This window comes from Ranitomeya variabilis, chromosome 4 (assembly GCF_051348905.1).
Source record: "Ranitomeya variabilis isolate aRanVar5 chromosome 4, aRanVar5.hap1, whole genome shotgun sequence".
NCBI lineage: Eukaryota > Metazoa > Chordata > Amphibia > Anura > Dendrobatidae > Ranitomeya > Ranitomeya variabilis.
In genome coordinates this window covers 104,318,314-104,462,492 of record NC_135235.1, presented here as the reverse complement: position 1 = coordinate 104,462,492, position 144,179 = coordinate 104,318,314, and the positions used below count along the sequence as shown (strand labels likewise).

Sequence of the window (144,179 nt, the reverse complement as noted above, 5' to 3'; positions counted from 1 at the left end):
CACCAAGCGACACCTACATGCTACTGTGACACCACTCTGGGCCCAATTCACCAAAGCCTTTACACCAATATTCTGGAAAAAAAGTAGCTGTGAAGTTGCATAATTTTGGCGCCATTGGTGGTTGCACTAAAATTAGGCGACTTTTGATATTCTCACACCATTTTAGTCCAGCTTTGACAAAGTGTGACGAGCTGGAACGTTCGCTACACCACAAATCTTACTCCAGCAGGAATTGGAGTGGGACAGAGGGGCAGGCCACTTGTCCTGTCCAGCACTCCTGACTCGTGAAGAGACATATGCCTTTTAATGAATCAGGAGTGTTGGACCCCAGCACATCTCATCAAGAGTGAATAGTGAAAAAAGCCGATCTTGATTTATTGGGCTCTGTGTGTTTGCTCATAGCCACTACAAATTACAGATCTACAGTGAAATGTATTCAACTTTTTTCAATGGTGCACAGAAATCAATAAAACTTTTTACAAAAAGATATTTGAAACCCTGGAAACATGCTAGCAGGCAACACTTAATGACAATATTTCCCCAGAACACTCATAAGGAAGGCATAAAATAGGCAGCAAACATCTTGTTTTATATTCAGGCCACAATATCCAAACTCCCGGCAATCAATAATTTAAAGCGCAACATAAAAGTCATTTTAATTGTTATTTTAGAAATCAGTAGTACACGTAAAAGTAAGCAACACTGTAAGATATCTTATCAGAAAATCTCCTTCTTTCTCCGCCAAAATTGATCAGTCATTATCAAAATTCTCAGTTATGAGGTAAACGCTGTATTCAGTGAAGGCCGACTTTCCCACTACTGAAATAGGAGATGGTAGTTACTTATATTCATATATGCTATTGAATAATAACATGAAAAAAAATAAAACTGTTATTCTGCAAACTTACGAGAAAATTCTCAAGCAGTTTTCCCCTGAATTCTGGAGCAAATTTGTGCAAAAATGTAGTTGCCCTTGTCATTTTTACAAAATTTTGGGAACCTCTGCCAACTTTTGAGAAGTGGACAGAGCTCGGGCAGGGTGGGGTATGGCCAAGTGCAACTGATAAATTCAGCATAATTTATGCCACAAAGGTGTCAAACTACGGTAGAAATGTATGCCAGCCTTTGCCTGATATGCACCACTGGTGGGGCTGCACTGCTCAACAGTTGAAAGATGCATCAAATTCATTATCCCCTTAATCCCGTATGACGTACTATCCCGGCAAGGTGACCTGGGACTTAATTCCCGGTGACGGGATAGTACGTCATACGCGATCGGCCGCGCTCACGGGGGGAGCGCGGCCGATCGCGGCCGGGTGTCAGCTGCCTATCGCAGCTGACATCCGGCACTATGTGCCAGGAGCGGTCACGGACTGCCCCCGGCACATTAACCCCCGGCACACCGCGATCAAACATGATCGCAGTGTACCGGCGGTATAGGGAAGCATCGCGCAGGGAGGGGGCTCCATGCGTGCTTCCCTGAGACCCCCGGAGCAACGCGATGTGATCGCGTTGCTCCGAGGGTCTCCTACCTCCTTCCTCCCTGCAGGTCCCGGATCCAAGATGGCCGCGGCATCCGGGTCCTGCAGGGAGAAAGGTGGCTTACCGAGCGCCTGCTCAGAGCAGACGCTGGTAAGCCTGCACCGAGGTAAGTGAGATCGGTGATCTGACAGAGTGCTGTGCACACTATCAGATCATCGATCTGTGATGCCCCCCCCCTGCGACAAAGTAAAAAAGTAAAAAAAAAAATGTTTCCACATGTGTAAAAAAAAAAAAAATCCTAAATAAATAATAAAAAAAATATATATATTATTCCCATAAATACATTTCTTTATCTAAATAAAAAAAACAAAACAATAAAAGTACACATATTTAGTATCGCCGCGTCCGTGACGACCCAACCTATAAAACTGCCCCACTAGTTAACCCCTTCAGTAAACACCGTAAGAAAAAAAAAAAAAAGAGGCAAAAAAACAACGCCTTATTACCATACCGCCGAACAAAAACTGGAATAACACGCGATCAAAAAGACTGATATAAATAATCATGGTACCGCTGAAAACGTCATCTTGTCCCGCAAAAAACAAGCTGCCATACAGCATCATCAGCAAAAAAATAAAAAAGTTATAGTCCTGAGAATAAAGCGATAACAAAATAATTATTTTTTCCATAAAATAGTTTTTATCGTATAAAAGCTCCAAAACATAAAAAAATGATATAAATGAGGTATCACTGTAATGGTACTGACCCGAAGAATAAAACTGCTTTATCAATTTTACCAAACGTGGAACGGTATAAACGCCTCTCCCAAAAGAAATTCATGAATAGCAGGTTTTTGGTGATTCTGCCTCACAAAAATCGGAATAAAAAGTGATCAAAAACGGTCACGTGTCCGAAAATGTTACCAATAAAAACGTCAACTCGTCCCGCAAAAAACAAGACCTCACATGACTCTGTGGACCAAAATGTGGAAAAACTTATAGGTCTCAAAATGTGGAGACGCAAAAACTTTTTTGCTATAAAAAGCGTCTTTTAGTGTGTGACAGCTGCCAATCATAAAAATCCGATATAAAAAACGCTATAAAAGTAAATCAAACCCTCCTTCATCACCCCCTTAGTTAGGGAAAAATAATAAAATTAAAAAAATGTATTTATTTCCATTTTCCCATTAGGGTTAGGGTTAGGGCTAGAGTTAGGGTTAGGGCTAGGGTTCGGGTTGGGGCTAAAGTTAGGGCTAGGGCTAGGGTTGGAGGTAAAGTTAGGGTTAGGGTTTGAATTACATTTATGGTTTGGATTAGGGTTGGGATTAGAATTATGGGTGTGTCAGGGCTAGGGGTGTGGTTAGGGTTACCGTTGGGATTAGGGTTAGGGATGTGTTTGGATTAGGGTTTCAGGTAGAATTGGGGAGTTTCCACTGTCCAGGCACATCAGGGGCTCTCCAAACGCGCATGGCGTCCAATCTCAATTCCAGCCAATTCTGCGTTGAAAAAGTAAAACAGTGCTCCTTCCCTTCCGAGCTCTCCCGTGCGCCCAAAAAGGGGTTTACCCCAACATATGGGTTATCAGCGTACTCGGGACAAATTGAACAACAACTTCTGGGGTCCAAGTTCTCTTGTTATCCTTGGGAAAATTAAAAATTTGGGGGGCTAAAAATCATTTTTGTGAGAAAAAAAAAAGATGTTTTATTTTCACGGCTCTGCGTTATAAACTGTAGTGAAACACTTGGGGGTTCAAAGTTCTCACAACACATCTAGATAAGTTCCTTGGGAGGTTTAGTTTCCAATATGGGGTCACTTGTGGGGGGTTTGTACTGTTTGGGTACATCAGGGGTTCTGCAAATGCAACGTGACGCCTGCAGACCAATCCATTTAAGTCTGCATTCCAAATGGTGCTCCTTCCCTTCCGAGCTCTGTCATGCGCCCAAACAGTAGTTCCCCCCCACATATGGGGTATCAGCGTACTCAGGACAAATTGGACAACAACTTTTGGGGTCTAATTTATCCTGTTACCCTTGTGAAAATACAAAACTGGGGGCTAAAAAATCATTTTTGTGAAAAAAAAAAGAATTTTTATTTTCACGGCTTTGTGTTATAAACTGTAGTGAAACACTTGGGGGTTCAAAGTTCTTACAACACATCTAGATAAGTTCTTTGGGAGGTCTAGTTTCCAATATGGGGTCACCTGTGGGGGGTTTGTACTGTTTGGGTACATCAGGGGCTCTGCAAATGCAACGTGACGGCTGCAGACCAATCCATTTAAGTCTGCATTCCAAATGGCGCTCCTTCCCTTCCGAGCTCTGTCATGCGCCCAAACAGTGGTTCCCCCCCACATATGGGGTATCAGCGTACTCAGGACAAATTGGACAACAAATTTTGGGGTCCAATTTATTCTGTTACCCTTGTAAAAATACAAAGCTGGGGGCTAAAAAATCATTTTTGTGAAAAAAAAATATATATATATATTTTCACGGCTCTGCGTTATAATCTGTAGTGAAACACTTGGGGGTTCAAAGCTCTCAAAACACATCTAGATAAGTTCCATAGGGGGTCTACTTTCCAAAATGGTGTCACTTGTGGGGGGTTTCAATGTTTAGGCACATCAGGGGCTCTCCAAACGCAACATGGCGTCCCATCTCAATTCCAGTCAATTTTGCATTGAAAAGTCAAATGGCGCTCCTTCCCTTCCAAGCTCTGCCATGCGCCCAAACAATGGTTTACACCCACATATGGGGTATCAGCGTACTCAGGACAAATTGCACAACATTTTTTGGTGTCCAATTTCTTCTCTTACCCTTGGAAAAATAAAAAATTGGGGGCGAAAAGATAATTTTTGTGAAAAAATATGATTTTTTATTTTTACGGCTCTGCATTATAAACTTCTGTGAAGCACTTGGTGGGTCAAAGTGCTCACCACACATCTAGATAAGTTCCTTAGGGGGTCTACTTTCCAAAATGGTGTCTCTTGTAGGGGGTTTCAGTGTTTAGGCACATCAGGGGCTCTCCAAACGCAACATGGCGTCTCATCTCAATTCCAGTCAATTTTGCATTGAAAAGTCAAATGGCGCTCCTTCCCTTCCAAGCTCTGCTATGCGCCCAAACAATGGTTTACACCCACATATGGGGTATCAGCGTACTCAGGACAAATTGTACAACAACTTTGGGGGTCCATTTTCTCCTGTTACCCTTGGTAAAATAAAACAAATTGGAGCTGAAATAAATTTTGTGTGAAAAAAAGTTAAATGTTCATTTGTATTTAAACATTCCAAAAATTCCTGTGAAACACCTGAAGGGTTAATAAACTTCTTGAATGTGGTTTTGAGCACCTTGAGAGGTGCAGTTTTTAGAATGGTGTCACACTTGGGTATTTTCTATCATATAGACCCCTCAAAATGACTTCAAATGAGATGTGGTCCCTAAAAAAAAATGGTGGTGTAAAAATGAGAAATTGCTGGTCAACTTTTAACCCTTATAACTCCGTCACAAAAAAAAATGTTGGTTCCAAAATTGTGCTGATGTAAAGTAGACATGTGGGAAATGTTACTTAAGTAAGTATTTTGCGTGACATATGTCTGTGATTTAAGGGCATAAAAATTCAAAGTTGGAAAATTGCGAAAATTTTCAAAATTTTCGCCAAATTTCCTTTTTTTTAACAAATAAACGCAAGTTATATCGAATAAATTTTACCACTAACATGAATTACAATATGTCACGAGAAAACAATGTCAGAATCGCCAAGATCCGTCAAAGCGTTCCAGAGTTATAAGCCTCATAAAGGGACAGTGGTCAGAATTGTAAAAATTGGCCCGGTCATTAACGTGCAAACCACCCTCGGGGCTTAAGGGGTTAAAGAGTAGCATGTTATGTATCTCTCATGTGAGAGTGCAAACCAACAATCCTAATGAATGTCATTTTAGTAGTGAAAATTATTTCGCTGTACGGCTGTCTAAACCTACTTATTTACAGGGTTCGTATTACGCATATCTTCACATCTTGGAACATTAAAATTCTATTACTATACATTTATTATGTAGCAAAAGTTACTGACTTAAGATATAATATGAAACTATAGTGCCCTCTAGTGTAGGAAAGTAAGATTTATTTCATCAGACCAAATTTTCTTTTTTATTATTATTAATTATTATAGCGCCATTTATTTCATGGCGCTTTACATGTGAGGAGGGGTATACATAATAAAAAACAAGTACAGTAATCTTAAAGAATACAAGTCACGACTGGTACAGAAGGAGAAAGGACCCTGCCCGCGAGGGCTCACAATCTACAAGGGATGGGTGAGGATACAGTAGGTGAGGGCAGAGCTGGTCGTGCAGCAGTTTGGTGGATCGGTTGTTACTGCAGGTTGTAGGCTTGTCGGAAGAGGTAGGTTATGAATACATCTCCTAATTATCTGAACACATTTTTAAAAGCACAATATAAAGCATCTGTTTCATCTGGTCTTTTTCAATTTTTTTAAGGAGTTTCCTGGTTTTATGTAAATAAAGCTTTAATTTAATCTCTGTCCTATAATTACAGTAAAATGATGACTCACTACATATTTTTTGCTTGTTATCTTGTGGAAACTTTCTATCATATGATCACAGTTAAGGACTGGATAGAAGTATGGACCCACTATGTCACAAGCCAGCTAGTCACAGAAACGATAATCACCAGGTGATAAAACCTTCAGCCTAAAGGTACCGTCACACTAAACGATATCGCTAGCGATCCGTGACGTTGCAGCGTCCTGGATAGCGATATCGTTGTGTTTGACACGCAGCAGCGATCAGGATCCTGCTGTGATATCGCTGGTCGTTTAGGAAAGTTCAGAACTTTATTTGGTCATCAGATCGCCGTGTATCGTTGTGTTTGACAGCAAAAGCAACGATACCAGCGATGTTTTACAGTGGTAACCAGGGTAAATATCGGGTTACTAAGCGCAGGGCCGCGCTTAGTAACCCGATGTTTACCCTGGTTACCAGTGTAAAATGTAAAAAAACAAACAGTACATACTCACCCTCTGATGTCCGTCACGTCCCTCGCCTTCCGCTTCCTGTACTGACTGAGCGCTGGCCATAAAGTAAAAGCACAGCACAGCGGTGACGTCACCGCTCTGCTGTTAGGGTCGGCGCTCAGTCAGTGCAGGAAGCGGATGCCGGGGGACGCGAATGTAAGTATGTACTGTTTGTGTGCGGTCTGTGTGACAGCTCTCCAGCGACCAAACAGCGACGCTGTAGCGATCGGCATCGTTGTCTGTATCGCTGCAGCGTCGCTTAGTGTGACGGTACCTTAAGTAAGCATCAGTACACATATAAGGCCTCTTTCACACTTCAGTTGTTTGGCGTCAGTCTAAAACCGCCATTTTCATCAAATAACGGATTCGTCATTTTTTTCGACGGATCCGTTATTTTCCCCATAGACTTGCATTAGCGACGGATTGTGACGGGTCATCCGTTCCATCCGCCATGCGACGGATCCGTCGAAATTAGGCGGACGTTGTCTAGACATTGACGGACTTTGTAACGTTTATTGTCGCCGCCTAATTGGCGGTCCGCGACGGATCCGTCGCGTCCGTCATTTTATAGAATGGGCGCCTATGGGGTCATTTGGCGGATCCGTCGCCCGAATCCGTTTTTTTCAACTGAGCATGCTCCAAAAAGTTGATACTTTTCCCAGACAACCCAAAAACTATATAAACAGGACAGGTGGGCCTCATTTCTCAATGTGCCATCAAGAGAGAACACAGAGCCTGCCAGCAAGAGAGATCCTGCCAGCAAGAGATCCTGCCAGCGAGAGATCCTGCCAGCGAGAGAGATCCTGCCAGCAAGAGATCCTGCCAGCGAGAGAGATCCTGCCAGCGAGAGATCCTGCCAGCGAGAGATCCTGCCAGCGAGAGATCCTGCCAGCTAGAGATCCTGCCAGTGAGACATACCCGCTAGCAAGAGAGACCCTGCCAGAGACTGCTATGTGAGTACTGCCATCCAGCGTGTGTGTGTATGCCTGCCTTGCATGTTTTTTATTTGTCATACTGTGCTGGTATTTTTAATGGCTGTGCTGTGACGTGTGTGTGTGTGTGTGTGTGTGTGTGTGTGTGTATGTATGCCGTGTGATGTGTGCCAGACCGCCTGCCTGCCTTGTTTTTTATTTTTTCATACTGTGCTGGTATTTTTAATGGCTGTGATGTGTGTGTGTGTGTTTCTAAATGCTGTGTGATGTGTTCTGAATTTTTTGGTGATTTTTCATACATTAACATACTGTACTGGTATTTCAAATAAAGAGCAGTGTAGCTCCTACTTTCCAACCCAAAAAAAAAAAAAAATTTGAATAAAAATTACACAAAACTGTCCGTAGTATGATTTCAAGACAAATTTAAAACTGGTCTACATTCAATAAAGGTGTTTGAGGTTTTATATATAAATGCAGAATGCAAACCTTTGGTATACAAAATGTTATCTGGTTATAACTAGGGTAACCATAATTATCATTTTTGGGTATTGGTATTTTAACTTTGAATGAGGGAATTTTTTTTATAAGGTTGAAACTGTCTCTGGACGAGGGGGTGGGTAGGTTTACCAACATGCGCATGGCGCATATCAAGATTGAAGTAGTTTTGGTGTTGCTTTCATGGAATTTTGGGGAGAAACAGGAGGTGGAGGGTTTTGCAGCTTGTACATCAAGCATATCAAGTTAACATTTTTTTTTTTAATTTTTTTTTTAGGTGTGGTTAAAAAGTTTTTTAGGGGGGGGGATGTAATTTGGCATACCAATACATAGTATAGTAGCTTAGAACAGTCTTTATACTTGCAGATTCTAGGGACCAAGGAACTAGGAACCAAGACGACGCAGGCAGACCCCCCAAAGTTTTGAAAACATGTAAGTATAAAGTCCCGAAAAGCTGCGTCTATCCTTTTGTATAGTAGCTTACAACTCTCTTTATACTTGCAGATTCTAGGGACCAAGACAGACGCAGGCAGAATAACAATGTCTTCATCTGAGAGCCCCCCCTCACATCGTCAGCCACCTGAGGTTTTTTTTTTTTTTTTCTTCATAAATTTTTTTGGGGTACATCTCTAGTAATGTTTTTGAACCCTATATGTATTTATTCTGTTTTCACAGGAAGAAGAAGGAGGAGCAGCAGCAGAGGAGCTTCATGAAGGAGACGGGCAGGGTGGAGAAATGAGAGGAGCGGGAGCGCATAGTGTAAGTTTTGCAGAGACAGATCCTCACATAAAACGCACTACACTCAACACAAACATTCAGCACAGTGCACACACAGTACATATGCCTCCATCCAAGCACATAATTTATTATTATTTTTTTTTTATTAGTCTTCACAATCTGGGGCTCGACGTGGAGTTCCTCAGAGCACCTACCATAGTCGTCGGAATGCTAGGCGCGGCAGTCACCGCAGAGTAAGTTCCTTTTTTGGTTTGGTGTTTAGCAAACTGTAAAATTCATGTGTTATAATCTTTCCCTTTTTATTCTTTTTTTTTTTGTTAAAAGGCTTCACAGCGTGCTCCCGAACAGGATGAGGAAGAGGAGGAGGGCATAGATGTGGACACCCTCATCCAAGCGGTCCAAAGTCGGGAGCCGCTATGGAAGATGTTGGACCGCCGCCATGCTGACCAGTACGTCACCCGACGGCTATGGGAGGAAGTGTGCAATGCTGTTATTGATAACTGGGAGGAACTCGATGCTGGGGCCCAGGATCTAGCACGTAAGTATTCACACTTCATTACCTTATGTTAGCATGATTTAATGTGTTGTATAGTAACCAATTTTTGTTTTATCTTTCCAGGTAACAGGGTTATCGTGCGGTGGCGGTCACTGAGGGATCGCTTCAAGAGGGAGTTCAACAAGGAGATGCAGGCCCCGAGTGGATCTAGAGGACGCAGGAGCAGGTATAAACATTCCAGAGCCCTGTCGTTCCTCCGGTCGACGCTGCTGAGCAGAAGGTAAATATTCAACACCACAAGTTTTCAGTCAAACTGTTAAAATGTGTAACCTTCTATTTTTTTTGGGCAGCAAGGGCAATTGTAATATCAAGATACTAATTTTTTTTTTGTTTCTTCTTTAACAGTACTGTCTGCAGCACTCGGGAGCCTGCATCAGAGTTACACCCCTCTGGAGCGATCCCTCAGGGGTCCGCCACTGGGGACCACGTCGACCCTTCTGTGTCTGTACATTCCCTTTTGTGTGATCCCTCGGCCCCATCCACCAGCGCTGGAGCAGCAGGGTGGACTTCGTCACTTGAAGCTGCAGGTGATGAGATGGAGTTCCCTTTACCCCACCCCTCTGACACTGCCGCAACATCTAGACCACCTTTGGGGTCAGGACGGCAGCGCCAGAGAGGTCAGGAAAGGAGCTATGCACCTGAATTTTTGCATTTGAATGCAGCCTTCCAGAATGCTATCAAGCTTTTGGGTGAGCAAACGTCTGCTGGTTACAATCTGCTTCACAAAAGCATATTGGAACTCAGCAGTCGTCTGGATAGGATGCAGTCAGATGCAAACCAGTCACCAAGACACTGCTTTTTTCAGTCAGTCCTCAGGCACATGGAGAATCTAACTCCTGACCTGCAGATGCATGTGATAATAATAATAATTTTTATTTATATAGCGCCAACATATTCCGCAGCGCTTTACAACTTATAGAGGGGACTTGTACAGACAATAGACATTACAGCATAACAGAAATCACAGTTCAAAATAGATACCAGGAGGAATGAGGGCCCTGCTCGCAAGCTTACAAACTATGAGGAAAAGGGGAGACACGAGAGGTGGATGGTAACAATTGCTTTAGTTATTCAGTTAGTTAGTTATGTGATGCAAGGCTGCCACACTGCTCTAGTGCAGGCGATGTCCCAAGCCCCTCCACCCACCCTTCATGTTTCAACACCTTTCGCCTCTCAAGTCGCCGTCTATCCTCCCGTCCGTCCTCCTCCCGTCCGTCCTCCTCCCGTCCATCCTCCTTCTACTCCTTCGCCATACCTTTCTTCCCCCCTCAGTATTTCCCAGTTCCTACCTTCCCCTTTCCATTCTTCCCCTTTAACTTCACCGTTCCCAATCCCACCAACACCTTCACCATACCTCCCACAAACCACATCTGTACCTCAACTCCCTGCCCAACCTCATGTTTTCACCACCCATTCCACTTCTGTTCCTCCCCGTGATGTCCTGTCCCCCCCTATCGACGTGGCCCGCCCTGTCAGCCCCTCCGCTACTATCTCCACCCCAAATTATGAGAACCTTTAAAAACTTTATGTAAATAAATAAAACTTTTTTGTGGTTTAAAAACAATTTTATTGTCTCTCTTTTATAAAAAAAAAAAAAAAAAACCTATTAAAACCACCAAGATTATGGTAATAGTAAACATTACAAAATGTTTGGGTACCGGTACAAAACATACAAAAAACTGCAAGGTTAACCAAACAAAAAAATGGTATTTTTACAAGATTGAAAAAAATTTTTTTTACACCATTTCATACTGCCAGTCAACTGATCCTGCAGGAGACATGAAGTAGTCTGCAAACTTGTCCCGCATTCTGGAGACTGCTACTGGACTGCGAAAAGTTGTGTTGTCGTAACCCCGCAAGTTGCTTTCTGACACATTATCCTCCAGGGAAACATGTTCTTTTGATAAAACAAAATTGTGAAGTACCACGCAAGCCTTCACCACATCATCGACAGTTTCAGTCTGCAGTTTAATGGCAGTTAGTAGCACTCTCCATTTAGCAGTTAGGATGCCAAAAGCACATTCCACTACTCTTCGTGCTCTGGTTAAGCGGTAATTAAAAATTTTCTTCCTCTGGGTCAGTCCACTACTTCCAAAGGGTTTAAGCAAATGTGGGGAAAGCTGGAAGGCATCATCTCCAACGCAAACAAATGGTAACGGTGGACCGGTGGTTCCAGGGAGAGGTCTAGGGGGCGGAAAGTCAAATGTCTCTCCATACAACCGACGCCCCATTGGTGAATTTTTAAAAATCTGTGAGTCATTTGCGCATCCATACGCACCGATATCCACAGCGATAAACTTGCAGTGTGCGCCGGCTATGGCCATCAATACAATTGAAAAGTACTTCTTATAGTTGTAAAATTCTGACCCAGAGCCAGAAGGTTTGACGATCCTTATATGCTTCCCATCGACTGCTCCGACACAATTTGGGAACTGGCATATCTGTTCAAAATTTTGTGCAATCTCCAGCCACCTCTCCTGTGATGGCTCTGGAATATATTCTGCTTGTAAGTACTCCCACAATGCCCGGCAGGTATCTCTGATGATCCCGGAGATGGTGGATATCCCAAGCCTAAACTGAAAATGTAGGGATGAGAACGACTCTCCAGTTGCAAGGAATCTGTTAACAAAAGGAAAAGACAATAGTTAATAAAAACTTCAAAAAACAACATTACAGTTATAAGTCTGATGAATGAGAATCGTTTAAAAAAAAAAAACTTACCGAATAGTCACCATGAGACGCTCTGCTGGTGATATGGAGAAGCGCATCTGGGTGTCTCGTCTCCGTATAGAATCTTCCACGTGGCCCAATAAAATTTCAAAATTTTCGGCTTTCATCCTCACATAGTTAAAGAACTTCTGAGGGTTTTCCCTCAGTTCAATGTAAAGTGTGGAATAAACACCACGGGTCATGCGTTGGGCTGTGATGGGATGGATCCACAGCCTTCCCTTCCGCCGCTGCTTCAGGATGCGCAGTCTTTCCTCCTCCTTGTCCCGAACGATGACTGCCAACCGATTTGCCTCAAAAGTAAAGTCCGCACATATCTTCGCTATGTTTGCCAGCACCCCTTCCATCTTTGCCACTTTCTGTACAACCTTTCAAAGATGTGATGTAAATACACAGTATATATAGTTTTCCACTAGTTTCCAGTAGCCAATCACATTGAGATCCTCCCCTTTTAAAAAACGGATCCGTCAAAAAACGGTTCCAACGGATGTAAAAACGGACGCGACGGTTTCGACGGATCCGTTTTTGTGACGGATCAGTATAACTGATCCGTCAAAAAAACGGATCCGTCGGAACCATTTTTTCAACAATTGTGACGGATCCGTCGATCCGTCACGATGTCGAACATGACTGATGCCAAACAACTGAAGTGTGAAAGAGGCCTAACATGACAACTCTTTGATTTCAGTTTTTTAATCTCTACTACATGCTGTCAGATTACATAGCAAAAGAAACTTGGTTACTGTTGGAGACATAAGGACTTCTCATGCTGCTCATGTGTTGAAACTCTGCATTTGACATGTGCCTGTCCCTTTGAAATGTTGATTGTCGTGTGCCTTCTAATAGAGTCATCAACCCCTTCCTGACATCTGACGTACTATCCCGTTGAGGTGGGGTGGGCCCGTATGACCACCGACGGGATAGTACGTCATACGCGATCGGCCGCGCTCACGGGGGGAGCGCGGCCGATCGCGGCCGGGTGTCGGCTGCATATCGCAGCTGTCATCCGACACTATGTGCCAGGAGCGGTCACGGACCGCCCCCGGCACATTAACCCCCGGCACACCGCGATCAAACATGATCGCAGTGTACCGGCGGTATAGGGAAGCATCGCGCAGGGAGGGGGCTCCCTGCGGGCTTCCCTGAGACCCCCGGAGCAACGCGATGTGATCGCGTTGCTCCGAGGGTCTCCTACCTCCTTCCTCGCTGCAGGTCCCGGATCCAAGATGGCCGCGGCATCCGGGTCTTGCAGGGAGAAAGGTGGCTTACCGAGCGCCTGCTCAGAGCAGACGCTGGTAAGCCTGCACCGATGTAAGTGAGATCGGTGATCTGACAGAGTGCTGTGCACACTATCAGATCATCGATCTGTAATGTCCCCCCTGGGACAAAGTAAAAAAAAAATTTTCCACATGTGTAAAAAAAAAAATAAAAAAATTCCTAAATAAATAATAATAATAAAAATATATATATTATTCCCATAAATACATTTCTTTATCTAAATAAAAAAAAAAACAATAAAAGTACACATATTTAGTATCGCCGCGTCCGTAACGACCCAACCTATAAAACTGCCCCACTAGTTAACCCCTTCAGTAAACACCGTAAGAAAAAAAAAAAAAAAAAACGAGGCAAAAAACAACGCCTTATTACCATACCGCCGAACAAAAAGTGGAATAACACGCGATCAAAAAGACGGATATAAATAACCATGGTACTGCTGAAAACGTCATCTTGTCCCGCAAAAAACGAGCTGCCATACAGCATCATCAGCAAAAAAATAAAAAAGTTATAGTCCTGAGAATAAAGCGATAACAAAATAATTATTTTTTCTATAAAATAGTTTTTATCGTATAAAAGCGCCAAAACATTAAAAAATGATATAAATGAGGTATCGCTGTAATCGTACTGACCCGAAGAATAAAACTGCTTTATCAATTTTACCAAACGCAGAACGGTATAAACGCCTCTCCCAAAAGAAATTCATGAATAGCTGGTTTTTGGTCATTCTGCCTCACAAAAATCGGAATAAAAAGTGATCAAAAACGGTCACGTGTCCGAAAATGTTACCAATAAAAACGTCAACTCGTCTCGCAAAAAACAAGACCTCACATGACTCTGTGGACCAAAATGTGGAAAAATTATAGGTCTCAAAATGTGGAGACGCAAAAACTTTTTTGCTATAAAAAGCGTCTTTTTATTGTGTGATGGCTGCCAATCATAAAAATCCGATATAAAAAACGCTATAACAGTAAATCAAACCCCCCTTCATCACCCCCTTAGTTAGGGAAAAATAATAAAAATAAAAAAATGTATTTATTTCCATTTTCCCATTAGGGCTAGGGTTAGGGTTAGGGTTTGGGCTAAAGTTAGGGTTATCCTTGGGAAAATAAAAATTTGGGGGGCTAAAAATCATTTTTGTGGGAAAAAAAAGTTTTATTTTCACGGCTCTGCGTTGTAAACTGTAGTGAAACACTTGGGGGTTCAAAGTTCTCACAACACATCTAGATAAGTTCCTTGGGAGGTCTAGTTTCCAATATGGGGTCACTTGTGGGGGGTTTGTACTGTTTGGGTACATCAGGGGTTCTGCAAATGCAACGTGACGCCTGCAGACCAATCCATTTAAGTCTGCATTCCAAATGGCGCTCCTTCCCTTCCGACCTCTGTCATGCACCCAAACAGTGGTTCCCTGTTGTGAATTTGCTTTTTGCTCCCTCTAGTGGTTACTAGTTTTTTGACTCTGGTTTTTCTGTCATTCCTTTTATCCGCACCTGGGTCGTTAGTTAGGGGTGTTGCTATATAAGCTCCCTAGACCTTCAGTTCTATGCCTGGCAACGTAGTTATCAGAGCTAGTCTGCTGTGCTCTTGACTACTGATCCTGGTTCCAGTTATATCAGCTAAGTCTGCCTTTTGCTTTTTGCTATTTGTTTTGGTTTTGTATTTTTGTCCAGCTTGTTCCAAATCTATATCCTGACCTTTGCTGGAAGCTCTAGGGGGCTGGTGTTCTCCCCCCGGACCGTTAGACGGTTCGGGGGTTCTTGAATTTCCAGTGTGGATTTTGATAGGGTTTTTGTTGACCATATAAGTTACCTTTCTTTATTCTGCTATCAGTAAGCGGGCCTCTCTGTGCTAAACCTGGTTCATTTCTGTGTTTGTCATTTCCTCTTACCTCACCGTTATTATTTGTGGGGGGCTTCTATCCAGCTTTGGGGTCCCCTTCTCTGGAGGCAAGAAAGGTCTTTTGTTTTCCTCTACTAGGGGTAGCTAGATTCTCCGGCTGGAGCGTGTCATCTAGAATCAACGTAGGAATGATCCCCGGCTACTTCTAGTGTTGGCGTTAGGAGTAGATATATGGTCAACCCAGTTACCACTGCCCTATGAGCTGGATTTTTGTATTCTGCAGACTTCCACGTACCTCTGAGACCCTCGCCATTGGGGTCATAACAGTTTGCCAGGCCAGTATTAAATGTTTAATGCGTTGCAGAAGAGGGATTATAAGAAAGAAGATTCTGAGTTTTTTTTTTTTTTTTTTTCTTCTTCCCCTTTACCTCAGAGTGGCTATGCTTGCTGCAGACATGAATGTCCAGACCTTGATTACAAGTGTGGACCAGCTGGCTACTCGTGTGCAGGGCATACAAGACTATGTTATCAGAAATCCTAGGTCAGAACCTAAAATACCGATTCCTGAACTGTTTTCCGGAGGCAGGTTTAAGTTTAGGAATTTTGTGAATAATTGTAAATTGTTTTTGTCCCTGAGACCCTGTTCATCTGGAGACTCTGCTCAGCAAGTAAAAATAGTTATTTCGTTCTTACGGGGCGACCCTCAGGATTGGGCTTTTTCGCTGGCGCCAGGAGATCCGGCATTGGCTGATATTGATGCGTTTTTTCTGGCGCTCGGTTTACTTTATGAGGAACCCAATCTTGAGATTCAGGCAGAAAAGGCCTTGCTGGCTATGTCTCAGGGGCAGGACGAGGCTGAAGTGTATTGCCAAAAATTTCGGAAATGGTCCGTGCTGACACATTGGAACGAGTGTGCACTGGCCGCTAATTTTAGAAATGGCCTATCTGAAGCCATTAAGAATGTTATGGTGGGTTTTCCCATTCCCACAGGTCTCAATGATACTATGGCACTGGCTATTCAAATTGACCGGCGGTTGCGGGAGCGCAAAACCGCAAATTCCCTCATGGTGTTGTCTGAACAGACACCTAATTCGGTGCAATGTGATAGAAAAACCGCAAATTCCCTCATGGTGTTGTCTGAACAGACACCTGATTTAATGCAATGTGATAGAATCCTGACTAGAAATGAGCGGAAAATTCATAGACGCCGGAATGGCTTGTGCTACTACTGTGGTGATTCTACACATGTTATCTCAGCATGCTCTAAACGTATAGCTAAGGTTGTTAGTCCTGTCACCGTTGGTAATTTGCAACCTAAATTTATTCTGTCTGTAACTTTGATTTGCTCACTGTCGTCTTATCCTGTCATGGCGTTTGTAGATTCAGGTGCTGCCCTGAGTCTTATGGATCTGTCATTTGCTAAGCACTGTGGTTTTACTCTTGAACCATTAGAAAATCCTATTCCTCTTAGGGGTATTGATGCTACGCCATTGGCAGCAAATAAACCGCAGTATTGGACACAGGTTATCATGTGCATGACTCCTGAACACCGCGAGGTGATACGTTTCCTGGTTTTACATAAAATGCATGATTTGGTTGTTTTAGGGCTGCCATGGTTACAGACCCATAATCCAGTCCTGGACTGGAAGGCTATGTCAGTCTCAAGTTGGGGCTGTCGTGGTATTCATGGGGATTCCCTGCCTGTGTCTATTGCTTCTTCTACGCCTTCGGAAGTTCCGGAGTATTTGTCTGATTATCAGGATGTCTTCAGTGAGTCTGAGTCCAGTGCACTGCCTCCTCATAGGGACTGTGACTGTGCTATAGATTTGATCCCAGGCAGTAAGTTTCCTAAGGGAAGACTGTTTAATCTGTCGGTACCTGAACATACCGCTATGCGTTCATATATCAAGGAGTCTCTGGAGAAAGGACATATTCGTCCGTCTTCTTCCCCCCTTGGTGCGGGATTCTTTTTTGTGGCAAAAAAGGACGGATCTTTGAGACCTTGTATTGATTATCGGCTTTTAAATAAGATCACTGTTAAATTTCAGTATCCTTTACCGCTGTTGTCTGACTTGTTTGCCCGGATTAAAGGTGCCAAGTGGTTCACCAAGATAGACCTTCGTGGTGCGTACAACCTTGTGCGCATTAAGCAAGGTGATGAATGGAAAACCGCATTCAATACGCCCGAAGGTCATTTTGAGTACTTGGTGATGCCTTTTGGGCTCTCCAATGCGCCTTCAGTTTTTCAGTCCTTTATGCATGACATTTTCCGGAAGTATCTGGATAAATTTTTGATTGTTTATCTGGATGATATTTTGGTTTTTTCTGATGATTGGGATTCGCATGTGGAGCAGGTCAGGTTGGTCTTTAAAATTTTGCGTGAAAATTCTTTGTTTGTCAAGGGCTCAAAGTGTCTCTTTGGTGTACAGAAGGTTCCCTTTTTGGGGTTCATTTTTTCCCCTTCTGCTGTGGAGATGGACCCAGTCAAGGTCCGAGCTATTCTTGATTGGACTCAGCCCTCGTCGGTTAAGAGTCTTCAGAAGTTCTTGGGTTTCGCTAACTTCTACCGTCGTTTTATCGCTAATTTTTCTAGCATTGTGAAACCGTTGACGGATATGACCAAGAAGGGCTCCGATGTAGCTAACTGGGCTCCTGCTGCCGTGGAGGCTTTCCAGGAGTTGAAGCGCCGGTTTACTTCGGCGCCTGTTTTGTGCCAGCCCGATGTCTCACTTCCCTTTCAGGTTGAGGTGGATGCTTCAGAGATTGGAGCAGGGGCCGTTTTGTCGCAGAGAGGCCCTGGTTGCTCTGTTATGAAACCTTGTGCCTTTTTCTCCAGGAAGTTTTCGCCTGCCGAGCGAAATTATGATGTGGGCAATCGGGAGTTGTTGGCCATGAAATGGGCATTTGAGGAGTGGCGTCATTGGCTCGAGGGTGCTAAGCATCGTGTGGTGGTCTTGACTGATCACAAAAATCTGATGTATCTCGAGTCTGCTAAACGCCTTAATCCGAGACAGGCCCGCTGGTCATTGTTTTTCTCCCGCTTTGATTTTGTTGTCTCGTATTTACCAGGTTCAAAGAATGTGAAGGCCGATGCTCTTTCTAGGAGCTTTGTGCCTGATGCTCCTGGAGTCGCTGATCCTGTTGGTATTCTTAAAGATGGAGTTATCTTGTCAGCTATTTCTCCGGATCTGCGACGTGTGTTGCAGAGATTTCAGGCTGATAGGCCTGAGTCTTGTCCACCTGACAGACTGTTTGTCCCGGATAAATGGACCAGCAGAGTCATTTCCGAGGTTCATTCCTCGGTGTTGGCAGGTCACCCGGGAATTTTTGGCACCAGAGATCTGGTGGCCAGGTCCTTTTGGTGGCCTTCCTTGTCAAGGGATGTGCGGTCATTTGTGCAGTCCTGTGGGACTTGTGCTCGAGCTAAGCCTTGCTGTTCTCGTGCCAGCGGTTTGCTCTTGCCCTTGCCTGTCCCGAAGAGACCTTGGACACATATCTCCATGGATTTCATTTCTGATCTTCCGCTATCTCAGGGCATGTCCGTTATCTGGGTGATATGTGATCGCTTCTCCAAGATGGTCCATTTGGTTCCTTTGCCTAAGCTGCCTTCCTCTTCCGATCTGGTTCCTGTGTTTTTCCAGAACGTGGTTCGTTTGCACGGCATCCCTGAGAATATTGTGTCAGACAGAGGATCCCAGTTTGTTTCTAGGTTCTGGCGATCCTTTTGTAGTAGGATGGGCATTGATTTGTCGTTTTCGTCTGCTTTCCATCCTCAGACTAATGGACAGACGGAGCGAACCAATCAGACTTTGGAGGCTTATTTGAGGTGTTTTGTCTCTGCTGATCAGGACGATTGGGTGACATTCTTGCCGTTGGCTGAGTTTGCCCTTAATAATCGGGCTAGTTCCGCCACCTTGGTTTCGCCTTTTTTCTGCAACTCTGGTTTCCATCCTCGCTTTTCTTCGGGTCATGTGGAGCCTTCTGACTGTCCTGGGGTGGATTCTGTGGTAGATAGGTTGCAGCGGATCTGGAATCATGTGGTGGACAACTTGAAGTTGTCACAGGAGAGGGCTCAGCGCTTTGCCAACCGCCGCCGCGGTGTGGGTCCCCGACTACGCGTTGGGGATTTGGTATGGCTTTCTTCCCGCTTTGTTCCTATGAAGGTCTCCTCTCCCAAATTTAAACCTCGTTTTATTGGGCCTTACAAGATATTGGAAATCCTTAATCCTGTATCTTTTCGTCTGGATCTTCCTGTGTCGTTTGCTATTCACAATGTATTTCATAGGTCCTTGTTGCGGCGGTACATTGTGCCTGTAGTTCCTTCTGCTGAGCCTCCTGCTCCGGTGTTGGTTGAGGGCGAGTTGGAGTACGTGGTGGAGAAGATCTTGGATTCTCGCCTCTCCAGGCGGAGGCTTCAGTACCTGGTCAAGTGGAAGGGCTATGGTCAGGAGGATAATTCCTGGGTGGTCGCCTCTGATGTTCATGCGGCCGATTTAGTTCGTGCCTTTCATGCCGCTCATCCTGATCGCCCTGGTGGTCGTGGTGAGGGTTCGGTGACCCCTCACTAAGGGGGGGGTACTGTTGTGAATTTGCTTTTTGCTCCCTCTAGTGGTTACTAGTTTTTTGACTCTGGTTTTTCTGTCATTCCTTTTATCCGCACCTGGGTCGTTAGTTAGGGGTGTTGCTATATAAGCTCCCTAGACCTTCAGTTCTATGCCTGGCAACGTAGTTATCAGAGCTAGTCTGCTGTGCTCTTGACTACTGATCCTGGTTCCAGTTATATCAGCTAAGTCTGCCTTTTGCTTTTTGCTATTTGTTTTGGTTTTGTATTTTTGTCCAGCTTGTTCCAAATCTATATCCTGACCTTTGCTGGAAGCTCTAGGGGGCTGGTGTTCTCCCCCCGGACCGTTAGACGGTTCGGGGGTTCTTGAATTTCCAGTGTGGATTTTGATAGGGTTTTTGTTGACCATATAAGTTACCTTTCTTTATTCTGCTATCAGTAAGCGGGCCTCTCTGTGCTAAACCTGGTTCATTTCTGTGTTTGTCATTTCCTCTTACCTCACCGTTATTATTTGTGGGGGGCTTCTATCCAGCTTTGGGGTCCCCTTCTCTGGAGGCAAGAAAGGTCTTTTGTTTTCCTCTACTAGGGGTAGCTAGATTCTCCGGCTGGAGCGTGTCATCTAGAATCAACGTAGGAATGATCCCCGGCTACTTCTAGTGTTGGCGTTAGGAGTAGATATATGGTCAACCCAGTTACCACTGCCCTATGAGCTGGATTTTTGTATTCTGCAGACTTCCACGTACCTCTGAGACCCTCGCCATTGGGGTCATAACAGTTCCCCCCCACATAGGGGGTATCAGCGTACTCAGGACAAATTGGACAACAACTTCTGGGGTCCAAGTTCTCTTGTTATCCTTGGGAAAATAAAAATTTGGGGGGCTAAAAATCATTTTTGTGGGAAAACAAATATGTTTTATTTTCACGGCTCTGCGTTGTAAACTGTAGTGAAACACTTGGGGGTTCAAAGTTCTCACAACACATCTAGATAAGTTCCTTGGGAGGTCTAGTTTCCAATATGGGGTCACTTGTCGGGGGTTTGTACTGTTTGGGTACATCAGGGGCTCTGCAAATGCAACGTGACGCCTGCAGACCAATCCATTTAAGTCTGCATTCCAAATGGCGCTCCTTCCCTTCCGACCTCTGTCATGCGCCCAAACAGTGGTTCCCCCCCCACATAGGGGGTATCAGCGTACTCAGGACAAATTGGACAACAACTTTTGGGGTCTATTTTATCCTGTTACCCTTGTGAAAATACAAAACTGGGGGATAAAAAATCATTTTTGTGAAAAAAAAAAAAAGAATTTTTATTTTCACGGCTTTGCGTTATAATCTGTAGTGTAACACTTGGGGGTTCAAAGCTCTCAAAACACATCTAGATAAGTTCCTTAGGGGGTCTAATTTCTAAAATGGTGTCACTTGTGGGGGGTTTCAATGTTTAGGCACATCAGGGGCTCTCCAAACGCAACATGGCATCCCATCTCAATTCCAGTCAATTTTGCATTGAAAAGTCAAATGGCGCTCCTTCCCTTCCAAGCTCTGCCATGCGCCCAAACAGTGGTTTACACCCACATATGGGGTATCAGCGTACTCAGGACAAATTGCACAACATTTTTTGGGGTCCAATTTCTTCTCTTACCCTTGGGAAAATAAAAAATTGGGGTCGAAAAGATCATTTTTGTGAAAAATATGATTTTTTATTTTTACGGCTCTGCATTATAAACTTCTGTGAAGCACTTGGTGGGTCAAAGTGCTCACCACACATCTAGATAAGTTCCTTAGGGGGTCTACTTTCCAAAATGGTGTCACTTGTAGGGGGTTTCAATGTTTAGGCACATCAGGGGCTCTCCAAACGCAACATGGCATCCCATCTCAATTCCAGTCAATTTTGCATTGAAAAGTCAAATGGCGCTCCTTTCCTTTCGAGCTCTGCCATGCGCCCAAACAGTGGTTTACCCCCACATATGGGGTATCAGTGTACTCAGGACAAATTGTACAACTTTTGGGGACCATTTTCTCCTGTTACCCTTTGTAAAATAAAACAAATTGGAGCTGAAGTAAATTTTGTGTGAAAAAAAATTAAATGTTAATTTTTATTTAAACATTCCAAAAATTCCTGTGAAACACCTGAAGGGTTAATAAACTTCTTGAATGTGGTTTTGAGCACCTTGAGGGGTGCAGTTTTTAGAATGGTGTCACACTTGGGTATTTTCTATCATATAGACCCCTCAAAATGACTTCAAATGAGATGTGGTCCCTAAAAAAAAAATGGTGTTGTAAAAATGAGAAATTTCTGGTCAAATTTTAACCCTTGTAACTCCCTAACAAAAAAAAATTTTGGTTCCAAAATTGTGCTGATGTAAAGTAGACATGTGGGAAATGTTACTTATTAAGTATTTTGCTTGACATATGTCTGTGATTTAAGGGCATAAAAATTCAAAGTTGGAAAATTGCGAAATTTTCAAAATTTTCGCCAAATTTCTGTTTTTTTTCACAAATAAACGCAAGTTATATCGAATAAATTTTACCACTAACATGAAGTACAATATGTCACGAGAAAACAATGTCAGAATCGCCAAGATCCGTTGAACCTTTCCAGAGTTATAACCTCATAAAGGGACAGTGGTCAGAATTGTAAAAATTGGCCCGGTCATTAACGTGCAAACCACCCTTGGGGGTGAAGGGGTTAAATGTAAGATCCAGCAATCTCGCTATGGGAGTTTCTCAAATAAAATGCAGTGTGAGGAATGTTCATCTGCTGGAGGTCAGTTACAGATAGCAATGATGAGAGGGCGTTGTGACGATGAGCTATATGGTTCACACTCTCTCCAAGCTCTGATCCTTTGCTTGTGCTGATAAAATGTCCCATAAACAATATATACATGTAATGCAGATACAAAAAGGCGCAGCAGTTACAATATTTTACAAGCTGTTTAGCTCCATTTTGGATGTGGAGTCAGGGACCCAAAATTAGTGCCCAAATCACAGGTAATCCTCTCATGTGTGATATACTCTATGTATCTTATCCTCTCATGTACAATATAGTCTATGTATCTAATCCTATCATATGTGATATATTCTATGTATCTAATCCTATCATGTGTGATATAGTCTATGTATCTAATCCTATCATGTACAATAACATCTATGTATCTAATCCTATCATGTGCGATATAATCTATGTATTTAATCCTATCATGTCTGATAGTCTATGCATCTAATCTTATGTGTAATAGTCTATGTACCTAATCCTATCATGTGTGATATAGTCTATGTATCTTATCCTCTCATGTGTGATATAGTCTATATATCTTATCCTCTCATGTACAATATAGTCTATGTATCTAATCCTAACATGTGTGATATAGTCTATGTATCTAATCTTATTATGTGTGATATAGTCTATGTATCTAATCCTATCATGTGTGATATAGTCTATGCATCTTATCCTCTCATGTACAATAACGTCTATGTATCTAATCCTATCAGGTGCTATATAATCTATGTATCTAATCCTATCATGTCTGATAGTCTATGCATCTAGTCTTATGTGTAATTATAGTCTATGCATCTAATGCTCTCATGTGTGATATAGTCTATGCATCTAATCCTCTCATGTGTGATATAGTCTATGTATCTTATCCTCTCTCATGTACAATATAGTCTATGTATCTAATCCTATCATGTGTGATACAGTGAGCAGTAAAGCGGCAACTAAAAGAATCGGTGCTGCCGGCAGTCCTCAGAGACACTGTCTACGTGCTAGTCTCACTGGAGGTCACCAACAAAATGTTTCCGCACTGTGACCCTTAACTTCATTCTTTCTTATCCTTTTGCAAACTCTCAGACGGGGAGTAGAGGAGTGACGTCACACACATGGGCCCACATTTACTGCAATCGTAATGCAAGCTAATACACTAGGTTTTCAGGGAAATTTTCAGCAGCTGCTCCCCCTGATGTTTAAAAAATGTTACATTATTTTTCATATTTTATACCATTTAAAAAAATTAAATTTTTCACTTAACTTAAAAAGGAACCGGTAACCTTTATTAGGAACCAGTCACCTGATTCATGCTGCCCAAACTGCATGCAGCATGAATCGCAGACTGGCTGCATGAATATTCTCTGAAACGTTCCATCGGGACCACTGCTAGAGACTTGACTGGTCTGGCAAAGCCCACTTATGGCTCTTCACTGCAGCTGATTGATAGATGTCACCCATAAATGGGTAATTCTGATCTATGACAGGATCAAAAACCAACCTGTATTTGTAATCACACAGTCCACAATAAAACACAAAAGTGTCCAAAGCTTAGAATGTGTACATGTTCAATCCATGAAAGACTCAGCTAGAACATGAACAATGGATGTCTGAATGAGGCTTTAAGCTGAACTTAGACAGACGTGGAAGTTCTAAGGCTGTTGAATTAGGGTTGGAGACACATGGCCAGTCTCTGCATCGTGGTCCGTACAGTTTCTGGTTTGTGGTCATCTGAATTCACCCTTAACACTAAAAGGATGAGATTGACATGCTTTATTCTACAGAACAATGTACAGACATTATATATAACGCCATTATGACTGCCAATACGACTTTTAACGGCGGCAGCTAAGGGTACTTATTCCTCAGCACTGCTTTTTAACGGAGCAGAGAAATAAGGTTATAGCGTCCCCCGAGTCGGAAAATCATGATTTGGGTCGGTTTTTACCGTCCCCAGTGTAGCGATCGCCGTTATTCACTGAATAACAGCGACCGCAAAAAAAAAAAGTCAGATTTCCCATTTATTGCACTCTCCTCTGATATGATCTAGCACGTCAGAGAAGAGAAAAATGGGGTCCCCCGAGTCCCCCTCCCCAGTAACTCCGGTGTCCCCCGGGGCCTCTGGCTTTGTCCCCCGGCCCTCTGTGTCTTGTTCCGGGAAAATGGCGGGCGCATGTGCAGTGCGCACGTCAATAGCTGCCAGCCGGCACCCGGCAACAATAGATTTTTCCTATTGGTTCATTTCATAGAATCATAGAATGGTAGAGTTGGAAGGGAACTCCTGGGTCATCTGGTCCAACCCTGCTCAAAGCAGGATTCACAAAATCATCCCAGACAGATGTCTGTCCAGCCTCTGTTTCAAGACTTCCATTGAAGGAGAACTCACCATCTCTCGTGGCAGCCTGTTAAAACTCATTGATCACCCTCACTGTCAAAAAGTTTTTTCTAATATCTAATATGTGTCTCTTCCAATTCAGATTTATCCCATTGCTTCTAGTCTTTCCTTGTGCAAATGAGAATAAAGATGTGACAGCCCCTTTAGATATTTATAGACAGATATGAAGTCTCCTCTCTGTCTTCTTTTTTGCAAGCTAAACATTCTCAAATCCTTCAACTGCTCCTCATAGGACATGGTTTGCAGACCGGTCAGCATTCTGGTCGCTCTTCTCTGAACTTGATCCAGTTTGTAGATGTCTTTTTCAAACTGTGGCGCCCAAAACTGGACAGTATTCCAGATGAGGTCTGACCAAAAGAGGAGTAGAGGGAACATAGACCCTATCACAGTGATCAAAATAAAAAAATAGTAAATCAAACCCCCCTTTAGTTAGGTAAAATTAATAAACAAATGTAGTTATTTTTATTTTTTCCATAGGGTTGGGGCTAGGTTAGGGATAGGGTTGGGGCTAGGGTTAGGGTTGGGGCTAGGGTTAGAGCTAGGGTTACGGTTGGGCTAGGTTTAGGGTTAGGCTAAGGTTAAGGTTGGGGTTAGGGTTAGAGCTAGGCTTTGGATTGGGGTTAGGATTGTGATGTTGGGGTTAGGGTGGTGTTGGAGTTAGGGTTGTGGTTAGGGGTGTGTTGGGGTTAGGGGTGTGTTAGGTATGGATTTAGAATTGGGGAGTTTCCACTGTTTAGGAACTGTACATCAGGGGATCTCCAAACGCGACATGGCGCCTGCCATTGATTCCAGATGATTTTGCGTTCAAAAAGTCAAACGGTGCTCCCTCCCTTCTGGGCTCTGCTATGCGCCCAAACAGTGGCTTTCCCCCACATACGGGGTATCAGCAAACTCAGGAGAAATTCCAAAACAAATTTTGTGGTCCATTTACTCCTGATACCCTTATGAAAATAAAAGTTTGGTTCCAAAGTAAATTTTTTGTGAAAAAAGTAAATGTAAATTTTTTCCTTCCACATTGCTTCAGTGAAGCACCTGAAGGGTTAATATACTTCTTGAATGTGGTTTTGCAAACCTTGAGGGGTGCAGTTTTTAGAACGGTGTCACTTTTGGGTATTTTCCATCATATTGACCCCTTAAAGTCACTTCAAATGTGTGGCAACTTTTAACCCTCATAACGGCTTAACAAAAAAAAATGATGTTTCCAAAATAGTGCGGATATAAAATAGACATTTGGAAAATGTTATTTATTAACTATTTTGTGCGATATGACTGATTTAAGGGGACGAAAATTAAAAGTCTGAAAATTGCTAAATTTTCTAAATTTTTGCCAATTTTTTTTTTTTTTTTAATAAATAAACGCAAGTCATAGGGAATAAATTTTACTACTAACATGAAGTACAATATTGGGGAAAACCACATCTGTACGGAATGGAGGGCATTTTAGGCCCCTGCTATTTTGATCATGTACTCAGCAGTGTTTGGGTCTCAAGTTACTTTATTTGTAGTCAGGGTTACTGGTGGAGGGGCTGGATCATGTCATGTGAGGATGTCATATGATTTTGGGAGGGAGTGATAAGGCCGTGACATCATCTCAAGTATTTTACAAAGCGAAGGAGAAATCCGTTATATTACTCAGTACCATGCATCATGATTGCAGTATTAACAGCAATGACAGGAAATTGAAACCAGAAATCATCCTGCATTACAATAAAACTAAAGGAGGTGTAGAAAAATGGATGAAATGGTGGGAGAATATTCATGCAAGAGGCAAACAAGACATTGGTCTGCAGTAATTTTTTCAAATATGATTGAAGTAGCAGCCCAGAATTAATTCATTATTTATACAGAAACTCATTCAGTATTCCACGCAAGGAGGAAGGACAGGAGACGCCTATTCTTGAAGGACGTTTGCCATGAACTTGTAATGCCTCACATGATGGAGCGAAGTAACATGAAATGCTTGCCAAAGCAAACTAAAGAAGCAATGAAACGGTGTGGCGTACAGTTTCAGGATATTCCAGGGCCTGGAGAAAGAAAACGAAAGGGTTGTTTCATTTGTCCAAGAAACTTAGAGAGGAAAACTGAGCGATATTGTAACACTTGTGTTGTGAACTCTTTCTGGGCTCCCTCTTGTGGTCACGAGTGGTACTGTGTGAGTGCTGTCTTTCTGCAGGTTTGTGACTCGCATCAGCTGTCTCGTTATCTGTGGGCTGGTTTTCTATTTAGGCTCACTTGGACTCTCGGTTCATGCCTGCTGTCAATGTATTCAGTGCTATTCTGATTCCTTCTGACTACCTTGCTACCAGTCTCTTCAAGAGAAGCTAAGTTTCCGTTTGTTCATTTTTTGATCTTCAGTGTTCAATATGTTTCTTGTCCAGCTTGCTAATATGTGATTTCCTTGCTTGCTGGTAGCTCTAGGGGGCTGAGTTTCTCCCTTCACACCGTTAGTTGGTGTGGGGGTTCTTGAATTCTCAGCTTGGATATTTTGTATAGGGTTTTTTACTGACCGCACAGTTCCCTGTCTGTCTTCTGCTATCTAGTATTAGTGGGCCTCATTTGCTGAATCTGTTTTCATTTCTGCGTTTGTATTTTCCCCTTACCTCACCGTTATTATTTGTTGGGGGCTTCCTATAGCTTTGGGGTCATTTCTCTTGAGGCAAGTGAGGTCTTACTTTCTCTCTAGGGGTAGCTAGTTTCTCAGGCTGCTTCGAGACGTCCAGGAATTTAGGCACGTTCACCGGCTGCCTTTAGTGTGTTTGGTTAGGATCAGGATTGCGGTCAGTCCAGTTACCACCTCCCTAGAGCTTGTTCTATGTTCAGTTACTTAGCTGGTATTTTTGTGATCCTCTAGCCACTGGGATCATAACAGTACAGCCGGCCGAAAGAGTATTTAATGCATCGCAGAAGTGGGATAAAAGAAGTCCTGAGTACAATTTTTTTTTTTTTCCTTTTGCTGCAGTCTGTCCAGCTTCTCTCATCCCCTTAATCTCTGGGTGGTTTTGAGCTCAGCTGCAGACATGGATATTCAGAGTCTGACTTCTAGTGTGGATCATCTTGCTGCAAGGGTGCAAAACATTCAGGATTTTGTTGTTCATAGCCCTATGTCTGAGCCAAAGATACCCATTCCTGAGTTGTTTTCTGGAGATAGATCTAGGTTTCTGAATTTTAGGAATAATTGTAAATTGTTTCTATCTTTGATTCAACTAGCGGCGGACACCGCGTTGAGGCATACCAGCTGCACACCGCACATGGGCCACGTGTTTAATCTAGCACGCCCTTTCCATTAGATGCTTCTATACATCTTCAATAATAATTGTACTATTCTATTGAACCTACTGGCTCTTGCAGCTATAATATATACTACACAGTTCCTCTTTATGCCTTTGGCATTTACATTTCCTATTATATCTCTGTGGACATATATCCTCATACTGAGTTATCAGCAAGCTACCTACATTAGCTACAGTGTTTCTCCAAACCTGGAACACCAGGCCCATACACCATACTCCTCCCTGGTGACATACCTGGGCTACTACTATTCCCGGACAGGTCCACATAGGACCTACTCCCTAATTAAGAGACATCCTCCATCCTTAATATCTAAAGCAGTCGGTTTACTGAAGAAGGTCTATTGTCTGACCAAAACGTTTAATTTTGGACTGCCATCTGAATAAAAAATATCATCGCAATTTACCAAGTTGAGTGCCAAGCTATTTATCTATCGTTTCTATCTTTGAGACCTCGTTCCTCTGGTGATTCCGCTCAGCAAGTTAAAATTATCTCCTTGTTACGCGGCGACCCTCAGGATTGGGCTTTCTCTCTGGTGCCAGGAGATCCTGCATTGTTGAATGTGGATGCGTTTTTTCTGGCGCTTGGACTGCTTTATGAGGAACCTAATCTTGAGAACCAGGCAGAAAAGGCTTTACTGGCTATCTCTCAAGGTCAGGATGAAGCTGAGGTGTATTGTCAAAAATTTCGGAAATGGTCAGTGCTTACTCAATGGAATGAGTGTGCCCTGGCTGCAAGTTTCAGAGAGGGTCTTTCTGAAGCCATTAAGAATGTTATGGTGGGGTTCCCCACGCCTGCAAGTCTGAGTGATTCAATGACTTTGGCCATTCAGATTGATCGGCGTTTGCGGGAGCGCAAATCTGCGCATCCTCTGGCGGTGTTCTCTGAACAGAGACCTCAGTCAATGCAATGTGACAGAATTCTGACTAGAATTGAGCGGCAAAGTCATAGACGTCAAAATGGGTTGTGCTTTTACTGTAGTGATTCTACTCATGTTATCTCAGCATGCTCTAAGCGCTTAAAAAAAATCGCTAAACCTGTCACCATTGGTACTTTACAGCCTAAATTCATTTTGTCTGTTACTTTAATTTGTTCTTTGTCATCCTACTCGGTTATGGCTTTTGTGGATTCAGGTGCTGCCCTGAATCTGATGGATTTGTCTTTTGCCAAGCGCTGTGGTTTTGTTCTGGAGCCTTTGGAATTTCCTATTCCACTGAGGGGAATAGATGCTATGCCATTGGCTGAGAATAAGCCTCAGTATTGGACTCAAGTGACCATGTGCATGACTCCTGTACATCAGGAGGTGATTCGCTTTCTTGTGCTGCATAATTTGCATGATGTTGTTGTTTTGGGTCTGCCATGGCTGCAGGCCCATAATCCAGTTTTGGATTGGAAAGCTATGTCTGTGTCAAGTTGGGGTTGTCAGGGGATTCATAGCGATGTCCCTTTGGTGTCAATTGCTTCTTCCACTCCTTCTGAGGTCCCTGAGTTTTTGTCGGACTACCAGGATGTATTTGATGAGCCCAGATCCGGTGCCCTGCCTCCTCATAGGGATTGTGATTGTGCTATAAATTTGATTCCTCGTAGTAAGTTCCCTAAGGGACGACTTTTTAATTTGTCTATACCAGAACATGCTGCGATGCGGAGTTATATAAAGGAGTCTTTGGCGAAGGGACATATTCGCCCATCCTCTTCCCCTCTTGGTGCAGGATTTTTTTTTGTGGCCAAGAAGGATGGTTCTCTGAGACGTTGTATAGATTATCGTCTTCTAAATAAAATCACGGTCAAATTTCAGTATCCTTTGCCATTATTGTCTGATCTGTTTGCTCGGATTAAGGGATCCAGTTGGTTCACCAAGATAGATCTTCGTGGTGCGTATAACCTTGTGCGTATCAAGCAGGGGGACGAATTGAAAACAGCATTTAATACGCTCGAAGGCCATTTTGAGTACTTGGTGATGCCTTTTGGACTCTCTAATACTCCTTCTGTGTTTCAGTCCTTTATGCATGACATTTTCCGAGAATATCTGGATAAATTTATGATTGTGTATCTGGATGACATTTTGGTCTTTTCTAATGATTGGGAGTCCCATGTGAAGCAGGTCAGGATGGTGTTTCAGGTCCTGCGTGCTAATGCTTTGTTTGTGAAGGGCTCAAAATGTCTCTTCGGAGTACAGAAGGTTTCCTTTTTGGGTTTTATTTTTTCTCCTTCTACTATTGAGATGGACCCAGTCAAGGTCCAGGCTATTCATGACTGGACTCAGCCTACATCTGTTAAGAGTCTTCAGAAGTTCTTGGGTTTTGCTAATTTTTACCGTCGCTTCATCGCTAATTTTTCTGGCGTGGTTAAGCCCTTGACGGATTTGACCAAGAAAGGTTATGATGTGACTAATTGGTCTCCTGCGGCAGTGGAAGCTTTTCGGGATCTGAAGCATCGGTTTTCTTTGGCTCCAGTCTTATGTCAGCCTGATGTCTCTCTTCCTTTCCAGGTCGAGGTGGATGCTTCTGAGATTGGAGCAGGGGCTGTTTTGTCGCAGAGAAGCTCTGATGGCTCTGTGATGAAGCCTTGTGCCTTCTTTTCAAGAAAGTTTTCACCTGCCGAGCGGAATTATGTTGGTAATCGGGAGTTGTTGGCTATGAAGTGGGCATTTGAGGAGTGGCGACATTGGCTCGAGGGAGCTAGGCATCGTGTGGTGGTCTTGACTGATCACAAAAAATCTGATTTATCTCGAGTCTGCCAAGCGCCTGAATCCTAGACAGGCTCGTTGGTCGTTGTTTTTCTCCCGTTTCGATTTCGTGGTCTCGTACCTGCCTGGTTCAAAGAACGTGAAGGCTGATGCCCTTTCTAGGAGTTTTGTGCCTGATTCTCCGGGAGTTTCAGAGCCGGCTGGTATCCTCAAAGAGGGAGTGATTTTGTCTGCCATTTCCCCAGATTTGCGACGAGTACTGCAGAAATTTCAGGCTGATAGACCTGACCGTTGCCCATCAGAGAGACTGTTTGTCCCAGATAGATGGACCAGCAGAGTTATTTCCGAGGTTCATTCTTCGGTGTTGGCAGGTCATCCTGGGATTTTTGGTACCAGAGATTTGGTGGCTAGGTCCTTCTGGGGCCTTCCTTGTCGCGGGATGTGCGTTCCTTTGTGCAGTCCTGTGGGATTTGTGCTCGGGCTAAGCCTTGCTGTTCTCGTGCCAGCGGTTTGCTTTTGCCTTTGCCTGTCCCGAAGAGGCCTTGGACGCACATTTCCATGGATTTTATTTCAGATCTTCCAGTATCTCAGAGAATGTCTGTCATCTGGGTGGTGTGTGATCGTTTTTCTAAAATGGTTCATTTGGTGCCCTTGCCTAAGTTGCCTTCCTCCTCTGATTTGGTTCCTTTATTTTTTCAGAATGTGGTTCGCTTGCACGGCATCCCTGAAAATATTGTCTGACAGAGGATCCCAGTTTTTGTCCACATTTTGGCGGATTTTTTGTGCTAAGATTGGCATTGATTTGTCTTTTTCGTCGGCCTTCCACCCTCAGACGAATGGCCAAACCGAGCTAACTAATCAGACGTTGGAAACTTATTTAAGATGTTTTGTTTCTGCTGATCAGGATGATTGGGTGACTTTTTTGCCATTGGCTGAGTTTGCCCTTAATAATTGGGCTAGTTCTGCTACTTTGGTTTCGCCTTTTTTCTGCAATTCTGGTTTTCATCCTTGTTTTTCCTCAGGGCAGGTTGAGCCTTCGGACTGTCCTGGGGTGGATTCTGTGGTGGATAGGTTGCAGCAGATTTGGAACCATGTGGTGGACAATTTGAAGTTGTCACAGGAGAAGGCTCAGCGCTTTGCCAACCGCCGTCGCGGTGTTGGTCCCCGACTTCGTGTTGGGGATTTGGTATGGCTGTCTTCTCGGTATGTTCCTATGAAGGTCTCCTCTCCTAAATTCAAGCCTCGCTTCATCGGTCCTTATAAGATTTTGGAAATCCTTAACCCGGTGTCTTTTCGTTTGGATCTCCCAGCATCGTTTGCCATTCATAATGTGTTCCATAGGTCTTTGTTGCGGAGGTATGTGGTGCCTGTGGTTCCTTCTGTTGAGCCTCCTGCTCCGGTGCTGGTTGAGGGCGAATTGGAGTACGTGGTGGAGAAGATCTTGGATTCTCATATTTCCAGACGGAGGCTTCAGTATTTAGTTAAGTGGAAGGGCTATGGTCAGGAGGATAATTCCTGGGTTGTCGCCTCTGATGTTCATGCGGCCGATTTGGTTCGTGCCTTCCATGCGGCTCATCCTGATCGCCCTGGGGGTCTTGATGAGGGTTCGGTGACCCCTCCTCAAGGGGGGGGTACTGTTGTGAAGTATTAACAGCAATGACAGGAAATTGAAACCAGAAATCATCCTGCATTACAATAAAACTAAAGGAGGTGTAGAAAAATGGATGAAATGGTGGAAGAATATTCATGCAAGAGGCAAACAAGACATTGGTCTGCAGTAATTTTTTCAAATATGATTGAAGTAGCAGCCCAGAATTAATTCATTATTTATACAGAAACTCATTCAGTATTCCACGCAAGGAGGAAGGACAGGAGACGCCTATTCTTGAAGGACGTTTGCCATGAACTTGTAATGCCTCACATGATGGAGCGAAGTAACATGAAATGCTTGCCAAAGCAAACTAAAGAAGCAATGAAACGGTGTGGCGTACAGTTTCAGGATATTCCAGGGCCTGGAGAAAGAAAACGAAAGGGTTGTTTCATTTGTCCAAGAAACTTAGAGAGGAAAACTGAGCGATATTGTAACACTTGTGTTGTGAACTCTATTTCTGTGCTCCCTCTTGTGGTCACGAGTGGTACTGTGTGAGTGCTGTCTTTCTGCAGGTTTGTGAATGGCATCAGCTGTCTCGTTATCTGTGGGCTGGTTTTCTATTTAGGCTCAGTTGGACTCTCGGTTCATGCCTGCTGTCAATGTATTCAGTGCTATTCTGATTCCTTCTGACTACCTTGCTACCAGTCTCTTCAAGGGAAGCTAAGTTTCCGTTTGTTCATTTTTTGATCTTCAGTGTTCAATATGTTTCTTGTCCAGCTTGCTAATATGTGATTTCCTTGCTTGCTGGTAGCTCTAGGGGGCTGAGTTTCTCCCCTCACACCATTAGTTGGTGTGGGGGTTCTTGAATTCTCAGCGTGGATATTTTGTATAGGGTTTTTTACTGACCGCACAGTTCCCTGTCTGTCTTCTGCTATCTAGTATTAGTGGGCCTCATTTGCTGAATCTGTTTTCATTTCTGCGTTTGTATTTTCCCCTTACCTCACCGTTATTATTTGTTGGGGGCTTCCTATAGCTTTGGGGTCATTTCTCTTGAGGCAAGTGAGGTCTTACTTTCTCTCTAGGGGTAGCTAGTTTCTCAGGCTGCGTCGAGACGTCCAGGAATTTAGGCACGTTCACCGGCTGCCTTTAGTGTGTTTGGTTAGGATCAGGATTGCGGTCAGTCCAGTTACCACCTCCCTACAGCTTGTTCTATGTTCAGTTACTTAGCTGGTATTTTTGTGATCCTCTAGCCACTGGGATCATAACACACTTGTGGGGAAAATGTCTGTAAAGAACATTCTTCAGAAAAGATAACATGTGAAAATTGTTTGGAAGACCAATACAATTGAAAAAAAAAAGTTAGAAAAGTAGCTGCAGCTAGTTTATTCTAGATTTATATTACTGCAAAAAAATATAATTAAAATGTTGTGCATTATTCATATCTTATTTTGCAATTTTGAAATCAACTTGTAAAAGTTATTTATGTGAGTTTCTCCATATGATTTTGCACAGGGGCCTAAAATGCCCTCATTACGTAAAAGTATAGATTTGTAACGTCACGCATGCTAGGGTTAAAAACATGCATTTTTACTTGGGCAAAATATTTTGCATTATTTACACTGGCCTGTAGGTGGTGCTGTGTACAATACTACCATACTTAAGATAACAAATTCCATGTATTACACAGATTTTAGAGCTGACCAGGGTCCTTACACCACATTTTATATGCTAAACTGGACACAGCATGTTAGAGTGGCTTAAAATGTGAATATAATGAACAGTATATTTTTTCAAGCGCTGCTCACCTCTCATCTGCTTGTGCAGTCATGCTGAGACGAGAGCTGTACTGTGTGAGCAGCTCTTCTCACAGACAGCGGTCTGCAGCTATCCCATGAACCAGCACAGTATTTCCAGATTCAGAGCAGTGTATGTAATGATACACAGCTCAGTTGTCCCCCCCTGCACAGTTATCGCTGGCATCGAGATCTGTGTCCTGGTTAGACATGAGAGTTTCCAGATCACACAAAGCAGGTTTTCTTGGTGAAATTTACTTTTTTCCCCTGCATGGCACCTCCTGCTTATGACTAGTCAACATCATATAGGAGAAAAAGTACACACGCCTACAAAAGAATCTCTTCTAACGCCCCCTAGGTTATAGTTAAACAAAAAATATCACCCTGAATCTCCGGATGAGTATTTTGCCATTATGTGCCTGACTTATTTCTTATAGGGTTACCAAACCCACCTAAACCTCTTTTACCCCTTCATATCCTTTCTCCCTCCTCCCCCACCCTACCCCATCATTTGCCTCCTATCCCGTTCCCTATATCCCCTCCAACCCCCTTACCCCCCCTTTCCTCTTTCCCCCCCTCCCCCCCCCCTTTTTTTTTTTTTTTTACTTCTACTATACCAAGGGTTGGGACTATTGGGATTCTGACATGCTGCCCAGAACTGGCGACCCCTGGTTTGCTACCCAGTATGGGAACCCAGATCGCCATACTTGTTGGACTTAAGAGTCCTTTTGAAAATGTTATTTGTTGTGATTGTTGTTGTCTTCCCCCTTTTTGTCTCTCACCCATTGTTTCCTCACATTAATAGATGCTTTATCTACAGACTGACTAAATGCTGTGACGGGGTGAACCTAGATACGATTGCAGCCCCTAGCCTCACATCCAATAGCAATAGTCACATGCCCAATTATGAGTCCTCTCCCATAATGTCCGGGGATTTAATTCGCCATTAAAGCGTAAAAAGGCCTTCCTTGATTACCAGAAACACAAGCCTGATATAATTTGCTTGCAGGAGACCCACTTCACCACTTCTTCATACCCTAAATACTTTGATTCCCAATATTCACAACATTACTTGTCGTCGTGGGACCGTAAGAGAAGAGGCGTGGCCATCCTTATCAAAAATAGCTTCCCATTTCACCACTCTAGCACATATCTGGACCCCGAGGGTACATTCATTATCTTACTTGGCACATCCCAGGGCCTCAATATTTGCTCATTAATAGTTACTCCCCCGCAACTGCTCAGACCCACACCTTTCAACTAATCCTGTCTAAACTAACCTCACTCACATACCACCACCTTGTTTGGTGTGGAGACTTTAACATAACTATAAACCCATCACTAGATAGCAGTTCTCTGAAGCGAACGGACATAACGAAAACTGATAGGAGAAAAATACTTCCGCTGATGAAGGAGAGTCATATCGCAGACGTGTGGAGATGAACGGCCCCATAAGGGGGTACACTTACTACTCTCCAGCACAAAAAACCTACTCAAGAATAGACCTTCATCTAACCTCCGCCGCAACACTCCCCTCAGTCCTTTTTTCCCGGCATGTCCCATCATCATGGTCAGATCATGATGTTGTCTTATCGATGTTTAAATTTGACATCATCTCTTCTAGGCTATTCAAATGGAGGCTAAATGAATCCTTGCTTACCGACCCCTCCACCCTAATTAATATCAAAAAAGATTTGAACATTTACTTCGAAACCAATTCCACTGGTGACGTTTCACCCGGTTTGGTGTGGATGGCACACAAAAAATTCATAACAGGGTCATTGATCAAAATTGCCTCTACCAAAAAGAAACAAAGATCGGAGCAACAGTTACAAATGGAAAACAAACTGTCTAGATTAGAACAGGCAAACCAATCCGCCTCGTCACTCTATTTAATTAAACAGATCCATGACACTAAATTGAAATTAGATGCACTTCTAACAAACAAAACCGAAAAAGCACTGACATGGACCAAGTCGTCCTTCTACAAACACGCCAACAAACCTAGCAATATGCTAGCTCGTAAACTCAGAAATAAACAGCTTCTAAACAATATTCCCTTTATCAAAGACTTAAAAGGCCAAACCACAGCCAACCCAGAAACTATCTACAGCACATTTCATAAATACTACCAAACTCTTTACACCTCCCCCAACCTCCTCCCCCACAGAGTCTTCAGTCCTTCTTAGAGATTTTGAAACTTCCTAAGATATCTGCCTCCGCCATTGACCATCTCCAAACGCCCATCACCACAAAGGAAGTATCGTCCACAATTAAGAATCTCAAAAAAAAACAAATCTCCTGGTCCTGACGGCCTTACAGCATTATACTATAAAAAAATTTGGTGACATACTTACACCTCACATTCAACATTTCTGCAATGCCCTTAACGGGAACCAAATGCCGCCTGAATTTTATATCGCGTACGTAACAATAATACCAAAACCTAAGAGAGACCATCTTTACCCTAAGAACTACAGGCCCATTTCTTTGTTGAATGTAGACCTAAAAATATTTACGTCTATCATGACAGCCAGACTCAATACAGTCCTACCTTCATTGGTCCATCGTGATCAAGTGGGATTTATACCTAAAAGGCAGGGCCCGGACAATATTAGAAGGAACCTGAATCTCATACACTCAGCAAATCATCACAGACGGCCCCTTTTGATGTTGGCTCTTGACATTGAAAAAGCCTTCGATTCGATCTCTTGGACATACCTATTTGAAGTCCTAGCAAAATTTGGTATCCCGACAGGTATTATATCAAGCCTTAAATTACTATACGACAGCCCTATGGCCTACCTAAAATTACCCTCCAATCAGGCCGTCCCTATCAAAATTCAGTGAGGCACAAGGCAAGGCTGCCCACTGTCGCCAGCCTTGTTCGCCCTAGCTATGGAGCCCCTGGCGGAGGCCATTCGAACTAACCCTAATATCCAGGGGCCCCGGGATCTAGGTGATCAATATAAAGCAAACCTCTTCGCAGACGATCTACTTTTGGCCCTTACCAACCCAATTACCTCACTCCCAAATTTATTCACCGTCCTCCACGAATTCGAACTCATATCAGGCCTTTATTAATACCCCAAAAGACGCCCAAACCAACATAGTTTCCCAATTTAAATTTACTAAAAAAGAACATTACCTGACCTATTTGGGAGTTAACCTGACCTCCCATAGGTCGACTCTATTTAAATGGAACTACCTTCCACTACTAAAAAACCTCCAATCAGATCTCAGTAGATGGTCCTCTGTGGCATTGTCCTGGCTCGGCAGATTGCACGCCATTAAGATGGTTACCCTCCCAAAATTCCTATACCTCTTCCGATCGTTACCTATCCAGTTACCACCCAAGACATTACATGAAATCCATACCATGATTTCGAGGTTTCTATGGCAAGGTAAGAGACCCCGGATTCAACAGAAAACCTTATTTATACACAGAAGATTGGGGGGTTTATCCTTACCCAATTTTATATTATACTATAAGTCGGCCCAACTGGCCCAGCTAATTAATGTCTGGACTGACAGGGATAATCAGATCAGATGGATCGATCTGGAATCCTCCTTCATGGCCCCCTTCTCCCTACCAGGCCTACTCTGGACTTTGCAGAAACTCCCAAAGGGTCTTCATGTAACGGCGCCGTTTTCCTTTCACTCCCTGATCATTTGGCGGAAAGAGAGGTTTAAGCATGAACTACAATCTAGAGCATCCCTATTGACCAGCCTCTTCCATAATCCTGATTTTATACCGTGACTAGATCCCCGTCCCTTCTCCTGGTGGATTTCTAACGGCATAACCACTCTGAGACACCTTAGCACGCCCTTCGACACCCTACTTACCCGACAAGAGTTCATCCAAAAACTCACACCCCCACCCGAGGAGACACTGTGTACATGTCAAATCTTCCATTTTGCCAGACAGACCTTACAATACAAAGTCCCCCTACGCCCTACAAATTTCGAACAGAAATGTTTAAACGACCCCCTGGGCAGGGGATCCATCTCCCTTATTTACGCCTCTCTAAATAACACTCAGGGTGACAAAAAGCTTAAATTTATGGAACAATGGGAGACAGATTTGAATATATCAATGTCCCTGGAGGAATGGAGGAAAAATTGTAATACACTCTCTAAGGGTAGCTATCAGTCTTCGTTGGTTGAGACATCCATCAAACTCCTGCATAGGACCTACCAAGTCCCGAGCAAATTACATACAATTTACCCGAATGTATCAGACCGTTGCTTCAGAGGATGCGGGGCCCAGGGAAATCTTAAACATATTTGGTGGGAATGCCTGGTGGTTTCAGCTCTGTGGCGAAAGGTACAGTCTGCTGTGATAAAAATGTATGGTAAAGTGGTACCTTTGAACCCGGCCGTATTCCTCTTGGGAGCTAGGGTATCTGGCTTTTCTACTAAACTTCATAACCTAGTCAGCCAACTTTGCATGGCTGCAAAGCTACACATTGCATCGAGGTGGAGGACTGCTTCTCTTTCAATGTCGCTGGTCGTGGACAGGATGAACACCATCTTACTCTACGAAAGAATCCAAGCCACAAGAAACGACACATGGGACATCTTTTATCAGACTTGGCGACCCTGGATGGAACTGGATACTAATGTAAACCTAGGGCAGACTCTAATATTATCCTTGTGATGGCTATGAAACTTGTTCATGTTCACTCATGTTATTCAGTATGAAATACCTAATTGACCCCCCCTCATGTACTTCTCTCCCCTGTCCTTGTCTTGTCGTTTATGAGTGTTTATTTTGTGTAATCCAGTCGTTGATCGGCTAATGTTTACATCCCGAGACTTAAATTGTATATTACTCCCTTGCCCGGGAAAATTGTTGTTAATCTCTTGTTCAGAAAATAAAACTTATTGAAACTAAAACAAAAAATATCTTCGCATGCGGAGATAAGATGTTCAGCCACTTTGTCATGATGTGGCCATTTTTGCATGTAAAATGTGGTGGCTGGTCCTCCTTAATTAACCCCTTCACGACCTTGCCCTTTTCCGTTATTGCATTCTCGTTTTTCGCTCCACTCCTTCCCAGAGCCATAACTTTTTCATTTTTCTGTGAATATGGCCATGTGAGGGTTTGTTTTTTGCGGGACAAGTTGCACTTTTCAACAACATCATTGGTTTTAACATGTCGTGTACTAGAAAACGGGAAAAAAATTCCAAGTGCGGTGAAATTGCAAAAAAAGTGCAATCCCACACTTGTTTTTTGTTTGGCTTTTTTGGGGGGTAAATATATTTTTATTAAAGAGAAGAGAATTTTACAAGAAAAACAGTAGTTGAAAACTACGACAATAATCTAAGTACTTTTTCTTACAATATACAATTCGATAAGAGTAACACAAACCTTGCATAAATCTTACATAAAAGAGAGAAAGAAAAGAAAAAAAAATAGAGGGAGTAAACCCTCTAGAATGACCACGGTAACTTTAACATATAAGCAATAACTCCTTACCCCCGCAACAGGCGAGGACTTTCATTACCGTGAATAAAGAAAGCAAACCTAAAATCAATTCGCCCATGTCCCCTAGAGCGAGACATGCACGCAAATAGTATCATTATATAAGTAACTGGTAAATCATGGTACAGACCTATCACACCGAGCTGGTGGAAGGTGAACAGCTCACCCAGGGGGGAGATAGAAAGAGGAGGAAATAGAGGGGGGAGCCCAGGTAGGTGGGGCTCAAGAAAAGAAATATAAAATTAGAACACGAAAAAAAAAGAAGAGTAGCTTAGTAATCGACTGTAGAATAGACAGGTGTATTCAGGTAAACAGGTTAGGGAAACGAGCAGAATCTTTAAATAGAATCCATTCAATCCAGATACCTAAAAAGGAGACCCTTGTCTGTGAAAGGTCTGCATCAATTTCCTCCATCCTAAAGATGGTGTTAAATTCTGAAAACCACTCCACAACATCGGGGGGAACCGGGTCTCGCCATCGGCGGGGATCACCGTCCTAGCAGCCGCTAGGCAAAATCTAAGAATGTCCTTTTTTTGGGATCCCACCGAACCGGGAATCATGGAGAGCAATGCCATCTCCTGAGTACCGGTGATGTGCTTGCCTGTGATCAAACTATAATTTCGGAACACTTGGTCCCAGAATGTTCTAATCAAGGGGCAGCCCCACCAGATATGCAAAAGGGAGCCAATGCCATTTCCACACCTCCAGCAGCAGTTTGAAATTGAGGGAGAAAATTTGTGTAACCTGTCAGGTGTGAGGTACCACCTATATTGCAGTTTATACCCCTTCTCTGAGGCCTCACTGGAAATCGGGAGTTTATGGTTCATCAGGAAGCAACGCTCCCATTCCTCATCCGACAAAGTCCGCCCCAAATCCTTCTCCCAAGCAGACTGGAAAAAGAGCCTTGCGTCAGAGTCAGGTGTTGAAAAAAATGAGTAGAGGGAAGAGATTCCCCTGCTCGGGGCGTCTCCACCGGCAAACAACAGTTCCAAGGCAGAGAGTCTACAGTTCGAACCCCTTGGCAAATTCAAAGAAGCCAGGAAGGACCGGACCTGCAAGTACTCCCACCAAAGAAGTTTAGTGGAGGGAGATTGGGTTTGGAGGAAACAGAGGGTGGGAATCTCGCCACGCTGTAAGATATCACCAACCCGTATGTCATCCTCGTATTTCCATCCCATGAAGGCTTTCCTGTGAATGCCCGGAGGAAATATTGTTTGGCTTTTTTGATAGGTTCACTAAGTGCTAAAACTGACCAGCCATTTTGATTCTCCAGGTCAATACGAGTTCATAGACACCAAACATGTCTAGGTTACATTTTATCTAAGTGGTAAAAAAAAATTCCAAACTTTGCTACAAAAAAAAAAATTGCACAATTTTCCAATACCCATTTTTTGTGATCTGGGGTCAGGTGAGGGCTTATTTTTTGCATGCCGAGCTGGTGTTTTTAATGATACCATTTTGGTGCAGATACGTACGTTCTTTTGATCGCCCGTTATTACATTTTAATGCAATGTCGCGGCGACCAAAGAACTGTAATTCTGACGTTTTCATTTTTTTTCTCGGTACGCTGTTTAGCGATCAGGTTAATCTTATTTTTATTGATAGATCGGGCAATTCTGAACGCGGCAATACCAAATATGTGTAGGTTTGATTTTTTTATTGTTTTATTTTGAATGAGGCGAAAGGGAGGTGATTTAAACTTTTATATATTTTTTTTTTCATATTTTTTAAAACTTTTTTTTTACTTTTGCCATGCTTCAATAGCCTCCATAGGAGGCTAGAAGCTGGCACAACTGGATCGGCTCTGCTACATAGCAGCAATCATCAGATCGCTGCTATGTAGCTGAATTGCAGGCTTGCTATGAGCGCTGACCACAGGGTGCGCTCACAGCAGGCCGGCATCAGTAACCATAGAGGTCCCAAGGACCTCTATCGTTACCATCCTGACGCATCGCCGACCCCCAATCATGTGACTGGGGTCAGCAATGCGATCATTTCCGACCGCGCGGCCGGAAGCGCCGGTTAAATGCCGCTGTCAGCGTTTGACAGCGGCATTTAACTGGTTAATAGCGGCGGGTGAATCGCGATTTCACCCGCCACTATTGCGGGCACATGTCAGCGGTTCAAAACAGCTGACATGTCCCGGCTTTGAGGTGGGCTCAGCCCGGAGCCCACATCAAAGCAGGTGACCCGACCTCCGCTGTAATAGTATGGCGGAGGTCGGGAAGGGGTTAAAAACTAAACTTTTTTTTGTGGAGAGCACCAACTTGGCATAGGGAGATGTATATTTTAGGATTCCTACCGCCAATAGGTGGCACAATAGTCCCTGTTCTCTTCCTCTGTGAAGAGGACTCTGTAGAGTTTACAGCAGCATTTAATTTTTATGCATTTGGATTGTTAAGAAAATGCATCTTTGTCAGAATCAATAAAAAAACAAATGAATGATTACTGCATCACTTCGCTCTGTAAACACATTCTGGGAAGACAAATTCTTTGTAATCCTCTTGCATTTCATTTTTATGTGCATGCACCTATGCCATATATATACATACACAAATACATATATACATATACATTATATACATACACAATAGCATTGGTTTTGTTCATAATGGATGATTCTAATGCAATTACAAAAAAAGATATAGGCTTTTGTATTCAGGGTCATCTCCATTAGACAGAGCAGAAAGATCAGTTTCCTCTTGGGAGGCTTGACATGACCATAAAATACTACATTTCCGCTACAGCTTTTTGCCCTGGGAATAACAGTTACTGTCGATGAAATGTTGATACCAAGATAGAGCTTTTTGGTAAAGTACATCTTTTACTGTTTGGCATCAATATGGGTAAGGGGCTGTGACATTTTGAATTGTATTAGTTTGTATGGCACTTTATTTGGCCACTATTGGTCATTACCCTTATGGCTGCTGATAATTTTCGAATGACAGCCATACTGGCTTAATGGACAATATTAAAATAATAATCCTTATGGTCCTCTAGCCCATTATGCAACCAGTGATGTTTTTACCTGAGCGCATGCATATCTTTTTTTATGCACTATGCACCTTAATGTTTGATGTGAATTGTTTTGCATGCTCTCTGGTTTCATCATGTGGTCGCACGAGATGCTTTCCCTTGCTCTATAGCTTCATTGCTGCCCGCCTGTTTTATTGTGTACTATGGTATGGACTTTTTGTGCACTGTTTGTGTGTCAAACTTTTTTGACTAATAAAGATATTTTGTATTTTCATGATGTAAAAGTTTGGACTATCATTATTAGGAATTATCCATACCAAACAAAAACTATTTAAAGCCCTCTTTTGCTCTTATGTATGCTCAATAACGGAATGAGGCCTACAAAGAAAAGAACACAATATCTATAGTCAAATATGCTGGAGGTTCAAAGATGAATTAGGGTTGTTTTGCTCACTCTGGCACCGGGTGCCTTGACTGTGTGCAAGGCAACATGAAATCTGAAGATTACCAAAGGATTTTGGGTCGCAATGTAGTGCCCAGTGTCTGAAAGCTGAATTTGCATCTTAGGTCATGGGTCTTCCAGCTGGACAATGACCCCAAACATACTTCAAGAAGCACCCAGAATAACCCGGCACAAGCTATTCCAATCATAATATCGACAATTGAAAATTTTGCAACCCTCACTGGATTTAAAATTACAACAAATCAGAAGCCTTGGCAATATTTTGATCGGGCAGAATATCCGAGGGCTCATTTCCATTCCAATGGAAAGGTGAATCTATTGGATATCTGGGCATTCGGCTTCCAGCAGATCCACATAAGTTATATAGTCTTAATTATAGACCCATTATTCTTAAAATGACTAATCTACTTAGTTCGTGGAAGCACTTTACTTTTTCCTTCTCGGAGGTGCCATCTACTTAAAATGATTATTTTCCCAAAACTATTGTATTTATTTCAAACTTTACCCCTTTTATTAACCCAATCGGACATCAATCTATTGAATAAAATTTTTAGACAGTTTATTTTGGGAATTAGAGGTCGTTCACGTATAGGGCTATGCAAACTACAACTGCCAAGATCGGAGGGAGGTATTCATTTCCCTGACATTAGTCGATATAACATAGCGGCAAACTTTAGGTCTCACACTTTATAGATTGGTGTGAGGGTCATCCCACTTTGCCTATGTTCACATAGAGCCAGAGCTATCCTCATATATCTTTAAAGGCCTTGGTACATTTGACTAATGAGGAGCTCCCCAGAGATATCAGAGAACATCCGATACTATGGCAAACTATAGTGTCTTGGAGACGAGGAAGGAAATTGTGCAATCTAAGGGGTAGACTGTCACCCTTCCAGCCTTTTCTAGACAACCCACTATTTTTAAAGAGTAATTCTCCTAGGGTCTATAGGTTCTAGGAGCAACAGAAATGTGTCTCAGTGATAGATCTGTTAGATCAGTATTTTTCTATGATCACTTTTGATGAAGCAGCATGTCCTTTTCCCTTGTTTGGAGGAAGACCATTCCTGTTTCTGCAAGCAAGCAGTCTAGCCCTCAAATATGTAAATAGTAAACAGGGGAGAGGTATGGGTGATAGATTGGACATACTCCTTAGAAACGGCAGATCCCAGCTGTAGTCAACTAGTACAATATATTCTGTCCTGCGTAGGGAATGGTCTTGGGATGCTAAAAACACAGGCCCGGCGAGATGGACAAAAGACATTGGGGGATTAGAGGTTCAGGACCTTTTGGAAGCTACTATGGCACAAAGAAAGGTTATTCCATGTAGCAGCTATAATGATATGGCTTTACTGCTTTTGCATAGGGCTTATATTACCCCTTATGTCCACTCCAGTTCAAAATGTCTCCCATGAAGTCTTATTCATGTACAAAGTGTGGTATATATAATACCGACATATTTCATCATATGTGGAGTTGTACTAAGATTCAAAAGTTATGGCATGATATTCACTCTAAATTGCAACAATTAAATAGGATCCAATTTACTCTTACCCCACAGTGGGCAATTTTCAATGTCCTGGAAGATACCCAGAGAGCACTACCTAAGCATGTGAAGGCCATATGTTGGTGATTTGGGCCTCAGCGGTAAGGAAAAGTATTTTGCACCAGTGGTTAATTTCGAATGATCTGTCAAAATCATTGATAATAAGAAAAATTAATTTCCTATATAAAACAGACTGGCTGGAGACTTTGACCAACAAAGAAAAACTGACGGATAATTTTTTTACTAGACGGTCATTCTTTATTCCCTCTCTGGACATAGACTCTAAGAACAGACTCAAAAAACTGTTTGAGAGCACTAATTGGTACTTACTACAAAGCATTGGTGGAAATTCACCAATTTAAGGTTATTTAAATGTTGGCACACGCAGGGAGGGGGAGGGTTGGAGGAAGGAAGGGAGGGTTGGTAGTTGTTGCAGATTCAACTTTAAGCTGTATCTTGACAAATAATATGTTGTTAGGTGTAAAGCTTAACGCCATAAGCATTCTGTGTCTTTATATGTTCTTTCATGTGTTTCCATGTTAAAATAATAAAAAGTTTAAGAAAAAACAAAAAAAGCACCCACAAATGGATGGAAAGAAAGCACTGGGAAGTTCTGAAGTGGCCAGCAATGAGTCTGGATCTAAATCCAATTGATCGTCTTTGGAGAGATCTTAAAATTGATCTTAGGAGAGGACACCCTTCAAATATGAGAAACCTGCAGCAGAACGAAGAGTGGTCCAAAATTACAGTTGAGGTGTAAAAATCGTGTTGTTATAGGAAGCGCATCTGAACAGCAAGGTGGATTGCTGTTGAGGGGAGATAGAGAGAAAAAAAAAAATCTATAAATCTTCAGCACAGCGAGTGTGAGCGAGCTGAGTGTGAGCGAGCTGAGTGTGAGCGAGCTGAGTGTGACCTGAGCGTAAGTGTGAACGGCGGTAAGTGTGTGACTTGTGATTCAGTGACTTTGGAATCAGGGAGTTTCCAAGGGAGGAATTGCTTCTGTTTTTTTTTTTTTTTTTTAATTAATACTTTGTATTTATTTTTAATTAACGTTTCTGTGTGGTGCAATCCCCATTAAGAAATGTGCTCCACAATTGTTAATGCCATCCAGTGCACATCTTGCCGCATGTATGCAGTCCTTGACCAGCCAGTCGAGGGTGCATACTGCTGTGCGAGATGTGAGCACGTTGTGCATTTGGAAACCCAGATACTGGATCTAAATGTGCAGCTGGCAACACTGAGATCCATAGACAATATGGAGAGGAGTCTTCTGCTCACAGAGCAGACGCTCAATGGGATAGATGAGGATGGGGATGGTAGGATGGAGCTGCAGGACAGTGTGGCAGTTAGCTGGGTGACAGATAGAAGGCGGGGTAGAGGGAAGAGTGCCAGGGAGGCTAGTCCTGATCTGGCACACCCCAATAAGTTTGCTAAGTTGGCAGATGAGGGGGGTGCCAGTACAGGGGTAGCACTGCTGCAGCCAGGCATGTCCTCTGAAAGCCGGAGGAGTGACTGCTCCAGTAAGGAGGGAAATAGGAGAGCAGGGCAGGCCAGACAGGTGCTGGTAGTGGGGGACTCAATTATTAGGGGAACAGATAGGGCAATCTGTCACAAAGACAGGGATCGTCGGACGGTGTGCTGCCTACCTGGCGCTCGAGTCCGACACATCGCTGATCGGGTGGACAGATTACTGGGAGGGGCTGGTGAGGACCCAGCGGTCATGGTGCACATTGGCACAAATGACAAAGTTAGAGGTAGGTGGAAGGTCCTTAAAGATGATTTCAGGGAATTAGGCTGCAAGCTGAAAGCAAGGACCTCCAACGTGGTATTTTCCGAAATACTGCCTGTACCACGTGCCACGCCAGAGAGGCAACGGGAGATTAGGGAGGTTAATAAGTGGCTCAAGAATTGGTGTAGGAAGGAGGGGTTTGGGTTCCTGCAGAACTGGGCCGACTTCTCAGTTGGCTACAGGCTCTACGCTAGGGAAGGGCTGCACCTCAATGGGGAAGGGGCAGCTGTGCTGGGGGAGAAAATGGTTAGAAGGTTGGAGGAGTGTTTAAACTAGGGATTGGGGGGGAGGGTATTCATTTTATAGGAGGGGAAGATAGTGCAGATAGAGACCTGGGCACAAATAAGGAAGTTGGGCGTGGCGGTGGCATGGGGGGTGGGGTTAGAACAGTTAGTAATTTAAGAAAGAATAGAGGTACAGAGAGTAACATCAAGTGCATGTATACTAATGCCAGAAGCCTCGCCAACAAAATGGATGAATTAGAACTAATGTTGTTGGAGCATAATTATGACATGGTGGGGATATCTGAGACGTGGCTGGATGAGAGCCATGACTGGGCTGTTAACTTGCAGGGCTATAGCCTGTTCAGAAATGACCGTACAGATAAGCGAGGGGGAGGGGTGTGTCTATATGTAAAATCTTCCTTAAAACCCATCCTGCGTGATAATATAGGTGAATTTAATGAAAATGTAGAGTCCCTGTGGGTGGAGATAAGGGGAGGGGGAAGAAATAATAAATTACTGATAGGGATTTGTTATAAATCTCCAAAAATAATGGAAGCAATGGAGAATATCCTCGTAAAGCAAATAGATGAAGCTGCGACTCAAGGAGAAGTCATTATAATGGGGGACTTCAACTACCCTGAAATAGATTGGGGAACAGAAACCTGCAGTTCCAGCAAAGGTAATCGGTTTTTGACAACTATGAGAGACAATTACCTTTCACAACTGGTTCAGGACCCAACAAGAAGGGGGGCACTGCTAGACCTAATATTAACCAACAGGCCAGACCGCATATCAAATATAAGGGTTGGTGGTCACTTGGGGAATAGTGATCACAAAATAATAAGTTTTCATGTAACCTTTAATAAGATGGGTAGTAGGGGGGTGACAAGGACACTAAACTTCAGGAGGGCAAATTTCCAACGGATGAGAGAGGATCTTGGTGCAATTAACTGGGATGATATCCTGAGACACAAAAATACACAAAGAAAATGGGAGACGTTTATTAGCATCCTGGATAGGACCTGTGCACAGTATATACCGTATGGGAATAAACATACTAGAAATAGGAGGAAACCAATATGGCTAAATAGAGCTGTAAGGGGCGCAATAAGGGACAAAAAGAAAGCATTTCGAGAATTAAAGGAAGTAGGTAGTGAGGAGGCATTAAATAAATACAGAAAATTAAATAAATTCTGTAAAAAGCAAATCAAGGCAGCAAAGATTGAGACAGAGAGACTCATTGCCAGAGAGAGTAAAAATAATCCCAAAATATTCTTTAACTATATAAATAGTAAGAAACTAAAAAATGACAGTGTTGGCCCCCTTAAAAATAATCTGGGGGAAATGGTGGATGAGGATGAGGAAAAAGCCAATATGCTAAATGACTTTTTTTCATCAGTATTTACAAAAGAAAATCCCATGGCAGACAAAATGACTAGTGATAAAAATTCCCCATTAAATGTCACCTGCTTAACCCAGCAGGAAGTACAGCGGCGTCTAAAAATAACTAAAATTGACAAATCTCCGGGCCCGGATGGGATACACCCCCGAGTACTGCAGGAACTAAGTACAGTCATTGATAGACCATTATTTTTAATCTTTAAAGTCTCCATAATAACAGGGTCTGTACCACAGGACTGGCGTATAGCAAATGTGGTGCCAATATTCAAAAAAGGGGCAAAAACTGAACTCGGTAATTATAGGCCAGTAAGCTGAGGAAGAAGTCCGCCGACTTCGAAACGCGTTGGATAGCTTTTTTTCGGTACTTTGTGCAGTTTCTAGCCGCTCACGTGCAACATCACGTGATAGTGACGTCACACGAGGTCCTGCAGCCTCTCTGCGCCTCGTCGGCATCAAGCGTGTGGAAGCGCTGAGACACGCCGAAGATTGGGGCTCACTACTAATGAGGTAGGGGGTGACTGTCACCGGCCGGGACAGAACCTCCTTAATCGTTCCTCATATCTGGAGTAGAAGGAAAGAACGCAAGGACTTTGGAAGTACAGTTACCTAGTGAATCCAGACCGTGTCATACGAGGCAACCAAGGATACCAAATCAGGAGACTTGGAATGCATAAATGCCCGGTAAATATGAATATATAGATTTTTAAAGGCAATACAACAACTAATTTTGGATAATTAATGATAGAGTGCATGTTGAATGATCTATGTAAAATATTGCACTCTTATCAATAGATAGATTTCTTGTAACCTGCAGCGCGGATATACATATATTAATTGATCTCTGGTGTGTATCTACTCCAATCCGGACGTTTTTTTGGTAGTTGTGTCCGTCTATCTGCAGCAGTAGGATTACTAGTGCAGCGCCCACAGTTGTTTTCTTACATATTAATGACCTTGTAGAGGGCATTCAGAGTAGAATTTCAATATTTGCAGATGACACTAAACTCTGCAGGGTAATCAATACAGGGGAGGACAATTTTATATTACAGGATGATTTATGTAAACTAGAAGCTTGGGCTGATAAATGGCAAATGAGCTTTAATGGGGATAAATGTAAGGTCATGCACTTGGGTAGAAGTAATAAGATGTATAACTATGTGCTTAATTCTAAAACTCTGGGTAAAACCGTCAATGAAAAAGACCTGGGTATATGGGTGGATGACAAACTCATATTCAGTGGCCAGTGTCAGGCAGCTGCTACAAAGGCAAATAAAATAATGGGATGTATTAAAAGAGGCATAGATGCTCATGAGGAGAACATAATTTTACCTCTATACAAGTCACTAGTTCGACCACACTTAGAATACTGTGCACAGTTCTGGTCTCCGGTGTATAAGAAAGACATAGCTGAACTGGAGCGGGTGCAGAGAAGAGCGACCAAGGTTATTAGAGGACTGGGGGTTCTGCAATACCAAGATAGGTTATTACACTTGGGGCTATTTAGTTTGGAAAAACGAAGACTAAGGGGTGATCTTATTTTAATGTATAAATATATGAGGGGACAGTACAAAGACCTTTCTGATGATCTTTTTAATCATAGACCTGAGACAGGGACAAGGGGGCATCCTCTACGTCTGGAGGAAAGAAGGCTTAAACATAATAACAGACGCGGATTCTTTACTGTAAGAGCAGTGAGACTATGGAACTCTCTGCCGTATGATGTTGTAATGAGTGATTCATTAATTAAATTTAAGAGGGGACTGGATACCTTTCTGGAAAAGTATAATGTTACAGGGTATATATACTAGATTCCTTGATAAGGCGTTGATCCAGGGAACTAGTCTGATTGCCGTATGTGGAGTCGGGAAGGAATTTTTTTCCCCATGGTGGAGTTACTCTTTGCCACATGGTTTTTTTTTGCCTTCCTCTGGATCAACATGTTAGGGCATGTTAGGTTAGGCTATGGGTTGAACTAGATGGACTTACAGTCTTCCTTCAACCTTAATAACTATGTAACTATGACTGTAGTTGGTTATTCCAAAGGGTGTGCAACCAATTATTAAGTTGAGGGTGCTAACAATTTTGTCTGGACCATTTTTAGGGTTTTGTGTGAAATTATGTCCAATTTGCTTTTTTCTGTGTTGTTCCAATACACACAAAGGAAATAAACGTATGTATAACAAAACGTGTAATTGCAAACATTTTAAAGGATAAATACTTCAGATTCTGGAATCATTTCAAAGGTGCCAAAACTTTCGGCCATGACTGTATAGCCCTTACCACAAATTAACTGAATCAGACTTTTTGCTATCTTATAAGGAGAACTTAAAGGGGTTCAGGTCTGCTTTATCTACTGCACTGTCAGGACGTTAAACATGGCAACTACCAAGACATACAGTAGGACAGACAGCATGAAGATTGAGACAGATGCCCTAAAATTCTCAGTCAGCTAAAAGAACGCGTTCATCTTGTCCTTTCCTCCAGCTCTGCTCAGGGTCCAGTCAGATTGACTGCACTGAAAAATGTGCGTTCACGATAATGATAATTTTATTTCTATAGCGCCACCATATTCTGCAACACTTTTCATTTTAGAGGGGACTTGTACAGACAAAAAAAGACATTACAGACTAACAATAATTCAAAATCAACAGATACCAAGAGGAGCGAGGGCCCTGCTTGCAAGCTTACAATCTGTGAAGAAATAGGGGAGACACGAAAGGTGGATGGTAACAATTGCTTTCATTGTATGGACCAGCCATTCTGTAATAAATAGGGTATTCATGAAAGGCTGCATGAGCCGGTAACCAATCAGTATGTGTAAAAGCACAGACACAGAGGGCTATTAAATGCATAAAGGGTGTGAGAACATGTTAACAGGGTCCTGGTTATGAAGACAATTTTGAATGGGCAACACAGGGATAGTTATATATGTTGAGGCGGTAGGCCAGTCTGAAGAAATGTGCTTTTAGGGCACGCTTAAAACTGTGGGTATTGGGGATTAATCGAATTGTCCTGGGTAGTGCATTCCAAAGAATTGGGAGATGGGAGTGGGAGCTTCTGATTATTGAGGATGGCGATGCCTGACAGGATGATACTCAGACATGACATCTGCCTTGTGCTTCACACAGCCCGTTCTACTGCATTTCCCGAGATCTAGGACGGGTGCGATTGATGGTAGCTGCCACCTTGGAATGCAGACTAGAACGCAGTCCTTTTTGCCATATAAAGTTAACTAGAAAAATATTTAAATGTGTATTACTTATTTTAACACATCTCAGAGAACCCCCCTCTAACACCCTATACGGCCTCCATACGTAGGATGAATTACACATGCACTCAGCAGATTTGTTACATTCATGGACTTTCTATCAGATCAGGTTATTATTAATCCCATAATCCGAAAGAAGAAAAAAGATTTAATGTAGGCAAGGCATTAGCACTTCGATTATTGATGCATAATTAAATTACCTATTTGAGGTATGAAGTGACGTTAAGAAACAGTAATAAAAAGAAAGCTTTATTAACATATAGTTTTAAAAGATTTACAATTTTTTAATAAAAAGACAGGATAATGTAGGAGAAGGACCTCCAAAATACAAACAGGGGGTGACCCACAAATTCCCAGTTATGATGTATAGTTATAGATTGAATATACGTATGACGTATTAAAGATTATTAGTATTATTAGTATTATTAGTAAGCGCTGCGAAATACGTTGGCGCTATGTAATATTATTTACACTGCTGGCTTTATATGCGATTTGTGCCTGCTCATTTTGTGTTTTCTTTCCATAATCACAGATTTTTATAGCCGACTTTTTATAGTTTATATTGCGTAGGGCCGCCGTAGGCCATGAACAAGCTCAGGTCACCATCTGGCCCATGATTTTGCAGCGCCCTATCTGCTGAGGTCAATGACATCAATGCTAGCTTTCCTGTAACTGGAGGCCCCTGGTTCTCTCTACAGTGAACGCACTTTCCTCTGTGATATTTTCCTCCTCTGCGCCCATTACATTGAGGGCTTGTAAAGATGAAGTCCCTACACTGTGCCCTCACGGAGTTTATCAACAAGATGGCTGACAGGAACGTGAACACTCAGCAGTTCTTATAGCGCAGAGCACTGAGGAGAGATACAAAGCACGCGGACACGACTGCCATTCAGCATTATACATCCTCCTCCCCTCAGAACCACCGCTGTAATGGCGGCCGCGTAACCAGCGCGACCATTTTATAAACTTATTCGTGTGGGGTGACGCAATGACGCACGCTTTGCGTCACGTACCACGTGCGCTGTTGTGTACGGAAAGAACACTGTACGGATGGTATCCACGGCGTGACGTCGGCTGCGTGGAGTAGCTGGAAGGCTGGGCGCATGCGTACTCGGGGTTTCACGGCAGACCGGGCACGAATACCATGGAGTCGGTGTCAGTGTGTAGCGGCTCAGGGTGAGTGCTTGTTAGCCGCGGTTTGTACGCGGTTTACAGCTGCGTTTATGGACTCCAGCATTCGCTAATGCATAGGCTCTAGTGCTCGTGTGACAGTGGCAGCTCCTTCCCCGCTTCTCCTTGTGGATATTTGTGCTGTGGTAGTTTGTGTGGACATGAGATAATGTCGCACCAAGCACTGATCCGCCAGCCCTGCGCTCAGGTTTTGTGAGGAGCGGTTAACCCTTTCTGTTCCCCTTAGAGCAATTGCTGATTAACGTGCAGATATTTTGTAAATCTGTCTCATTATTTTGCCTTGAAATCCACATCTTAGTGTTACATCACCCAGGGCTGGCAGATTAATACACGATGCGTTATTATCTTACGTATAGCGCCAACATAAGCCGCGGTGCTGTACACGCTGTCATCATCTCTGTCCCCATCGGGGCTCACAATCTAGATTCCCGATCAGTATGTGGAGTGTGGGAGGAAACCGGAGAACCCGGAGGAAACCCAAACAAACACTGGGAGAACATACAGACTCCTCGTCCTGGGTGGGATCAGGACCCCAGCGCTGCAGATTCCCCCCGATAATCAGTAACACTCTTATATAGAAGTATTGGCCTTATTCTCCATTCATATCCAACCATTGTTTTGGTTTTAATATTACATTTTTACTTTTATAAAACCTATAAACTGCCTGATTGTGTGAATCCCCATCAGATACAATGATGCGTCAGTCTTCTTTTTTTCGGTCATTGCTTGCGGCCCCCCTTTGTTTTGTTGCGTTACTGCCAGAGTGACAGCTGTCCAGTCCGCAGGACCCGCTGCTCTGCATACTGCTCTGTGTGGTCGGCTCATTGTGTGCAGATGGATTATTCTAGGTCACAATATTATCTTTTGTATGCTGGTTACATTGTTCTTCAGTTTACTGTATATACATTGTTATGAATGGGAATTGATCTTTCATGAGGGTTGTAACGAAGTGCGGAATTCCTTCTGTGTGTTCGGACGATTCCAACTAAAGATGGGATACTAATAAACCCCAGGGAGGCGGCAGAGACACTGTGTGTACTATTTCTAAGGCCTTATTCACACAAGTGATTTTCTCGCATGAGAAAAAAAGACCGAGCTTCATCACAAATTGGGCAGTATTTCATCTTTTCTTTTTTTTTTTTACTGATTAAAAAATAAAAACTTCTCCATTTTCACCTACGAGTCAATGAATAATGGACCGAACACCGATGTCATCCGAATGCTGTCAGATTTTTTTCACTGACTCCTAGACTTGCATTGCCATTTTGATCTGACACTCCGATCAAAATCAGACAAGTCACTGCATTCTTACACAAACCACTAGGTCAAAGATAATAAAATCTGACGTGAACAGCCCCATAGACGGTCACAGTTGTGAGTGCTGTCTGTGAATAGGGTAGCCCTCAAACTTGGAAAACTGACGTGAATAAGCCCTAAAAGTGTCTGTCTGTTCCAACATAACTTTATAAAGCATGGGAACCAGACAAAAAAAGTGCTCACAGGGAGTATGTCGTATGTCCAGATAGATGAGGCATGAAGGTCGGGTACAGGCTCCCCTTGTGCTGAAACTGGCATAACCCTACTCAGGGTATGAGAGAAAGAGAGTGCTGGATGTGGTCGCTGCCAGTGTCCCAGGTTCTCAGTTTGGCTAAATCTTATTGGATGGATGAAGCTTCGAAGATTTTGGAGGGTATATTTGCATACCCCACAACAGGGACACTAAGATCAGGGCTAATGACCAGCTGAGGATGCAAGACGTTGATGAAGATCCCTTCATTGACAAGGTCTCAATGGATACATCGCGTTTTAAAGCGAAGGGGCCTCTTCAGAAGTAAAAGAGACTTATTTCTGTAGAGATTATTATTATTTACTAGATGGTGGCCCGATTCTAATGCATCGGGTATTCTAGAATATGTATGCGTAGTGTATAGCTCAGCCCACGCATATTATATTGCGCAGCCCACGCAGTACATTGCGCAGCCCACGCAGTACATTGCGCAGCCCACGCAGTACATTGCGCAGCCCACGCAGTACATTGCGCAGCCCACGCAGTACATTGCGCAGCCCACGCAGTACATTGCGCAGCCCACGCAGTACATTGCGCAGCCCACGCAGTACATTGCGCAGCCCACGCAGTACATTGCGCAGCCCACGTAGTATATAGCAATGTGGGCATCATATTCTGGTTAAAAAAGAAATAAAATAAAAAATAGTTATATACTCACCTTCCGGAGCCTCCGGATCCAGAACCGGCCTTTCCCACTTGCAACGCTCCGGTGACTGCTCCATGCTGCGGTCTCGCGAGATGATGACGTAGCGGTCTCGCGAGCGTCGCAAGCGGGAAAGGCCGGTTCTGGATCGGAGGGGCCCACGGACGGTGAGTATATAACGTTTTTTTATTTTTTTATTATTTTTAACATTCGTTTTACTATTCATGCCGCATAGGCAGCATGAATAGTAAAAAGTTGGTCACACAGGGTTAGTAGCAGCGGTAACGGACTGCATTACACTGCGGCATAACGCGGTCCGTTACTACTGCCATTAACTCTATGTGAGCGGAGGGGTGTATGCGGGCGCCGGGCAGTGAGTGCGGGTAGTAAGGAGTGGCCATTTTCTTCCGGACTGTGCGAGTCGCTGATTGGTCGCAGTAGCCATGACAGACAGCTGCCGAGACCAATCAGCGAACGAATAACCGCGACAGACAGAAGGACAGACAGAAAGATGGAAGTACCCTTAGACAATTATATAGTAGATGGTGGTGAGGCGGCAGCTCTGGGGGTTGGTGAGGCGGCAGCTCTCGGGGTTGGTGAGGCGGCAGCTCTGGGGGTTGGGGAGGCGGCAGCTCGGGTGGTGGTGAGGCAGCAGAATGGTTATTGTAGGCTGTAGGCTTTCTTGAAAAGATGGGTTTCCAGGTTCCATCTGACGGATCCGAGGGTGGTGGATAATTGGGCGTGTTGAGCCGTGGAATTCCAGAGGATAGGCACAGAAGCGTGTTTTGCTGCTTTTCTCTGCTGAAATGATGGACACTTTCTGGAAAAAAAAACACATACCGAATTTACGTAAACTCTCTTCTTGTCATTGCAGTCTATTTCCCAGTCCTGTGAATCCCATTTTTAAGAGGAATTTAGGTGGAATCCCTTGACTGCACTGCAGTAATGCAGTATGAACAGGTCCTTCAGCTGAACGTATCCATGCCATTCCCTTCTGCTAAATGACTCTGGGTCCCTTGCGGTGTTTGCTTTATGAACCATCCCCATTACTCTACAGCTGTAGCCTCCTTAATAACTCTTTAGAACTGGTTTATACCAGAAATCCCAATGTCCACACCTAACCATACACACCTTGGTTAATGAGGCTGGCTCGATGAAGGGCATTGTTCAAAGTCATCTGCCAGCCGCTGCTGCGTCCAGCTAGGAAATAGTTCCATGTAACTTGTAAAGCATTCATTCCGTGTAGAAGATGCTGAGTTATGCTGCGGAATCATCAGCGCTCGGACATTGTAGGAGGAAGAATTTATTATTTGGACATATAGTGACCATTATCTGCATCATCACACACAGGACACTGGATTGAACTGACACCAAAAAAAACAGGTCATACAATGTAGTCCAGGGAGCAACGCCATGTATATGAACATCAGATACACAGGACCATCTACCTGCTACACAAGGGCATAAGCCTGCAGCTGTTGTACACTCAAACATGTGACTGTGTATAGTGTAACTCACGGTTTTGGACACGTCTACGAGGCGCACATACGTATTCCATATTCTGGACTGAAAATCACCTGTGTATTCTAGTAGCAGTACTGTGTAATCTCTTGCACCTGCTATGGAGAATAGTGGCTCCATAAATTAGCCAATACAGTGGATTTGAAATCTGCAGCGTGTCAAGCTTTGCTCTGTATGTTACTGCAGACTGCATAATTTATAATGCAAAGGACCAAATGTGCGGTTTAAGTGACAACATAAATGTCCCATGTATTTGTCCTTAAAGGCAATCTGTCAGTGAGATCAACCCTCCTAACATTGTAGTTGAATAAAATGATATTGTGATATCTGCGCCTGTGTCATTTTGGCGAATTTCATAATTTTTCATAATATGTAAATAAGCTGTTTGGAACAAAGGGCTGGACATGGGTCTCTCTGAGAAGCTGCCTCCAGAGATTATCTTACATGAAAGCGGGCGTTACCAGTGTGAGACAGGAGAGCAGACTGTCAGTCATTACATGTCTCACACTGGTAACACCTCCTTTCATTTAAAGTAATGTCTGGAGGCAGATTCATATGTAGATCAGTTCCCGGTCCATAGATCTAAACCACTCATTTACATATTATGAAAAATGTGAATTTCACTTGAATAAGGCATGTGATCACATATATCAAAGTATCATGTTATTCAGCTTCCTATGACCTGTGTGCCCATATAGATGGCTTAGGAGGATTAATCCTACTGACAGATTCCCTTTAAATAGAGAATCTGTATTTTTGTAATTTTTATCATGTTTGTGGAATAAAACGTGACACAGAAGTAGTACACTGGTTTCACTTTCCCGATCTGGTGGGAAATTCTTATACTTGGAGCGTTCTATGTGAATTCTTCCTTGAGCTCACAGCAGGTTTCTATCACTTTCTGCTCTGATCCTGGACCTTTGCATAGTCCTTGTACACACAGGTTCCAGGTGCCTGCTGCCGAGAATTGCCACCAAGGTGTTCATACACATTTGATTAAACTAGGCTGATTTTTGCCTGGATGATCCAGCTATGTGATGGGTCCAGTTTTGTGCAGCTGTCACTTTAATTTCTCTTCCATAAATCAATAGTACATCCTATATAAGATAAGTCCACTTACTTCTCTTCCTGGACTGATCTTTCACTTTCAATTCAGGGGTAAAAACTGTTTTCAAAGAGGACAGACTTTCCCATTACAGAGATTGGAGATGTCAGATGATGCTTTTAACCCCTTCACGACATATGACAAACATTTATCGTTACATGACAATCACTGCTTCAAGATAAGGGAGTATTAAATACAGTATATAAAAAAATCCCTGCTCTTTTTCCCCATTAAAGGGAATCTGTCACCTACTTTTTCGTATATAAGATGCAGCCACCGCCATTAGGGGCTTATCTTCAGCATTCTGTAATCCTGTAGATAAGCCCCTGATGTTACCTGAAAGATAAGAAAAACAAGTTAAGGTACCTTCACACGAAGCGACGCTGCAGCGATAGCGACAACGATGTCGATCGCTGCAGCGTCGCTGTTTGGTCGCTGGAGAGCTGTCACACAGACCGCTCTCCAGCGATCAACTATGCCGAGGTCCCCTGGTAACCAGGGTAAACATCGGGTAACTAAGCGCAGGGCCGCGCTTAGTAACCCGATGTTTACCCTGGTTACCAGCGTAAAATCTAAAAAAAACAAACAGCACATACTTACATTCACGTCCCCCTGCGTCCACTTCCTGACTGACTGAGCGCCGTACAGTGAGAGCAGAGCGGTGACGTCACCGCTGTGCTGCTTTCACTTTCACTTTGCGGCGCTGAGTCAGAGGAGGAAGCAGACTGCAGGGGACGCAATGTGAGTATGTGCTGTTTGTTTTTTTTACATTTTACGCTAGTAACCAGGGTAAACATCGGGTAACTAAGCGCGGCCCTGCGCTTAGTAACCCGATGTTTACCCTGGTTACCAGTGTAAAATATCGCTGGTATCGTTGCTTTTGCTTTCAAACACAACGATACACAGCGATCGGACGACCAAATAAAGTTCTGGACTTTATTCAGCGACCAGCGACATCACAGCAGGATCCTGATCGCTGCTGCGTGTCAAACGAAACGATATCGCTAGCGAGGACGCTGCAACGTCACGGATTGCTAGCGATATCGTTATAATGTCGTTTCGTGTGAAGGTACCTTTAGATTATACTCTCCTGGGGGGGCAGTCCAGTGCAGTCCGGTCCAATGGTCGTCATGGTCCGGGGCCTCCCATCTTCATACGATGAAGTCCTCTTCCTTGCTTCCTGACGCTTCTCCTTCGCAGGCGTACTTTATCTGCCCTCTTGACTGCAGCATAAAGTACTGCAGTGCGCAGGCGCTGGGCTTCTCGGACCTTTCCCAGCACCTCAACAGGGCAGATGAAGTACGCCTGCGCAGGAGCCGCGACAGGAGGAGAAGCAAGGTAGAGGACGTCATCGTATGAAGATGGGAGGACCCGGACCACGACGCCCATTGGACCGGACCGCCACGGGTGAGTATAATCTAACTTGTTTTTCATATCTTTCAGGGCACATCGGGGGCTTATTTACAGCATTACAGAATGCTGTAGATAAGCCCCTAATGGCGGTGGCCGCAGCTTATATGCGAAAAAGTAGGTGAAAGATTCCCTTTAAATATTGAACAAAAAAATTAAACAATGCAAATCTTTATCATTCCTAAAAGTCCAATTGATCACAATATAAAATAAATTAATCTGATCAGTAAGTGGTGTAACGAGAGAAAAAGTTTAAATGCCAGAATTACATTTTTTTTGGTTGCCGCAATAAGTCGATCAAAACATTGTATCTACTCCATCACCCAAAAAAATTGAAAGCATTAAGAGTCTCGGGAAATGCAGACACGAAACGTTTGGGGGTCTTTTTAAATGAATTTCTGATTTTATTTTTTTTAACACTTAAATTAAAAAAAGTATACATGTTTGGTATCTGCGTAATCATACCGACCTAGAGAATATCACCTTGCCAGTTTTACCGTATAGTGAAAATGGTAAATAACCCATCCCCAAAAAAACAAAAATAAATAAATAAATTGTGAAATCATACTATTTTTGACATTGTTTCCTGCTTTCCAGTGCATTTCATAATAAAATGAATGTCATTCAAAAGTATAACTGATCCTAAAAAAAAACCAATCCCTCATACGGCTATATTGACAGAAAAATAAAAAAGTTATGGCTCTTGGAAGAAGTGCAGAAAATTGCCCCAGGGTTCTATTGGGATTTGGATGGAGGTGCTGGAGGCAGACACAGGCATTTTTCTGCAAGATTTTCTGAAATGAGTTACACTTCTCCATAGAACCTTATAAGCACCAGCTGTCGTCATCTATATCAGAAATGGCAAAGTCTGTACTCACTGAAGACAGATTTTACCCGTGAATTGAGAATTTTGACAATGAATGGTCAGTCCAGGAGAAGCGAGCTGTTTAGTTTCATGTTTACTCTAAATACAGAAATTCATCTTCAAACACATTCTCTGACCCTTTCACAAATGATCATTATTTATCAAATGTCACTTAAAGAAAATTTGTTTGCTATCTTAAAGATGTGTTCTAGTTAAAGGGAACCTGTTTCCAGAAAAACACTTAACCTGCAGATATGGGGTTTATCTGCAGGTTAATAGTGTTACTAAACTGCCCGGTGCCTGCACTTAGCTGAACGTTGCACGGAGAAAATTAACTTTATTACCTCCATAGTGTCCCGTTTTTAGTCACTGGGGCTGTGCTGACTCAGTCTGATAGCAGCTCAGGATTAGCTTCCGCTCTGTATCCTGAGAGCGGTAACTGAAATCACATCAGCGCCGCCCCCATGACTGAAATCACATCAGCGCTGCCCCCGTGACTGAAATCACATCAGCGTCGCCCCCGTGACTGAAATCACATTAGCGCCGCCCCCGTGACTGAAATCACATCAGCGCCGCCCCCGTGACTAAAATCACATCAGCGCCGCCCCCGTGACTGAAATCGCAACGCTGCTGGGGCGAATAAAGTTAAGTGTGGACTCTGGGCAAGTTACTGACGCTATTAGCACACAGATTAACCCCGTATCTGCAGGTCATTAGAAATTTTTTTTTCTGGAGACAGGTTCCCTTTAAGTGTTAATCTTTTGAATTATGAAAATTCTTCAGTTTTCTGATACTTTAATTTTCTCTTTTTTTTTTTTTTTACATTATTTGCAATGTGCCAGGTTTACTTTAAGCACCCAGCGCGATCAATGTAAATTGTTTTGTTTCCTTTCAGGTTGCAGGCATAATCCCAGTCTGACGCTGACCATTCACCATGGCTCAGTTTGGGGGACAGAAGACCCCTCCTCCATGGGCCACTCAATTTACAGCAACTGCAGTATCACAGCCAGGTAAGTCTTCTGACCGCTCCTCATGGACGCACTGATAATTTAAATGTCAAATATAAATAGGGCGAAATTAAGTTGCCAAGCACAAATACCTGGATCATATCCCATCTGCAATAAATGTAGGAATAAGCCTGACTTGGCAGCAGACATTAGTGACATTCCTGGACCGAACTAATAATGCAGACTATAAGTAAATGTAAAATAGATTGCCAAGACCTTTCCTGATTTATGTCCGTCTGTTTTAGGGAATATCCACCTTTCTTTTGGGACATTTTTTTTCTTTTCAATTACTTAAATGCATGTATTTGCGTACAAAAAAAAAAATAAAAAAATTCATTTTTGCAATTATTTATTATGCTTTGCTGATATAATTGGGTTTCATTAAAAATGTTGCACCATTTAGCTCTTACGAGCTCTTTGTTTCCCTCCACATACAGCTTTGATGTAGTCTGTTGTCATAAATGAGCTGAGAGGAGCTCAGAAAAAATATATAAGTGAGAAGCTCCCTGTCAGCTGTCTATTGAGGGGGGATCAACTACTACATATCAAATATGATATTTGAACAAAAAACATAGGGAAAGAGATATGTAGACAGTAGTGATCATCTCACATAAACTATAATCAAGAAAAAAAAACACAAGCCGCAAGAAAAGTTTAAAAACAATTAAAAAGCAGAAAAATGGTTATAATCCAACAAAAACCAAACCTAGTCTTTATAGGACCTAGGTCCGCCTATCCTGTGGTTCCCAATCCGCAGTCGCTTATTATCTATACATGATTTATTAACAGATTATAACACTATGAGGTGCACTAGATTTTTATATAGTGCCATGTGCAAATATCATTACATGTATATTCATCTCAACACATGGTCATGCAGTTTATATAAGGCTATACCTCTCTGAAATAGTATGATATCAGTAATCCCACAAGGACAATAAAATGTATACAGAGTAGACACGTCTGCACAAAAAGTACAGTCAGCAAATTATAAGGGGCATTAGATTACTCTAACATACAATGTGCAAGTGTCATTACATACACATTCTAAATATATAATAATGCATTTGGTACATGACAATAGTCGTCTCATGTGGTGCAGTTTTTGTATAGATATACTATACCAGCGCCACCAATATGTTTTGAGATAGATATCATATTAAGATCCCCGCAGGATTGTTCTCCCATGGGTATCACCACTACCAATGTAGCTTCATCAGGGGTAGGTGGACTCTTAATATGATGTCGCTATCAAAACATAAAGATAAAAAGTGAAATTCCAGAGGAACGAAAGGTAGAAACAAAACGCTAAATTTTTACAGGTGTTTTACATTGCAATACAGCACAGATTAGCTTTAAAAAAATGGATTTGGGGGTATGACAACCTCTTTAAAGGGGTTGTCTGGTCCAAATCAATAAGCATCCTTGCTCAATACAAGTGTATGGAGCGAGGATGTGCCCACTGGCCAGGGTTATGTATAACTCGTACATCTCCTCCGATCACCAGTTTGTAACCGCAAAACCAGCGTATCTCTGCAGTGCACCAAGCATTTTGCTGCGGGATTCAGAAGTCTGCAGTCACACAGACTCAGATATTCATGAATCCTCATGGATAAGATCAATTAGGTTAAAGTGCTAGTGCCAATGTAAACTAGGAAAAATATTCCAACCTAAAACGAAGTGTGTTTTGGTATCACCATTGTCATGATTAGCAAACTTCACTTGTATTTGTACAGCTGTAAGGAATGTAGTGAAAAGGGTCTGCATGTCCATCCTAAAAGAAGAGTGGCAAAAAAGCGTCGTCTGGATGATAGCAGCTGGACATGCAGACCTTTTTCACCACATTCCTTACAGCTGTAAGTAAACGTATACTCTACATTAAACACTTGAATGTGAATTTTGCTAATCATGTCCATGGTGATATCTAAAGACATTTAGTTTTAGGTTGAAATATTTTTCTAGTTTACACTGGCACTAGCACTTTAGCCTAATTGATCTTCTCCATGAGGATTCATGATTATATTCAGATTTAGGCTGAAAACATTCCCTGGTTTACACTGGCACTTGCACCTTAATATTATGTCATCAATGTTTTTTGTACCTATATTTGATTGTAGAAGTCCAAAAAACAGGAGCAGCACACCGTTATTTGTGAAAAAAGAGCTGTTTTATTTAGCCCATGATGGTGGCGTTTCGGTTCAAAGAAGTGAACCTTTTTCAAAAGGTTCACTTCTTTGGACCGAAATGTCGCCATCATAGGCTAAATAAAACAGCTCTTTTTTCACAAATAACGGTGTGCTGCTCCTGTTTTTTGGATTTCTACATTCAAGGTTTGGTATTTGCCTGTGGGAGCTTTTTTGCACCCGGACTTCTTATCTGCATTTTGTGTTGCTCTGCTTTTCTGTTTTATGTTTAATTTTACGTATACCACCAGCAATCTATATCTGTATTTTCTGCATGATCTGTGTATTCTTTAAATGGACAATCCCTTTTTTTAGTTGTATAACATTTTAATAGATGAATTTTCAGTATAAAAACTTAATATCTTAATTACATTCAAGGCATGTGTCCCCTCCTTACCTGACACTTATTATCTCAGGTAGTGTGTTATATATAAAACTTGCTTTTTGTCTGCAGCTTTATTTACTGCCAAGAGATCAGGGTTTTGGCTGCAGCAAAAAAGTAACATGAACATACCCTTAATCCGCTAATGATCAAGCGCCATAAATTTACGTTGTTTGGTCTTTAACCCTGTGCCATTGTTAATGTATGGTGCAGGGTTAAAGCTCCTGCATTTGGAGCAGGTTGGTCTCTGCCAGACACAGTGAGAAGACAGAAGCGGTTTATTACCACTGCTTGGTCTTTTGCTGGATGTTTGCACTCGGAAAGTGCTATGCAGAAAGCAACTGCTGATGCTTCTGTAGGACCTTGGTAATAACATGATCATCAGGATTGTGCCAGCTGCTTCCTATGGATGCCCCAGTTACAGTGGGAAAAAAATGTTCCCAGATCTTTTATAATTTCTTGAACAAATTACCGTAAGAAAATAAATAATAAAGTCCCCATGCCAAAATGTGAAAACAGAACAATAATTTTATGGGTTATTGAAGAAACATTCTATAGACTATGCAATAAGTTTTATGTACCGTAAAACCGCGCTAACAATATTACAATTTATCCCACATAAAACAATGTCTCATGCAGCCATGTCAGTAAAAAAAAAAAAGTTATGGCTGCTGAAGGAGGATTGGAAAATTCAATAAGGCCCATGCAGGCCTGCTCACTAGGGGGTTAAGATTACTGGCTGCACTTCTTTGTCAATATAAAAACATTGTATGTGAATCTAAATAGTAAAATACTGATTAGCATTTTTTGTTTTCTCCAACTACTCAGACTGTGTAGTACAGAAGAATGTAGACAAGGCCAGTCTCCAAATCCTCTGTTTGCCTCGTTGAGTTACGGTACATTTTTGGAGGGGAGATTTCTCTTTTCCGCACATTTGACACAGTTATTATCTGCCATAATGAAAAATGTAATTAAAGTAGCCAGCTTCAGTACGTAAAGTCATATCCCTTAATTATAAGCTAAAAATATCAGTGTAATTATGTCACTGGCAAGTGAATACCTCCAGTGCTAATCTAAAGGAACACTGTGAGCGCGTAACACTGCTATAAAAAGCTCAGGATACAGAACATCCACGTACTGCATGGGGCACATGTATAGTGCGGGTATGCTAGTGAACTTGTTTTCCTAAAATGGGAATAAAGAGGCACCTCCATGAGCATTTCTAACTTTTAGTCCCTTTGTTATGTGTCAATCTATGTAGTCACCGCATTCTCGTTATCTGCTTCATTCTGGGCCTCGTCTGTGCCACACCTGACTCTCGCAACATCTTCAATGTGATCCGACATTCACTTTTTCATTGCATTATTATCAGGGCTGTGGAGTAGGTAAGCCAAACCTCCAACTCCGACTCCTCAATTTCCATGACACCTACTCCACCGAAATGGACTCCGACTCCACAGCCCTGATTATCATGAGCCTCATATCAAGGGATCTCAGACACCTCCAGCCACAGCTTACCTCCCCTGAAAACAAAAGGATGGACTGTTGAAATTCCAGCGGTGTGATCCTTCTTTTCTCAACATCATCTGTTGGGGGGAAGTTAAGTAGGCCCACATAAATTTCAGATGGTCAGCTGGTTCTATGCAGATCTGCCTTTCATCCACTGATCACCCCAAGAATGACTGTGTCATGGTCACAGGGGACTTTGGGTAAAAGGATCAGGAATTTGAAGTCTTTTTGCAGTTACCCCTGAAGATTTAGAAAGGACCCCAAGTCTTTCTGTAGACTTAGGGTATGTATACATTGACTAACAGCGGCCTTAAAACAACTGACAATTGGCTACATGCAAGCCAGCCGATGGTCATTTGATGGCCCGTTTAGTTACGCAGACCACACTTTTATTATTATTATTATTATTTATTGTTATAGCGCCATTTATTCCATGGCGCTTTACAAGTGAGGAGGGGTATACATAATAAAAACAAGTACAATAATCTTGAACAATACAAGTCATAACTGGTACAGGAGGAGTGAGGACCCTGCCCGCGAGGGCTCACAATCTACAAGGGATGGGTGAGAATACAGTAGGTGAGGATAGAGCTGATCGTGCAGCGGTTGGTTGATCGGTGGTTACTGCAGGTTGTAGGCTTGTCGGAAGAGGTGGGTCTTCAGATTCTTTTTGAAGGTTTCGATGGTGGGCGAGAGTCTGATGTGTTGTGGTAGAGGGTTCCAGAGTAGGGGTGATACGCGAGAGAAATCTTGTATACGATTGTGGGAAGAGGAGATAAGAGGGGAGTAGAGAAGGAGATCTTGTGAGGATCGGAGGTTGCGTGTAGGAAAGTACCGGGAGATGAGGTCACAGATGTAAGGAGGAGACAGGTTGTGGATGGCTTTGTACGTCATGGTTAGGGTTTTGTACTGGAGTCTCTGGGCAATGGGGAGCCAGTGAAGGGATTGACAGAGGGGAGAGGCCGGAGAATAGCGGGGGGACAGGTGGATTAGTCGGGCAGCAGAGTTTAGAATAGATTGGAGGGGTGCGAGAGTGTTTGAGGGGAGGCCACAGAGCAGGAGGTTGCAGTAGTCAAGACGAGAGATGATGAGGGCATGGACTAGGGTTTTTGCAGATTCTTGGTTGAGGAATGAACGGATTCGTGCAATATTTTTGAGTTGAAGTCGGCAGGAAGTGGAAAGGGCTTGGATATGTGGTTTGAAGGAGAGATCAGCGTCAAGGATAACCCCGAGGCAGCGAGCTTGTGGGACTGGGGAGAGTGGGCAGCCATTTACTGTAATGGATAGGTTCGTTGGGGGGGTCACGTGAGATGGGGGAAAGATGATGAATTCTGTTTTGTCCATGTTAAGTTTCAGAAATTTAGCGGAGAAGAAGGATGAAATAGTGGACAGACATTGAGGGATTCTGGTTAGTAGGGAGGTGATATCTGGTCCAGAGATGTAGATCTGTGTGTCATCAGCATAGAGGTGATACTGAAAGCCATGAGATTCTATGAGCTGTCCCAGGCCAAAGGTGTAAATGGAGAAGAGCAGGGGCCCAAGGACTGAACCTTGTGGGACTCCGACAGAGAGGGGGCGAGGTGAGGAGGTGGTGTGTGAGTGGGAGACGCTGAATGTCCGGTCTGTTAGGTATGATGAGATCCAGGATAGGGCCAAGTCTGTGATGCCAAGGGATGAGAGGGTCTGTAATAATAGGGAATGGTCCACTGTGTCAAAGGCAGCCGACAGGTCGAGGAGGAGGAGAACAGAGTAGTGTCGCTTGCTCTTGGCGGTTAAAAGGTCAGTGGTGACCTTAGTTAGGGCAGTTTCAGTGGAATGGTGTGGCCGGAAGCCAGATTGTAAGCGGTCAAAGAGGGAGCAAGAAGAGAGATGGGAGGACAGTTCAAGGTAGACGTGTTGTTCCAGTAGTTTTGAGGCATAGGGGAGAAGTGATATAGGGCGATAGCTAGATACAGAGGATGGGTCAAGAGAGGGCTTTTTGAGGATAGGTGTGATGGAGGCATGTTTAAAGCTTGAGGGGAAAACACCATTTGTTAGTGATAGGTTGAAGAGATGGGTTAGGGTTGGGATGAAGATTGTGGTGAGGTTTGGGATGAGGTGGGTTGGGAGCGGGTCAAGTGCACAGGTGGTGAGATGCGATCTTGAGAGTAGAGTGGCGAGTTGATCTTCTGTAATGGTGGAGTAGTTGGTTTTGGAGGTGGAGGGTAGGGAAGTTGGGAGGAAGGGCTCTGGGGCTTGTTGACCAAAACTGTCTCTGATGTTATCAATCTTCTGCTTGAAGAATGAGGCAAAGTCTTCAGCAGAGATAAGTTAGGAGGGAGGAGGTGCTGGGGGACGGAGGAGAGAATTGAAGGTGTTGAATAACTGTTTAGGGTTGTGAGACAGGGAGGATATGAGAGATGAGAAGTAGGTTTGTTTAGCTGTGGCGAGTGCGGTCTTGAAAGTAGTGAGGGACTGTTTGAATGCGATTAAGTGGTCGTTGGAGTGGGATCTTTTCCATCTGCGCTCAGCAGCCCTGGAAGCTCGCCTCAGTTCTTTGGTCAGGCTGGTGTGCCAGGGCTGTCTGTTGATTTTGCGAGCTTTGGTATGTGTAAGTGGGGCAGCAGATTCCAAAGCTACAGCTATTGTGGTGTTATATAGAGCGGCAGCGTCATCCGCATTGTGTATGGAAATTATGTCTGTGAGAGGGAGGAGGGATTCAGAGAATGAATGTAGGTCAAGATGTTTAAGATTTCTGCGAGGGTGTGAAAGTTTGTGGGGTGGGGACTCTAGACATGGAGTGGAGAGAGATGAGAATGTGAGAAGGTTGTGGTCAGAGAGAGGAAGAGGCGAGTTAGAGAGGTTAGATAGGGAGCAGAGGCGGGTGAAGATGAGGTCCAGTGTGTGACCATCTTTGTGAGTGGCTGCAGAAGACCATTGAGTGAGGCCGAAGGAGGAAGAGAGAGATAGAAGTTTAGTGGCAGCTGAGAGGGAAGTGTCAATGGGTATGTTGAAATCGCCCATGATGATAGTGGGGATGTCCGCAGAAAGGAAATGAAGTAGCCAGGTGGTGAAGTGGTCAAAGAAGGTGGTGGCTGGCCCTGGGGGGCGGTAAATGACAGCCAGTTGGAGGTTGGAGGGGGAGTAGATGCGCACAGAGTGCACCTCAAAGGAAGGGAGGGTAACAGAGGGTGGCAGTGGGATTGGGGTGAAGGAGCAGTTATCTGACAGGAGAAAACCAACTCCTCCACCATGCTTGCTGCTGGGGCGGGGTGTGTGAGAAAGGTGGAAGCCACCGTAAGAGAGTGCAGCAGGGGAGGCCGTGTCAGAAGGGGTGAGCCAGGTTTCGGTGATGGCGAGGAAGGAAAGTTTGGTAGTAACAAAAAGATCATGGATGTAGGAAAGCTTGTTACAGACAGAGCGAGCGTTCCACAGAGCTCCTGTTAGTGGGACTGGGGAAGCGGGGGCTGGGCTTATGGGTATAAGGTTAGAGAGGTTACGGAAGTTTGTGATGGAGCGTGGATGGGAGGTAGAAATGACTGTGGGAATATGGTGAGGAGGACCAGGATTTGGAGAGATATCACCAGCAGTGAGAAGGAGCAGAGATAGTGTTAGCAGGTGGGAGCAGGAGAGAGCGTGAGGGGGCTGCCTGTGCTTTGAGACAGAGGATTGTATGTTAAGGAACAGTTCTGAGGAGGAGGTGAGATGGATGGGGAGGATTGAAGAAGAGATGAACAGTTCCTTACTTGGTGTGGGGATTGGGGGAGGTTGCAGAAAGTGAAAGATTATAGGGGTAAAAGTGACAACAAACAGAAACATTGTTTACAGTGACTGGCCAGTTACCTTCAGTTCCCTTCAGGTTCAATTCAGGTTTTAATTCTAATGTAATCCACACTTTTAGAACACACTTCTAGAAATCACACTGCAGACACTTCTATGAGACCAGAACACTCTGTAATATAATCATTCTGAGCACATTAAAACATTATTGACAGCACATCTCCTGGTTAGATACTTCAATGTGCTGCCAAGAATGATTGATTGTAAGCATGCTTAAAACTCCTGTCACTTTCTGCTTTTTTGGTTGATCTGCTAATCAGTGGTTTACAATAGTTATCGGAGAAACGAGTGTTGTTGGGGAAAAGCTATAGAAATATATGCTAGAAAAGCGGTATGTAAATATACAAATCGCACATGAATTTTTGTACAGCAGGCTGCACCAAACATACAACTTGTATAAAACAAGGCCTCATACAGCCACCTAATTGGGAAGAAAAAACGTATGGCTGCTGACATGTAAGGCTACTTTCACACATCAGTTTTTTGCCATCAAGCACAATCCGGCAAATTTAAAAAAAAATGAATCCGGTGCAAATTGTGAAAAAATGGATCCGGCGCATCAGTTTGTTTTTTTGGGAGCTGTTTTTTTTTTGGACTTCCTGTCCCAGGGAGGAGAGAGAGAGACAAAGACTCCAAAATAGAAAATGCAGAAACGGGACATGCTCCGTGTAAAAATACCGGAATCGGTAGGTGGATTCACTCATTTCACCTCACGTTTCATCTGTTTATCGCCGGAACCATCGCTGTGCTTTTTTTTGCTGGACAGAAAAAACCTTCCTCTTTACGTTTTCCCCATCTGCCGGAAAAATTATTTTTTTGACGGATTCGGCAAAAAAATGGATGAAACGTGTGGCCATCCGTCACAATCTGGCACTAATACAACTCTATGAGAAAAAAAAATGGATCCAGCGGAAAAAAAACAGATCCCTTTTTTTTCAAAATTCACCAGATTGTGCCTGACGGCAAAAACCTGATGTGTGAAAGTAGCCTAAAGAGTCAAAAAATGAAGAAACATAACTGATCGTATAGACCCGCACAGCACTGTGTTGTGGGGTTAAGTAAACGTAAAAATGCCCTTGTGACAGTTGTCAGGGCTTGATATCCAGAGAGGACCTGGAGATCATAGCGGCACAAGCATTAATGTGTTAAAGAATATTCCCTGCTGAATTCCTCATCAGTCAGCACTTATCTCATGGCCACAGATGTGCCTCGCTGACCAGATTTATGAGTGTTGACTGGTAAGGGGGAACAGGTTTGGTGACAGTAATATTCTGTAGTCTGGTGTCAGAGAACTGTACTTGACACAGGAACATTATGTTAGCATGAAATTTATGGATTTGTTTAACTGTTTCCAGTGACTGTCGGTTCCCTCCCTATGTCTGTGCATTGTGCAATCCCTGGTAGCCAGAAGCTTTGGCACAGTGGGGCCTTAGATCTTGGTTTGACACAAGCAATTTTGAAGATGATGTGTCAACAGGTCAAAAGTGGCCAGTTTTTGCTATTTTATTCTCACTGCTCCCGAGTCTTCTGTTTATTAACATCAGCCATACGGTTCCAGACGTATGGGCCTTTCAATTTGTTGTGACTTTTTCTTGTCTTTACTAAAGGGGCGTGGTTCATAGTGTAATAACACCGAGCATTATAAAGACACGCCCCCAGAGAATCCCGCCAGCACCGCCATAAAAACTACCGTAGCCGTAAAATACAAAGGCTCATATTTCTGGAACCATATGATGGATTTTAAAAAAGAAAAAAACTCCGGTAAGTAGCGGGAGTAAAATAAGAGCAAAGACAGGCTGCTTTTCACCTGGTGATAGGCCCTCTTTAAACTGATACACAGACAGTAAGGTGAATGTGATCTCTGTGTCAAAAGACAAGATGTATTCCAAAACCTACGATAAAATGACCAGGCAAAAGCTTTATGTTACACTTCTTGGCACCACTCGACGCCAGCTGTCTTCTAAGATACAAGTAAGGCTTTGCATACATCTTCATCATTTATTAGTTACATACAATTTTTTTTCTCAATAAAATAAAAAAAAACCTTGAGTGTCGTGTGAACGAACAAAAGCTTCATAGCAACTTGCATATATGTGTGATGTATGAGGCCTGATTAATTGAAGCCATGATGGCCATATACCGCAGTAGGGTTTATCTTCCGCCGCTGATATTTTCTACTGCACCTCGCCAAATTACAGGCTGACGAGCCCGGACACTGCACTTCTGAGAATCTTAGATCTCCTGATTTTCAGGTGTCTTGGAGACGACGTCAGGATTTAACTCGCCAAATACAGCTATACCTACATTTGATTTGCCATAAACATTGGTAAAAAAAATATGGTGACTTCATAGGTTGTTTTTTTTTTTTTTTTTTTTATCCACATGGAGTCTCCATTACAATACTGCACCTGTCAGAAAAGTCTTAGGTTGTGTCGTTATAAGAATTTTGTAGTATTGCTGCCTGAGGCTTTCGGTCTACAACTTCAATTGATCATATTTGAGAACACTGAGATAGTTAAAGCTTTTTCCCCAGTCTGGTCATACACCTAAGATAAATATTGGCTATGAATAACACTTTTATTTTTTTTAAGGCAATAGCTGCTTAGAGTGGGGGTTTTTTGTTTGTTTGTTTTTTTAATTCAAAGTTTTGTATTGATTTTGTTGAATACAAAAAGAATCTGTAAGTACAACACAAGGTTTATGCAGTACATGTCAAAGGATATAAACACCCCTCCAAATATGACGAACATCGACAATACAATCGATAATAAACCACAATATATTATGCAAATAGCAATCAACTTGTGATTTGTTGTTTAAATTAGGAGACAGAGGAGGAAAGAAGGGAAGGTGGGATATTTACAAGGATACACTTAAGTGACAGACGGTTTATTAACCCTTGTGTGAGATTAATCCACTGTCAAGGAGATGTTGAAATTCTGGAAAATTGTAAGAAACGTCTGTGTCTGTGTTTGTATATGTATAAACTTCCTTCTCACCCCCAATGGGGGTGGTCTTTTGTTGTCCTTTCTCATTCTCGGGTCCTCTACCAGAGGCCTGAGTGTTTAAGGGTTCTGTGCAGGATCTTGGTTGTTCCGAGCATTGCGCTTTTCTGGACAGAGAGCTCAATGTTGCTCCTGGGATCTGTTGTAGCCACTCTTCCAACTTAGGAGCACTTGGAGCAGTGACCCCTATCACCACTGGAAGCACTGTTGCCTTCACCTTCCACATCTTCTCCAGTTCTCAGATGCCCTGGTATTTCTCCAGCTTCTAATATTCCTTCGTTCTGATGTTGCTGTTACTTGGCACTGCCACATCTATTATCAATGCGGTCTTCTGATCCTTGTCTACTATCACAATGACTGGTTGGTTAGCCAACACCTGCTTATCCGTCTGGATCTTGAAGTCCCAGAGGATTTTAGCCCTTTCATTCCCCAACACTTTTTTTCTGGGTCTCCCACCTGGACTTAGGGGACTTAGCCCATATGCTGTGCAGATGTTCCTGTATGCAATTCCCGCTACTTGGTTGTGACGTCCGGTATACGCTGCTCCTGCTTGCATTTTGCATCCTGCCACTATGTGTTGGATAGTTTCTGAGGTTTCTTTTCATAGTCTGCTCCTTGGGTCTTGTCTAGTGTGGTATATTCCTGCTTCTATGGATCTGGTACTTAGTGCTTGCTCTTGTGCCGCTATGATTAGGGCCTCTGTGCTGTCTCGGAGTCCAGCTTTCTCTAGCCATTGGTAAGATTTCTCCATGTCAGCCATCTCCAGTATCTGTCGATGGTACATCCCATGCAGCGGTTGTCTTGCCATGGCACTTCATGTTCCGGTTCTTCCTTCCAGATCTGTTGTTGCAGCCTTAGGCTTTCTCTCAGCATCTCATCTTTTTGTGCCATTTTTCTAATGTATTCCTGGATACTCCTTGTTTCATCTTTGGCTTGGATGCTTATCAGACTTCTTTCTGTTGGTATACAATCTTTGTGTGTTAGACATAGGAGGGAGACCTCCATGCATTGTGAGGAGCTTTCATGTCTTCACATCTGCAGCTTCCATCTTTTTTTTTGGCTAGCACACTATGCCAGCAGGGAATCTGATAACTGGCAGGGCATATGTATTGATGGCGCAGATTTTATTCTTGCCATTGAGCTAGCTCTTCAGGACCTGTTTTACCCTTTAATGGTATTTGGATGTTGCTGCTTTCCTTGCCACCCCATAATGGTTACCGTATCCCTATGGGATATATATGCAACATCAAATATTGTAGAAGGACCAGTTGGAAGCTATCTCAGCATGTTTTGGTACATTAAAGAGAATAAGATGAACTCCCAACGAAACCATTTTGTGGCAATTTGTTAATTTCATCTTGTTTTTGGGCAATTAGAATTTCCATCCGGTGGACTCTAGCTAGCTCCACAAACCATTATTCCAAAGAAGGGGGGATCTGCCGATATCCAATGATGGGGAGTTACTACCTTAGCTGCTTGTAGATGTTTTAACAACTATTTAAAAAAAAAAAAAAAAAAAAAAAAAAAATTTCATAGAGGGAACATGTATAGTATAATTGCTTCTGGCCTCTTAGGGATTGACACCCCTGTCATTTCCTGTATTGCCCTAAGGACACCTTCCTAGAAGGCACCGATGGTCGGGCACGACCACCAGATGTGCTCCATTGTGCCCGGATGAGCTCTGCACTGCCAAAATAAATTTTAAACCATTTATGTATGACTGAGGGTACACAATACCATCTAGATATTACTTTGTAGTTTGTTTCCTGTGCCTTAGTGGTTATAGATGATTTATGAGAGAGCTGAAAACATTTATCCCATTGTTCTCTTGTGAATGTCTTTTGGAGTTCATTCTCCTTCGCCCAGCAGAAATGAGGTAACGTGTCCAGATCAATCTTTATTATTAGCTTGTACATTTCTGAAATGGCATGTGAGGGGCAAGTGGGAGATACACACATCTTTTACTCAAAATTGTAGCATCTCTTTGGTGTACAATCTCCCAAAATAGGGAGGGGAGAGTAAGACCCCTCTAGGGGCCGCATGGCATAGATGCAAAGGATTCCTCTTGGAGCCATTTAAGAAGAAATTTCCAGCGGCATCTGAAGGAAATCTTGGGATGGTCCACTCGCTTCAATTAGAATTCCTTTTAAACTGGGAATGTGAATAGTTTTGAGCGTTTGTTTTAAGCTATATAATGTTGAGATGTTATTCTGAGCCAGAGAGGACCATGTCCAGGGCAAGGTGGGAACTCACACAGGACAAGAACCCTAGCTGTACGAACCCACAGTTTAGAATCACGACAATGCAGGAGATCTAAAATCTTTGCATGAGTGGATGCAAGATGGTGTCTGCTACAAGCAGGAAAACCTATACCCCCGGCATCTTTCGAATGTACCAGGACACCTGCTACGGATGCTTGGTCCTCCTTTTAACCAGATAAATTGACAGAATTTATGCTGGATCCCTGTCTAGAAGGTGGAGCGTATGTATATCGTCAGACTACAGTTTATCAAATTTGTTTATCAGTTTGATCTGACAGTTTGGATTTTTGCTTTGTCTTTAGCGAAAGAAAAAAAAATGCACATGTGTATGACATGATTAGCTGATCGTATGGCACTTTTGCAGAAATGTAAAAAAAAGAAACACCTCCGTCAATCATGCATTTTTGTGTGATATGATGTAAGTATCAAAACAAATGAGGAACTTGGTCCTCAAAGGTTGCAGAGAATGAAACAATATTTTTTGGCAATCCTTGTAGTTGTTAACCTTTCAATCCTGAAATTAAACATTCATAAGAATGGATTGCCATGTGCTATATACTTGTTAACCACAATGTGCGTCGCTGTAGAGTGAGGGTCCAATTTCAGGACCGAAAGACTAGCTGTAAGGCTTGCCAACAAAGTTTGTTTAATTCACTGCAACCTTTTGAGTACCAAGTTCCTCATTTTGCTATGATTGCGGGTTGAAACCCCTTTTGTGCACTTCATCTCTTAACCAGGAGTGCCGTATATGTCTCTAGTATATTTATGTAAGTATCGGCTAGATCATAGGTCGGCCAATCAATTGTATACCTATGTACGAGAAAGGATGTGTCTTTATCTTTAAGGGTATGTGCACACGTGGATTTGGCCGCGGATCCGCAGCGGATTTGGCCCTGCGGAACCGCAGCAGTTTTCCATGCATTGTACAGTACCATATAAATGTATGGAAAACCAAATCCGCAGTGTACATGCTGCGGAAAATTACGCGTGGAAACGCTGCAGTTTATTTTCCGCAGCATGTCAATTCTTTGTGCGGATTCCGCAGTGTTTTACACCTGTTCCATAATTGGAATCCGCAGGTGTAAAAACGCAGGTGAAATCTGCATAAAAACCACACAAAATCCGCAGTGAATCTCAGGTAAAATGCAGAATCCATGTGGAAAAGTTCGCAATGGAATCCGCAACGTGTGCACATAGCCTAAGCCTTTCCAAGAATGTACGGTATGTGGGATGTATGTAGTACTTCTTGCCTTTCACTATTTTCCCCAACTAGCGTCAGAAGGGCCAGAACTTAGATCTTGGTATCCTCTAAATATTGGCTTTTAAGGCTAAGTTTCTGCGATGAGTATTTAGTGATTTTTTTTTTTTTTATGTTGCAGAGGGTTTTTTTGCAGTATTTCTGCACTTATTAGGTACTTGCGTTTTTTAATAGAGGTTTTTTTAGTGCATTTTTTTACTTGCATTTTTGAGTTTTTGATGCTGCGGAAAGGCCCTAAAAACACTGATCTGCTTCTTACCTGCTGATTTTCCGAATCTAATGCAATACTAAGGAGAATATAAGCACATAAAACTCAGCGTACCCACAAGAGAAATTGACGTGTTGTAGATTTCAAACGCGCACTGCAGGTCAGTTTACGCTGTATAAAAAAAACAGTAATAATAATAATAATAAAGCGCAGTGGACATGAGATCTATAGCAATTGTAGAAAAAGGAAGCAGCATCCATTCCAGGTGAAAGAAGTTGTATCAAAAAAAGTCTTTATTCTGCCATAGAAACATACAACGTTTCGGCCATATTGGCCTTTATCAAGTACTTGATAAAGGCCAATATGGCCGAAACGTTGTATGTTTCTATGGCAGAATAAAGACTTTTTTTGATACAACTTCTTTCACCTGGAATGGATGCTGCTTCCTTTTTCTACAATTGTGAGTACTGTTCAATTGGGATCCTTGAACTTTGGAGCGTGCATCCTAACACTCTGGTGCTGTTGGTTATACTTTTCTATATGAGATCTATAGCAATCTCATCCTCTTGGCTGGAACTGTATGACACTGCTTTTTTTGCAAAGTGTCAAAAACTCATGGGATCTTAACCTAAATGATATAAGGCTCAATATTGTAGGTGGAATATTTGGGTCTAGCACTTGTTTGACGTTGGGAATTGGCATGAATATGGAGGGGGAGGCTTCAAGATCAAAGCCTGTTACTGTAATTCTTCTCTACTGCAGACTTCAGACTTTGACCCCAAGAACGTTTTTTTATCTCCCCAATAAGTGAGGATATGTGCTCTCCGATTACATTTAAGAGGAGTCTTTTCTGCTAGATGAGTAAGGGTCCATTTACGTCAGCCGACCGGAGGCACGATACAGTCACAATACAGTCACTAATCGGGGTAATATTTTACTGATGGACTGTTGTATAAATGTGTGTTTACACAGGCACATAGAAGTAAATGATGGACACTGAGCGAGCGGTAGTAGATCCCTCAGGCCACACAGCCAAATTATCGGCCGTGCGGGTTCAGTTCACACTGGACGATGCACCACCAAGAACGATGATCTCTTAGTGCTCAAGCAGATATCCTTGGTTCTCAGTCCGATGACAGACCGCAATGCAGGGACTGCCCATAGGTCTCCCAATCCGAGTGTGACAGCTTTGTAGTAATACATGAAGTTGTTAATTTCCTGTCCAGTCAGGAGACCCACTGTTTGTCCCTGCATTGCAGTTCGTGATCAGACAGCACAGACGTCTGCATGAGAATTTAAGCTGCACAAAAGATCATTTCACCCAATGAACAAGCGTTTTGCTTGTTCATTGGGTGATTGGCAGCCTGTTTACATGACAAGATAATCATGAAACTAGCATTTCTTTCTCGCTTCATTGGGGGACACAGGTAACCATGGGTGTATGCTGCTGTCGCTAGGAGGCTGACACTATGCAAATAAAAAAGAAGTAGCTCCTCCCCGGCAGTATACACCCTCCGACAGGCACAATGCAACTCAGTTTTTGCTTAGTGTCTGTAGGAGGCGGACCTGGATCTAACACCAGATCCGCATTTTTTTTTTTTCTTTCAGGTTTTGTGTGTGTGTGTATTAATCTTTTCCCTTTTTGTTTCAGATGCTTCTTTTGGGGTTACAGAGTGCAGTTCTTCTCACCCTGATTCCCCACAGTAAGCGACCGAGAGAGCAGTGTGGTATCACCCACATCGCACCCTCTCGGATTCGCTGGGCAAGACTTCGACTCATGTCACCCTGGGGTGTTCATGTTCGATATCGGTGGCCGGTCCTTGCCCTTTTGCCCCCGGGGTCCAGCGCCGACGGGGGGCAGTTTTCTATTGGGAGGTTCTCTCTCTCCCTTCTGTGCTTGGCCACGCCCACTTCCGGCGCGTTCTCCCCGCTCTGAGAGAAGCCGACTTCCTCCTCCTGCCTGGTCTCCATCGCGCCGCGTGGGACACAAGGATCCCTGGGGGACACAGACTCCCGCAACTGCCGCTATCGCTGGGTTTCGGTAGGCTTGCGCTGCTTCTTTCTCTGGCTGTACTCCTCCATGCAGTATCGTCTCTGCACCTGCTGCAAGTGGTTCTACCTTCACATATGTCCAACCCCGCACCCGGCTATACCTCTACAGTCATCCACTACGTCTGCGCTCACTGTAAGAAAAAGTGGGCTTCAGGTCAGCCATCTCCTTTCTGCCCGTCCTGCGTTCCTCCCATCATGTCCGTCCCTCAGGAAGCTCCTAGGTCTCGGGATGAGTGCACCCCCCCTCCCCCGGAGAGGGCTGTTGCAATGTCTCAATCAGTGTCTGACTTGACTAAAGTGTCTCAGTCCCTGGTCCAGGCACTTGAACGTATCCCGCTTCTGTCTAATGCCACGAACGCCTCACACGGCGATTCACTCGTACCTGGCCAAGACCTTCACAGAGGCAGACTGGAAAAAAGATACAGAAAGAGGACCCTGTCTAGATCTTCTTCCAGTTCACCGGATCACACCGGAATTCCCCTATCTGCCCGTTCCCCCTCCTCGCAGGTGGACGTCGGGTCTGACGTAACCTCTCAGTCGGAATCTGACTCGGATGCAGATCAGTCTTCCTGAACACAGGATATGGTTGATAGCCTTATTTCGGCTATAATTCAGACGCTTGAGCTTAAGGAGGAAGAGACTACCCCTAAGGACGTCTCCGTTTCATTTAAACGGATTAAACGTCCCTCTAGAGTGTTTCCCAATCACAAGGAGTTTGACAACACTACGTCTAGACACTGGGAAAACCCTGGTAAGCGTTTCCCTGGAAGGAAACGGCTGGATGTTTTATACCCTTTTCACTCAGACCTTGTTAGCAAATGGTCCGAGTCTCCTAAGGTAGACCCACCTGTGTCTAGATTATCTTCACAGACAATTTTGTCTATTCCGGACACGGCATCTCTTAAGGATCCCACGGACAGACAAATCGAAGCTTTATCCAAATCGGCGTTTGAGGCTTCTGGAGCCTCCCTCTGTCCTAGTTTCGCCTCTTCATGGGTAGCGAAAACCCTGCGCAGAGGCATTTTTAGCCTCAGCTCCTGCTGAGGAACTGTCTGATTTGGCGGACCAGATTTCCCTTGCGTGTAAATACCTCATGAATGCCTCCCTGGATGCGGCTCTTGCTCAACAAGGGCTAACAGTAACATTGTGGCCATTCGCCGAATTCTATGGCTTAAAGCGTGGAGCGCAGATCCCGCTTCTAAAAAATCCCTCACTGGTCTGCCCTTCCAGGGCTCCAGGCTCTTCGGCACACAGCTGGATCAAATGATCTCGGACGCTATTGGGGGTAAGAGTACCTCCCTACCTCAGTCTAAGCCTAGGCGTCCCTTCAACAAGAAGGGCACCCAGTCCTTTTGCCCCTTTCGGTCCTTTACCTTCTCAGGAAACCCCGCTCATCAGGACCGGTCTTCCTCCCAAGGAGAACGGAGGAAACCCTCCTTCAGGCCGCCCCCGCACTGGAGAGCTAAGAGCCGTTCCTCAAAACCTTCTGGACCTCGAGGCCACAGGTTTTCTAGCAAATGACGGGTCGCCCCCACCTGGAAATCTTTCCAGGGTGGGAGGCCGGCTTCTTCTGTTCTCAGAGGTTTGGCTATCGGTAGTCGACGACGCCTGGGTCAGGGAGATCGTCACATCAGGCTACAAGATAGAATTTTCTTCGCCCCCCAGGAAGACGTTTCTTTCTCTCTCGCCCTCCCAAACAGTCCTCCCATCTCCCAGGACTTCTCCAGGCCGTCGATTCCCTCCTCGCCTCAGGAGTTATAGTTCCGGTCCCTTATCGCGAGCGGTTTTCGGGTTTTTACTCAAACCTGTTCGTGGATCCAAAAAAGGATGGTTCTCTCCGTCCAATTTTGGATCTCAAGCAGTTAAACCGCCATCTCCGAATTCGGCACTTCAAAATGGAATCACTGCGCTTGGTGATCGCGTCCATGGAACCGAAGGAATTTCTGTGTTCCGTGGACATTCGGGATGCGTACCTACACATCCCGATTTGCGTACAGCATCAGAGGTTCCTCCGTTTCGCGATCCAAGAACATCATTACCCGTTCACGGCTCTCCCCTTCAGTCTGGCGTCTGCTCCCAGGGTCTTTACGAAGGTCAGGGCAGCGGTCATGGCAATTCTGCGTTCAAAGGGGATTCTCGTGATCCCCTACCTCGACGACCTCCTGATCAAGGGTTCGTCTCATCAGGATTGCAGTCAGAGCCTCCAGTTTACTCTGGACACGCTTATTCGCCTCGGTTGGATAATCAACTATCAGAAGTCCTCCTTGGTTCCAACCCAACGTCTGGAGTTCCTGGGCATGGAATTCGACACCTTTCAGGCTCAGGTCTTCCTCCCCAAGGAGAAGTTCCTTTCTCTTCGTCGGGGTATCAGAGCACTAAAGGGCCCAAACCCTCTGCCTCTCCGCCTCGCCATGAGGGTTCTGGGGAAAATGGTCGCTTCCATGGAAGCGGTCCCCTATGCTCAGTTCCACTCTCGCCCTCTCCAGCTGGCCCTTCTGGCCCCCTGTGACAGGAACCCTCTTTCCCTGGACCGCCCGTTTCGCCTCCCAAGGCGAAGCAGTCTCTCACTTGGTGGATGCTATCCACCTCCATTCTGCGCGGGAGGTCATTTCTTCCCCTCCGCCGTGAGGTCATCACCACCGAAACCAGCCTCCAGGGGTGGGGAGCAGTCTTTCTCCACCTCACGGCCCAGGGCCGCTGGACTGTTCAAAAGGCACGTCTTCCTATCAACCTCTTGGAAATCAGAGCCATCTTCCTAGCCCTCGTCCACTGGCAGTCCCTCTTCTCGGGAAAGCCGGTCCGCATTCAGTCGGACAACGCCACAGCCGTGGCTTAGATAAACCATCAGGGAGGGACTCGCAGCAGACAGGTCATGACGGAAGTGGCAAAAATTCTGCGTTGGGCTGAGAGCCACGTTCCCTCCATATCAGCCATCCACATCCCAGGGGTGGACAATTGGGAAGCCGACTTCCTCAGTCGCCAAGGGCTCATGGCGGGCGAGTGGTCTCTCCTTCCCTCAATCTTCAGCCAGATTTGTCAGAGGTGGGGCGTTCCAGACGTCGACTTAATGGCCTCCCGGGCAAATCACAAGGTTCCCCAGTACGTCTCCAGATCTCGGGATCCGTTGGCCGTCAGATGCGACGCTCTCGTGATCTCGTGGGCCCAGTTCCAGATGCCTTATCTGTTTCCTCCCCTCCCCTTGATCCCAAGGGTCGTAAAAAAGATCAAGACAGAGGGGGTCCCTGTCCTCTTGGTAGCTCCAGATTGTCCTCGCAGGGCCTGGTATGCGGAACTAGTGAACATGTTATCGGACGTTCCATGGAGGCTCCCGGATCGTCCGGATCTTCTTTCACAGGGCCCCCTCTTCCACCCGAATTCTCGGTCTCTGAAGTTAATGGTATGGCCGTTGAGGCCGCGGTCTTGAAGGACGCGGGTTTTTCTCATAGCGTCATACAGACGAGGATAAAAGCGAGAAAACCGGCTTCCTCGCGTATCTACCATCGATGTTGGAGGGCCTTTTTCCGATGGTGTGAGGACAATAGCCTGTTTCCTATGAACTTTTCCCTTCCATCACTTCTCGGTTTCCTTCAAGCGGGTCTTGATTCGGGACTTTTCCTGAGCACCTTGAAGGGTCAGATTTCCGCTCTGTCCATCCTTTTTCAAAGAGACCTGGCCTCTCTTCCACAGGGGAGGACCTTTATCCAAGGGGTCGCTCATATAGTTCCCCCTTATCGTCGTCCTATCGAGCCTTGGGACCTCATCCTCGTGTTAGACATCCTTCAGTGTGCTCCTTTTGAACCGATTCGGGACATCTTCTCGCTGCTTTCATAGAAGGTGGCCTTCTTGGTCTCCATCACCTCGATTAGGAGAGTCTCTGAGCCGGCAGCATTGTTCTGTCGCTCTCCCTTTTCTAATCCTGCACCAGGACAAGGTGGTTCTTCGTCCGGTTCCGTCCTTTCTACCAAAGGTAGTTTCGGCATTTCACATCAATGAGGACATCGTCCTCCCTTCCTTGTGCCCTTCCCCAGTTCATCCCTTGGAGAAATCTCTTCACAAGCTGGATGTGGTCAGGGCTATCCGGATTTTTCTTTCCAGAACTGCTTCTTTTCGTCAGGCTGATCTCTGTTTGTCGTCTCGGAAGGGCGTCGAAAGGGGCTCCCCGCCTCCAAGTCCACAATTGCTCGTTGGATCCATTCGGCGGTTCTGGAGGCATACCGTGTCCAAAACAAACAGCCTCCGTCGGGGGTGAAGGCTCACTCTACCCGGGCTGTGGGAGCTTCCTGGGCAGTTCGTCACCAAGCTTCGGCCTCGCAGGTTTGCAAGGCCGCAACGTGGTCATCCATTCACACCTTTGTAAAATTCTACAAGGTGCATACTCAGGCTTCTGCAGATGCGAGCCTGGGTAGGAAGGTACTGCAGGCGGCAGTTTCTCACCGGCTGACCTAACTTCTCTTTTTCTGCAGAATATCCCGCCCTTAGGGACTGCTTTTGGACGTCCCATGGTTACCTGTGTCCCCCAATGAAGCGAGAAAGAGGGATTTTTGGTTCTTACCATAAAATCTCTTTCTTGGAGCCTTCATTGGGGGGACACAACACCCTCCCTTTAGGTTGTACCGTGTTGGCCAACGTGCCGTTGTTGTGGGTTGGTACATAGGTTGAGTTTTCAATTTTACTAGTTCCTACTACTGCTTTTGTACTAACTGAGTTGCCTGGTACCTGTCGGAGGGTGTATACTGCCGGGGAGGAGTTACTTCTTTATTTGCATAGTGTCAGCCTCCTAGCGACAGCAGCATACATCCATGGTTACCTGTGTCCCCCAATGAAGGCTCCAAGAAAGAGATTTTACGGTAAGAACCAAAAATCCCTCTTTTTAACCAGGGCTGTGCAGTCGGTAAGCCAAACCTCTGACTCCTCAATTTCCCTAACTCTGATTCCACAGCACTGGTCACTACTGAGCATGTGCATACAGTGCAGCACAGATTCATCTCAACTAAAAACATAGATCCTTAGATCAGGAACAGAACAGACATTTATATGACAGTTCAAAACTTTCCCAAATTCTGAAAAATGTACAGCACATTTCGCATTGTCCTACTGCACCCAATTAATTACGGTATATATTTTAGGAGCCAGTCCATTTTATACCGACTCCACAACTCAGACGCCACCAAAATGGGCACCGACTCCACAGCCCTGTTTTGAACAACATTTGTTCACAATTATCTTGTATCTTGCAGTGTAAATGTCCTTTAAGAATATGAGAAGTTACATTATGTAATCATCCCCTACCTCTTATCGGAGCATTTGTTGACTGTGACTTGGATGTTTACCAGCGGGCGGATCATGGTGTCTACTTCAGTTCTGGGGAATGTGATGACATATATGAACTCTGCACATCTTGTACTTTTATTTTTAAAATTTATTGTGCCTCTCATATTTTGCTTGGGTCATACTTTCAGCTACAAATGTACATTTTTTTGCATATATAAGTTTGCAAAATTGCATGAAGATGCCTATTAATGACGGGTGTTGGCTAGCATCTTTATAATGTGTCAGGAGTCTATTTTCAGAGAATATGTGGGGAAATGCTGTATTTTGTATAGTTTTGTGTGAGAATTTCCTGCTAGTGAATGGGTTAATGTATAGTAGCGCTTGGCTGTGATGTGCTGTCTTGTATGAAGCGTGCTGAATGCTGTTCATCAATATCCAGGATCGACTCTCTAGATAACTACAGGAGACGCCTGACACTGCTGAAGCCCCAATTACCAAATGACCGTTTAGTCAGCTAAACAAACGATAGGAGTCAGCAGGAAAGCGCCTGACAAGGGAGCAGATGGCTGCCAGGGCTGCTAATGAAGGCAGGCATGTGTGCTAAATTGGAACGGGTCTTGGGATTGTGACTCTGACTCTGCCAGCAGTAACGTGTCCTCGGGCTGTGAAGGCTTTCACCATCTCCACTCATGAATATGGTCATGGTCAATAAGTTCTGTTAATAAAGGAGAACAAACACGTTTCCTGAAAACATGTCCTCTGTACAGGAGTCCCCAGGCCCTCTGGATCCCCTAATTTCCTTTTACCCTTTGTTTTACTCCAGGCCGGTGGACACGAGGCAATGATCCTAATGTGTGCAGCTCAATGCTCGGGGGATGGAATCATTTAGAGGATCTCCATATCTCTACATTCAGTGTTCCCTGTATAAATGATGTGTGATTGACTACGTGCCTTGTTATTGCTGTCCTGACTTATATTACGAGTGGTAGTAAAGCCACACCTGCCATTTTACCTCCCTGACGATAGCTGGTGATTAGTGATGAGCGAGTGTACTCGTTGCTCGGGTGACCTCCGAGTATTTGTTAGTGTTCCGAGATTTAGTTTTCGTCACCTCAGCTGAATGATTTACAGCTTATAGACAGCTTGATTACATGTGAGGATTCCCTAGCAACCAGGCAACCCCCACATGTACTCAGGCTGGCTAGTAGCTGTAAATCATTCAGCTGAGGCAATGAAAACTTAATCTCCGGACACTAACAAATACTCGGAGGACACCCGAGCGTGCTCGGGAAAACCCAGGCAACGAGTACACTCGCTCATCACTACTGGTGATGTTTTATGAGTTTGGACACATTTTATGCAATGCACTAACATGATATTTTATCAGCTCCCTTAGGGGTCCAGCAGCCATCATTACTCGGGACGTCCCCCACAATCTACACTCAGCAGTCGGCCCTCGCTGCTGCCGGCCTTAGCACCCCTTCTCCAGCGAACTACCAGCTTACTCAGAGTGCCGCGCTACAGCAGCAAGCGGCAGCTGCAGCTGCTGCAGCAGCTCTTCAGCAGGTAAAAGTGTAGTCTGTTTATCTTCAAGCAAATCCTTCCGGTATTGTTGGCTTGTTCTGTGCTGGTTATGTGCCAACCAAGTGAATTTAGTCACCGCAGTCGGTCACTGACCTCAGAGGTGAATGTACGGCACAATTTTTTTTTACGGTGTTTTCCATGTGCGTTAAGTAATGTGACCATTGCACAACTGTGGTTTTTATGGATGCAGTGATATTAGTTATGTTTTTTATTTCTAGCTTGGCACAGTAAAAAAAAATAATTTAAAAAAAAATACTTAAAGTATATTGGAGGTATTGATGAGTTGTTTTTGTTGTTGTTTTTTTGTTTGTTGTTTTTTTTTTTTTTTTGGAGGGGGGTGGTTTATTCTGCTACTACAATACGTATCACCTCTATATAAATGTCACAAGAGTAACCATTTGCAATAAGCGATCACAGCTCACCTCCACCCCCCTCTGCAGAGATCATAAAGCTTGTCTAGAAGTCTCTAATCTATTTATGTTCAATGTGGTTGCTTAAATGCATCTCTCTGAATTCTGCTAACATGTCAGACAAAGATGGCTGTCCCCATAATCAAGCTTTCATAGTAGTGAGGGGCCGCCGGAACGGTGAACAGTCACCACCCACTCCACAGAGAAAATCACTCCCCACACTTCGAGTTCACAGCACACCCCCACTTTACTGGAAGCGATGGGCTGCAGGAAGACCATAACTGCAGGCAAATATCCCATTACACAGCTGAATTTGTTTGTATCTATATTTCCCTGCAGATGATCACTATGGCTGCAGGTAGATGCTATTCCTGATCGCTGGTTCACTGTAACTATTTGACATAAAAAGCTAAAAAAAAATTTGTCTGTGGACACTGATTCTAAAGACTTGGATTGTTGTGACTTTAAAATATTTATCTATTTTTTTTTCTTACAGCAATATTCCCAGCCACAGCAGATTTACAGTGTGCAGCAGCAGGTTTGTGACCATTTTTCCTTTCTTTCATTTCAAACACTTGTTTTGCCACCAGCTACATTTGTGACTGGGATGTAGGTAAAACACTGCCCACGATAGAGCTATAAGGGTACAGGCCCACGATCAGGAACTGCTATGGGTTTGACGCTGCGTATTTATGCTGCATCAAACCCGCAGCGGCCAGATATTACAGCATGGTGGATGGGATTTCTAGAAAACCCATGTCCACTATGTGTTATGTGTGCCTGCAGATCACCCGTGGAAACTGACATGCGGCGAGACTTTCAAGACCGCAACATGTCAATTTCTTAGTCACCGCAACAGAAATTACACTAATAAAATGTATTGAATGCGGATTTACCTGCTTTCAATAGACTGCAGCGCTTTGGATGCAACCATCATAAGCTCCATTAGGCCTCTTTCACACTTCAGTTGTTTGGCGTCAGTCTAAAACCGCCAGTTTCCTCAAATAACGGATCCGTCATTTTTTTTTGGCGGATCCGTTATTTTCCCATAGACTTGCATTGGCGACGGATTGTGACGGATGGTCGTCCGTTCCATCCGTCATGCGACAGATCCGTCGAAATTTGGTGGACGTTGTCTAGACATAGACGGACATTGAAACGTTTTTTGTCAACGCCGAAATGACGGTTCGTGGCGGATTCGTCGCGTCCGTTATTCCATAGAATGGCCGCCTATGGGTGACGGATCCGTCGCGACCGTCATTTTGGCGGATCCGTCGCCCCAATCCGCTTTTTCAATTGTGCATGCTCCAAAAAGTAGATACTTTTCCCAGACAAGCCTCAAGTAACGGATCCGTCAAAAAAACGATCCGTTAGAACCGTTTTCGCAACAATTGTGACGGATCCGTCGATCCGTCACTATGTCGGAAGTGACTGACGCCAAACAACTGAAGGGTGAAAGAAGCCTACGACGTGCTGCTACCTCTGGATTGTGGAAACAAACATACCCTTAGACATACAAATAAAAATAAATATCCTTGTAAATTCTTGTGCTCAAAATTTCTGTCATGCAGCGCTTCCTGAAATGCATTTTCGGGTAGTGTGCTAGTACATAGATAGAGATAGCATGCTGACCAGTGTAGGTCAATGTGCATGTGAGCTTATTTCTACATGGACCATCACACTTTTGCAGAGAAGATATTGTTGTTTCTAACGTCGGACATCTCGTGCACCCATTCACAATGTGAACGGGCACACAGACCCAGTGACATCCACATTTCGCAGACCTGACTGATCCAAGAATGGCATCTATGTTTGCAATTCCAGTTTTGTTTTGTTTTTTCCTCTTGCCCTCTGCAAGCAATAAGTTTCTTTCTTGAAATTCTGCACTTTGTACATTTGCCGATTTGCTAACTTTTTGCCTTCCAACTTTACAGTTGCCGCAGCCACAACAGACATTGATAACTCAGGTGAGTGCAATGGAGTCCAAAGCCAGTGACATGGACTGTTCTCTGGCTATTTTCGCACTGATCATCACACTTTTTTTTTTTTTTTTTTACTCCAGCCTGCTGTTGCCCTGCCTACAAGTCTTGCCCTAACTACCCCTCAGCAAACCGCTCAGATAACTGTGTCCTACCCCACTCCAAGGTCCAGCCAACAGCAGACACAGCCCCAAAAACAACGTGTTTTCACTGGGGTTGTAACCAAGCTTCATGAAACGTTTGGCTTTGTGGATGAAGATGTGTTTTTCCAGCTAACGTATGTATTAAGTCATGTTGGAAGAAGAGTCCAGATAACGTAACGCACGCTGCAGTATGTCAGTACCATTGTTTTTTATGTTGGAGAACCTGCTTGTATCTATGATGTATAATGGTGATCACCATTGACGTTGTAGTAAAATCCCAGTAATTGCCATTAGTCGCGAGCATATCCAATGTATCTGTATGGAAGAGCGAGTTGCCTGCAAGTCCTAGCAATGGCATGACGTTCTATGAATTGCTGGTGACCAGGTGTCAATGGTCTGTGAGTACGGATTCTGTTGCACCTATATAGCACATCTTCATTTTCTTTTGTCTCTTCAGCGCTGTTAAGGGTAAGTCCCCACAGGTCGGAGATCGTGTTTTGGTAGAAGCCACTTACAATCCTAACATGCCATTTAAATGGAACGCACAGAGGATTCAGACTCTCCCTAACCAGGTGAATATTCTGCTTTTTAATGATCCATTAATCCTTGTGTTTCTTTAATTTTTCAGTGAATTAATCTTTGCCTACATTGCAGAACCCAGCTGCAGCACAACCGTTAATAAAGAACCCCCCAGCAGTGATGCCACCTGTCCCACAGCAGCCTGCTTTTGGGGTGCAGACTCAGCCCCCGCCACAAGCACAGACCCTATTGCAGGCACAAATATCTGCTGCATCGATAAATCCATTGCTCCAAGCACAACCGTCTCCTCTGTTACAACAGCAGCCTCCTAAAGGTACTTGTCACCTTTACAGGGCTACAACATTCTGCGTCCTCTTTACACCATCCTCTGTAACACACCCTTTCTGCAAAGCTCAGTGACTTTTCAGTATGTATTAGGTTGGCATTACATTGCTATGTTCGTGGACTGAATTATAACCATCCATGTTGCACTCCGTGGACTAGCCATGGACCTTTTATTGTGGTCTTGTACACCCTTGATAAACCTCAGTTTATCATATATAATAGCTAGCCATTGGCTTCCAGGATTGTCACTTAACTAGTCCTTATATATACATGCCAGCAGAATGTTTGTTTAACCTCTTCACATCCGATGATGGAATAGTCTATCGCAAAAAGTGTTTTTGGTTCCTGCAATCCCAGTACTATTACTTTATGACGATAATGTGGGCATAGGACTGTGTGCCCATCACCAACTGGTGACGGCTGTAACTTCTAACATCCTGCTGTGATGGGCAGTTACCCCTCTTAGGCCTCTTTCACACTTCCGTCAGTCCGGGTGCGTCGTAATGCAGTGAAGCGACGTATCAACGGATGGTGTGAAAGTAGTGGAAAACGTGTGCGACGCATCCAGTGATATGACTGATGCGTCGAAGGAGTTCCTAACTGCATTTTCAGGTATAAGATTCTAGAGAGAGAGACTTTTTCCGCTGAGCGATTTTTTCCGACGTGCAGAAAAAAAACGTTCCTCTGAACGTTTTCTCTGCACGACGGACCGCTATTTTCCAACGGATCCAGTGCACGACGGATGAAACGGATGGCCATCCGTCACAATCCGTCGCTAATACAAGTCTATGGGGAAAAACAGGATCCTGCAGAAAAATTTGCAGGATCCTGTTTTTTCAAATTTCGATGGGAGGAAAAATACGGAAGTGTGAAGTTAGTTGCAACAGTTTTTCACAACTGCAAATTTTTAGATGTTTAACAAAGAAAGGTGGTTCACTCTGTAACCCAATTGCCAATCATGCAAGAGGAGGAGGCTCAACTGGCCGAGGAATAGAGCTGGAGTGACAGAGGCTTCCGATCAATAGATAATGCTACAGCCTTATTTATATTTACATATCAATTCAAACGCTGATTCCCTAGTAAGAGGAACACACTGGCCATATAGGGGTATCACTGGACTTTTCTTTGAAAAAACTACATGCACTTATAAATAGTTTGGAGGTGAATTCCTGCTTACAGATTTTTATAAGGGGGAAAATGAGGATAAGGAACTTAAACCAGACAATATTGGATTATTGGCTGATCCCACTAGTATCAGCAAGTTTATCCACCTTTATTCTAACGTGCTTGGCCAGATTAAATTTAGCAAATGGTGTAAAAGCTGTTTTTTGTCATGGATCCCTGTGCAGATATAAGAAATGACTTAATTTTCATCCTGCAATCACTCTCCTGGCCATGGATTATGAGCGGTTGCAGCACTGTGTTTTTGGTTTACTGACTGTGACGTTATAGGACCTCTTACATTGTTGTAAGGGCTGTTTTATCTCATCTTTATCTCTAACTCTTTTTGATTAGATATGTGAATGAGTTTTAGTAAACATTTCTGAAGGTTTTTACATATTATTATGGGGAATATCTGCAATGGATCACTTTCGCCGAAATGATCTGCTAGATAACATATTAACGAATTGATAATTTTAAAAGTACTTTTCTCCTGTGCCACATTGGGGGACACAGGACCATGGGTGTTATGCTGCTGTCTCTAGGAGGCTGACACTAAGTTGAGACAAAAAGAGTTAGCTCCTCCCCTGCAGTATACACCCTCATGCTGGCTTCCAGAGACCCAGTTCAAGCTTAGTGTCCGTAGGAGGGGCGACGGATTCTTTCATGTTCCGATCTCCCCGAACCAACAGGCGATCACGGGAGTTTTACCTCTCCGTATCCTCTCCTGCGACGTGAGATGCCACTGCCTGAGCTGATTCTTTGGGGGCGACGGGCCCTTTTCGAGGGACCGATCTCTTTCCCCCCCCCCCCCCCTTTCTTACAGACGAGCACATGGAGTGTCCTCCACGTATCCTCTTCTGCAGCCAGGTCTTCTTTTCCGGACATTTTGCCCTGCCCACCAGGTTTTCCCTTGGCTGTTCAGAGGCACTCTGCATTGTGGCGTCCGTGCAGCCCCCACTGCATCACCACTGAGAAAGCGGATGATGCAAGGAGGTGGACCTTTCCTCTCCACCCCCCTCTCAGGGGGATGGTGGATAGAGGCTTCCCCAACCCTGCACCGTCCTAATCACCCCGGGCACAGCTCAGCGATCCCCATCTACTCGGGGTAAGTGCCACATGGGGGGGTCAGTCATCCTGGCGGTTTCGGAGGGCTCCTTCACAGGAGCGGGGCGAACTTTTTCAGGGTCTCCACTAGGCTCCGGCGCTCCGCGGATGCGCGCCGGGCCGAGGCCGCAAATTTAGTCCCCGGCTTCGGCCTAGCACAGGCCGCATCCCGATAGGCCCCGCCCACCTTTTCGCGTCATCCTGCAGCTCCACCCTCCGGTCCTGGCGCTTCTCGCTCTCTGCGAGATTACCCTCCCAACCCCCGGCGGCCATCTGTCTTTCCACTGCACACCGCAGCTGCTCCTCCATGTGCAGCGCTCCGGACGCCGGCTGTCTTCCCTTCAGCGCCGCCGCCTCACTCTTTTCGGGACACAGGACCACGGGTAAGGAGACCACGTTAGGTTCTCCCTTGCAGCGTCGCCCTCGCTTCCATAGCCTATAGACCCTGAGTACTATCTCTGAGTACTATCTCTGAGTACTATCTGAGTACTATCTCTGAGTACTATCTCTGAGTACTATCTCTGAGTACTATCTCTGAGTACTATCTCTTACATTAGGGTACATCATGTCCCAGTCAAGGGCCAAAAAGATCACAAAGGTGCATACTACCTTTTTTACTGCCTGTTCCACCTGCCAGGCTCCACTTCCTCGGCCTCAGAGTTCCCCCCCTCTGCTCAGCACTCTTTTTCATGGCTTAAGAGATCCCTCCATATCAGGGGAATCATCGGCCAGCAGGGGCCGCTCTCACCGGAAGGAGGCATGGTCATCCAGAAAACGGATCCGCACTACCTCCCCTGAGCACTCGCCACGCCAGTCAGCCTCTGGTAGCTCCACTTCTCGCTCACCCTCTCTAGGGGCTCATAGCGATCACGACTCTGAATATGAGTCTGACGCATCCTTAGACCCGGATGCTCCGGAGTTTAGATCTACTGTCGACTCCCTCGTCGAGGCAGTCAATCATGCACTGAAAGTGGACAATGTCCCTAATTCTGCTCCGGACCATTCCTTCTCCTTTACGAGAACCAAGCGTTCCCATAAGACGTTCGCCTCTCACCCAGATTTCCTGGATATAGTCAGGCGACACAGGGAGCGTCCGGATAAGCGTTGTACGGGCAAAAAGGCCCTGGAATCGAAGTATCCCTTTTCCGCAGATCTTGTTAAAGATTGAACGGAATCTCCACTAGTAGATCCTCCGGTTTCGCGCTTAGCTACCAAAACTCTCTTATCCGTTCCTGATGGTGCTTCAATTAAGAATCCTACAGAACGCCAGCTAGATTCCCTAGCTCGCTCGGTGTACGAAACCTCAGGTTCCTCTCTATCTCCCTCCTTCGCTGCGGCTTGGGTTGCCAAGGCAATGGTTTTCTGGGCAGATGCCCTCGCAAAATCCATTCAGGAAGAGGAACTTCCGTCTGAGGTGGCGGACCTTGCCAAACAAATTGCCATGGCTGGAGATTATATGATGTATGCATCTCTCGACGCTGTGGACTGTGCAGCAACTGCGGCTTTGAATGCCATCACCATTAGGAGAGCTATCTGGCTCAGAGAGTGGCGTGCAGATTCCTCCTCAAAAAAGTCTCTGATTTCCCTTCCTTTTCAGAGCGGGCGTCTTTTTGGAGAAAAACTAGACCAGCTTATTTCCAACGCTACAGGAGGAAAGAGCAAGTTCCTCCCGCAACACAGGCCCAAAGCTGCTTTTCAGTGCCAACAATATTTTTGCTTTCGGCCCTTTTGCAGTAGCCCATTCTGGTCCAATCCCGCCGCCTCATCCAGATCAGAACGATCCGCACGCACAGACAGAGACTCGCGACCTTCTTTCAGGCTGAATCAGTCCTGGCGAGGAAAGCCTAGGCAACCAAGAACCAGAGGGTCCAGGCCTGGCCAGGGATATAATTTATCCCCTAAAGCAGGGCAGGCAGGCAGGAACACAACTCCACAGGTCAATGGACAAAAAAATGAGACATAACCGATAAACCACATCATATCTCATTACAGAGGATAAGAGCCGATACTTATCATGTTGATGAGCTGAACACCTCAACGCGTTTCGCCGCAAGGCTCATCAGGAGGCCCAGATATGCAGATGCGCTGCCTGCCTGCCCTGCTTTAGGGGATAAATTATATCTTTAATTATACCCCATATTCTGTTTATCCAGGTTGGATGCAGTCTTAGCACATCCATAGGGTCATTCCAGGGTCAGCCATCGTTGAGTGGGGGCGCCATATCCGCTGCACAGTAGGGTGCCAACCTCCACAGTCAGGCAGGGCATCCCTGGACAGGGTACAGAGGTAGTGAGTGGTTGTTGTTTTTTGCACGAGCACAATTTTGTTTTTTGCACCTGACTTTAGTCCGTGTCTCTCACCCTGCCACATGCAGCCCTGTTAAGGGTAGAATAAAAATTCCATGTTTACATATATTCACCATCTATCTATGCTGTTTGATTAACAATCTTCCTGTCAGGTATCCATGACAGTGTGTATGGTACACCTTCTGGCATAGGGCGCATGTTAGGAGTTACAGGGTCAGCCGCCGTTGAGTGGGGGCGCCAATCTCGCATTTGTGTTTAGGGTGCCAACCTCCGCTGGCAGGCAGTGGCATGCAGTACCCCAGATAGGGTTCTTGCTAGAGAGCACGGTTGTGTGATTTATGTGTATATCTGTTGTAGTTGTCTCATGGTTTTAGCTTGTTCAATAAAGGTATATGTTTTATCTACTCTATAAACTAAGGATATAGGTTATTTGCTGTAGTGAAAAATCAAGACGGAGGGGGTTCTGGTCATCCTTGTCGCCCCGGAATGGCCACGTCGCGCATGGTACACGGAGCTCGTTCAGCTCGTATCCGACGTTCCCTGGCAGTTACCAGACCGCCCAGATCAGCTTCGCCAAGGGCCGATATTCCACCAGAGCTCAGGGGCCCTACGTTTAACGGCGTGGCTGTTGAAACCTGGATTCTAACTCAAGCTGGTTTCTCTCAGCAGGTCATTCCCACCATGATAAGCGCTCGCAAGGCGTCTTCCGCTTGCATCTATCACCGCACCTGGAAAACCTTCTTCTCGTGGTGCAGGCTCCGAGGTCACCCTCCGCTCGTTTTCTCAATCCCTTCCATTTTGGATTTCCTACAGTCCGGCTTGGATTCCGGCCTGGCGCTGAGTTCCCTCAAGGGTCAGATCTCAGCTTTATCCGTGTTGTTTCAACGTAAGATCGTTGCCAACTTGCAAGTCAGGACCTTCATTCAGGGGGTCTCCCATGTGGTACCCCCCTACAGAATGCCGTTGGAGACCTGGGATCTCAATTTGGTTCTGAGCGTTCTTCAGGAACCTCCGTTTGAACCTCTGCAGGACGTCCTGCTAGCTGTCCTCTCCTGGAAGGTTGCCTTCCTTGTAGCAGTGACATCTATCAGACGGGTCTCAGAATTGGCCGCTTTATCCTGCCGGGCGCCTTTCCTTGCCTTCCACCAGGACAAGGTAGTCTTACGCCCTTCTCCGGCTTTTCTCCCTAAGGTGGTCTCATCTTTTCACCTTAATGAGGAATTAATTCTTCCCTCCTTCTGCCCACAGCCAAAACACAGGGTCGAAAAGGCCCTTCATACCCTGGATGTGGTTCGGGCCCTTAGGAGGTACATTTCCAGAACTGCTCATTTCCGCAAATCGGACTCCCTCCTTGTTCTCCCGGAGGGTCACAGAAAGGGTTTGGCTGCGTCTAAGGCCACGATAGCCAGATGGATTTGGTCTGCTATCCAAGAACCCTATCGGGTCAGGGGCAGACCTATCCCGGCGGGGATTAGAGCACACTCCACTCGATCGATGGGTGCTTCCTGGGCCATCCGGCACCAGGCAACGGCGGAGCAGGTTTGCAAGGCCGCAACGTGGTCCAGCCTGCATACTTTCACAAAGCACTACAATGTCCACATTCATTCTTCTGCAGATGCGGCCTTTAGCAGATGTATTCTGCAAGCGGCTGTCACGCATTTATAGTCAGATGGTACACGGAGTTATTTGGTTGTATTGTTTCCCACCCAGGGACTGCTTTGGGACGTCCCATGGTCCTGTGTCCCCCAATGTGGTGAAGGAGAAATAGGGATTTTTGTGTACTCACCGTAAAATCCTTTTCTCCGAGCCACTCATTGGGGGACACAGCACCCACCCTGGTAGCCTGTTCGGCTCGTTACCTTTTTCGGTTTTTTTTTTTTTACTTTCTTTGACATGTTATACTCTATTGTTACGTGATATATTATTGTTAATCTCCTGCTTTCGCACTGAACTGGGTCTCTGGAAGCCAGCATGAGGGTGTATACTGCATGGGAGGAGCTAACCTTTTTTTTGTCTCAACTTAGTGTCAGCCTCCTAGTGACAGCAGCATAACACCCATGGTCCTGTGTCCCCCAATGAGTGGCTCGGAGAAAAGGATTTTACGGTGAGTACACAAAAATCCCTATTTCGGTGCCTACAACCAATTTCATGTATTTGTTTCAGCTGCCTTATTGCAGACCCCAGTTCGCCTTGTATCCCAGCCTCAGCAAATTCGCAGAATCGAGCCCCCATCAAGATTCTCTGGGAGAAGTGATAGAGGAGAGTCTGTATCCATTAGAAAAGATGACAGAAAGTAAGTCATTGGGGAGATCTAGGAAAGAGGTGGCTCAAACTACGTTGTTAGCAGCTGAAGACAATGGAACAAAGCATTGAATAGTCTGAAAATGACTAAAGTGTGTTTTTTTTCTAATGTTATGTAATAGTACTGAAGTGACCAGGGTTTTTTTTAACCATCTTTATTTGTGTCCATCATTCTTTTAAGTGGAATCCAAATTCTAGCAGGCATTAATATTGAATGGGAAATGTGTTCTGCTGAAGACAATTGTTAACTAATGTCAGGTCAGATGTTTTTTTGTGCTCCTGGTCCCCCAAAGAAAAGGGTTCTCAGTGGACACCACTATTCATAAGGAATGTAATATGGGACACCATTTGTGACCAAATGACTAGAATTGAGAGTCCTCAGAGGTTGATACCTTTTAATGGCTAATTGAAAAGAAGGTAGCAAATTGTAAGCTTTTGAGACCACTCTAGTCTCATCAGACATAGACTAATACAAATTCTGAAGAATCACATATTTATGCACAACACAGCACACAAATAATGCCATAGGTAAGACAGGTGACGTGAAGCAAAACTACCATTATGGGAGAATGATAAACAGTTGTGTCCATAAATATTGGAACAGTTCATAGATAAGGAGTGTGAATGTTTTATTGTCCTCTGATTGAGGTCTGGTTCTGTGTTGTGATGCCCCCACAAAGTCTGAGGAGCAAATTCCTTAATTGATGTAAAAAGACATAAATCCATGCGACACATTCATTCCTGCACTGAGTGTGTCAAAGGTTGTCATCAGTTTATAATCCAAGACTCTTCTGTCTCTCTGAGATTTGAAATTACCCTTTAATACAAGTAATTTCATGTCCATTATGCTGTGATGAGGGAGACAAAAATGTTTTGCCACAGGTAGATCCATTCTTTCTCCTTAGCCTCATTGGGGGACACAGCGTGGGTGTATGCTGCTGCCACTAGGAGGCTGACACTAAGTGATACAAAGAAAGTTCGCTCCTCCCCTGCAGTATACACCCTCCTGCTGGCTCTCAGCTAACCAGTTCTTGCTTGGTGTCTGTAGGAGGCACACGGACGAGTCTGCTATTCAGACCCAAAGCTCTTTATTATTTTATTTTTACTTTTTACATTTTTGATTTTACTTTTTACAACGAAGGGGCGACGGGTCCTTTCAAGGCTCCGATCTCCCCGAACCATCAACAGGCGAGTACGGAGAGTGTCGCCTATCCGTATCCTCTCCTGCGACGTGCCACGCCTGAGCTGATTCTTATGGGCGACGGGTCCCTTCAAAGGCACCGATCTCCCCGCACCCTGAACGGACGAGCACATGGAGTTTCGCCTCCACCTACCCTCTTCCCCAGCCAGGCCTATTGCCGGACAACTTGCCCTGTCCACCTGGGGGGCTGAACTCCGTGGATGTACAGAGGCCCCTCTCTATGGCGTCCGAGCAGCCCCCACTGCACCACCACTGTTAAAGTGGATGGCACAAGGAGGCAGACGGTCCCTCTCCACCTCCCTAACAAAGGGATGGTGGATTGAGGTTTACCCCCTTTTATCCCTGCATCGTCCACGCTACAATACCTGACCTGCAGCAGAACAGTAGAGTGCGCGCTTTCCTCGGCGCTGAATCCCAGTCATCCGCGGCGGCTCCATGCCGGGACGCGCACCGATGGTGAGTGGATCCAGTCAGCGATGGGCCTCTACATGCTGACAGGCAGCCTCAGCCATGGCTTCCCTGTTGCCCACCTCCCTGAGGTAATGCTCCGACCGGCTGCAAAAATTTAGCCCCCGGCTTCGGCCGATATGTAGGCCGCATCCCGGAAGCCACGCCCGCACTGTGGCGCGCTAAGGCGGCTCCACCCACCTTTTCTGGCACTTCTCACCTAGCACTGGAACGCTCTTTTCTCTCAATTAACCACCAACATCCCTCTATTCTACCCCTGGTATTGATCCCGCCGGCTGCAGAACTTTAGGCCCCGGCTTGGGCCTATTCATGGAAGTCACGGGGCGATGGTGTTGCATTAAAGGGGCACATGCAACCGGGCAAGAAAGTACTGCTCTCCCCCCCCCCCCCCCCTGCATCTTCCCCCTGTGCTTATAGGCACACGACCAGTATTTCCTGGTCTTAAAGGAACATGACCAGTATTCCTGATCTTAAAGGCACATGACCAGTATTCCCTGGTCTTAAAGGCACATGACCAGTATTACCTGGTCTTGAAGGCACAGAACCAGTATCCCCTGGTCCAAAAGGCTCATGACCAATATTCCCTGTCTTAAAGGCACATGACCAGTCCGAAACTGGTCACCCTAAATGAGCTCAGGAGCCCTCCGCCACCGAACCCAGCTTATCCCAACCTTACCAGGGTGATGGGTTATTTGGTGAGAAGTTGGAAGCGTTCCCCACGCAGGAACAAAGTATCGCATGTTTCCTATAGACCCAACCAGCAGTGGATGAGCTGAACAGGACGGACTAAATCTAAGGGATCTTGGTTCCAAAAAGGGGACCGAAAAGTAAGACCAATTCTGGACCTCAATCTTCTACCAAACTTGACAAGGTCCCTCTTCTTCGGATGGAGTTCCTCCGCTCAGCCACTACTTCAACGGGAAAAGGTGCAGTTTCTGGCATCCACCGACATTTGGGATGCTTACCTGAACATTCCAATTTTTTCCCTCTTCAAAAATTAATTCGCTTTTTCATTCGCGAACAGCATTTTCAAATCACGACCTTGTCCTTCGGCCTTGCTACCGCACCCAGAGTGTTCGTAGGGGTTATGGCGGCTGTCATGTTCCTCTTGCACCCTAGAGGCATGGTCGTCCTGCCCTATCTGGTCGACTTTTTAGCCACTCTTCCAGGACTGCCCTGAGTCGTCTATATCTCTTGCGTTACCCTTTCTCACCTGGGCTGGCAGCTAATCTTAGACAAGTTTTTCCTCATTTCCAGCCCAGCAGATATCCTTTTTGAGGTTGATCCTGGACACTTCCAGAAGGTTGGTAATTCTCCCTTGAGACAAGGCCGTGGCCCTTCAACAGGGAGCTTTCGCACTTGTTCACTCATCCCTTCATTCCATTTGATTTGCTAGGAGGGTTCTGAGAGAAAATGGTGACGACAATGGAAGCAGTTTCCTTCAGTCCTCTCGTTTTCTGCAGGTCAAACAGGTTTTCAGAGGGTAGTCTCTGAGCTCCTTCCTTATCCATGTGAGATCCTTTCTCCCGGTTCAGTGGTTATTAGTGACTACTGATGCCAGTCCTCTTCTCCTGATCATTGTTCTGGGGATCCGAATGGTATTGCTAATTCTACAGCAGATCCACTGCCTTCTGGCGGGTCACTCCTTCCGAGTTCAATCGGACAATGCCACAGCTGTGCCATACGTCAATCATCTAGCAGGTACCCACGGTCAGGCATCATGGCCGAGGTACCTCACATTCTCTGATTGGCCGAGATCTATCATTCAGGTGATCTTGGCACTACACATCCCAGGAGTAGAACTCTGGACGGCAGACGCTGTCAGGGTCCCGCCTCTGGAGCACTCCAGATGTAGGTCGGATGGCGTCCAGACTGAAAGCCAATGTACTCTAGTTCATGGTTCGGCCTCGAGATCCAAAAGCCATCGCCATGCTCTGGTTCTTCCATGGTACCAGTTTCCATAACCCTTCTTCCACTACTTCCGAAAGCCTTTCGGAAGCAGGAAGGGCCCCAATGATCCTGGGAGATCCACACTGACCACGTCTGTTTTTTTTCGTTTGCGGAACTAGTATTTTTCCGTCTTATTGCAACAAAACTGCAAGTAGGGACTTCCTCGCAGGGAGTTTTCACATGTGGTTCTTCCCTATAGCATACCGTTAGATCTTTGGGACCTTAATGGTCCTGGGAGTCTTACAGTAGACTCCTTTTGATCCGGACAGACTTTACTATCGGGGAAGGTCTCCCTTTTTTCTCTGCGATCTCGCCATCCTGACGACTCTTCGGAGCTAGCTGCTGTGTTCTTTCGGACTTTTTTCCCTTATTACCTTCAAGGCAAGGTTGTCCTTGTCCCTTGTTACCAAGGTGGTATTGTATTCCCACTGTTATGAGGGCATCGTTCTTCCCTCATCTCTTTCGGCACCAGTCCACAGAATGGAATGGGTTCCCCATATTCTGGACGAAGTAAGTGCTCTGAGTAGGTACGTCTCGAGGACGGCGTCCTTCCGACGGTTGGACACTTGATTTGGGCTACCTCACTGTAAGAGGAAGGTTTCCTGACGGTTACTGGAAGGGTTTAGCCATTTCATCGGCCATGTTAGCCTGGTGGATTCGTTACACCATCCAGGAGTCCTTCCGTGTTAGATGGCAGCCTATCTCCCTGTCTATCGAGTTTTAGTGGGTTCTAGGCACCAGGCCAGCTTGCAAGTTCGTCCAGTCCGCATGCATTCTTGAAGCACTATAATTCCCAGACTTCCACAGATGTGAGTCTGGGCAGACGGACCGCAGGCCGCGGTGGCGCACTTGTAAGTAGCGGTTACACAGGGCCCGATCTGATGTTTTCCCCACCCAGGGACTGCTTTGGGACGTCCCACGGTCTGTGTCCCCCAATGAGGCGAAGGAGAAATAGGGATTTTTTTGTGTACTCACTGTAAAATCCTTTTCTCCGAGCCATTCATTGGGGGACACAGCTCCCACCCTGTTATTAGCTTGTGCTTGTTTTATAATTTGACATGCTATACCCTCATATATAATGTGACATGCTATATGCTCATATGTTATTGATCTCCTACTGCTTTTGCACCGAACTGGTTAGCTGAGAGCCAGCAGGAGGGTGTATACTGCAGGGGAGGAGCTAACTTTCTTTGTATCACTTAGTGTCAGCCTCCTAGTGGCAGCAGCATAACACCCACGGTCTGTGTCCCCCAATGAATGGCTCGGAGAAAAGTATTTTACGGTGAGTACACAAAAATCCCTATTTTTTCTCTTACTGTGTGGCGAAGAGAGTTCATCCTTGTTCTCAGTTTTTGCCCTGTTTGCCCTATATACTGACCCCCAGTTGGAAATTTAGTACAGATAATTGGGTACACCACATGAGATGTGATGATCTTGTAGTCCTCATGTGAATTGGGGATCTTTATCTTGTCCGTGGTCGCAGTTTTGCTTCACTCACCTGTCTTATCTATGACATTATTTTTGTGCTGAGTTATGCATAAATATGTGATTTTTCAGAATTTGTATTAGTCTATGCCTGAAGACGGGACCTGAGTAGTCCCGAAAGCTTGCAATTTGTTACCATCTTTTCAGTTAGCCATTAAAAGGTATCAAGGTATCAACCACTGAGGACTCTCAATTCTAAATATTTTTCTATCTACTGGCTAACACGGTACCAAGATATATATCTTTCCTGACCAAATGACTACACTTATTACATAAATCACATGTGAGCATTTACTGAGCTCACTTTAACTAAACTTCATCCCAATTTGTATTTGATCTTTCTTTCGACTGAGATCCTGCCACCTTTGATCACTAAAAAATACCAGTGGAGCATAGCCAGTGCCAAGGAGGTCGGAGAGCAGAAGCAGCTCTCTCTTCCTCCAGATGTCAGTTTTATGCAAAGGAAGTGGGAATGATGCGCCACATTGGCGGCGGCTGATCAGCGGCAGGACTCGCGTGATAAATAACCTTACGGTAGACCCTGTGCTGCCATCGCTAGAACTATGCAGGCAAAAAGCAATGAAAAAAGCTCAAAAGTGGGATAACCTGTCTGCTCGGCTGCACCCCTCTCATGGGGTGTTTTGAGCAATCGGTGGGGGTTCTCAGGACCCGTACGCTCTCATCAAACCTGCTTGTAATTACGAGGGCTCTGAAACATGAAGAAAAAAAAATTAGAAAGGTTTAGTTATTCTTTAATACCATTTTCTCGAAATTGAAGTTCCTGTAACTTCTGATAACTTTACAGTCGGGAGAGAGACCGGGAGAGGCGCAGGTCACGTGAGCGATCACCTCAGAGGAAGCGCTCAAGAGAGAGATCTCCACGGCGCGAGAGAGAGAGGTCACCTCGCAGACCTAGGCGGATGGTGCCCCGCTACACTGTACAGTTTTCCAAGTTCTCCCTGGACTGGTAAGTGTGATCATCGCTTATTTCTTAATATGTTTGTGCTTCAAAGGGACTCTGTGACCAGATTTTTGCTACCTCATCTGAGGGAAGGAGACAATGATTCCAACTATGTATCAGTTAGTTTACTTGGTGCAGCAGTTGACAGTTTTTTAGATGTAGCAGAGCTTAGAAAGCTACAGCTGCCAACACCACCGCTTTCTATGTACATTTACTGTTGGCAGTAAGCTGCTTATCAGAGGAGGCAGTGTGGTTGGACCAGGGCTCACAGGAGCTGTAGTCTAGGCAGTGTTAATCTACTGATGATAAAACATTCATTGTATGGACACAGCCTAATAAATGACACAGCCCTGAAATCTGTATCTACCTCATGCTGTCCTCAGATTACTTGCTAAAACCTGCTGACTGAGTCCCTTTAAAGGGAACCTGTCACCCCCAAAATCGAAGGTGAGCTAAGCCCACCAGCATCAGGGGCTTATCTACAGCATTCTGTAATGCTGTAGATAAGCCCCTGATGTATCCTGAAAGATGAGAAAAAGAGGTTAGATTATACTCACCCGGGGGCGTTCCCGCTGCGGTTCGGTCCGATGGGTGTCACAGTCCGGTCCGGGGCCTCCCATCCTTCTTACGATGACGTCCTCTTCTTGACTTCACGCTCCAGCACAAGCATACTTTGTCTGCCCTTTTGAGGGCAGAGCAAAGTACTGCAGTGCGCAGGCTCCGGGAAAGGCCAGAGAGGCCCAGCGCCTGCGCACTGCAGTACTTTGCTCTGCCCTGAACAGGGCAAAGTACGCCTGCACCAGAGCCGCAGCGTGAAGACAAGAAGAGGACGTCATCGTAAGAAAATGGGAGGCCCCGGACCGGACCGCGACGGCCATCGGACCGCCCGCCCAGGTGAGTATAATCTAACCTCTTTTTCTCATCTTTCAGGTTACATCGGGGGCTTATCTACAGCATTCCAGAATGCTATATATAAGCCCTTGATGCCGGTGGGCTTAGCTCACCTTAGATTTTTGGGGTGACAGGTTCCCTTTAATTTGACTTGTGCAGTAACTATTATTGGTACGTGTAATAGTTTTGCTTTTAACAGTTTATTGGTTTTTTGTTTTTTTTTACTCTGGTGCGTGGAGTACACACCAAAAAGGCCCATGATCAGCTGGACACTCAGCTGACAATCGTTTGGTGTAGGGAAGCCAAAAAAATCCCGAGTGGTGGCGAGAATATAGCTGGAAAATGGGATGTAATATGGTAAATGGAAAGGGGTTGTTATTGGGAGGTAAACCTCTACCTGTGTACTTACTTACTGATTGATTTATTTTTCTTTCTTTCTATTTGCACAGCTGTAGTGTACAACCAGTATTTTAATAAATGACTGGACTTCTACAGCTGGCTCTTTAGCTGCCATTTTGCTTTTGCAGAGTGAAAATAAGTCCTTTCCCTACCTGACACAAATCTGGCTTTGGGGGTAGAGAATGTATACTGCAAATGGAAAGGGAATTTGTGTTAGAGAGTACAGCTTTCTATGGTTGTGGATGGGAAGAAATGATCCTTAACCCGTTCCCAACATGCGACATACCGGTACATCATATTTTAGGTCCCTGAAGATGATGGGTGTTTGTCAGCCATCATCTGCCTCTAACAGCAGCGAGCAGAGCTGAGCAATGTCCATTGCTTTCATCTCCTTTTAATGCCACTGTTAATCTCTGACGGTGGTTTTTACAGTTCCTAGTGCCATTGGCCCTCCTGCAGTGTGAGTTGCCATGACTGCCCCTGGTCTGCTGAAGACCCTTAGGCTATGTGCGCACGTATAATGGTCCTCTGCGTTTTTGCTGCAGATTTATCTCGGAATTACCTCGGTTTTTCTGTGGTTTTACATCTGCGGTTTTCCAATGGAGCAGGTGTAAAGCCGCTGTGGAATCCGCAGAACGAAGTGACATGCTGCGTAATGTAAACCGCTGCGTTTCCGCTCGTTTTTTCCCGCAGCATGTGCACAGCGTTTTTTTGTTTCCCATAGGTTTGCATTGTAATGTAAATTCATGGGAAACTGCTGCGGACCCGCAGCGTGTGCACATACCCTTATGGCTGTCATGATGGTGGTCCTGTGATAACCAGCCCGTGACTGACATTCATAGGAAACAGTGGCTTTTGCTATATGCTGCAATAATGAGGTACTGCAGTATCCAGTATAAGCAATCGGACCGATTAAGCCTGATCACTAAATTACATAACATGACAAAATCAAAACACTGGAATTCTGTTTTTTCAATCGCAAGTACACAGCAAAATGTTATAAGCTATTAAAAGGTAATATCTAAACCACAATGGTATCAATAAAATGTTGGCTCAGGGTGCAAAAAAAGAAGCAATCCCCCCACACAGCTTTATCAACAGAGGTTTCAAAAAGTTATAGGTCTTAGAACGTGGCGACACAAGCAACATTTTATATATTTATTGTTTCAAATTTTTTTCCACTAACGTAAAACATATACAGTGGGGCAAAAAAGTATTTAGTCAGTCAGCAATAGTGCAAGTTCCACCACTTAGGCTACGTTCACATTTGCGGTCAGCGCCGCAGCGTCGGGCGCCGCAGCGGCGCCGCATGCGTCATGCGCCCCTATATTTAACATGGGGGCGCATGGACATGCGTTGTGCTGCGTTTTGCGCCGCATGGCCGCAAGCGTTGGACGCAAGAAACGCATCAAGTTGCATTTTTTTTGCGTCCAACTTTCAGCCAAAAAAGACGCATGCGGCGCAAAACGCAGCGTTTTAGCGTGCGTTTTGCCGCGTTTTTGTTTGCGTTGTGCGCTGCGGCGCCGACGCTGCGGCGCACAACGCAAATGTGAACGTAGCCTTAAAAAGACGAGAGGCGTCTGTAATTTACATCATAGGTAGACCTCAACTATGTGAGACAAACTGAGAAAAAAAAATCCAGAAAATCACATTGTCTGTTTTTTTTATCATTTTATTTGCATATTATGGTGGAAAATAAGTATTTGGTCAGAAACAAAATTTCATCTCAATACTTTGTAATATATCCTTTGTTGGCAATGACAGAGGTCAAACGTTTTCTGTAAGTCTTCACAAGGTTGCCACACACTGTTGTTGGTATGTTGGCCCATTCCTCCATGCAGATCTCCTCTAGAGCAGTGATGTTTTTGGCTTTTCGCTTGGCAACATGGACTTTCAACTCCCTCCAAAGGTTTTCTATAGGGTTGAGATCTGGAGACTGGCTAGGCCACTCCAGGACCTTGAAATGCTTCTTACGAAGCCACTCCTTCGTTGCCCTGGCGGTGTGCTTTGGATCATTGTCATGTTGAAAGACCCAGCCACGTTTCATCTTCAATGCCCTTGCTGATGGAAGGAGGTTTGCACTCAAAATCTCACGATACATGGCCCCATTCATTCTTTCATGTACCCGGATCAGTCGTCCTGGCCCCTTTGCAGAGAAACAGCCCCAAAGCATGATGTTTCCACCACCATGCTTTACAGTAGGTATGGTGTTTGATGGATGCAACTCAGTATTCTTTTTCCTCCAAACACGACAAGTTGTGTTTCTACCAAACAGTTCCAGTTTGGTTTCATCAGACCATAGGACATTCTCCCAAAACTCCTCTGGATCATCCAAATGCTCTCTAGCAAACTTCAGACGGGCCCGGACATGTACTGGCTTAAGCAGTGGGACACGTCTGGCACTGCAGGATCTGAGTCCATGGTGACGTAGTGTGTTACTTATGGTAGGCCTTGTTACATTGGTCCCAGCTCTCTGCAGTTCATTCACTAGGTCCCCCCGCGTGGTTCTGGGATTTTTGCTCACCGTTCTTGTGATCATTCTGACCCCACGGGGTGGGATTTTGCGTGGAGCCCCAGATCGAGGGAGATTATCAGTGGTCTTGAATGTCTTCCATTTTCTAATTATTGCTCCCACTGTTGATTTCTTCACTCCAAGCTGGTTGGCTATTGCAGATTCAGTCTTCCCAGCCTGGTGCAGGGCTACAATTTTGTTTCTGGTGTCCTTTGACAGCTCTTTGGTCTTCACCATAGTGGAGTTTGGAGTCAGACTGTTTGAGGGTGTGCACAGGTGTCTTTTTATACTGATAACAAGTTTAAACAGGTGCCATTACTACAGGTAATGAGTGGAGGAAAGAGGAGACTCTTAAAGAAGAAGTTACAGGTCTGTGAGAGCCAGAAATCTTGATTGTTTGTTTCTGACCAAATACTTAATTTCCACCATAATATGCAAATAAAATGATAAAAAAACAGACAATGTGATTTTCTGGATTTTTTTTTCTCAGTTTGTCTCCCATAGTTGAGGTCTACCCATGATGTAAATTACAGACGCCTCTCATCTTTTTAAGTGGTGGAACTTGCACTATTGCTGACTGACTAAATACTTTTTTGCCCCACTGTATACTGCTATAGACATAATGTTACTTACCAGGAGAATCATCATATTTCCTCCAGTTCATTTTTACCATGCAATGTACTTTTTTTTTTTTTGTAAAAGCAAAACCAAAAGAGAAATTACTGAATAGTATGGCTTGCTTTTTGTTCAATTTCACCACACTTGGATTTTTTTTCTCGTTTTCTAGTATGATGAACGGTAAAATAAATGTCATTTAAAACAACAAATTGTCCCGCCAAAAATAAGCCCTCATTTGGCTATGCGGACAGAAAAAAAACATTCTGGTTTTTGGAAGAGAATATGGAAGATCGCCATGTCGGGAAGGGGTTAATGAAGTGTGGAAAAGGGAAATCACTACAGGGTTTAGGCTCTGCTGATACATGAAAGCAGCGGCCTCCTGGACTCTCAGACCTCACATCCAGCACCTATTATCGGGATAGGCATGAGCGTAAAAGCCGACAAGCTGCTTAATATTAGGGGGTCTGATAATGAATAAAAGAATGACTGAAAGTTAGTGCAACTTACCTAAAGTAATTATCACATGTAAACAAAAATGAATTTTCAATGTTAAGTGTCCATAGCCTTTATTAAAGTGGTCTTCTTGTCATGCAGCCCTGGATGTGACATGATGGAACTAAGGCGGCGCTATCAGAACCTGTACATTCCCAGCGACTTCTTTGATGCCCAGTTTACATGGGTGGATGCTTTCCCTATCTCTCGACCATTCCAGCTTGGAAGTTACAGTAATTTTTATGTCATGCACAAGGAAGTGGATCCACTGGAGAAAAATACTGCCGTTCTGGATCCTCCTGATGTGGACCATACGTACAGTGCAAAGGTACGCTGTATAATCTACAGTATTTGTCCATTGCCAGTGTCCTCCGCAGTGCAGGAAACATACTGGAGAGTATGTGAATAATCTTTGAAATTACTCTCCCTTTATCCTTTTTTTTATAATTTGTTTTTACCGTTAACCAGAAATTATTTTCTTACTTTGGACATCATTTAAACAGGTCATGTTACTGGCAAGTCCAGCTTTGGAAGATTTATATCACAAATCGTGTGCCCTTGCAGAGGACCCAGTGGACATTAGAGAAGGTTTCCAGCACCCAGCGAGACTAATAAAGGTAAACCAGTTACTGATGTGATATTGGTGAGGAACGTCAAATTGTCTGATATTAAAGTGTCCATACATATTAGAACCTCAGCAGAACTTGTATTTAGAGGTCTCATGACGCATTAAGGAGTTGCCAATACTGAGACATCTCCTTCTTAAACTGAATGTTTGGCTGCGATCAAATGAATAAACCTTTTGCTCACCTCCCATGTCAGTGCCGGTCCAGCGGTGTCAGCACTCGCGGTCCTGGAGCTCTCGTGCGGTGTTGTGACATGTGACCCTGGCCCCCAATCAGCAAGGGTGTCACTGTCCCCCGCCTTCCTACGGATTGAACATGAAGTCAGGGATCCGCTGCAGCCCAGCCTTCCTCTTCATGTTCGATCCATACGTAGGCAAGGACATTGACACCAGCACTGATTGGGCGCTGGGCACCACTTGTCACCACACCGTATGAGCGCTCCGGGACCGCAAGTGCTGACACCGCTGTAATGGCACCGTCTTGGGGGGTGAATATAGGTTTTTTTTATTTTATCGAGGCCAAACAGTTCAAGAATAGGTTGTCATAGTAGTGGACAACCCCTTTAAGTGCCCCTACATGTTTTCCCTTCTAACTCCACTCCCCCCTCTTTGATTGACAGCTCTGGCTTCATAGAGCCAGAGAAGGGCAGAGGGAGGAGGGAAGGTGCACTTGTCGTGCACCTCCATGAATAATAGATCCATAATAGTCATGAAATATTACTTATGCCGCTGGCAATGGCTAAGTGGCTTTTCTGTAATAATTTTTGTGATATGTTTTTAAAGTTTCTAGTGGGAATGAAGGGTAAAGATGAGGCGATGGCAATTGGAGGACACTGGTCTCCTTCCCTCGATGGCCCAGATCCAGACAAAGACCCTTCTGTGCTCATCAGAACTGCTGTCCGATGTTGTAAGGCTCTGACTGGCATTGACCTGAGCTTGTGTACACAGTGGTAAGTCCAGTACTTACATCTGGACATGTGTCCTATTCTATCTTCACTTTTCTAGGACTTTGCAGTTCCTCTAGTTTTACTAAATTGTGTGTTTGTTACCAACGAAGAGCAGGAGGTTTGTTGTTTCTCTGAATTACTGTATTACTGTTTCTGTACATTTTGAAGACTTTCTTTTTTTCTTCACGTTCAGCTACAGATCGTCCAGGAGAAACGCATCTTAAACTGTCCTAAATTCAAGTTGTCTAGCCGTGTTTTCTAATGGTATTTCGAGCTTTGTTGAAAATGATAAGAAAAATCAATGTTTATTTCACTGCAATTTGATTAGATCATCTAGTTTTGTAAGAATTTTCATTAGATTCAGTATCCACTCTAGTAATTTTATTTTTTATTTTATTTTTTTTTCCTCTGCTGAAAACAATGCTTCGACTTACCTGAAGAAAATCATTGGCCTTTATATCAGTGTTTATTTTTTTATTTTACTTTATAGACAAACCTGATCTAGCTGTTCATGATGTGCTACAAGAGAACTAGGCGCTTATATTCTATGCATTCTAGATTTTGGTTTTCCAACATGCTTCTTCCCTTGCGACAGGTATCGTTTTGCAGAGATTCGCTACCATCGCCCTGAGGAGACCCACAAGGGGCGTTCGGTTCCTGCTCATGTGGAGACAGTGGTTTTATTTTTCCCGGATGTTTGGCATTGCCTTCCCACCCGCTCAGAGTGGGAAAACCTGTGCCGAGGATACAAGCAGCAGCTGGTCGACAAGCTTCAGGGTGAACGCAAGGAAGCTGATGGAGAACAGGCACTGAACGCTAATCCCTTTTTCTATTTCCGCTTCTCGCAGGCACAGGAACACAGCCACAAATGCACTGCACACACTAAACACCACCCACCCCCTCGTAAAGAACGACGTCTGCAGTGTAGTGAATCTCACATATTCCAGCTTCCTAACGGATAATTTGGAATGTTTCTATATAATTTTTGTTTATTCTTTTTTTTTTTTTTGCTTTTTTTTTTTTCTTTGTTTGTCTTATTTTTTACATTAGAATTAGCATGCTGGGTCAATTGGATGTATTCATTTCTGGCCCTAATGATCATCTCCCCATCAAAAGGTTCACATTTATCATTTTCATATTTAAAATGTTAAAGAAAAACATACCCCAAAATTATAAACCATTTTATTTGTAGTCATTTGGAAATAACCCGAGGTGGCTTTATTTACAGACTTGTGTCTTTGTAGACGAGCAATGTCTGTATATTCTGTTATTACTTCTTCTATTTATCATCCCTTTGTTTCACAGATCTGGCATTGATTGACTTAGTGGTCTGTGAGAGTGCTAGAATGTGTGTATGTGCCTCAACAAAGCTTTAGGAGACGACAATGAAAAATTGTGACCTTGCTACTTGCACGGACCTGCATCACTCATACATTTTCCAAAGGCCTCTTTCTAACCACATTTGTATGTTTGTACTAGGAAGAAGAGGATAAAGATGCCGGGGATGCGAAAGAAATTTGTACTCCTACTCACTGGTCAAAACTTGATCCAAAAGTGATGAAGGTAAGTCCACATGTCCACAAAACACACTCCATTTTGCATGGCATCCTCATCCTGGTATGCATGGCCCCCATCAGAACCATTTTCTTTCTCGCTTCATTGGGGGACACAGGTAACCATGGGTGTATGCTGTTGTCGCTAGGAGGCTGACACTATGCAAATAAGGAAACGTTAACTCCTCCTCGGCAGTATACACCCTCCGACAGGCGCAATGCAACTCAGTTTTTGCTTAGTGTCTGCAGGAGGCAGACCTGGATCTAACCACCAGATGTGCATTATTTTCTTTTACAGGGTTTTGTGTTTTATTAATCATTTCCCTTTCTCTTTCAGATCCACTTCTTCGGGTAACAGGGTGCAGCTTCTCACCCTGTTTTTCCCACATTTAAGCGACCGAGAGAGCAGTGTGGTACTCCTTGCATTGCCCACTCTCGGACCCGGTGGCAGGACTTCGTCCCCTGTCATCCTTACGGGTGTTTCAGGGTGACGTCTTGGTAGCCAGTCCTCGCCTTTTCCCCTCCTCACCCCTCTCCTCGGAGAGGGCTGAGAGGAAGACGGTAGTCATCTAGGATGACCTCCCCCCTTCTCGTAAGGGGATGACACCGTCTTCTGCACCGTCCGGACATGGTGCGGGAAGGATTATCTTACTCCCAGGACCCTCTTCTTCGAGGGATTCTGACGCGATCCTCAGACACCAGGGAGCTGGATTCAAGCAAGGTAGCAAGAGGGACAGAAGTCCACTCCCCCTTCCCCCATGGGAGCGCTCACCGGTCTCTCGATTTGAAATCTCCCGCCTAATCGCGCGATTCCCTGCACTTTCATTTTCTCCAGCGCCGGGCATGCCGCCCCCCCCCCCCCCCCCCCTGCTGTGCACTGCCTCAGCTCTCCACTCCGACTCGCCCCCTCAGGCGCGTCGGCCTATCAGGACACCGGTTTCTTTTTCTTGTGTACGCCCACACTTCTGCGCGCCCGAACACAGCTTTGCCCGCTCACCACTTTGTTCCAGCGCCACATGGCCAGAGAGAACTGCATCCATCTTAGGCTGCTTTCACACTAGCGTACCGACGCATACTGTGAAAAAAATGCCCGACGTGGTCAGCAGAAGCAGTCTTACGACGCTTCCCCATTGCAAGGTCCGGGGAGGAGGAAGCGGAGTTTCAGCCGTGCATGCGCGGTCGAAAATGGCGGTCTCGACGCACAAAAAAACGTTACATGTAACTTTTTTTGTGGCGGCGGTGCGCCAAAACACGATGCAACCGTCGCACGACGGTTGCGACGTGTGGCAATACGTCGCAATGCATCGGTAATGTTAGTCTATGGGGAAAAAACGCATCCTGCAGACAGCCTTGCAGGATGCGTTTTTTCTCCTGAACGACGCATTGCAATGTATTGCAAACGACGCTAGTGTGAAAGTAGCCTTAGCTGGCTCCTGCAGCGTCTTCAGGATTCGGAGGGGGACACAGTACCTGCGCTGCCTCTGCAATCGCTGGGTGTGTGGTAGGCTCTGCATTCCCTGCCTCCTTCCTCGGCTTTACTCCCTTCAGCAGCATCGCCTTCTTAGCGTTCTGCTACAGCCCTCTTCAGCAGTATCGCCTTTATAGCGTCCTGCTGCAGTCCTCATTCAGGCTCTACCTATGCCTAACCCCACACAGGCCTCCGGCTACAAACCCCCGGTGACCCATTACGCTTGTGCCCGCTGTAAGAGAAAGTGGGCTTCAGGCCAGCCCTCGCCTTTCTGTCTGTCCTGCAGTCCTTCCACCATGTCCGTCTCTCAGGAAGCTCCTATTGCTCGGGATGAGTGCACTCCCCCGGAGTGGACTGTTGCTATGTCTCAGTCAGTCTCAGACCTGACAAAAGTGTCCCAGTCCCTGGTACAGGTCCTGGAGCGCTTGCCGCTTCTATCTTCTGCCACCAGTGCCACGAACGCCTCCCATGGCGATTCGTTCGCACCTGACCACGACCCGCACAGGTTCCGATTGGAGAAAGGATCCAGAAAGAGGGCTCTGTCTAGCTCCTCATCCAGCTCTCTGGAACCCGCTGCACCATCTAGAATACTCCTCTCCACCCATTCCCCCTCCTCTGATGCGGACGTCGGGTTGGATGTACTTTCGCACTCAGAGTCTGATTCAGATACAGATCAGACCTCTGGCACGCAGGACATGGTAGATAGCCTTATTTCTGCTATTATTCAAATCCTTGAACTTAGGGAGGAGGTTTCCACCTCCCAGGAGGACCCCGTTTCATTCAAACGGGTGAAATGGCCTTCTAGAGTTTTTCTCAATCACAAACAGTTTGAGAATACTACCTCTAGACACTGGGAACAACCCGGAAAACGTTTTCCAGGAAGAAAGCGTCTGGATATTTTGTACCCCTTTAATCAAGACCTAGTCAGCAAATGGTCTGATTCCCCTAAGGTAGACCCGCCTGTCTCTCGCAGACAGTTCAGTCTATCCCTGATACAGCATCTCTTATGGACGCTACGGACAGGCAAATTGAGACTTTAACCAAATCAGCCTTTGAGGCATCCGGTGCCTCTCTGACTGAATTTCACCTCCTCTTGGGTGGCGAAAGCCGTGTCTGCCTGGGCCAAGATACTTTGCAGGGGCATCGTTGCTTCGGCTCCTTCGGAGGAACTAGCTGATTTAGCAGACCAGATTGCACACTTGGGGAAATATCTGTTAAATGTCTCCTTGGATGCGGCTGCTTGTTCCGCAAGAGCAAACAGCAACATCATTGCCATTCACCGTGTCCTTTGGCTGAAGGCGTGGAACGCTCACCCCGCTTCTAAATAGTCTCTCACTGCCCTTCCGTCCCGTGGCTCCAGGCTCTTCGGCACTAAGCTAAACCAGATCATCTCCGAAGCTACAGGTGGAAAGAGCACCTCTCTCCCTCAATCCAGGCCTAAGCGCCCCTTTAATAGTAGGGGACCCCAGTCCTTTCGGCCCTTCTCCTTCTCTGGCGGTTCCTCCCAGAAGGAGCTTTCTTCCGCTCAGGGGGAACGGAGAAAACCTTTCTTCAGGCCTACCCCTCACTGGAGGGCTAAGAGTCGCTCCTCTAAACCTTCCGGATCTTGCGGACACAGATTCGCTTCAAAATGACAGGTCACCCCCACCTGGAAATCTTTCCAGGGTGGTAGGCAGGCTTCTTCTGTTCACAGAGGCTTGGTTATCGGTAGTCAACGATGCCTGGGTCAGGGAGATTGTCACATCAGGCTACAAAATAGAATTTTCTTCACCCCCAGGAAGATGTTTCTTCCTCTCCCGTCCACCCAAGCAGCCGTCCCATGCCCCAGGGCTCCTCCAGGCCGTCGATGCCCTCCTCACCTCAGGAGTGATCATTCCTGTTCCTTACCGCGAGCAGTTTTTGGGTTTTTACTCAAATCTGTTCGTGGTTCCGAAAAAAGATGGCTCTCTCCGCCCGATTTTGGATCTCACAGTTGAACCTCCACCTTCGGATTCGCCAGTTCAAGATGGAGTCACTGCGCTTGGTGATCGCTTCCATGGAACCGGGGGAATATCTGTGCTCTGTGGACATTCAGGATGCGTACCTGCACATTCCGATTTGTCAGCAGCATCCGAGAATCCTTCGTTTCGCGATCCAGGAACAACATTACCAGTTTACAGCTCTCCCGTTCAGCCTATAGTCCGCCCCCAGGGTCTTTACGAAAGTAATGGCAGCGGCCATGGCCATCCTTCGTTCAAAGGGGATCCTCATAATCCCCTATCTCGACGACCTTCTGGTCAAGGGTCCGTCTCACCGGGACTGCGACCAGAGTCTCAAGATCACTCTGGACACGCTGATCCGCCTCGGCTGGATAATCAACAGGGACAAGTCGACCTTGTTTCCAACTCAACGCCTCGATTTTCTGGGCATGGAATTCAACACTATCCAAGCTCGGGTCTTCCTCCCGAAAGAGAAGTTCTTCTCTCTCCGCCAGGGCATCAAAGCCTTAAAGCGCCCGGTTCCTCTGCCTCTACGGCTCTGTATGAAAGTTCTAGGGAAGATGGTCGCTTCCATGGAAGCAGTACGTTACGCTCAATTCACTCTCTCCCTCTCCAGCTGGCTCTCCTGTCTGCCTGGGACAAGAACCCACTTTCCCTAGATAGCCCAATTCGCCTTCCTCTCAATATGAGACAGTCTTGGTGGATGCTTTCCGACCTCCATGTTGCGCGGGAGGTCATTTCTCCCCCTCCCCTGGCAGATCATCACCACCGATGCCAGTCTTCAGGGGTAGGGTGCGGTCTTTCTCCATCACACAGCGCACGGTCGCTGGAAGGTTCAGGAGACCCTTCTCCCCATCAATCTCTTGGAGATCAGGGCGATCTTCCTCGCCCTCCTCCGCTGGCAGCCCCTCCTCGTGGGAAATCCGGTCCGCTTTCAGTCGGACAACGCCACAGCCGTGGCTTACATAAATCATCTGAGAGGGACTCGCAGCAAGCAGATCATGAGGGAGGTGTCAAACATTCTACGCTGGGCAGAGAACCACGTTCCCGCCATCTCAGCTGTCCACATTCCAGGGGTGGACAATTGGGAAGCAGACTTCCTCAGCCGTCAGGGCCTCGCGTCAGGCGAGTGGTCTCTCCATCCCACCGTCTTCAACCAAATATGTCAGAGATGGGGAGTTCCGGACGGCGACCTTATGGCCTCCCGAACGAACCACAAGGTTCCCCAGTATGTAGCCAGGTCTCGGGACCCTATGGCCGTCGGTTGCAACGCCCTGGTGATCCCGTGGGCCCAGTTCCACATGCCCTATCTTTTTCCTCCTCTTCCCTTGATCTCAAGGGTCGTAAAATAGATAAAGGCAGAGAGGGTTCCCATTCTCTTAATAGCTCCAGATTGGCCTCGCAGGGCCTTGTACACAAAGCTAGTAAACATGCTGTCGGACGTCCCCTGGAGACTCCCAGACTGTCCGGATCTTTTATCGCTGGGGCCCCTCTTCCACCCGAATCCTTGGTCTTTGAATTTAATGGTATGGCCGTTGGGGCTGTGGTCATAAGGGACGCAGGTTTTTTTCACAGCGTCATACAGACCATGATAAAAGCTAGGAAACCGGATTCTTCTCGCATCTATCATAGATGTTGGAAGGCCTTTTTCCGATGGTGCGACGACAACAGCTTGTTCCCTATGGTTTTTTCCCTTCCTTCAGTCCTTGGCTTCGTTCAAGCGGGTCTCGATTCGGGCCTTTCTTTGAGTACTTTAAATGGCCAGGTCTCTGCCTTGTCCATCCTTTTCCAAAGGGACCTAGCTTCCCTTCCCCAAGTCAGGACCTTCCTCCAAGGTGTTGCCCATATAGCACCCCCTTATCATTCCCCGGTTGAGCCATGGGATCTTAACCTCGTCCTCAGCGCCCTCCAACGCTCGCTTTTTGAACCAATCCAGGACATTTCTTTTTCTCTCCTATCTTGGAAGGTGGCCTTCCTGGTCGCCATCACCTCTTTTAGTAGGGTATCGGAGTTAGCGGCATTATCCTGCCGTTCTCCTTTCCTAATTCTGCACCAAGACAAAGTAGTCCTGCGGCCTGTTCCTTCCTTTCTACCAAAAGTAGTTTCGGCTTTTCACAACGAGGACATCGTCCTTCTTTCCTTGTGCCCTTCCCCGGTCCATCCCTTGGAGAAATCTCTCCCCAAGCTGGATTTGGTCAGGGCTATCCAAGTCTAACTTACCAGAACTGCTTCTTTTCGCCAGTCCGATCCTCTGTTTGTCGTCTCTGAAGGTTGTCGAAAAGGGCTCTCCGCGTCTAAATCCACTATTGCTTGTTGGATTCGTTCAACGGTTCTGGAGACATACCGCGTTCAGGATAAAGAACCTCCTCCCAGGGTGAGGGCTCACTCTCTACCCGGGCTTTAGGAGCTTCTTGGGCCATTCGTCACCAGGCTTCGGCTTTGGAGGTTTGCAAAGCTGCAACCTGGTCGTCCCTTCACACCTTCGTAAGGTTCTACAAGGTGCATACTCAGGCTTCTGCGGATGCAAGCCTGGGTAGGAAGATACTGCAGGCGGCGGTTTCCCACTGGCCGACCTAAGTCTTCTTTTCTCAGACTATTTTTTTCTCACCCTTGGGACTGCTTTTGGACGTTCCATGGTTACCTGTGTCCCCCAATGAAGCGAGAAAGAAAGAGGGATTTTTGGTTCTTATCGTAAAGTCTCTTTCTTGAAGCCTTCATTGGGGGACACAGCACCCTCCCTTTATTTTGTACCGTGTTTGCCAACGTGCTGTTGTTTTGGGTTGGTACATAGGTTGAGTTCCTTACACTTACTCCTACGACTGCTTTAGCACCAAACTGAGTTGCATTGTGCCTGTCGGAGGGTGTATACTGCCGAGGAAGAGTAAGCGTTTCCTTACTTGCATAGTGTCGGCCTCCTAGCGACAGCAGCATACACCCTTGGTTACCTGTGTCCCCCAATGAAGGTTCCAAGAAAGATTTTACGGTTATAACCAAAAATCCCTCTTTACTTGCCTTCCCTGCACTCCCTTGCAGTGTCCTGCTGTGATGCCAACAGCTGCGTATGCTTGTAATCAGTGTATGGCAGTAACTTCATGCGCTGCTTACAAACAGAGGACAGATGTCTGAATACTCACTTCTCTCCACGCCGGGACTATGGGCGTGTGGAGCAGTGACTATCCATTGCTCTTTAATAGCGGGCACAGTAGTTGCAGCCACCGGCTTCCTGCAGCTGCCGGGGCGATCACGCGTGCCCGCTACTGTGCCTTCTATTAAATAACAATGAATATTCACTGCTCTCCGCACCTATGGGAGTGGAGAGCAAGTGAATATTCATTCCCTTAAGTAACGGACACACTTCAGAGTCCAGCCCCCGCAGGAAGCAGCGGCTGCAGCTAACGGCGTGTCCACAAATTAAAGAGAAATGAATATTCACTGCTCTCCGCTTCCATGGGCGTAGAGAGCAGTGAATATTAAGTTCTCTTTAGTAGCAGACACGCTGTTAGCTGCAGCCGCCTGCGTCCTGCGGCAGCTGGGCTCCGAAGTGTGTCCGTTACTTAAGGGAATGAATATTCACTTATATTCACCATAGGTGTGGAGAGCAGTGAATACTGATTCATCTTTAATAGAAGGCACAGTAGCTGCAGCCACTGGGCGATCACGTGTGCCCGCTATTCTCTTTAGTAGCACAGGTGTTAGCCATAGCTGCCGACTGCTGCATCCTGTTGTCATGATGGCTCCACCGCTGCTGCTCCCCCACCTCCCTAACCACAGTAAATACGTCTGGACTATAAGACGCACCCCCAATTTTCCTCCAAATTTCTTGACGAAAAAAGTGTGTCTTATAATCCGAAAAATACAGTACATGTCTGGTGATAAAAATTCAAGTAACCATCTAGTTAGACATGTTAAGTCATACAGTGAATTTATCATCCTCTCTAACACTCTTGTTAAAGCACTGCGACTTTCTGATATACATTTTTTCCCTCATATCTTACCATTTGGTAAATTGGATTTTTTTATTGTATGTTTGCTTTTCGATAGGCTGAAAGCTTAAAGGGAACCTGTCACCCCCAAAATCGAAGATGAGCTAAGCCCACCGGCATCAGGGGCTTATCTACAGCATTCTATAATGCTGTAGATAAGCCCTCGATGTATCCTAAAAGATGAGAAAAAGAGGTTATATTATACTCACCTGGGCGGGTGGTCCAATCCGATGGGCGTCGCGGTCCGGTCCGGGGCCTCCCATCTTCATAGGATGACGTCCTCTTCTGGTCTTCACGCTGTGGCTCCGGCGCAGGTGTACTTTGTCTGCCCTGTTGAGGGCAAAGCAAAGTACTGCAGTGCGCAGGTGCCGGGAAAGGTCAGAGAGGCCTGGCGCCTGCGCACTGCAATACTTTGCTCTGCCCTCAACAGGACAAACAAAGTACACCTGTGCCGGAGCCGCAGCGTGAAGAGAAGAAGAGGACGTCATCTGATGAAGATGGGAGGCGCCGGACCACGACATCCATCGGATGGGACCGCCCCTGGGTGAGTATAATCTAACCTCTTTTTCTTATCTTTTAGGATACATCGGGGGCTTATCTACAGCATTACAGAATGCTGTAGATAAGCCCCTGATGCCGGTGGGCTTAGCTCACCCTCGATTTTGGGGGTGACAGGTTCCCTTTAACGCTTCTCACAATGGAGATATAACTGTCATATCAGAGAGTTTCCTACAATTCTATCCAGTCTAGATAATCCTTTGGGAGTAAATAGTTTAGACTCCAGGCTACAATAATTCACCTACACTTTATACATTGCATCAAATTCTAAGAAAAAGAAAGAACTGCTATTCTCTATACTAGATAAAATTTAAGTCAGCTCAGATTTTGCACTGATTTTCAGTGTCTAGGTGTGCAAGGGTTCAATACCAGTGCTCTCCTCTGATGCTGCAAGTATGGTGCTGGTCTGGACTGTCAATCAGGAGCACAGGCATCCCCTACAGGCAAGCTGGAGGATGGGAGGCAGGGGAGCTGTGTGCTCCTGAAGACACATTGAGGAAACCCTTTAAACTTTGTCTTCTAAATCTGCTGTCTGAGTATTAAATACTTCTCCATCTCACCGGCTGACATGCTAGGGAAGACATTGAAATTTATCAGTCAGGACTACAAATCTCCATAAAGCTCCTAAATACTTCAGATTGTGTTTCCCTGTGTGTGTGACTTTTATAATCTTTCAGGTGAATGATCTGCGTAAAGAGCTTGAAAGTCGCAGTCTTGGCTCAAAAGGGTTAAAATCTCAGCTAATAGCCCGATTAACGAAGCAGCTCCGCATTGAGGAACAAAAAGAGGAGCAAAAGGAGCAAGAAAAATGTGAAAAAGAAGACGAGGAGGAGGAAGAGCATAAATCTGAGGATGACAAGGAGGTTCGTATACTATCATCTGCAGCGGCATTTTGTTTTTCTGAATTAATGGTGCACATTGACCATAACATGCTCTGTCTTCTTATTAGGAAGAAGAAAGGAAACGTCAAGAAGAAATTGAGCGTCAGCGGCGAGAAAAAAGATATTTATTGCCTGATGAGCCGGCGATTATTGTACATCCAAACTGGTCGGCCAAGAATGGGAAGTTTGACTGCAGTATCATGTCTCTCAGCGTCCTCCTGGATTACCGGATAGAGGACAATAAAGAGCACTCATTTGAGGTACAGCTTTTACACCGACTTAGGCCGGATTCACACAAGCATATAAAAAATTGTCCGCATTTCATCCTGAAAACTCGCACAATGTTTTTTCTTCACAATTGTCATTGGTTTGCATTTTGTTTGTTTTTTAACAGCAGCAATTATAAAAAATTTACAAGACTAAATAGAGTTTATTAGGTTTAAAGAATTGCAGTGCATTGTAAAAATCAAAGGCTGTATGGAATCCAATCTTTTTGTCGGAACTATAGAATTGAATGGCCGACACTTGGAAATCCAATTTATTTTTACTAACCTGCAGATTCGATCCGTGAACAAAAATCACTCACCTGCACTGCCCCATTGAATAACATTGATTTGAGCGCTGCCCATTTTTCATGGACAGCACTTGGATGGAAATTGAGCTTGTGTGAACATATCCTTACACCTGCTAGAGGCCGGGGTGCTGCTTTACATCAGTGAAGGAGCTCCAGCGCTAAACTGGCTCTGGATTGATGGGGGGGGGGTCTTACTATTTAGATCCTCAGCAATCATAAAGTGATCAGATATTCTGTCTGCCGCCTCTGTATAATGGATCCTTGCAAATATTCACCGTCGTATTTTCTACATCTTTCCAGGTGTCACTTTTTGCTGAGCTGTTCAACGAAATGCTTCAGAGAGACTTTGGGGTCCGCATATACAAGGAGATTTTAGCTCTGCCTGAACGGGATGAGAAAAAGGAGAAGAAGATTAAGAAGGAAAAGAAAGATGAGGAAGAAGATGAGCCAAAAATCAAACGACGAAAATCTTCAGATGAAAAAGTTAGATCGGAGGAAAGAGACGAAAGAAAGGTATAGACCTACATTGCTTCTTTAGGACCCTTTAAGAGAAAAGAAACTAGACAGCAGAACATGCGCAGTGCTTACAAGCTCTTTACTATTTAGATTGTAAGCACTGCTTTGAAGCTCATTGGGATTGCGGGACTTGACTGGTACTTCCTCATCCTGGCCAGCTTCAGCACAGTACTTACAAGCTAGATAGCAGAGGAGGTCCGTCTCCTAGACGACAAGCTGGAAACAAGAGAAATATTAATGCCTCAATAATGGCCTTAAATTTTAATAAGCAGTAAATTGCAAAAGTGCTCATTATTACAGCCACTATTTGCCAAAGTCCATCTGTGAAGATATGAATAACCCTTGAAGTGGGCGACTTGTTACCTTAAAATGACACCGGGCCATTGCTTTTCAGAGCAGTTTAATTCTGCAAAAATGATGCAGCGTAAAAAAAAAACTCTGCACTATATGAGAACCCAGAATTCCATACCAGCGCCCTTTTAATTATTGAGGTCCATCTTTGTTCTTGTATATTTCGTATTAAAGCAGTGGTCCACTACATTGTATAATGCCCCAACCGATGTTAAACCTTGTAAAGATATTTTTTCTTAAATACCTTATATACTCGAGTATAAGCCGACCCGAGTATAAGCCGACCCCCCTAATTTTGCCACAAAAAACTGGGAAAACTTATTGACTCGAGTATAAGCCTAGGGTGGAAAATACAGCAGCTACCGGTGAATTTCAAAAATAAAAATAGGTGCTCCATACCGTTCATTATTGCCCCAAAGGAGGTTCCATATAAAGCTGTGCCATATATAATGCTCCATACCGTTGATTATTGCCCCATAGATGCTCCATATAAATCTGTGCCATATATAGTGCTCTGCACCGTTGCCCCATAGATGTGCCATATAAATCTGTGCCATATATAGTGCTCTGCACCGTTGCCCCATAGATGTGCCATATAAATCTGTGCCATATATAACGCTGCTGCTGCAATAATAAAAAAAAAACACATACTCACCTCTCTTCCTTGCAGCTCCTCAGCGTCCCGTCCCGGCGTCTGACTGATCAGGCAGAGGGCGGCGCACACACTATATGTGTCATCGCGCCCTCTGACCTGAACAGTCAGAACAAGAGGACGCGAAGACTGAGCGGCGCCCGGCGGGTGGAACGTGGACAGGTGAATATAAAATACTCACCTAGTCCCGGCGATCCTGGAGCTCCCCCTGCCTGTCACACTGTCTTCGGGTGCCGCAGCTCTTCCTCTGTCAGCGGTCACCGGCACCGCTGATTAGAGAAATGAATAGGCAGCTCCGCCCCTATGGGAGTGGAGTCCATAATCATTTCTCTAATGAGCGGTCCCACGTGACCGCTGAACAGGGGAAGAGCTGCGGCACCCGAAGACAGTGTGACAGGCAGGGGGAGCGACAGGATCGCCGGGACCAGGTGAGTATGCCTCAGCGCCCTTTCCCCCGCACCCGCCGACCCCACCGCCGTCCGTGACTCGAGTATAAGCCGAGAGGGGCACTTTCAGCCCAAAAATTTGGGCTGAAAATCTCGGCTTATACTCGAGTATATACGGTACCTCCTTTTGTCCTCTCTGCCTGTGAGCGGCGCTATCGCTGACCACTCACTCTGCATCGTGTGACCCCGGCTGCAGCCTCCGCTGATGTCACATCAACTTCCAGATCTCCTGTATTTCCCCTGGCGTGACCCAGTTACGTGCACCCTGTCCCCAACACCCCTACCGATTGACTGGGTGGTGGGCGAAGCTTTACCGCAAGCCACATCCCAGTATTCAGTGCGCACTTTCCCTCTCTCTGCTTTCATTAGCCTGGATACTGGGCGGTGCCATGAAACTCCGCCAAAAGCTCAGTCAATCGGGAGGGGTGCGCGACTGGGTCACGCCCTGAGGAACGCAACCTCAGCAGATGTCAGCGGCGGCTGCAGCCCGGGTCACGTGATGCCGAGTGAGTGCAGTGGACAACCTCTGTAAGGCATAGCGGTGTTGGTTTGTTTGCTCACCACATATAGTAACGATGGTTATTTTATAGAAGGAGGACCGAAAAAGAGAAGATTACCGTGATGAAGAAGAAATCGATGATGATAACCAAGATGATTATGAACCCATCGGAGCAGAAGAGGATGATGGTGACTATGAGGGTCAGATTGATATGATGATGCTAAGGTCATTTTACTGCTGGGTTATTGTGTCGTGCCGGGTGAGACTGAGGTGTTGATCCTTGCAGTTTCCATATGCCATTTATATGGTCCAGTGGCTCCCATTATCTGGCTACTTACTGCGGACGAGATCTCTAGGATTTTTTGTAGTAATATACATACATGAGCCTGCAGCAGAAGTGATTATCTTCTCCATAATTGTCCACCTTAAACATAATGTAAAATGTATTCTCTTCTGACTGCCAGCTCTTGTCGCGTCTCTTTTCTTTACAATCTCCATTTGAAAAAAAAAAAAAAGAATCTTTTCTTGGTGGTTGTTCCTCCATTATTCCTCGTGGAAATGTATGAATACGTTGGCAGCTGGGTGTTACTAGTTGTGGATGTTTCCCTACATATTGCTGATATCTAATTCTTTATGACCGTATCCATGCAGAGATTCACCTTATTGACAAGATAATGGATAATGCACCACGGTCAATGTATTTCCCGGAGGAATAATAGGCATAATTCTAATAATCCATGCTGCAGCATTTATTATTTCATGCCAGACCAATGCAATTTGACTTGTGTAGTTTTCACTGAATTTATGATTGTAGGTTGTCAGTATAGCAGAACAGGACCTCCTAAAATATATTTGTCTTGTGTTACTGTAATTAAAGGGCTCGAGCATATAGTGTTTACATGTGATTATTGACAAAGTTGAAGATGGTTTTTATTTTCCTCCTAGACCGAGATGATGATGATGACGACTCTAGCACCAAAGATAAACGTGATGACAAAAGAGACAGCAAATGCAGCAAAGAATGGCCGAAGGATAAGGTACTTCTCACAGACAAGGGGCATTTTCTAATAGCCTTTGACAGGGTGATAACTTGCTGATCGCTGGGGGTCTGACCACAAGGACCCTCACCAGTCTCTGCAGCGAGCTCTGAAATGCTGTATTGTAATGGGACATTTCAGGGCAATTTCTGATTTACAAAATTTGGCAATGTAATTACTTGGGTGAAATTCTGCCTACAGAGGTAGTTATAGGCGACCTCTTTTTGCCATCCATCCAAGGATCTGGTGTGGCGTCTTACAGCAGCTCTACATTGATATTGCTTAAAATTGTAACCTCCTATTTTTATTGCATTTATGACCAATAGCTGTTTGTTTTGTGCCACAATTTATTCCCTATAACTGAAAGTAATAAATAGTAATGCTAAAAAGCATCCTACCACTTTGTGTATACAGCTCCTGTGCAGATCTATCTTCACCAGCAGCAGCTGATTAAAGGGAATTTCAAATCAGGGTTTTTCCACCTAATATGAGAACATCATAATGTAGAGACAGATGCCCTGATTCCAGTGAATTGACATTTTTGGGAATACAATGTGTGATCCGTCCCTTATTTCCCTGCTCCCTGTTTTCCTAATCTAAGCACTCTACAACCACTAGTGGTCACAGCGGGTGTATAATAAACATTTTACATATTTATGAATGGACGCGATCTTTTCACATCTAGCTAGATCCATCTGTATATCTCTATATAGAGGATCACACTATTTCTTAGTCTTTTCACCAGAACGTTCAAATGTTTTCTGTCCTCGGTAACTTTTATAACTTTCACCTGACTTGTCATTCTTTTCTCAGGAGAAGGAGAAGAAACTGATGGTTACAATGAATAAAGATCTGCTCATGGCTTTTGTGTATTTTGATCAAAGCCATTGTGGCTACTTGTTGGAAAAGGATTTGGAAGAAATAATTTATACACTCGGGCTGCATCTCTCTCGGGCTCAGGTACTTGATCTCTGCTATACTCTGCCTGCATTAAACACATAGGTGGTGTTCATGTGGTGGGTCACCAAGGCTCAGCTGACTGTGGGAGATCCTGACACTGGAAATCCACTGATCAGCCATTTTGGAGTCATTGAGCAGGATACGGCATACACGATTTATCCTGCAGCATTGCACAGATATGTAAAATGTTTTCGGAGCTAAATATGCTGTTTGCAAAAGTTTTTTTCTAAGTAACAGATGGGGCTTTAATCTGGAAGTACAAGTGTGGTGTCCCAACATGCTAAAACAGCGCACGGGATAGAGGACAGCCCCTCTAGTAGTATATTCCTGCAAATAATCTGTATTAAGGATCCATATTCATTAACTCATGAATTACCAACTTCTGTTTCTTTTTTTTTTGTTCCAAATCTCTTTATTGCATTTGCTCCTGTTTTTGTGCTTTGCTCCTATTTTTCGTTTGCACCCAAATCAACTTTCCATTTTTTGGGTCACTTTTGTTTTGTTTTTTAGTTTGCCACTGTGGGCATACTTAAGGGTTTTCCGATGTTTTGCCCTGATACATCATTTGCGACTTTTCAATAAGTCATACATTTTGTTGCAAATTGTTGCAAAGTGCTCCCTTTTAGAGTGATCGTATGTACACTGCAATTTTGGGGGGGGAAAAGAATGAAAAAAAATAACCATGTGCTCTATTTTTATGAATTTGGCCACAGTAAATGTCAGCGACTGGCACAAGACAGAAAATTAAAAGGTTAAAAAAACAAACAACAAAAAGCACAAATGATGCATTGTGTCCTTTGTATCGATTAGTTGCTTGTTAGGGAGCATTCACATTGCATTTTCAGAGTGCGTTCGTAGTATTGACAGGCAGTGGCATATGTCATCCCGTAGTTTTATATTTCTTAAGCAATGTCTCTGAAGATTAGCCTAGTGAGCTTATGCTTATACGTTAAAGAAATGTATGGAGGCCAAAGAGACCCTGCTAATGGTCCCTGTCCTGGAGACATAAGCCACACGGTGTGGTATCGTATCGCGCTGTGTGTGTTTTCTGACAGAGGGAAACTGCACACAAACAGAAGACAAGAAACATCAGTGAATCTCAAATATTTGTTTCCTACAGGTAAAAAAACTCTTTAGTAAAGTAATGCTGAAGGAATCCTGTTACTACCGCAAATTAACAGACACTTGTACCGATGACGGCAGCCACGAGGAGCTGGAGTCCAACCAGGAAGACCTTCTAGGTACTGGTGACGCACTGCAATGTCCATGTTTGCTGGGGGGTTTTGTTTTTATATTTTCATGTAACCCTTACAAGCTCAGTCTCAGACTGCATTACTTCTGATCTAGGAAATCGATTGCTTTTGCCATCAACAATGGCAAGATCTGGAGTATCGGGGGTAGAAGAGAAAAGTGGCCTTATTGTCTATAATGGAGCAATGGTCGATATTGGAAGTCTCCTACAGAAATTAGAAAAGAGTGAAAAGGCGCGGGCCGAGCTAGAACACAGGCTCCAGACTCTCCAGTGTAAAACAGGTACCAGTGACCGTAACATGGGCAGATGGAAAGTATGTATGAGACCCCTGCATTAGGGACTGTACTGAACATTGAGGACTACAGCTGGCCAGGCCTTTGCAGACTTTGCTCTGTATAGTAATCGGCTTTTTGTTTTATACCGGTTGACCTCTTTCAGAAAGCTTTGCCATAGGCTGTGATAGTTATACCCCCTCCCCCACCCACTGCTTGCCATCCCCAGGTCCAACATTGGCTCTTTACAGCTGCCCCGGTCTCTGTTGTTTGACTGCAGCAGTGATGTCCAATCAACCATGCTGCAGCCAGTCACTGAACTCAGTGGCTTGTGATGTCTACACAGGCAGCATTTCAGAGCTCAGTGTTTGGTTGCAGTGGTGTCGACGTATTGTCACAGCTGCAGCCAAACATGGGCTGGGGCCGTGGGGGAGAGCCTTAGCCGTACCCCTGGACTAGCATGTTTTCTAAGGATATGTGCACACAGTCTCTTTGCTGAGTCTTTGGAGTGTGAACTCAATGTTGTTGAGGAGATTTGGGAGAGCTTCCGCTCCATTTCTGCTCAAAAGCTCTGTGTGCACATAGCCGAAAAGAGGACAACGCTTTTAAGAGCACAAAAATGTTAAGTGCAGAAGACTCATGTATAAGTCTGGGAATCTCATGTTTCTTATTTGTGATATTGAATAATAAGTAGTATTCGCTTTGTAGCATTTAAATGGAATCCGTCAGCAGGTTTTGCTATGTAATCTGAGAGCAGCACAATGTAGGGGCAGAGATCCTCATTGCAGAGATATGTCACTTTCTCGTTCGTCTCATTGGGGGGCACAGGAACAGTGGGATAGTCTGCTGGCCTCTGGAGGCTGACACTATTAATACTGCAGACCATGCCTCGCCTGCTAGCATCAGTTGGAGGTGAGGTCTGTCAGACCTGTGTCAGGTTAGCTCAGTACTTGATTTTATGCTGTCTCTGTCCCCTCCTTATCCTAATCCTGCTCACCTACAGTCCTTGATGCCTGGGTTGGAGAGTGCTGGCTGTGCTTCCATTCTTTCACCTCCTATGGGAGCCCTGGTCAAATTTGTTGTCTGGTGTTAATGCAGATAGTCTGAACAATCGACTTCTGATACATTGCCTGGTTCCCCAGGGCGTGTGGACATTTTACGCCTCTGAGAGTCTCCCAAGTAGCCTACCGCCTACACTAGAGCTTCCCCCAGTGGGCTATGGGTCAGGGCACATGTCTGGGCTCTTCCATATTCCAGATGAATCTTGGCCTTTCCTTAGTAGGGCAGGATTCTCTTCTTCCCAGCTTGCTCTGAATGTTGTGAAGGCTGGTTCTGCTTAGCATTCTGCAGTTGTCTGTCTAGAACTCCTGTTCATCGTGGCAGATGCCCGCAAGCATCAGCTGTCATCTTCTACCCAATTTTTTGTTCATGTAGTTTATCAGCAGGATTGTCGGGTCTGCAGTTTGGAAAGCTCTACGCCTATCGGATTCAGTTTGTCTGTCTAGAGTTGGGGAACAAAGGCCTTAAAGGGGGGGTATTCCCATCTCCAAAATGTAGTATCATAATAATTAGCAATTACCTCCAGTTAGAAATATAGTATAGTTTTTTCTGATTCACTATGTCTCTTATGTGCAGGCATTGCAGGAACTTGGGCATCCATGGTTACCACTACTGATATAGTGTGTTAGCTAGTTGGTAGTGGTCTTAACCATGGATACCTAAGGTCCTGCAATGCCTGCACATGAGGAAAGAGACATAGCGAACCAGAAAAACTGTACTACATTTCTAACTGGAGGTATTTGCTAATATTATTACACCTAGTACATAAGGGGTTAGGATCTTGGAGATGGGAATAAGGGTCACTTTACTGTTATTTAATTTAGCATCTGTGTAATAGGTGAAAACCTATGGGCAATGTCCGTTTGTATTGCAATATCCTTCTTTTAACATGTTAGCATGCCTGTATTGAGCTAGGACAGACTCCCAAGAGTCATGTTCCTACCTTGACTTTCCTGGTCCAGCAGAATGTAACTTGTAGGCCATCGGCCAAAGCTGCCTGTCCAGTCCAGGCAAGGTGAACTCGTGGCCACCATGATAATCCCCCGGACCCGGTAGATCTCTAGTGGTGCCTGTCGCCCTCCCGACTTCTCCCACCTTTTCCGATCAGAGAGAACCCTCTATTTCTAGTGATTTTCTCTCTAGTGACCTCCTTCTCTGGGACAATAGTCTGGCGGGGCTCAAACCTTTCCCCTTTGTGGGATTCTCTGACTTTTCACTTTAATGAGGGGATTGCTCTCCTTCCTTTAGGTTCTACACCTCTCATCTTCCTGAGAGGTTCTCACATAATCTGACAGTCAGAGCTTTGCTTCTTTATCTGTGAAAAATCTGTTTCTCATAGTCTTCATTGGGGGACACTGCACCCACCCTTGGTTGCCCGGTTAGGCATGCATTTGCTTTGTTTTTCTCTCAAGATGTAATTCGGATTACTTATTTTCATGTTTTATTTCCTTTTTGGGCTTCTCACTAAACTGGAGAGCCTGATGCTAGCAGGCAAGGTATAGTCTGCAGGGGAAACCATTTTTAATTAGCTGTATTAATAGTGTCAGCCTCCAGGTGGCAGCAGACTATCCCATGGTTTCAGTGTCCCTCAATGAAGACTATGAGAATCATATTTTATAGTGAGTACCAAAAATCTACTTTAGGGCTGCTTGCTGTTATTTTCATAAAATCATTTTTCTCTGCTGCAGATCTAGCTGTTCTCTGAATGCTGAGCTCTGTATAACTGCGTCCACACGACTTATTGGCAGTTTTCTGCCTATGCGCAGTGTACGTAGAAAGCTGGCAATCAGTAGCAGGTGGACTACATGGCACAAGGCAACAAGTCCTCTAGTGATAATTTACTGATAAAACAGTGATTTTTCTGGGTTGCTTGTTGCACTTTCAATAAGTGACACAACGCTGGAATCAGGGTCTCTGTCCCTATGTCATGCTGCTTTCAGATTACATAGCAAAAATCTGGTGACCTATTCCCTTTAAAAACAATGTTAACAGAAAACAAATCTATACTTAATTTGTTGCAGAGGAAGATGAGAAGTCAATGTCCCAACTAGAATCCTCTAATAAAAGCTTGTCTGGGGAGCTGAAAGACACAAAATGTGATCTGAGCCACTTACGTGAGAGCTTGAAAGCCTTGGAAGATACAAACTGCCAATATGAGGACCAACTAAACAAGACCCTGAGAGAACTGTCTGCGACCATGGAGGGGATCCAGAGTGTGCTCAACAAGGTATGTACGGCTGTACAGCACTTACATATTGCTTCAATATAATAAAAACCAAAAAAGAAAAAAGCAGAACGGCACCAAGATGTGGCAATAGCTGATGAATCACATTAGGCAACTCATATTAGTCAGATCCTCTTTTAACTGCATAACGGTGGTGGTTTCCAAACACACAGTTGTGCTCAACTTTAAAGTAGCATGTAGAAGAAATTAATAGGAAAATGGATGTGGCACTCACCAAACATTTTGTAAAAGTCCTTTTATTCTCCCACTTTGTTAGGGTTGAGGACGTTACATCAAGGGCGACAGGTACATGCGAGGGTGCAAGGAGGTAAAGATAGGATGATGGCCGTTTCGCGCCGACTGCGCTTCAACGGGTCCCATTGAAGCGCAGTCGGCGCGAAACGGCCATCGTCCTACCTTTACCTCCTTGCACCCTCTTATGTACCTGTCGCCCTTGATGTAACGTCCTCAACCCTAACAAAGTGGGAAAATAAAAGGACTTTTACAACATGTTTGGTGAGTGCCACATCCATTTTTCTATGAATTGCTTCAATATAATATACCACTGTGCAGACATTAAGGCAGCCATTAGAGGCTATAATTAAAGGGGTTGTCCAGTAGTGTACTATCACATAAATGCATAGCCCCAGGATGGACCTCCACACTCTGCCCTCTGTCATCTCTTATGGAATTGTGAAGGCTGCAAGTGATCAGCGGCTGCTGATTGGCTGCAGTGGTCACATGACATTGATTATGTCATGCAAAGGTGAGGGACACAGCATTCAGAGCAGAGAATCGCTGCCGGTTCACAAGGTAGGTCTATGCAGGCCATTTGTTAGGGGTTCTTCAGCTTTCGACAACCCCATTAGGGCCTTCCTGTGCTTACAATTACATCATGGCAAAAAAAAAAAAAACTGCTTTGCTACTGGAGAAATAAAGTTGTAGCAGTTTGATAACGTTTTTTCCAGTTTTTCATACAGCACCAAACTGGTGCCAATAAAAACAACTCCTGCAAAAAATAAAAAAGTGGAGAACTATTGAGGTGAATAAAAAAAAATCTTTCCATGGATACATGAACGCTTATTTTGTGCATCTTAAACATCCAAAGAATTACTTTGCAGAATGAATTAAGGAACTGTGTAAATGTCAGGATCCATTAGGATTATTAGCATGGTTACCGTGATCCAGGGCTCAGGCAGTTGTAAGCCCCTTGTATTCTGTTGATGCCGGGTGTCACCTATTTATAACCTGCAGGTGGCGCTGTTGTAACAACATTCTTGCTCCTGTTCATTTCAAGTCTTTTTCTTGGGATCCAAGAAGTATTGTTCCTCCTCGCGGAGAGTGACATGTTAAGCACGTCGAGATGAGGAGACTTAAAGCCACAATGCTCCTCTGGGAAATATACAAATTGTCTCTTCAGAGAGGAAGAGGACTAGAACTCTAGTACCACCTATTGGAAGTAGCAATCCTAACAGTCAGCAAGTTGTGACCACAGTATAATGAAGGTGCTGATGTGAGACCTCCACTGGCTGTGCACGGTCTTCACCCTATGGGGTCTCTTTTATTACTTGCATACTTTCCCTCGGGATCAATAAAGTGTATCGTATCGTATGAAGCTGTGATTAATCCCATTCCATCACTCATGCATCACAATTAGTACGTGTACTTGCATGTTAATATGCTCTACTGTCACAAAAACTATACTCTCTAATGCTGCATATACCCCTCATGATTTAAAGGGAATCTGTCACCCCACTTTTCGCCTATAAGCTGTGGCCACCGCCATTGGGGGCTTATCTACAGCATTCTGTAATGCTGTAGATAAGCCCCCCGATGCAATGTGAAAGATAAGAAAAACAAGTTGGATTATTCTCACCCGTGGCGGTCCGGTCCGATGGGTGTCGCGGTCTGGGTCGGGCGCCTCCCATCTTCATTCGATGACGTCCTCTTCTTTGCTTCCTGCCGTGCTCCTGTGCAGGTGTACTTATCTGCATTGTTGAGGGCAGAGCAAAGTACTGCAGTGCGCCGGCGCTTGGCCTCTCTGACCTTTTCTGGCGCCAGCGCACTGCAGTGCTTTGCTCTGCCCTCAACAATGCAGATAAGTACACCTGCACAGGAGCACGGCAGGAAGCAAAGAAGAGGACGTCATCGAATGAAGATGGGAGGCGCCCGACCCAGACCGCGACACCCATCGGACCGGACCGCCCCGGGTGAGAATAATCTAACTTGTTTTTCTTATCTTTCACGTTGCATCGGGGGGCTTATCTACAGCATTACAGAATGCATTACAGAATGCTGTAGATAAGCCCCCAATGGCGGTGGCCACAGCTTATAGGCCAAAATTGGGGTGACAGATTCCCTTTAATGAGACCACCAGCAGTGTTTGGGGAGTATCTAACCGGTCACTATAATGATTACTTGTCTACATGTGTCATAACTTGCATGGCTCAGCGTTGTCTGTACCCTGACCCTTATCAGACCTTCATCAGTGACTAACCATATAGAACAATGTATGAAATCCTCTAAATACATGAGAACCAAGATCCAGTCACCACATTGGGCTTGGACCAGATTCAGAGGGTCATATTGTAAATCAAGGGCAGTAGTCACCTCAAATTGTGGCCGTGAATGGCTCCGTGTGCTCGTCCGTGTGATGGATGGGTTCTGGAGCTGCCTTTCATTGCGCGCATTATTCTGGCCTTCAATATGGATCAAAGTGGCATTTCCACGCAAATTGTGCTGGGAATATCAGCCATGTGCATTGGCTACAATGGGTCCACGAGCTCTCCATGTGCTGTCCGTGGCACATATGGACCGCAAAGTTCCCCGCAGGATGCATTTTTTTCTCCATAGGCTTGCATTAGCGACGCATTGCGACGTATGGCCACACGTCGCATCCGTCGTGCAACGGATGTGTCGTGTTTTTGAGGTCCGTCGTCCATGTAACGTTTTTTCGTCCGTCGGAACCGCCATTTCCGACCGCGCATGCGCGGCCAGATCTCCGCCCCCTCCTCCCTGGAATTCATAATGGGCAGCGGATGCGTCTGAAAACTGCATCCGCTGCCCACTTTGTGCACTATTTGCACAACGTCCGTCGGTACGTCGGGCCGATGGTTTGCGACGGCCCCGTACCGACGGAAGTGTGAAAGTAGCCTTATGTGAGCGAGCCCTTAGGGCTCAGACAAGAAGAAACAGCCAAGTGTATTAAGAAAAAACAATTTTGATTATTGCCATTCATCCAATTTTCATCCATTTTTGGTCTGTGTCTATTTTTACCATCAGTGTAGCTCAGTGAAAGTCAACCTGCATTAGGTTGTAGCATTGATGGCATCAATGGTGCCATCTGTTGTTCTTGTATTTTTGCTTGTTTGTGTTTTACAGAACTTGTTAGTATGGGTGCAGCACAGCTGAATGTGTGGGTGCAACAGAGCTGAATGTGTGGGTGCAACAGAGCTGAATGTGTGGGTGCAGCAGAGCTGAATGTGTGGGTGCAGCAGAGCTGAATGTGTGGGTGCAGCAGAGCTGAATGTGTGGGTGCAACAGAGCTGAATGTGTGGGTGCAGCAGAGCTGAACGTGTTGGTGTGGATGCAGCAGAGCTGAATGTGTGGGTGCAGCAGAGCTGAATGTGTGGGTGCAGCAGAGCTGAATGTGTGGGTGCAGCAGAGCTGAATGTGGGTGCAGCAGAGCTGAATGTGTGGGTGCAGCAGAGCTGAATGTGTGGCTGTCATTACTACTTCAATAAATGCACAAGTTTATGTTGATATTTTGGACACTTTTCTTATCCCATCAATTGAAAGGATGTTTGGGGATGATGAAATCATTTTTCAAGATGATAATGCATCCTGCCATAGAGCAAAAACTGTGAAAACATTCCTTGAAAAAAGACACATAAGGTCAATGTCATGGCCTGCAAATAGTCCGGATCTCAATCCAATTGAAAATCTTTGGTGGAAGTTGAAGAAATGGTCCATGACAAGGCTCCAACCTGCAAAGCTGATCTGGCAACAGCAATCAGAGAAAGTTGGAGCCAGATTGAAGAAGAGTACTGTGTGACACTCATTAAGTCCATGCCTCAGAGACTGCAAGCTGTTATAAAAGCCAGAGGTGGTGCAACAAAATACTAGTGATGTTTTGGAGTGTTTTTTTGTTTGTTTTTCATGATTCCATAATTTTTTCCTCAGAGTTGAGTGATTCCATAATTTTTCCCCTATGCTTGGTTAAAAAAATATAACCATTACTGACTACCACGTTTTTTGTTCTTGATTCCTTTTAGTGTTTATTAAAGCCAGAAAGTTGCCATTTGAAATGACGTTAGTTTTGTGTCATGTCTGTGATCTGCTTTTTTTTCTACAAAATTAAACAACTGAATGAACATCCTCCAAGGCCGGTGATTCCATAATTTTTTGCCAGGGGTTGTAATAGTGTGGATGCAGCAGAGCTGTAACACATTCAGCTTTGCTTCATCCATACTAATATATTCGGCTCTGCTATATCCATACTAATCAAGTAAGACAATGCATGGAAAAGGAGATTTTTGTGTACTCACCGTAAAATCTTTTTCTTCGAGCCAATCATTGGGGGACACAGGACCATGGGTGTTATGCTGCTGCCACTAGGAGGACACTAAGTAGATAAAGATTAACTCCTCCTCTGCAGTATACACCCCTTCGCTGGTTACAATTTCAACCAGTTCGGTAGTAAAGCAGTAGGAGCATGAACCAAAGACAAACTATGTCAACAAACCAAGAAGTAACAACAAGCCAAACAGGCTAACAGGGTGGGTGCTGTGTCCCCCAATGATTGGCTCGGAGAAAAAGATTTTACGGTGAGTACACAAAAATCTCCTTTTCTCCTACGCCTCATTGGGGGACACAGGACCATGGGACGTACAAAAGCAGTCCCTGGGTGGGAAGCAATATGCTAATACCCCATGTACCACTGGCGTGCGGCTAAGAAACTGCCGCTTGCAGAATGTGCCTGCCAAGGGCGGCGTCTGCAGAAGAGAGAGAATGGACGTGGTAATGCTTGGTAAAAGTGTGCAAACTGGACCATGTCGCAGCCTTGCAGACCTGCAGTGCTGACGCCTGGTGCTGAACGGCCCACGAGGCGCCCACCGACCGGGTAGAATGGGCCTTGATCCCAGCTGGGATAGGAACACCTTTGGCACGATAGGATTCTTCAATGGCGGAACGAATCCATTTTGCTAGAGTAGCCTTTGAAGCGGGAGAACCCTTCCTTGGCCCCTCTGGAAGTACAAACAGGACACCAGACGTGCGGAAGGGAGCCGTCCGCGAGACGTACCGACGAAGAGCCCTTACCACATCAAGAGTGTGCAGAGCCTTTTCAATGCGATGGACTGGTGCCGGACAGAGCGAAGGCAGAACAATCTCCTCATTGAGGTGAAAAGAAGATACGACCTTGGGCAGAAAAGCGGGAGAAGTCCTCAATACTGCTTTGTCCGGATGAAAATTTAGAAACGGAGGGCGGCAGGAGAGTGCAGCCAACTCCGAAACCCGTCTGATGGACGTAATGGCCACTAGGAAAACCACCTTCCAGGAAAGGAAGGTCAGGGAAACGTCCTGTAGTGGTTCGAAGGGAGTCTCCTGGAGAGCTCCGAGAACTAAATTAAGATCCCACGGATCCAAGGGCATCTTGTAGGGAGGCGCCACATGGGAGACTCCCTGGAAAAAAGTCTTCACCGGCAACCTATTGGCAATATTTCGCTGGAAAAGGACTGACAAGGCCGAAACCTGACCCTTTAGAGAGCTAAGGGCAAGTCCTGACTCTAGTCCAGACTGAAGGAACTCCAGTATGGTAGGGATAGAAAATACCAGGGGAGATCGTCCCTGTGCGTCGCACCATGAGAAAAAAATTCGCCAGGTACGGTGGTAACTGCGCATGGAAACAGGTTTCCTAGCTCTGATCATGGTGGAAGACACCTTGGGAGTGAAACCCGCTTGGCCTAGAATCCAGGATTCAACGGCCAGGCCGTCAAAGACAGGGCCCCTGAGTTCTGGTGGTAAAATGGGCCCTGTGAGAGAAGATCCACGCGATCTGGAAGGCGCCAGGGGGCGTCGGCGACCAGCTGGACCAGTTCCGCGTACCATGCCCGGCGCGGCCAGTCCGGTGCGACGAGAATCACTGGTACCCCCTCTGCCCTGATCTTCTTGATGACCCTCGGTAGCAGGGGAAGAGGGGGAAAAATGTACGGGAGACGAAACTGGTGCCAAGGCAAGACCAGGGCATCTGCTCCGATGGCCCGTGGGTCGAGTGACCGAGCAAGGAACTGTGGAACTTTGTTGTTCAATCTGGATGCCATGAGATCCACATCCGGGGTCCCCCAGCGGAGACAGATCTGCTGGAAAACCTCCGGGTGAAGGGAACACTCGCCTGAGGCGAGGCCCTGGCGGCTGAGGAAGTCCGCCGCCCAATTCTCCACCCCTGGAATGTGGATCGCCGAGATGGGCGAATGATTGGATTCCGCCCAGTGCAGGATGTGGGATACCTCGAGCATAGCCGCTTTGCTGCGGGTTCCCCCTTGACGGTTGATGTACGCCACGGCCGTGGCGTTGTCGGACTGAATCCTGACTGAGTGACCCGCCAGAAGGTGGTGAAACTGGAACAATGCTAGCCTGATAGCTCGTATCTCCAGGACATTGATGGGAAGACGAGACTCTCGAGCTGACCACCGCCCCTGAGCTGTGTGATGTTTGAAAACCGCCCCCCAGCCTATAAGGCTGGCATCGGTGGTCACCACCAGCCACTGCATAGGGAGAAAGGATCTTCCCTGGGTTAGGGAGGACTTCGACGTCCACCACCTGAGGGTCTTTCTGACCCGTGGGGGCAGGATGAAGCGGCGGTCGAGGGAGGACGGATTGCCGTCCCACGCCGACAGTAGCGCATGCTGGAGGGGACGAAGGTGGAATTGCGCGAATGGAACCGCCTCCATGGCCGCTACCATCCACCCGAGAACGCGCATGCTGAATCGGATGGAGTGGGAGGCTGGACGGGAAAGACTCCGAGCACCCTGGATCACCAGACCGCGAGAAGTGTCCAGAATCATCCCGAGAAAAGAGATCCGCTGAGCCGGAATCGGAGAGGATTTCTCGAAGTTTATCTTCCAACCCAGGCGAGAGAGTATCCACCGTGAGAGCGACGGACTCTACGCAGGCTGGGTAAGAAGACCCTTTTATCAGTAGGTCGTCCAAGTACGGAAGTACCACCACTCCCCTGGAATGAAGAATGGCCATGGCAGCCGCCATGACCTTCGTGAAGACCCTGGGAGCGGTGGCGAGACCGAAAGGCAATGCCACAAATTGGAAGTGCTCTCCGTGACAGGCGAAGCGGAGGAACTGTTGATGCGGAGGGAAAATTGGGATGTGGAGGTAAGCATCCTTGATGTCTATGGACGCCAGGAATTTTCCTTTTTCCATGGACGCGACCACAGATCGGAGGGATTCCATCCTGAAGTGACGGATTTTTACAAATTTGTTTAGCAGTTTTAGGTCCAGAATCGGACGGAGCGAACCGTCCTTCTTCGGGACCACAAATAGGTTCGAGTAGAACCCCTTGAACCTTTGGTCTAGGGGAACCGGAATGATGACTCCGTCCCCTAGAAGTGCCCGTATGGCCTGAAGAAGAGCTGTTGACTTTGATTTTGGAGGGCAAGACTGGAAGAAGCGTGTCGGGGGGTGGGGGGGGGGGGGAGGGGGGAAGAAAATTCTATTTTGTATCCGGTGGATACCAGTTCCCTGACCCATTCGTCGGAAACGACTGAGAGCCAGGTCTGGCGGAACAAAAGTAAACGCCCTCCTACCCTGTTGGTGCCCCCCGGAAGGCGCAAGGAGTCATTGCGTGGAGGATCTATGGGATATGGATCCCTTGGGCCCGGGTGGTCTCGGTCTGGGTTTCCAATTTCGGTTAGGTCTGTAAGAGACCTGGGAGCCTCGGCCACCACGCGGGCCTTGTCCTGATGCGGAAGTAGAGGAAGTGGAAGACCAGTTGGTATTGTTACGAAAAGGCCGAAATCGGGATTGTTGTTGATACCGAAACGGCCGGGTAGGCTTTTGTTGGGGAAGAAATTTGCTTTTTCCCCCAGTGGCATCTGAGATCATTTGGTCTAGCTTTTCTCCAAACAAACGACCAGCCTGGTAGGGCAGAGATGTCAAAGAGCGTTTGGAGGCAGAATCTGCTCGCCAATCCCTGAGCCACAGGGCTCTTCTAATGGAGATTGCATTCGCGGCTGCCTGTGCCGCGCAATTGGCTGCATCTATTGAGGCATTGACTACGAAGTTCCCCGCTTGGTCTATCTGGTTAGCCAGGTTGACCGCTTCTGGAGGTAGATCACTAACTTGCATGGTCGCGGAAAGCAACTCGGCCCAAGCGACCATAGCCTTAGCCACCCAGGAGGCAGCGAAGGATGGGAAGAGGGAGGCTCCTGTGGCCTCAAAGACGGAGCGAGCCAGATAATCAATCTGGCGATCAGAGGGGTTCTTAACAGAGGAGCCGTCTGACAGGGATAGGATGGTCTTGGAAGCGAGATGTGACACAGCAGGGTCGACTGAGGGGGACTGCAGCCAGTCCTTGATTAGGTCCTGAGAAAAAGGATATTTGGCCTCTATGGGCTTTTGACCCATGAAGCGTTTATCAGGACGATCCCTATGTTTTTGTACAATTTCCTTGAACTAGGATGAGTGACAAAAAACTTTTGGACACGTTTAGTCTTTTTGAACGACACCACGTGTTCGGGCGTAGATACGGATTCCTCGTTCACCTTTAGGGTCTGGTTAACCGCCTCTATGAGAGAGTCGAGTGTCTCTTGAGAGGAAGAGGATTCCTGAACGTAGGAATCGTCGAACTCATATTCAGAATCGTCGCCTGGAGAAGGGGACCGGGAAGCAGAGGTTGCCGACGCTGAAAAACCAACTGGCCCGTGGTCAGGGGATGAAACATGGACCCGTTTTCTGGGACCCCGAGAAGGAGGAGATAAAGTACGCCCTCTGCTGGTGGACGGATCCGTACCATCACTCGGATCCACCGCTGACTGACCTGAAGGGGGGTCCCGGAGGGAATCAACCGCCCTGACTAGAGAATCCATGGATCGTGTCAGCAAAGCTGCCCACTCAGGGAGACCAGGCTCCACAGGGTCGGCGGCGGCAACGGTGGCGGTATCGGCGGGAGGCGGCTGCACAGAGGCCGAGACACAATCTGCACACAAAGGACTAGTGTGAGCTCGGGGCAGGGCCGCATTGCAAGTGGCACATACAGTGAAAAACACTGTGTGCTTCTTGTTACCCTTTTTTGTCTCCCTGGATTGAGACATAGTGCCTTTGGAGACAGAGCGGGCAGTATACGCAGGGAAGGGGTAAGCTTTCTTGAAGCAGCTTACCCACGGTCCTGTGTCTGTGTCCCCGGGGAGAGATTAGCCGTGGCGGCTCTCAGGAGCGCTGTAGATGCGTGGGTTCCGTGCAGGGAGAACAAAAAACATGTCCCCCGAGATCTGCAGTGCGCTTCTCGTCCCAGACGAGAGGCGCCGATATAGGGGGCGGAGTTACGTCCGTGGGAGGGATTTTTCCCCCTGCGGCCTACTCCGGCTGAAGAAGCCGGGGACTAAATTTTTGGGCCCTGCCGGCGAGGTGCGGCGGAGGCCGCGACGGAGCGTCGCCGAGACCGCCGACCGCGGCGCCTCTCCCCAGGGACCCGGACCGCATCGCTGCCGCACATGGGGAAGCAGGGAGGTAGTACTTACAGCCGCAGTGCTCCTCGGACCGCTCTGTCACAGAGCTGCAGGGCGCTTGTGTGAAGGTGTGCACTCAATCCATGCACCCTGAATGGGGATGGAGAGGCCCTGATGCATCCTCCTCTGCTGCAAGTGCACCCTGTTGGGGCTGCGGCACATCTTCTGTCATGTCCTGCTCTATTGCAGGGAAGGAGGGGGGGGGGGGAAATCGGGACCAAGGAGGAACCGTTGCCCCGGTACAAGCTTTTCGTGCCCCATACGTCGCAGGAGAGGAACGGGGAGGAATACTCGCCGTGCTCGCCTGTTGCTGGTTCGGGGGAGAGCGGACCCTATAAAGAAGGGACCCGTCGCCCCCTTCACTCCGTTAGATAAAAAATAAAAATTTACGGAAAATTTAAAAATCAAAAATTAAAATAAAAAAAGTTGGGGTCTGAAAAACAGACCCAAGTGCCTCCTACAGACACTAAGCAAGAACTGGTTGAAATTGTAACCAGCGAAGGGGTGTATACTGCAGAGGAGGAGTTAATCTTTTTTATCTACTTAGTGTCCTCCTAGTGGCAGCAGCATAACACCCATGGTCCTGTGTCCCCCAATGAGGCGTAGGAGAAATATGAGATTGATCTGAGGACACACTAATTGTTTTCCCCAAAAAATCAATTATTTGAATTAAAAGTACAGGTAGATCTATACATATGTGCACTTACTGGTCCTAATAACTAGTTTGCACCACATTGAGAAGTATTTTAAACCAGGGTTTAGCGCTAAGGAAACAGGAGATTGGAGGCTGACACAGTGCAGGGTGACAGGCACCGACCAGGAGAATGTTCTGGGGCCAAATGATGGAAGAGAGGTAAAGCAAGGGGAGCGCAGCAGCTGTGTCAGGAGCTGAAGAGCAGATGGAGCGGGGCTGCCAGGGACTTTTGTGGCCTTGGATTGTAGTTTCAATGCTAAGGCACACAGGAAAAAGACTTCTGATTTCTACATAGAACTATGAAGTATTAATCTGGTTTATTTTTAATCATGTTATGCCATAGATCTAAAAAAAAAAATAAGAATTAGCTGCGTAGAAAGGCAAAACTAGCAATTGTAAGTACACAGTGCTATGTAATATTATTGCAATATAATAAGCTATCAGAGGCTAGCACATAGGCCTTTATTAAAAAAAAAGTGATCAGCAGTGCCAAGAACAGCCTGACTACCGTCACATATGTGCCCATCTTCAGGATGTTAGTTTCTGGTTGAAACAGACTATTTTCTTTTGTGGATGATGGTACTGTTCTCCATTGCTGATTATTTCTTGTGTTCACAGAATCCAGCAACATCTGAAGATCACGAGTCAAAGGAGAACGGAGCCAGCTTTTGATGCCTCTTTCACTCCTGTCTTGGAGAAAGAAAAATAATGTTAAATAATATAATACAAAGTATGTTTTTGGAGTGTAGAGAGGCGGGGGATGTAGTTGTGCTTAATATTTAATGGAAGAAAGTTGTATATAGTTTTATGAATGTGTGATGTGCCGCCTCTACATCCTGGACCGGATCGAGCAGAATATACATATTTTGGAAATGTTTAGGATAAGTTAAATAATAGCAAAATAACAAAATAGATTGTATTAAAATGGATCCTAAATATATATTATATATTTTTTTCTTTTTTGTTATCCCTTCTGCTTTTTATGTACATATTAAAAATAATCTCATTGGGAAAGATTTCAATTTATTTTTATCTGGTCTTTTTAATATGTTAAGAGGAGATATTCCCTAATGAAAGTAGAAGACTTACTAAGCAATAATACAAACTACATAAAATAAGGTGTGTAATACAGCAAAATTACTGGGACAAATTAAGACTTTTCTTTCTGTGTACAGCAAGCAATTTTCAAGTGTATGCTTTCTACTAAAGGCCCGTACAGTGCCACTCGAGAAGTATGTACGTCTGGTTTCAATTAAAGCTTTCTCCCCCTCACTGCGCAGGCGTCTTTGTTACCTGGCTGTTACTTATCGTACTTAGTTCAAATAACATTTTGTGATCGATCAGTTTAATGGTGATTTAATTATTTAGCTTCATAGTTTTGAAAACGATGCACCGCTGGAAGCAAGGACAACGTTCACATTTCTGACCTGGTACAAATAAACCCTACATTTTAAAATGAAAGTTTCATACAGATCCACTCCTCCTATATACTTTTTGTGAAATCAGCACTGAATTGCAAATGGTGCAATCCGTTGTAAAAAGTCTGTCACTTAGAAATCCACAACGCGAGCCAATTTATGCTTCAGATTTTTTACACTGAGGGGAAAAGATTTCATAGAATCTCATAACAATGCTGCTACTGCAATATCCACTGTGTAGACACCCGTGTACATGAACCTAGTCTGCAGCTCAGAGTATATACGTCTCTAATATATAGTTTTTTTCTAATAAGTGCTATAGCCCCAATCATTTAAGACTGGTGTTGTGCACTCCAGCCTTAGGGTGCTTTTGCATTGTGTTCCAGCACCCATTCAGTGGCATTGTTGTGGCTATATGTCCAAACCCCCTATAAAATCTGATTCTGATGTATGGGCCAACCTGGCCATAGACTGACTATAATGGTGCTGGCACAGTGAACGTGCACTCTGACGTGCATCATTGTTGAGCGTGTACAACTACTTGAGGCTGACACGTATAAGACCCTCCAAGTGGAGGGTGGGGAGGAAAAGTTTGCAAACACAGTATGGGTGGGAGGAAATGTATGTAAGACCATATAGGCTGGAGAATGCGTGAAGAGACAATATGGGCAGAGGGTGAATGTGTAGACACAGTATGGGCAGGGGGGGGGGAATGTGTGCAGGTTTATTATGGGTAGGGAGAGGAAATGTGTGAAGAGACAGTATGGGCAAGGGGAGAGGCCATGTACCATAAGAATGAAAGTAAGAGGGTCATATTTTGTGTAGGGAGCTTCGGTGAAGGGCTATTCATGGGTACAGCATAGGGCAGATATATTTATGCAGGAGCATTAAAATGACACTTCTTTTTAAGGTCACTGTCCCCATGTGCTGCAGAAGATTGGATATGATGTATGGCTGAAGAGACGAGCTGTGGATGTGAGAAATGAGTATGCCAGCGTCCCTGCATGGAGGGGGAAGGGGACACCATGCAGGGGTGCTGGCAATAGTGTTACAGTACCTCCTCCCTTCTTTACGCCCCCTCTTCTTCAAGCCAGAGAGGACACTGCAGTGAAGATGAAGACCTCTTCACAGACTCCCATGACTTCTCTTCAGTACCACGACTTCTTCTGTCCACTAGAAGAAAAGTGACATCTCTCACCATCTTCATGACTAGGATGCTTCTCTCCATCAATCTATGCTCAGCTTAGGCTACATGCTTATTGATTAAACATTCTGGCAGGGGTGGAGAACTTATTTTCTGCTGGAGCCCGTTGGGATAGTTATACCATCATTCGGGGGCCATACAAAACTATCAACTTGAAAATTAACCTATGTTTGGTCAAACAGTTAATTAACTCACGCCTAACGTGATGGCTGGAGCTGCTTCTCTTTGGTGCAGCTGTGATGTTAGGTAGAATTGTTGATGTTACTACTTGTACCTGCTTTTCCAGATTTGCGTTGGTCTGGAACTCCGGAGACTCTCTGCAATAAGTTTTGTAGGGAACTCACAGCATTAAGTAATACTGAACACAGATGTAGGTCTGCTCACAATGGGAAATTCATTACATTTATAGAACTCAAGCAGTGGGAGATCTGTTGTATAAATCACATAGGAGAGATGGAGACTGCTGTATATACATCGCAGGAGACGTATACACTGACAAGCAAAAGTGGTGACGTGTGTTATGCATTATGCACAGTGCGGGGCTGGGATTCACAAGCTGGGTGGCCGCACAGGCTGCGAGACTGTATCTGAGGTCAGACGGGCAGTGCTCACTGCGCCTGCCCCAGACAGAACAAAGCAGAGCAGGTGCAGGATTTGATTTGAAAACAGTGCGGAGGAGGCGGCGCCTGGCGCCGAAGAAGTCTTGATTGACGGCAGTGTGGCGTGTGCAGCAGGGGGTTAAGACCTGCCTCGAGGACTAAAGACAGGTATTTTTGTGAAATTATAAAACGCTTTATTTCTGCTTTGACTGCACCAATAACTAAAAGAGCCACCTTGTCAGAATGCAGCATTACTGCTGCACAAGGTGGCTCTTTTAGTTTCTAACGGCGACCTGCCACTATTTTGTCATATCACTGCATTGTTACTGTTTTGCTCCTAAAAATTTAAATTTTTATTATTGTTAGTATTTTGTAAATTCACCTTTGGCTTTCAACATTACCCGAATTCTTCTAGGTATGCTCTCGATCAGATTCAGACATTTCTCAACCGAAATCTGATCCCAGGTCTCTCCTACACGTTCCCAAAGTAGGTGCATACTGTTTGTCACTTAGATATGTATACAGCTTTTTCTTCAACTTTATCAACAAGTGATTGACTTGCGGTCTGAGGACTTTGGAGGCAATCCAGCACTTCTACTTCATTGTCATTGAACCATTTCTATGCCAATCTCGACATTTGCTTTGGTTTGTTGTCCTGCAGGAACACTATTGACTTTTCCATTCCCATAGTACTTGAGTGTACGAGGTAACTTGTCTGGTACAATACTCACATATAGCTCAGCATTGAGACCACCATTGATTCTGGTCAAGTATCCAATGTCTTTGGTTGTGAAACAACCTCGTATCATCAGGCTTCCTCCAGCGAACTTGACAGTTCCTTCAATTTCTCGAACCGTTAGCCCCATTTTCTCTAGTAGCCTTCCACGACAGCCACCAGGAGGTTGTCTCCATACCCTAATGGGGGACAGGAAGCACGAGAGGTTAAAAGCCCCTCCCACCTCCCATTAACCAGTGTCTTTCCTGTCCCCCATGGGGCATGGAGAGGTTTCTGGTGCGCTGCAGCGGCGGCTCTGAGCAGTGTACCTGGTTATTATGATGCCGGGCACTAATGGTCGGGTCCCTCGGGGCTTCCTCCTACGCTGTGCCTCCCGTCTCCTCCGGATTCTGGGACCGCGTTCCCGGTCCTGCGTCCTCTTGCGGGGACAAAGCTGGCCGGTGTGTGCCCCCCGGAGGCCTCCCTGAGCTCTCCGGCGTCTCCCCCTCCTGATGCACGCTGTTCGGCGACCCGGAGGTCAGGTGATCCTCCACTTCCGGGTCGGCGCTCCTGCACAGGAGCAATACAGACCAGATATGTGGATTACCGAACGGCGTGCGAGGCACGCTGCATCCTCGCACGCCTGCCTGGGACTACGGAGGGGGAGGGGCGGCGAAATGCCTCGCGCTGGTGCAGGCTTATTTTCTATATAAGCTGCAAAGACGTCTCAGGTAAGCTGCTGTAAGCATGGATTCGTCTTGCCCTGCAGCTGCAGAGCCCAGCGCTCCTCAAGCCCTAGTAAGTGTGGCAGAGATGGGTCCCATTCAAAGGTAGTACCTTATACACCTTCTTATACTGCTCCCTCTCTCTTTGCAGGCAGTGAAGTCTGGCCCTAAAAACATTTCCAAGCGCAAGTGTGCTACTTGTAATGTAAAAATGCCGCTAGATTGGGAGAAAAAGCTGTGCCAGCCGTGTACAGATAAAATTGTCCGGGCGGAACACCCTTCATTAATTGAGGAGATCCGCTCCCTGGTTAGGCAGGAGGTTCAGACCTCTCTGGCCACGCTCGCCCGACCTCCACCGCCACCACCATCCTCACCTGGTCCATCACTCCCCAAAAAGAGGAAAATCCAGGAGTATTCTGAGTCAGAGTCTGAGGGATCTTATACGTCCTCTTCTGTCAAATGGGAGGATGTGTTACCCCACAAATCTGCGGAAATTAGAAAATATCTTTTTTCCTCTGAATACATTGAGGAATTGGTATCTGCAGTGAGGAACACAATGGGGCTAAAAGAGGAATCAGTTCCTCAGTCTATACAGGACGAACTTTTTGGTATACCTACTGAAAAACATCCTGGGTTTCCAGTCCATAAAAGCATAATAGACATGATCAATAGTGAATGGGAATTGCCGGAGAAACGTCTAACAACTCCTCCAGACTTCAAACATCGGTTTCCTCTTGATGAGGACGCAATAAAATGGAACATTCCAAAAATTGATGTTCAGGTGGCTAGAGTGGCTAAAAAAACGGCTTTGCCGTTCGAGGATTCCTCCCAGTTGAAGGACCCCTTAGATAGAAAGATTGAGAGTCTTCTCAAAAAATCCTGGGAGACGTCTACCTCAGCCCTCAGATTCAACATCGCATCCACCTGTGTGGCCCGCTCCCTCTTCCGCTGGATAGAAGAGCTAGAAAATCACATCTCTCAGGGTACCCCAAGAGAAGAGGTTCTGGACTCCCTGCCTATTTTGCACAGAGCGACCGGTTTCCTCGCGGACACCTCACTAGAAACTATCCGGGTAGCGGCCAGGTCCGTGGTCCAGACAAACTCAGCCAGAAGAGCTCTCTGGTTAAAAATGTGGAGCGGAGATGTCACTTCCAAAATAAAACTGTGTTCCATTCCCTTTAAGGGTGACTATGTGTTTGGGCCCTCATTGGATGACATCTTAGAGAAAGCCACAGACAGAAAGAAAACTCTTCCTGAACAGAGGCCTCCCAGGAAGCGTTTTTTTCGAGCCTCCCAGTCCCAGCCCTCCCAGGGTAGAGGAAAAGGGAAAACCGGGAGGTGGAGTTATGCTAAGGGGAAGCCTAAAAACATCCTTATTCCCCAGCAAGCTCAACAAGAAAAGCAATGACTCCGATCCGGTGGGGGGGAGGCTTTCGAACTTTGTTCACAGTTGGCAGAATATCTCCAACAGCCCCTGGGTGGTCAGTGTTATACAACAGGGGCTTCTGATAGAGTTCGATGCACCTCCCCCCAGGATCGTAAGAGTCACCTCCCCGTCATCTCGGGAGACTCAGAAACTGATGATGGCTGGAATTCAGGACTTGCTAGACTCGAGAGCTATCTCCCCGGTCCCGGTGAACGAGCAAGGGAAAGGGCACTATTCCCGTATCTTCATAATAAAAAAGCCTTCCGGGCAATCTCGGATTATAATAAATCTGAAAGCTCTCAACAAAGTTATAACCTACCGCAAGTTCAAGATGGAGTCCGTAAAAACAGCCATCCCTCTAATAGCTCCTCAATCATATATGGCAACAATAGACCTCAAAGATGCCTATTTCCATATTCCAATGCATCCTCATCACAGAA

At 45.2% G+C, this 144,179-nt stretch overlaps 1 protein-coding gene across 2 annotated transcripts; it reads left to right on the top strand.

Annotated features, from left to right (window-relative positions):
• The first annotated feature begins 52,284 nt into the window (after positions 1 to 52,284).
• On the top strand, positions 52,285 to 138,924 carry CCAR1 (cell division cycle and apoptosis regulator 1). Of its 2 annotated transcripts, none has more exons than XM_077259033.1 (25): positions 52,285 to 52,472; positions 60,494 to 60,608; positions 83,941 to 84,119; positions 85,044 to 85,085; positions 86,482 to 86,514; positions 86,610 to 86,803; positions 87,127 to 87,241; positions 87,324 to 87,522; positions 94,271 to 94,400; positions 100,318 to 100,479; positions 105,488 to 105,713; positions 105,889 to 106,002; positions 106,794 to 106,960; positions 107,553 to 107,763; positions 108,437 to 108,520; positions 117,176 to 117,361; positions 117,448 to 117,639; positions 118,254 to 118,466; positions 120,509 to 120,605; positions 121,363 to 121,454; positions 122,268 to 122,414; positions 123,535 to 123,655; positions 123,762 to 123,947; positions 127,019 to 127,224; positions 138,271 to 138,924. In XM_077259033.1, the coding sequence occupies exons 2-25, from the start codon at positions 60,533 to 60,535 to the stop codon at positions 138,322 to 138,324; spliced, it is 3,426 nt and encodes a 1,141-aa protein (XP_077115148.1). In that variant the 5' UTR covers positions 52,285 to 52,472; positions 60,494 to 60,532; the 3' UTR covers positions 138,325 to 138,924. The 2 variants fall into 2 exon arrangements, with proteins under 2 accessions (XP_077115148.1, XP_077115147.1); XM_077259032.1 differs by having other exon boundaries at positions 120,509 to 120,617.
• Positions 138,925 to 144,179: the final 5,255 nt, after the last annotated feature.

Bases quoted from the DNA above. Each gene is read 5' to 3' on its own strand.
- CCAR1 (XM_077259032.1), top strand. From the start codon at position 60,533: ATGGCTCAGTTTGGGGGACAGAAGACCCCTCCTCCATGGGCCACTCAA. The intron at 85,086-86,481 runs GTTTGTGACCAT...CCAACTTTACAG, and splicing joins TTTACAGTGTGCAGCAGCAG to TTGCCGCAGCCACAACAGAC. The intron at 123,656-123,761 runs GTACTGGTGACG...CTTCTGATCTAG, and splicing joins CAACCAGGAAGACCTTCTAG to GAAATCGATTGCTTTTGCCA.